The 125,810-nt window shown below is 45.8% G+C and overlaps 4 protein-coding genes, 1 long non-coding RNA gene, 1 other non-coding gene and 1 pseudogene across 7 annotated transcripts; 3 read left to right on the top strand and 4 right to left on the bottom strand.

The window, feature by feature from the left end:
- Positions 1 to 13,015: 13,015 nt before the first annotated feature.
- On the top strand, positions 13,016 to 34,784 carry LOC108160907 (muscarinic acetylcholine receptor DM1). 2 transcript variants are annotated; one of them, XM_033398214.1, is made up of 5 exons: positions 13,016 to 13,706; positions 23,667 to 24,784; positions 24,849 to 25,032; positions 25,108 to 25,244; positions 33,530 to 34,784. In XM_033398214.1, exons 2-5 carry the CDS (start codon positions 23,841 to 23,843, stop codon positions 34,644 to 34,646), a joined length of 2,382 nt encoding a protein of 793 aa, XP_033254105.1. In that variant the 5' UTR covers positions 13,016 to 13,706; positions 23,667 to 23,840; the 3' UTR covers positions 34,647 to 34,784. The 2 variants fall into 2 exon arrangements, with proteins under 2 accessions (XP_033254105.1, XP_033254104.1); XM_033398213.1 differs by having other exon boundaries at positions 25,108 to 25,295.
- Positions 34,785 to 41,239: 6,455 nt separating this feature from the next.
- LOC117192901 lies at positions 41,240 to 41,790 on the bottom strand. The gene is made up of 2 exons (XM_033397642.1): positions 41,726 to 41,790; positions 41,240 to 41,666 (listed from the first exon to the last, which is right to left on the bottom strand). The coding sequence occupies exons 1-2, from the start codon at positions 41,788 to 41,790 to the stop codon at positions 41,345 to 41,347; spliced, it is 387 nt and encodes a 128-aa protein (XP_033253533.1). The 3' UTR covers positions 41,240 to 41,344.
- Positions 41,791 to 42,750: 960 nt separating this feature from the next.
- Positions 42,751 to 73,386, bottom strand: LOC108160398 (serum response factor homolog). Its single transcript, XM_017294389.2, has 4 exons — positions 71,578 to 73,386; positions 67,922 to 68,170; positions 43,240 to 43,600; positions 42,751 to 43,176 (listed from the first exon to the last, which is right to left on the bottom strand). Exons 1-4 carry the CDS (start codon positions 72,181 to 72,183, stop codon positions 42,986 to 42,988), a joined length of 1,407 nt encoding a protein of 468 aa, XP_017149878.2. The 5' UTR covers positions 72,184 to 73,386; the 3' UTR covers positions 42,751 to 42,985.
- Positions 44,969 to 45,042, bottom strand: Trnan-guu. Its single transcript has one exon. It is a non-coding gene; the product is annotated as a tRNA-Asn (tRNA).
- Positions 50,415 to 63,955, top strand: LOC117193257. Its single transcript, XR_004474552.1, has 2 exons — positions 50,415 to 50,719; positions 63,460 to 63,955. It is a non-coding gene; the product is annotated as an uncharacterized LOC117193257 (long non-coding RNA).
- An 11,415-nt stretch (positions 73,387 to 84,801) lies between the features above and the next one.
- LOC108158078 lies at positions 84,802 to 106,048 on the bottom strand (annotated as a pseudogene).
- A 3,929-nt stretch (positions 106,049 to 109,977) lies between these two features.
- On the top strand, positions 109,978 to 112,737 carry LOC117194103 (CCAAT/enhancer-binding protein-like). The gene has a single exon (XM_033398744.1). It carries the CDS (start codon positions 110,528 to 110,530, stop codon positions 111,857 to 111,859), a length of 1,332 nt encoding a protein of 443 aa, XP_033254635.1. The 5' UTR covers positions 109,978 to 110,527; the 3' UTR covers positions 111,860 to 112,737.
- The last annotated feature ends 13,073 nt before the right edge of the window (positions 112,738 to 125,810 follow it).

Below are 125,810 nucleotides of genomic sequence, written 5' to 3'. Positions count from 1 at the left end.
GGTCCGATATATTAGGAGTGTGGATACCAAATTTGGTTGCTCTAGCTTTTGTAGTCTCTGAGATCTAGGCGCTAATGTTTTACTCTAAGCAAAGCCGCCTATGCTACGTGTGTTAGAGAGAGACAGGGCGAGAAAAAATTAAATTGTTTTCTTGATGCTGGCTATAATAATAATACGATCCAATTCAGATTCCGCAGTCTTAAAGATATGGTCATTCTCTACAATTCTACGTTTTTGGTTTTCTCATATCTTTAAAATTGTGGATGCCACAGATTTTCGTCCTTTGTGGGGGCGGAAGTGGGCGGGGCGAAGTTTTGAAATATTTTTGTAGCAGTGACATATCACAGAAGTCTGGATCCAAAACATCGTTGCTCTAGCTCTTATAGTCTTTGAGCACTAGGCGCTGAAGGGGACGGACAGACGGACAGACGGACGGACGGACAGACAGACAGGGCTCAATCGACTCGGCTATTGATGCTGATCAAGCATATATATACTTTATGGGGTCGGAAACGATTCCTTCTGGACGTTACACACATCCACTTTTACCACAAATCTAATATACCCCAATACTCATTTTGAGTATCGGGTATTAAAACCAAAAATCTGTATCCAAAAACTTTTCTTGCCGGCTCTCTCCTCTTCTCGTTAATGCGCAAAGCAACTACAGCAGCGGCTGCAACAAGAGGTTAGTCCTTTGATCTATCCCGCAGTGCGGTTAACAGCTATGGCAAGCGCATAGCTTTGAGCCGCACTGCATATTTATATGTATTGTATATTCCTTTCAGTCTAAATGTGCTACTAATGCATGCGCTGTATAGCTAAACTTTCTTCCTCCTTCTCCTTTATTTATTTGATATTATCCTAGTGAATGTCTCGTTGCTTAGAACCATATATGGCCAGATTTCGATGAGTTACTTATACCCTTTTGATTTCTTTGCACGGACAGCGTCTGGAGGAGACCTTCGCCCAGCAGTTGGACGAAATGGAGACCCTGTACGGGGGCGCACTGATTGTCTCCATGCCGTCGGACACACTGCAGCGTGATCACTTCACTGGGTCCACCCGCAGCAGCCTCAGCTCCTACTCGGAGGGATGAGGGCTGCTTAATTATAGATGCTGGATGCTGGATGCCTGCCACGTCTGTCGAGCAGGCACAAACAAAGGAAGTGGCTGCAACACCGACAGCGACAGTAGCAGTGGCAGCGCCAGCTATGCAAAGTAAAACAAAACAATTGTCAGCCATCCATTAAGCCTTCTGCCAGGGAAAGATCGCTTCTATCCATGCTTAAGCATATATATATATATATATATATATGTATATAAAGTACATATATGGGTATATATATATAAGAGATGGACATGCATGTGTGTGTGTGTGTCGTAAAATGTAATACATAAGCTTAATTTTATTATTATTTTTGCATTGTATGTTAGCCTATTACTCTATTAATTATTGCCGCCGTATCCAGCGTTCATCTGTTCTATCCGTACATCAAAACATGTATAAGCCCAGAGACCTAGGCATCCAATATCCAATATGTAATATGTCGAGAGCAGAATTAAATTTACTTAATATTTATAGAGACATACATACACGCGTAACACAAGCCACCAACCCCAAATCACTGGACAAACGAAATACGAAACATACGTACACCACCCAGCAAATATTCCTTTTATTGACCTTATCGCTATTGTAAATATATCTATAAATATATACATATATCCCATAACTATGCAACACATACACACAGAAAAACACACTCTGACAGATAGAAGACAGTCGTAAACAGATGTATGGGAAAGCTTTGCAAAAGTAAATGTGGCAAAAAGAGAATTATACAAACGAGTATGTGAGAATTTGGGATTCCAGAACACAAATTGTGTGAGAGAGTTGGACCTGGAAGTAAATGATGGGAGGCCGTCGGGTAACGATAAAAGATATTTATATTTGTAATCGTTTATGCTTATATATTTTATATAAATATATACATATTTAAATTTTAAAAAATCAAAAAACAATAGACCCAAAACAGAAACAAATAATAAACGAGGGGGAACGTTGTGAGTTGCTGCGGACACCGCAACTCTACAGTTATACCCGATAGTTAGTCAGTATGGCTCTCCTCCGGCAGACGCAGCTAATATTAAACGACACGACAAAGAGTGCGTGCGAGAGAGACAGAAAATCAGTCTGAGCGTGACGTCGGGCGCTGCGTAGCCACTGCAAATTGATTTGTTCCTATTGGCTATAAAAATGATCTGATCTGATCCAGATTCAGCAATCTGATAGAATGGTCATTATCTATGATTCTGAGTTTTTAGTTTTCTCGAATGTGCAATATTGTGGATGCAACAGATTTTCGTCCCTTGTGTGGGCGGAAGGGGTGGGGCGAAATTTTGAGATACACATTTTATAGTAAGATCTAACAGGAGTGCGGATACCAAATTTGGTTACTCTAGCCTTAATAGTCTCTGAGATTTTTGAATATCCCCAGATTTTCGTCCTTTGCGGGGGCGGAAGAGGGTGTGGCGATATTTTGAAACAAACTCGTCTCGGTCCGATATATTAGGAGTGTGGATACCAAATTTGGTTGCTCTAGCTTTTGTAGTCTCTGAGATCTAGGCGCTAATGTTTTACTCTAAGCAAAGCCGCCTATGCTACGTGTGTGTTAGAGAGAGACAGGGCGAGAAAAAATTAAATTGTTTTCTTGATGCTGGCTATAATAATAATACGATCCAATTCCGCAGTCTTAAAGATATGGTCATTCTCTACAATTCTACGTTTTTGGTTTTCTCATATCTTTAAAATTGTGGATGCCACAGATTTTCGTCCTTTGTGGGGGCGGAAGTGGGCGGGGCGAAGTTTTGAAATATTTTTGTAGCAGTGACATATCACAGAAGTCTGGATCCAAAACATCGTTGCTCTAGCTCTTATAGTCTTTGAGCACAAGGCGCTGAAGGGGACGGACAGACGGACAGACGGACGGACGGACAGACAGACAGGGCTCAATCGACTCGGCTATTGATGCTGATCAAGCATATATATACTTTATGGGGTCGGAAACGATTCCTTCTGGACGTTACACACATCCACTTTTACCACAAATCTAACATACCCCAATACTCATTTTGAGTATCGGGTATAAAAACCAAAAATCTGTATCCAAAAACTTTTCTTGCCGGCTCTCTCCTCTTCTCGTTAATGCGCAAAGCAACTACAGCAGCGGCTGCAACAAGAGGTTAGTCCTTTGATCTATCCCGCAGTGCGGTTAACAGCTATGGCAAGCGCATAGCTTTGAGCCGCACTGCATATTTCTATGTATTGTATATTCCTTTCAGTCTAAATGTGCTACTAATGCATGCGCTGTATAGCTAAACTTTCTTCCTCCTTCTCCTTTATTTATTTGATATTATCCTAGTGAATGTCTCGTTGCTTAGAACCATATATGGCCAGATTTCGATGAGTTACTTATACCCTTTTGATTTCTTTGCACGGACAGCGGAGGAGGAGACCTTCGCCCAGCAGTTGGACGAAATGGAGACCCTGTACGGGGGCGCACTGATTGTCTCCATGCCGTCGGACACACTGCAGCGTGATCACTTCACTGGGTCCACCCGCAGCAGCCTCAGCTCCTACTCGGAGGCATGAGGGCTGCTTAATTATAGATGCTGGATGCTGGATGCCTGCCACGTCTGTCGAGCAGGCACAAACAAAGGAAGTGGCTGCAACACCGACAGCGACAGTAGCAGTGGCAGCGCCAGCTATGCAAAGTAAAACAAAACAATTGTCAGCCATCCATTAAGCCTTCTGCCAGGGAAAGATCGCTTCTATCCATGCTTAAGCATATATATATATATATATATATATGTATATAAAGTACATATATGGGTATATATATATAAGAGATGGACATGCATGTGTGTGTGTGTGTCCTGGCAAGAAGCGCGTCGCGTCATTCTTAAGTTTATGTGTCGTAAAATGTAATACATAAGCTTAATTTTATTATTATTTTTGCATTGTATGTTAGCCTATTACTCTATTAATTATTACCGCCGTATCCAGCGTTCATCTGTTCTATCCGTACATGCAAAACATGTATAAGCCCAGAGACCTAGGCATCCAATATCCAATATGTAATATGTCGAGAGCAGAATTAAATTTACTTAATCTTTATAGATACATACATACACGCGTAACACAAGCCACCAACCCAAAATCACTGGACAAACGAAATACGAAACATACGTACACCACCCAGCAAATATTCCTTTTGTTGACCTTATCGCTATTGTAAATATATCTATAAATATATACATATATCCTATAACTATGCAACACATACACACAGAAAAACACACTCTGACAGATAGAAGACAGTCGTAAACAGATGTATGGGAAAGCTTTGCAAAAGTAAATGTGGCAAAAAGAGAATTATACAAACGAGTATGTGAGAATTTGGGATTCCAGAACACAAATTGTGTGAGAGAGTTGGACCTGGAAGTAAATGATGGGAGGCCGTCGGGTAACGATAAAAGATATTTATATTTGTAAACGTTTATGCTTATATATTTTATATAAATATATACATATTTAAATTTAAAAAAATCAAAAAACAATACCCCCAAAACAGAAAAAAATAATAAACGAGGGAGAACGTTGTGAGTTGCTGCGGACACCGCAACTCTACAGTTATACCCGATAGTTAGTCAGTATGGCTCTCCTCCGGCAGACGCAGCTAATATTAAACGACACGACAAAGAGTGCGTGCGAAAGAGACAGAAAATCAGTCTGAGCGTGACGTCGGGCGCTGCGTAGCCAGTGCAAATTGATTTGTTCCTTTTGGGTATAAAAATGATCCGATCTGATCCAGATTCAGCAGTCTGATAGATATGGTCATTATCTATGATTCTGCGTTTTTAGTTTTCTCGAATGTGCAATGTTGTGGATGCAACAGATTTTCGTCCTTTGTGGGGGCGGAAGGGGGTGAGATCTAACAGAAGTGCGGATACCAAATTTGGTTACTCTAGCCTTAATGGTCTCTGAGATTTGTGGATGCCCCAGATGTTGTGGTGTGGCGAAATTTTGAAACAAACTCGTCTCGGTCCGATATATTAGGAGTGTGGATACCAAATTTGGTTGCTCTAGCTTTTGTAGTCTCTGAGATCTAGGCGCTAATGTTTTACTCTAAGCAAAGCCGCCTATGCTACGTGTATGTTACAGAGAGACAGGGCGAGAAAGAATGAAATTGTTTTCTTGATTCTGGCTATAATAATAATACGATCCAATTCAGATTCTGCAGTCTAAAAGATATGGTTATTCTCTACGATTCTGCGTTTTTGGTTTTATCGTATCTTTAAAAATATGGATGCCACAGATTTTCGTACTTTGTGGGGGCGGAAGTGGGCGGTGCGAAGTTTTGAAATATTTTTGTAGCAGTGACATATCACAGAAGTCTGGATCCAAAACATCGTTGCTCTAGCTCTTATAGTCTTTGAGCACTAGGCGCTGAAGGGGACGGACAGACGGACAGACGGACGGACGGACAGACAGACAGGGCTCAATCGACTCGGCTATTGATGCTGATCAAGCATATATATACTTTATGGGGTCGGAAACGATTCCTTCTGGACGTTACACACATCCACTTTTACCACAAATCTAACATACCCCAATACTCATTTTGAGTATCGGGTATAAAAACCAAAAATCTGTATCCAAAAACTTTTCTTGCCGGCTCTCTCCTCTTCTCGTTAATGCGCAAAGCAACTACAGCAGCGGCTGCAACAAGAGGTTAGTCCTTTGATCTATCCCGCAGTGCGGTTAACAGCTATGGCAAGCGCATAGCTTTGAGCCGCACTGCATATTTCTATGTATTGTATATTCCTTTCAGTCTAAATGTGCTACTAATGCATGCGCTGTATAGCTAAACTTTCTTCCTCCTTCTCCTTTATTTATTTGATATTATCCTAGTGAATGTCTCGTTGCTTAGAACCATATATGGCCAGATTTCGATGAGTTACTTATACCCTTTTGATTTCTTTGCACGGACAGCGGAGGAGGAGACCTTCGCCCAGCAGTTGGACGAAATGGAGACCCTGTACGGGGGCGCACTGATTGTCTCCATGCCGTCGGACACACTGCAGCGTGATCACTTCACTGGGTCCACCCGCAGCAGCCTCAGCTCCTACTCGGAGGGATGAGGGCTGCTTAATTATAGATGCTGGATGCTGGATGCCTGCCACGTCTGTCGAGCAGGCACAAACAAAGGAAGTGGCTGCAACACCGACAGCGACAGTAGCAGTGGCAGCGCCAGCTATGCAAAGTAAAACAAAACAATTGTCAGCCATCCATTAAGGCTTCCGCCAGGGAAAGAGCGCTTCTATCCATGCTTAAGCATATATATATATATATATATATGTATATAAAGTACATATATGGGTATATATATATAAGAGATGGACATGCATGTGTGTGTGTGTGTCCTGGCAAGAAGCGCGTCGCGTCATGCTTAAGTTTTTGTGTCGTAAAATGTAATACATAAGCTTAATTTTATTATTATTTTTGCATTGTATGTTAGCCTATTTTACTCTATTAATTATTACCGCCGTATCCAGCGTTCATCTGTTCTATCCGTACATCAAAACATGTATAAGCCCAGAGACCTAGGCATCCAATATCCAATATGTAATATGTCTAGAGCAGAACTAAATTTACTTAATATTTATAGAGACATACATACACGCGTAACACAAGCCACCAACCCCAAATCACTGGACAAACGAAATACGAAACATACGTACACCACCCAGCAAATATTCCTTTATATCTATAAATATATACATATATCCCATAACTATGCAACACATACACACAGAAAAACACACTCTGACAGATAGAAGACAGTCGTAAACAGATGTATGGGAAAGCTTTGCAAAAGTAAATGTGGCAAAAAGAGAATTATACAAACGAGTATGTGAGAATTTGGGATTCCAGAACACAAATTGTGTGAGAGAGTTGGACCTGGAAGTAAATGATGGGAGGCCGTCGGGTAACGATAAAAGATATTTATATTTGTAATCGTTTATGCTTATATATTTTATATAAATATATACATATTTAAATTTAAAAAAATCAAAAAACAATACCCCCAAAACAGAAACAAATAATAAACGAGGGGGAACGTTGTGAGTTGCTGCGGACACCGCAACTCTACAGTTATACCCGATAGTTAGTCAGTATGGCTCTCCTCCGGCAGACGCAGCTAATATTAAACGACACGACAAAGAGTGCGTGCGAGAGAGACAGAAAATCAGTCTGAGCGTGACGTCGGGCGCTGCGTAGCCACTGCAAATTGATTTGTTCCTATTGGCTATAAAAATGATCTGATCTGATCCAGATTCAGCAATCTGATAGAATGGTCATTATCTATGATTCTGAGTTTTTAGTTTTCTCGAATGTGCAATATTGTGGATGCAACAGATTTTCGTCCTTTGTGTGGGCGGAAGGGGTGGGGCGAAATTTTGAGATACACGTTTTATAGTAAGATCTAACAGGAGTGCGGATACCAAATTTGGTTACTCTAGCCTTAATAGTCTCTGAGATTTTTGAATATCCCCAGATTTTCGTCCTTTGCGGGGGCGGAAGAGGGTGTGGCGATATTTTGAAACAAACTCGTCTCGGTCCGATATATTAGGAGTGTGGATACCAAATTTGGTTGCTCTAGCTTTTGTAGTCTCTGAGATCTAGGCGCTAATGTTTTACTCTAAGCAAAGCCGCCTATGCTACGTGTGTGTTAGAGAGAGACAGGGCGAGAAAAAATTAAATTGTTTTCTTGATGCTGGCTATAATAATAATACGATCCAATTCAGATTCCGCAGTCTTAAAGATATGGTCATTCTCTACAATTCTACGTTTTTGGTTTTCTCATATCTTTAAAATTGTGGATGCCACAGATTTTCGTCCTTAGTGGGGGCGGAAGTGGGCGGGGCGAAGTTTTGAAATATTTTTGTAGCAGTGACATATCACAGAAGTCTGGATCCAAAACATCGTTGCTCTAGCTCTTATAGTCTTTGAGCACTAGGCGCTGAAGGGGACGGACAGACGGACAGACGGACGGACGGACAGACAGACAGGGCTCAATCGACTCGGCTATTGATGCTGATCAAGCATATATATACTTTATGGGGTCGGAAACGATTCCTTCTGGACGTTACACACATCCACTTTTACCACAAATCTAACATACCCCAAAACTCATTTTGAGTATCGGGTATAAAAACCAAAAATCTGTATCCAAAAACTTTTCTTGCCGGCTCTCTCCTCTTCTCGTTAATGCGCAAAGCAACTACAGCAGCGGCTGCAACAAGAGGTTAGTCCTTTGATCTATCCCGCAGTGCGGTTAACAGCTATGGCAAGCGCATAGCTTTGAGCCGCACTGCATATTTCTATGTATTGTATATTCCTTTCAGTCTAAATGTGCTACTAATGCATGCGCTGTATAGCTAAACTTTCTTCCTCCTTCTCCTTTATTTATTTGATATTATCCTAGTGAATGTCTCGTTGCTTAGAACCATATATGGCCAGATTTCGATGAGTTACTTATACCCTTTTGATTTCTTTGCACGGACAGCGGAGGAGGAGACCTTCGCCCAGCAGTTGGACGAAATGGAGACCCTGTACGGGGGCGCACTGATTGTCTCCATGCCGTCGGACACACTGCAGCGTGATCACTTCACTGGGTCCACCCGCAGCAGCCTCAGCTCCTACTCGGAGGGATGAGGGCTGCTTAATTATAGAGGCTGGATGCTGGATGCCTGCCACGTCTGTCGAGCAGGCACAAACAAAGGAAGTGGCTGCAACACCGACAGCGACAGTAGCAGTGGCAGCGCCAGCTATGCAAAGTAAAACAAAACAATTGTCAGCCATCCATTAAGCCTTCTGCCAGGGAAAGATCGCTTCTATCCATGCTTAAGCATATATATATATATATATATATATATATGTATATAAAGTACATATATGGGTATATATATATAAGAGATGGACATGCATGTGTGTGTGTGTGTCCTGGCAAGAAGCGCGTCCAATATCCAATATGTAATATGTCGAGAGCAGAATTAAATTTACTTAATATTTATAGAGACATACATACACGCGTAACACAAGCCACCAACCCAAAATCACTGGACAAACGAAATACGAAACATACGTACACCACACAGCAAATATTCCTTTTGTTGACCTTATCGCTATTGTAAATATATCTATAAATATATACATATATCCTATAACTATGCAACACATACACACAGAAAAACACACTCTGACAGATAGAAGACAGTCGTAAACAGATGTATGGGAAAGCTTTGCAAAAGTAAATGTGGCAAAAAGAGAATTATACAAACGAGTATGTGAGAATTTGGGATTCCAGAACACAAATTGGGTGAGAGAGTTGGACCTGGAAGTAAATGATGGGAGGCCGTCGGGTAACGATAAAAGATATTTATATTTGTAAACGTTTATGCTTATATATTTTATATAAATATATACATATTTAAATTTAAAAAAATCAAAAAACAATAGCCCCAAAACAGAAAAAAATAATAAACGAGGGAGAACGTTGTGAGTTGCTGCGGACACCGCAACTCTACAGTTATACCCGATAGTTAGTCAGTATGGCTCTCCTCCGGCATACGCAGCTAATATTAAACGACACGACAAAGAGTGCGTGCGAAAGAGACAGAAAATCAGTCTGAGCGTGACGTCGGGCGCTGCGTAGCCAGTGCAAATTGATTTGTTCCTTTTGGGTATAAAAATGATCCGATCTGATCCAGATTCAGCAGTCTGATAGATATGGTCATTATCTATGATTCTGCGTTTTTAGTTTTCTAGAATGTGCAATGTTGTGGATGCAACAGATTTTCGTCCTTTGTGGGGGCGGAAGGGGGTGGGGCGAAATTCTGAGATATACGTTTTATAGTGAGATCTAACAGAAGTGCGGATACCAAATTTGGTTACTCTAGCCTTAATGGTCTCTGAGCTTTGTGGATGCCCCAGATTTTCGTCCTTTGCGGGGGCGGAAGGGGGTGTGGCGAAATTTTGAAACAAACTCGTCTCGGTCCGATATATTAGGAGTGTGGATACCAAATTTGGTTGCTCTAGCTTTTGTAGTCTCTGAGATCTAGGCGCTAATGTTTTACTCTAAGCAAAGCCGCCTATGCTACGTGTATGTTACAGAGAGACAGGGCGAGAAAGAATGAAATTGTTTTCTTGATTCTGGCTATAATAATAATACGATCCAATTCAGATTCTGCAGTCTAAAAGATATGGTTATTCTCTACGATTCTGCGTTTTTGGTTTTATCGTATCTTTAAAAATATGGATGCCACAGTATTTCGTACTTTGTGGGGGCGGAAGTGGGCGGTGCGAAGTTTTGAAATATTTTTGTAGCAGTGACATATCACAGAAGTCTGGATCCAAAACATCGTTGCTCTAGCTCTTATAGTCTTTGAGCACTAGGCGCTGAAGGGGACGGACGGACGGACGGACGGACGGACGGACGGACGGACAGACGGACGGACGAACGGACGGACGGACGGACAGACGGACAGACAGACAGGGCTCAATCGACTCGGCTATTGATGCTGATCAAGAATATATATACTTTATGGGGTCGGAAACGATTCCTTCTGGACGTTACACACATCCACTTTTACCACAAATCTAATATACCCCAATACTCATTTTGAGTATCGGGTATAAAAAGAATAGAAAAATTATGGAACCCATCTTTTGTCCTATTTTAAAATCAATGTCTTTTCACACAAATCCTTATATCTATTATTCTGCAATGGATTTGATTATGAACTACCAAGAAGTTTCCCTTCTGAGAATATCTAGGAACTTGTTTCTGTTCTAATTTATAAGGCGATAAATTGCAGGAATGAAATATGTCTCAAATGCCATCATAAATACTGCACTTTTCAAAGAATTCGGAGAACTGTGTCCTTTCAGCACCCTTACAAATTTGAACGGTGCGTATGAGTTATAGAGGGGTGGAATGAAGAATTATGAAGAATTTGAGGCCATTCCTCCTCCTTGGGCTGGCCGGCGTGTGCCGATTACAGAATTTCAGCATATGGATGCAGTGGCTATGTTGCGGGTATGTTGTATTCTATTGCAGCAGATCCAGTTCCAGTCCATCGAAATAATCCTTAAAATGCCCGCCCACTCATGAACTCCACTCCCACTCACTCATAATCCCCCTCATGGAACATCGTGCGAGCCAAAGCTCTTGCGCTTCTTTCTGCATTGTCCATTTATGTAGTTTTATGTCGTATACTATACTCATTCTCGTATGACTGGCATATAGAAAGTCCCGTACTATCTGCAAACCTTCACACATGGCATACCCAAAGGGATACAATAGGGGGATGGTGGATGGGCGGATGGCACTCCAGGGGGTTGTGCTGGTATTGTGGCAGGCAGGCTTCCGCATGCGTGTTGTGGGGTGGGGGTCGGGTGGGGGTCACTGCCATTGTCAGTGCCATTGCCATGTCAGGCGCGTTAGATCCATTGTTGTCCAGTTTAAACGCAACATGAGTTGCTATTAATACCGCCAAGGCACTTGAGGGACCCCCAAGTAATTGCCCAAGGGCTCAACTGAACTCAAAGTATCATCGCTAGCTACATCCTCTAATTATAAACTGGACCGAGAGTTTCTTGTAGATAGTTTTTCACCTAATTAGTATAGACTTATTTACCCACTTTCGAATGCAGATTTGATTTGTTTTGGGATAAATATTAGTGGTTTTCCTAATAATTAAATAGGTTCGTGTTAGAGGTCTACAATGGCAAACAAACCGGTAGTCGAATTATCAAGAGAGTTAGGGGTTACGTCGATGAATGAGCCCGCTCACATAAGACTCGTATGCACTACAGTTCAACGAAGAAGTGAGACTTGAATTAGTTAGTAGTTGTACTTGACCAGGAAAACCTTTCCACCCTATTGTCTGATATACCCTTATTCTCCACGACTACCGGGTATAAGCATTTGCCGGAACCCCAATACTTTGTATACTCATTGTTAGGTTTATTACAAGTTGTTTCCTCTGTTAGTAAGTCCTGACTGACCCAAAGTCATGACTATACGCCCCAACCGAGTAGGATGGTTTCGTGGCAGAACAGCTGAAATATCGCGTGGCATTATTTAATTGAAATGTGAGAATGCGCTTTTCCAGCGTACCTCCTTCACAGAAATTCCCGCGCACTCACACACACACTCATCCCCACTCGGACTAACGTGCCACACTTGTTCGCATGCCCCATTCGCCCCAGAGTCCGATTGAAAAGGCAGTGGACTACTGCTACACCAGCTGCGCTGCTGTTTCTGCTCCTCCAGCTGCTGCTGTTGCTGCTCCTTCTGCTGATGAAGAGCACTAAACAGGCATATCGTAGGCAACGATAACTGCTACAAAGATGGCGAGCGTGCTTGAGGAATGCCCGTGGGGCTCGTGTGTCCCTCCTAGCCAACCCCAAAGGCCCCCTACCCCCTCTGCTTTGAATGGACTGTTGCGGCGGTTTCATTCATATTCATCCATTTCTCGATGCTCCTTCCCACTCCCACTCCCACTTAGCCACCAGGGTTTTCGGCTATGGCTGCAGCTTGGCAGCACTAACCCAATCACACACACAGACACACGCAGAGAAGGCGGGGGAGGGAGTCTCGTATTTTTCCTCTTTTACCACCCACGCATTAGCCAAGGCGCGTCCTTTGTGCGAGGGTGTCGTAGAGGATGCTCGCATGTGCTGGGCTGTGCTGGGCTGTGCTGTGCGCCCAAACAAACACAAATTCCAGCACAAAGAAAGCCGAGCCGAACGGCAATCGGCTCCGGATCTGGCACTCGGGCCTGTTCCGTGCTCTCTCTGTAGCGCTGCTCTGCTCTCATCTCGCGATGTACGTTAAGGTATATGCTTGAAATTTTCAGCTTCAGTTCCGGACGAGATTTGGAAACGTGCGCTTCAAAAGTTCTCTCCCAAAACTGGGAGTCGTCCCCGCAGCGGACGCGTGCAAAGAACGTTAAAAAAAGTGTTTGTTACATGGCTTTAGTGAAAATGCGAGCAATAATTAAATAAAATTAGGAAAATATTGTAAATAATATATAAGAAGAGCAAACAGATTTTGCAGTGGCAGTGGCAGTGGCGGTGGGCCTGACGTGTCATTTTTTGTATCGAGTGCGAGGGGAAAAAATAATAAACTTGATTACAATGTTAAATGTGGAAACTTTGGGCACGCAAAGCGTCACAGCGTAGACGCTGACGGCGACGCGGGCGCCGATGTCGCAGCTAGCATTGTGTATAATAAAATTGGCGAAAAAGCCCCCCGCAACCTCACCCACAACCCTCTTGTAACAGAGTGTGGCCGGCCCGGCAGCGGCAGCAGCAGCAGCTTCAGAAGCAGCGGCAGAAGCAGCCGAAACAACCAAAGATGTGCGCGCACAATACAAAAAATTACAAAGCATACTTTTGGGAGCGGCAATGGCCAAAATCAACAGCGATGCTGAGCGTGCGAAATAAGCAATAAGAAAGAAAGAGAGAGAGAGAGAGAGAGTGAGAGGGACAGAGAGACACACCAACAACAGGACGACGCTTTCATCCGCAGAAAGAGAGGAGAGCGACAGCGGCGGCAGCAGCAGCGCATGTAAGTCAGAGCGGTGCTGTGTGTTTGTGTAGGTGACGCTGGCGCTAACGCTGTCACTGGCAGCGCTGCCAGCGCTGTTTCCAGTGCTCTCGTTTTGATTAAACTTTGTGCGAGTAGGTCGGTGGGGCGCGGTTCAACCACCCACACTGCTCAACCCTCATCTGCTCACTCGGCTGGGGCAATATGCTTAGCGGGTAGTCCAAGCATAAGGTGAAAGCCAGTCCAGCAATTTAATTTCCGCAAACAAGAGAGCAGAGCGTCATGGTACGGTCCATGCAGACGGTCCAAAAGCAGGCTGCTAGCCAGCATCTCAGCCATGTGGCAAGCAATTAAACTCGCGCAAAAATTAACATAAACCAGAGGAAGGGGCCCGGGTCACAGTCACAGCATACAAGACGCACAAAAGTATGCAGCTAGTTTTCCCAGCGTTTTCCTTAAGCTTTTCCTTTTCCGCAACGAAGCACGCTTTGTCTTGTGCGGGTGTGGTGCGTATGTATAAACTGTATGTGTGTGTGTGTGTGTGTGTGTGTGAAAGTAGGCCCGCATAAAATAGCGAACCCGAATATCCGCCCGCCCACATCGAGCAAATAAAAAGCGTCTGGTGATGAGCTGCTGCTGCTGCAGTAACACTCACATGTACGCACATTAGATGAGGTGACAGTGGCAAGTCGCTTAACGGTACCGGGAACGGGAACGCAGCACACAAGAATATGCTAAATTGAAAATTTGAAAATTGTATGCAAAACTATATCAAGCAGTTCCCTGGAAACTGTTAATATGCAAGACACTCGAATTACTAGGGAAGCAATGCGAATGCTGGCAGCTTATTGTTTAAGCTCTCTGACCGTAGATGCCTGGAAAACCTCTGAGCTAATTCAAACTTTTGTTAGATGAGGAATTTACAATTTCAATTTGGTAATTGAAGGATTGTCGGTTCTGAGTTCATAAGAATTTTCCGTTCTGAGAGTTAATTGCTGTTTGCGAGCACAGGCTAAGGTAAATGTGAATTATTCAAATAAAAGATTCAATTTGATTAGAGAGTTTGATAGAAAATGCAAGACTATTAATTGGTTGATAGCTGCAGCATCATGGATGAAGCCTGCAACGACTACGTGTCCTTAGTGTATTTGTGAATTGATACTATTTTTGATTCGATTAGCGGTTGCTTACTGTATTCACTTCATCCTGCCGCGTGATGCGAACCGCGTGCCACAAGCTTATGGGCTCTGTCATAAAAATAGCTTAATAAATATCAAAACAAATCCTCGCGGGTCGCAGGTTGCTCAGATCTCTCTCTCTCTCGCTGCATGACTACGTGTGTGTGTGTCAGAGAAAAGGGACTCCTACTCCTGCTGCTCCTCCTTCTCCTTCTCCTCCTCCTCCACCCTGCATGGGTGTGTTTGTTTATGCCATTAGCCCAACGCATTTGATAATAAATCCATAAATCCTTTTTTTATGGCAAGCAAAAAGCGAGGCACGGCAACCAGACGCTGAATTCGATTATTTGGCAGTTTCTGTAGGAGGGCGGATCACCGGAGCGGCTTTCCAGCGACGAGTGGGAAAATATCCAAAAGAAGAAGTCAGAGTTGTTCCAATAAATATGTTCCTTGTATTTCGGTATATATGTATGTGGACTGTAGGTGCGCGTATGTGCACGACGACAGCTTGTAGCGGGGTGGGAAACGTAACTAAAACTAGGCCTTACGATCTATGCTCCATGATGGCTTGAGCGCCGGGTGGATCGTGGGTCGTAAAGTCTCCCGAGCGCCCCTCCGAGCGCGCGAGAGCGAGTTGAGACCGGAGCGCACGAAGTTGGCACAGTGCGCGGCAATCGTCTGCTGCTGGCCTGAACATCCTCCCCCCCTGCAGGATGCAAAGCCCAATCGGTGTCTATGGCTGTGTGCATGCACCGGATACGATCCACCCGAACACCGTGCTCTGGGCCACAGGAAGGCCGTCCTCGCGTGCCAGGAACCCGGGTTGGATCACTTTCGGGTAGACGTCGGCGCCTAAGACCAGAGAGATGGTGGCTGGTCGATGGAATTGCGCATCTGCGAGCTTCAGGTCGTCAAATCGAGCCCGGATCGTATCGCTCAAAGGTCGGATCGGCGTGCGGATGCGCAAACGGGGCTCGACCTTCAGGATGGCTTCCAGTCGGAAGTCGCCCGTCTTGGTACGAATGACCGCGGTGCACACCTTCTCGTTACCGACGCGCGTAGTGGGTATCGTGAAGGCGGAGGCCAATGAGTCGTCAATGCAGCTCACCGGCGTGCATGGGTCGATGAGCGCGCCCGTTTCGAAATCCTTCGAGCCCGTATCCAGGACCACCAGCGCCGTCTGGAGGATATTGAGGCTCCTATGTTGTAGAAGGGAGCTTAAGGAGGGCGCCGGGGTTCCTACGACGGGGCGGTTCTCGGGGTGACGGGGACGGCACTCAGCTTGAGCCGCTGGACTCGCAAACGATGAGGTCGCGGTTCCTACGACCGGTCGGCTGACGGGCCGACGAGGACGGCGTTCGGCGTGAGCCGGCGTAGATGGCGGCGGTGCAGCCAGGTCTGGACGGGCTGGGCGACGAGGGCGGCGTCCGGCGTGGGCCGATGTAGCTGTCGACTGTATTCGCGAGGCTGAGCGGGCTGGACAGCGAGGCGCGGAGATGTGGAGTAGCGTGTGGGGGTTCTTGCCACACACCCCGCACAGCCCGCCACTGAGGCAGTCCTTCCCGGAGTGCTGGTGCGCCAGGCAGTTGGCGCAGTATTTGTTTCTCAGGACGGCTCGGAGCCTCTTATCAGGGCTCAGGCGCAGAAACACATGGCAGGTCCGTAGCGGGTGTATTCCTGAGCAGACTCGGCAACGGTAGGTGCCTCTACCCCGTGGATGCCGGCTCTCCCCGGTGCGGTTGGCGCGTGAGCGTGGGGCCATGTCTGGATACGATGAACTAGGAGGAAGGAAAGTGGTCGAAGAAGTATTAGTAATGAAACTTGGAGCTTTGGAAGGTACATTCGCGTTATTGTTGGACGGAACTAGGGCGTTCTACTGGGAGGAGAACGACCTTTACAACAGGCCTTTTAAGGACCGCGCGGGCAGTATCTACCACACGGACTCTGTCGTCAGCGCCGGGATACACGGACTGGACTCTCCCGAGCCGCCATTCATTGGAGGGCAGGTTGTCTTCTTTGACGACAACCATATCCCCAACCTGGAGGTTTGGCGTCGGCGTCTGCCACTTAGTGCGCTTGTGGAGCTCTTTGAGGTATTCCTCTTTCCACCGCTGGCAAAACTGTTGGGTGAGCGCCTTTAAATGCTGCCATCGATTGATTATTGATTTAAGGTCACCCTTTATTTCGGGTCCGGCCGTGGACATCAAGGGCCCCCCGGTAAGGAAGTGCCCGGGAGTAAGGGCCAGCCACTCAGTTGGATCTTCGGACATCGGCGAGAGCCGCCTGGAATTAAGGCATGCTTCGATCTTTGCGAGAAGCGTGGAAAGCTCTTCGAAAGTGTACTTCCGAGTGGACGTGGCTTTGTAAAAGAGAGTTTTGAAACTCTTCACCCTGGCTTCCCACAGACCTCCCATGTGTGGAGCTCCTGGTGGGATAAAACGCCACGAAACCCGGTGATGGCTGTACGCATCAGTTATCGAGCCCTTGAATGCTTCTAGGAAGTCACGGGAAAGCACCTTGGCGGCACCAACGAAAGTTTTGCCATTGTCGGAGTGAATGCGCTGCGGACACCCTCGTCGTGCGACGAAACGAGCGAAGGCTGCAAGAAATTTCTCGGTCGTGAGATCCGACGTGGGCTCCAAATGGATCGCCTTCGTGGAAAAGCACTCGAACACACACACATACCCCTTGGTTATCAGGCACGCTCTGCCTGTGTAATTCCGTATTTCGAAGGGACCCGCGTAGTCAATTCCGGTGTGCGTGAACGGTCTGGAAAAGGACGTTCGTTCCGTAGGAAGATCACCCATCATTTGGGCTTGCAACTTTACCACCCCCTTCATGAGTTTCTGAACCTTGGGAATCCAGAACTTGGATCGGATAAGTCGCACCATTAGTTGGTTCCCGCCATGAAGAGTTATCCGGTGGGTGAATTGCGCGAGAAGGCGGAATAGCCGGCAGCGGTACGGCAGAATAATGGGATGCCGTTCGTCGTACTTCAGAAAGGTAGAAGTTGCGATACGGCCGCATGCTCTTATGAGCCCATGTTGGTCTAGGAACGGGTTCAAATTCAGGATAGAACTTGACCTTGGCACTGGCCGCTTCTCACTTAGGCAGTGATGCTCTTGGGAGTATTCCCTGCGCTGAGTCTCTAGGATAAGAGTGCGTGCATAAGCACGGACTCGCAGGGCTCTCTCCAGATTGGAGAACCGATCGAGGAAGTCTTTGGATGGGCTCGGTGCAAAATGAACCTTCAGAGCTCGTTGCTCGAGGGTTATCACGGGATCGTCCCCGCCTTGGGCTGGCCATTGATGCCGGGGCCCTTGCAACCACGCTGGTCCGTGCCACCAGAGTTGGTTCTCGGCGAGCTCCTGTAAGGATACGCCCCTGCTGGCGAGGTCGGCGGGATTTTGTGCGGACGGAACGTGACCCCAATTCTCGACCCCGGTGGCTTGCGAAATTCTGGTCACTCGGTTGGCCACGAAGGTAGTCCAGTGGCAAGCAGGTTTTTTCAGCAAGGACAGGACTATAGCGGAATCTGTCCAGAAGTAACAGGTTGTAGGTGCGCTTGGCATATTTGGCAGGATAGCCGTCGCCATTTCGGACAGCAGCACGGCGCCGCAAAGCTCTAACCGGGGGAGCGATACAGTCTTAACGGGTGCGACTCGTGTTTTCGCGGTAAGCAACTGCACCTTGACCAGGTGGTCAGTCTCGATGCGTACGTAGATCGCCGCACCGTACGCCTTTTCGGACGCATCGCAAAATCCGTGATGCTCGACCCTTACAGCTGGTTCGGAGCCAATCCACCTTGGAATGCGGATCTGGTCGAGAGCGGAGTAGCTCCGCAGAAAACTCTGCCAGCGCTGACGCATCTCGGTCGGAAGATCTTCGTCCCATCCCACTTCTTGCAACCAGATCTCTTGCATGAAGATCTTTGACCGGACAATGAAAGGCGCCAACCAGCCCGCAGGGTCGAACAACCTTGCTATCTGGGAAAGCACCGCTCGCTTGGTATTGGATGCCGTAGATGCCAGTTCTGGCGGAACGAAGAAGAAATAGTCTGTTGTCGCCTTCCAGCGAATTCCGAGAGTCTTGGCTGTGCGTTCTGCCTCGAGTTCATGGAAGTCGGTGTGAAGGAGATGGTCATTCGGAATGGTAGTCAGGATATCCTTGTGGTTGGACGTCCATTTTCTCAGTGGAAACCCGGCAGAACTCAGGGCGGCCTGTAACTCGCGGATAGCTAGTTGAGCCTCAGTGGGAGAGTCTGCTCCCGCTAGGACGTCGTCGACATACATACAGGACCGAATGATGTGACTGGCTCTTGGGAATCGGGACTGGACATCGTCTGCAAGCTGTTGCAACACCCGGATGTCACCCTTGGGAGCACAATTGACTCCAAAGGTGACAGTTTGCAACTCATAGTCGCGTATCTCGCCCTCCTTGTTGCGAAACAAAATTCGCTGGAAGGGGGTGTGCTTCGGATCTACCCAAATCTGCCGATACATCTTGGTGATGTCAGCATTGAATACGTACCGGTAGTAGCGCCACTTCAGGATCTGAAGGGTTAAGTCGGACTGGAGAACAGGACCGGGGTGCAGAAGGTCATTCAAGCTGATACCGTTAGTCGACGGGCTGGATGCGTTAAATACAACGCGGACTTTCGTGGTGGTGCTATCAGGCTTGAAGACAGAGTGGTGCGGCAGGTAGTAGGTTGAGGACCCATGAGTCGGAAGAACTTCTGTCATGTGTCCAAGCTCTAGGTATTCTTGGATCACGGTGTCGTACTGCTCTTGTAGGGGACTGTTTCTTTTCAAGCGATTTTCGTTTCTTAGGAACTGGGCCAGCGCGGTTGCCCTTGAATACCCCAGATCTGATCCGAGATGATCTGGGTCGCGAAACGGTAACGTGACGACGTATTTCCCGCTTGGCGTTCTTGACGTAGTTCGGAGGAAATTTCTTTCGCAGTACGAATCCGACTCGCTTTCTATTTTAGTAGGAATGTCCTCCACCTCCCAAAACTTTGTGAGGAGTTTGTCTAACGGAGTCTCTAGCTCGGTGGAAATTTTCGTGGAGAAGGATGCGACCCTGCCTTGTACCGTGTTTGGCACTGGGCCTGTAAGAACCCATCCGAAAATGGTCTCCTGTCCGAGGAGAGATCCACAGATGTTCGTCTGTGAGCCGCTCAAGAGGATGGATGGAAGGATGTCGGCACCAATCAGGACATCTATTTGTGAGCTTGCGTAAAATGTCGGGTCTGCCCATGGCAGGTTCGGCAAGTCTCGCAACGAGTGTTGCGGGATCGGATGAGAGGGAAGGCTGCCTGATAGTTCCGGCAGGACATAGGCTGTGACGTCCAAGTGTAAGCCCGGCTTAGTCGGGGAGCGGATGGAAAAATGGCATAGCCTCTTGGACTGAGCGGATATGGTCTGATTGAGGCCCGAGACCTGTGCCTGGGCGAGTCGGAATGGCAACTTAATGATCTGGAAGAGACGTTCCGTAATGAACGTCGCCTCGGAGCCCGGGTCGATTAGAGCGCGGGCGCGCAAGATTGTCCCCAAGTGGCAAATATTAATAATAGCCGTGCCCAGGAGTACCGCCCTCTTGCCGGAGGCGAAATAGTTCTGAACGCTAGGCTGAGCTTCGGCAGGAGTCGGAAGTGGTACGGAGTTGGGCACGGATTGTAAATATGTTCCTTGTATTTCGGTATATATGTATGTGGACTGTATGTGCGCGTATGTGCACGACGACAGCTTGTAGCGGGGTGGGAAACGTAACTAAAACTAGGCCTTACGATCTATGCTCCATGATGGCTTGAGCGCCGGGTGGATCGTGGGTCGTAAAGTCTCCCGAGCGCCCCTCCGAGCGCGCGAGAGCGAGTTGAGACCGGAGCGCACGAAGTTGGCACAGTGCGTGGCAATCGTCTGCTGCTGGCCTGAACAGGCAGCCAAAGGGAGCGGTCGTCTGACAAATTTGAATGTGCCCGAAAGGAAGACAGCCCAGCCCGTGCAGTACAGCTACTGCGAACTGTCTGTGGCCTGGGCCAACATAAGCTGACGTGGCCAGGACCAAATCACGTACTCAGGACTGGACTTAACCGCAGGAGCAAACGGTGAAACTACTTTATGTGAGACGATCCCAGGATTCACATCCCTCATACTAGTACGAGTACGAATCGTGAGATTTTGTTTTTCATTTCTTGGAAATGTTTTGCCGGTTTTGCCTCGACTGCCGGCTGGTTTTATTTTACCCGATACTCAAAATGAGTATTGGGGTATATTAGATTTGTGGTAAAAGTGGATGTGTGTAACGTCCAGAAGGAATCGTTTCCGACCCCATAAAGTATATATATTCTTGATCAGCATCAATAGACGAGTCGATTGAGCCCTGTCTGTCTGTCCGTCTGTCCGTCCGTCCTTCTGTCCGTCTGTCCGTCCCCTTCAGCGCCTAGTGCTCAAAGACTATAGGAGCTAGAGCAACGATGTTTTGGATCCAGACTTCTGTGATATGTCACTGCTACAAATATTTCAAAACTTCGCCCCGCCCACTTCCGCCCCCACAAAGGACGAAAATCTGTGGCATCCACATTTTTAAAGATACGATAAAACCAAAAACGCAGAATCGTAGAAAATAACCATATCTTTTAGACTGCAGAATCTGAATTGGATCGTATTATTATTATAGCCAGCATCAAGAAAACAATTTCATTTTTTCTCGCCCACTCTCTCTCTAACACACACGTAGCATAGGCGGCTTTGCTTAGAGTAAAACATTAGCGCCTAGATCTCAGAGACTATAAAAGCTAGAGCAACCAAATTTGGTATCCACACTCCTAATATAGCGGACCGAGACGAGTTTGTTTCAAAATTTCGCCACCCCCCCTTCCGCCCCCGCAAAGGATGCAAATCTGGGGATATTCACAAATCTCAGAGACTATTAAGGCTAGAGTAACCAATCTCACTATAAAACGTGTATCTCAAAATTTCGCCCCACCCCCTTCCGCCCACCCAAAGGATGAAAATTTGTGGCATCCACAATTTTAAAGATACGAGAAAACTAAAAACGCAGAATCATAGATAATGATCATATCTATTAGGTTGCTGAATCTGGATCAGATCAGATCATTTTTATAGCCAAAAGGAACAAATCAATTTGCACTGGCTACGCAGCGTCCGACGTCACGCTCAGACTGATTTTCTGTCTCTCTCGCACGCACTCTTTGTCGTGTCGTTTAATATTCGCGGCGTCTGCCGGAGGTGAGCCATACTGACTAAGTATCGGCTATAAATGTAGAGTTGCGGCGTTCGCAGCAACTGTGGGTGTGGGTGGGAGCTTGAGTCCTCCCACTGGGTGTGTGGTTTCTACGAAATAAATAACCAGATTTTGATTGATTTATTGGCCAGCGCTGCATTTAATTGAACATCCATTCGAGATTGTGCCAATTAATCCCGCAGAATAACCTACCCACCAGACCGGTCCAAAGTCAATCACACTTTACATGAATTAATCTCTACTAAAAGTTCAATTGAGTAAAATTATACACATTTAACTTTGAACTAGCCCAAGTAGGGAGCAATTACATATATCTATGTACATATATGGGTGCCAATCGAATGCCTAATTGAATCTCTTCGTGTGGTCCTTGCGGTTGAATGAGCCTTGGTGGTGCACATTACATTTTTCATATGCAATCATCCTTTGCCCGGACTTGAACTTCGTTCAAGTGGCTACGTAGAACAATCGAAGATAATCCCGAAGATTCAAACAAAGAAATCTTCATTTTAATTGGGAATGACCCACTCTTTGTGTGGACTGAATCGTGTGGAAGCGGCTCCTCCTATTTTTATCCGCCCACAGGCTGCACACAATGCAGGAAATAAGCTGGCATCTAGTACTGAATGCCAGTCAATCATGGGACACTTCTATTCATATCGTATCAGTGTCTATCAATCAGGTGGCCAGCACGTCGTATGCGTAACTTATTTTCATTAAAAAATTTTCGAAATCGAACTCGCACAATGCCTGCCAAATGAACAGTGTCCCTCCACGGGGTGATATGTGTGGAGGACTATAAGGGTGTACATATATAGACCCAATGACAACCTCAATAGTTTTGAAAAGTGTCAGAGGAAGCCGCCTCGAACATTTCCGTGCCAAAGTCAGGAGTCTGCCACCGACAGGCAGCCAACTTCTTTCCTCGACTGTTGCATGTGGCCCCATTGTGCTTCGTGGTTACAATAATATCCGGCAGGCAGCAAACAACAAATGTCGTGGGCGTAGCCAAGGGGCGGGACGGGCCGGTGCTGGCAAGGAGGCAAGCTTTCATTTACATTTGCATAGACATTTTCATTAAAACAAATCACACAGAAAATGTCATTTTGCAGCAAGGACAAAGCGAGTCAGGCCCCTGGCATTGTAAATATATTATTGCGCTTCGGGCATACAGAAATTGTGACACCCTATACTATAACAATCGGGCTCTCGGAGAGTACGAGAGTACATACGATGCGTAGATAACTGCTGCATGAAATGGCTTTATGTGGATATTGATGCATTGGTGCACTTTCGCACTCATTAGGGCTTACATCAACCGCTAACGATATGCAGCAAAAACCAATTAAAAGCCTAATAAGGTTTCGGGAATTTGTTCCGACCGAATAATTTCGAACATAAATATTCAAATCAGAATCAACTGAAGAATCCTTTAAACTTTCATGAGCTCTCGTTGATAGGTCTTTGGTTAGGGTAATCCTTTGGTCGCATCGCTGTTCAGGCTTATAGAATACACAGTTATTTTTATTGCTTGCAGGGCCAGTGGAAAAATGGCTAACGCCTTGCGTGGGTGCAGCCAAAAGGATAAGCAGAGGATGAAAGCCAACTGAAACAGGGGACAAGGACACACAGCAAACGAGACAGCGAGAGAGAGAAGCGAAAAGGAAGTGTAATCTTGAAAAGCTTTTGCTGAAAATATCACGTATTCGCCATGGAGCCGGTAATGAGCCTTGCCCTGGCAGCCCATGGCCCGCCCAGCATACTTGAGCCTCTGTTTAAAACCGTAACTACGAGCACAACGACCACATCGACGACGACGACCACAACCACAACGACGACTAGCAGTCCGGCGCACCTGTCGACGACAGGCACCACCCTGCTGACGGCCCTCCTCGAAAATCTGACCACGACAGCGGCCAGCGGACTGTACGATCCGTACCCTTACGCCAACAAGACGAACGGCTCGATGGTCTTCGAGACGAAGGGGCCGCGATACTCGCTTGCCTCGATGGTGGTCATGGGCTTCGTAGCGGCGATTCTGAGCACGGTGACGGTGGCGGGAAACGTCATGGTGATGATCTCCTTCAAGATCGACAAGCAGCTGCAGACGATCAGCAACTACTTCCTCTTCTCGCTGGCCATCGCGGACTTTGCTATCGGCGCCATCTCGATGCCGCTGTTCGCGGTTACCACCATCCTGGGCCACTGGCCGCTAGGGCCGATCGTCTGCGACACCTGGCTGGCCCTCGACTACCTGGCCTCGAACGCCTCAGTGCTGAACCTACTGATCATCAGCTTCGATCGCTACTTCAGCGTCACTCGGCCGCTCACGTACCGCGCCAAGCGCACCACCAACCGGGCGGCGGTGATGATCGGCGCCGCCTGGGGCATCAGCCTACTGCTCTGGCCGCCCTGGATCTACAGCTGGCCCTACATCGAGGGTAAGCGCACGGTGCCCAAGGACGAGTGCTACATCCAGTTCATCGAGACGAACCAGTACATCACCTTCGGCACAGCGCTCGCCGCCTTTTACTTCCCCGTCACGATAATGTGCTTCCTCTACTGGCGCATTTGGCGCGAAACAAAGAAGCGGCAGAAGGACCTGCCCAATCTGCAGGCGGGTAAGAAGGACTCCAGCAAGCGCTCGAACAGCAGGTGCGTGCTTTAAGATCACGTAAATCCCATGCGTTGGATCCCCCTAAGATGCATCTCTTTTCAGTGACGAGAACACTGTGGTCAATCATGCGGGCGGCGGCCTGCTGGCTTTCGCCCAGTTGGGCGCCAACGATCACGACACCTGGCGACGGCTGCGCTCCGAGAGCTCTGCGGATGGGGAGAGTGTCTACATGACCAATATGGTGCTCGATTCCGGCTACCACGGCATGCACTCGCGCAAGTCAAGCGTGGGTTTCCCCCCTATAGCCCTCTTATCCCATCTGAAATGCAGATACTTATCTTTGGTGCCTATATCCTTGCAGATCAAAAGCACCAATAAAATCAAAAAGCCGTACAACTGCTTCGGCAGCGTCAAGGAGTGGTGCATTGCGTGGTGGCATTCCGGGTGCGAGGACTCCGACGACTTTGCCTACGAGCAGGAGGAGCCTTCTGATTTAGGGTATGCAACACCAGTAACAATTGAAACTCCTTTACAAAGCTCCGTCTCCAGGTAGTAAAACAAGCAATCAAAATTCTGATCTTTTATCGTCTATTCTATCGTCTATTGCCTGCTCGTATATTTGAGTAAGCAACACCGCACCGCTCGCACCTCTAGCACCACTTGCACTCCCATACACAAACACACAGACACACATGTGTGGATGTGTGTATGCACTGCATCAATGCAACAATTGCACTTAGAGCGCACCACCCCCCACCCATTGACCACTGCCCACCGCCCACCGCCCACAAAGATAAACAGAAATATACACTTTATAAATTTCGATTTCCTTCTTCTCTTCGATGTTTACCCACTAAGAAAACCAACAGCCAACAACATGCAGAGGCGGTGGCTTGAAGCACTGTGCCCCATGCAAATGCAACGCCCCTGCCAGGGATGGATATTGGTTCTTCAGTTCATTTCAGCGCCAGCGAAATGTTTGCCTTTTGCCTGAGTTTACTCTCCGTTTTCATGAATTTTTAGTTTATTAATTTTAAGGGTTTGTTAGTTTCCAATTTTGTGTAATTTTATTTGACGATAAAACGAATTTTTTAGTGGCAATTCAATGATTTTGTGTTTACCGGAATTTATACGGCCATATCTTGTCTGCAGTTTCCATTAATGGCAGCCAATAGAAGTATAACATTTTCCGAGTTTTACAAAGTTTGCTGTCTCACTTTATCATTATTTTCTATTCCTTAATAGAAATACTTGTTTCTATATCCTTTTCAATGGAATTATTACATTTCCAAGCTACCTAAAACGCACAGATATACATCTTGTATCCGTTTTGTCTGTTGACATCGATCTATTGATATTCCATGTGCCACAAGTTAGCTCTAATAAGTGCAGTTTCATGCATGCCCTAACCGTCCAGCCAAATTCCATTAGAGTCTCTCCCTCTATCCCTGTCTCTTTTTGAAGGCAGTGTCATCGAAACAATTGATGTAACTGAAATTTCCGATGAATCTGCATGGACATGTGCCCATTGTGGGGGAAACCCTCCTTATTTCCGGTCACCCTCCACCCGTTGGTCGCACATTCTCCTTTCAAATAATGCGTGGCCCAGCATTCCGATGAGTAATCGATTTCAGTTCAGATATCCGGCTACTCGTTTCCATCCACAACGCACTCTACACATGCATGAGTATCTGTGTAGTAGCATCCTGTAGCTGTTTTTATACCCGATACTCAAAATGAGTATTGGGGTATATTAGATTTGTGGTAAAAGTGGATGTGTGTAACGTCCAAAAGGAATCGTTTCCGACCCCATAAAGTATATATATTCTTGATCAGCATCAATAGCCGAGTCGATTGAGCCCTGTCTGTCTGTCCGTCTGTCCGTCCGTCCGTCTGTCCGTCTGTCCGTCCCCTTCAGCGCCTAGTGCTCAAAGACTATAAGAGCTAGAGCAACGATGTTTTGGATCCAGACTTCTGTGATATGTCACTGCTACAAAAATATTTCAAAACTTCGCCCCGCCCACTTCCGCCCCCACAAAGGACGAAAATCTGTGGCATCCACAATTTTAAAGATATGAGAAAACCAAAAACGTAGAATTGTAGAGAATGACCATATCTTTAAGACTGCGGAATCTGAATTGGATCGTATTATTATTATAGCCAGCATCAAGAAAACAATTTCATTTTTTCTCGCCCTGTCTCTCTCTAACACACACGTAGCATAGGCGGCTTTGCTTAGAGTAAAACATTAGCGCCTATATCTCAGAGACTACAAAAGCAAGAGCAACCAAATTTGGTATCCACACTCCTAATATATCGGACCGAAACGAGTTTGTTTCAAAATTTCGCCACACCCCCTTCCGCCCCCGCAAAGGACGAAAATCTGGGGATATTCAAAAATCTCAGAGACTATTAAGGCTAGAGTAACCAAATTTGGTATCCGCACTCCTGTTAGATCTTACTATAAAACGTGTATCTCAAAACTTCACCCCACCCCCTTCCGCCCACACAAAGGACGAAAATCTGTTGCATCCACAATATTGAGGATACGAGAAAACTAAAAACGCAGAATCATAGATAATGAACATATCTATCAGATTGCTGAATCTGGATCAGATCAGATCAGATTTTATAGCCAATAGGAACAAAACAAATTTTCAGTGGCTACGCAGCGCCCGACGTCATGCTCAGACTGATTTTCTGTCTCTCTCGCACGCACTCTTTGTCGTGTCGTTTAATATTAGCGGCGTCTGCCGGAGGAGAGCCATACTGACTTAGTATCGGGTATAACTGTAGAGTTGCGGTGTCCGCAGCAACTCACAACGTTCCCCCTCGTTTTTTTTGTATTCAATTACTTTTATTCTGCTTTAATACTAGTACTTATATAAGTTTAGCAACTAGTTGTGAGGGTCTGGGACTGTGGTTTGTTGGTGGGGTAATGGGGCGTAGCTATGCGGTACGGCCGCAAAGCATTGCTTCGCACAGCCGTTCCTCCTTACTCCTCCGACACTTTCCTTTCCCTCTCTGCTCTTCGTAGTTCCTGCATTATAGTGGCGGCGAACCTAGTGGTGGCATCCCACGCCTTGGGATTCGCAACCATGAGCGGCACGATCCCTCCGACGCTAATGCTGGTGGCTAGCTCATCCTCTAGCTGGCGCATCTCGTACTCGAAACGGTGGCATTCAAAGAAGACGTGGTGAGCGTCCTCCACGATACCTCGACCACATGATGGGCACCAGTCCTCCGTTTCGTGTCCAAACCGCTTCAGGTACGATCTGAAGCATCCGTGACCGCTCAGCATCTGAGTGAGGTGGAAGTCCACCTGTCCGTGCTTCCTATCCAACCACAGCTTGATATCCGGAATAAGCCGGTGGGTCCAGCGTCCTTTAGTCGAGGAATCCCACTTCATCTGCCACCTCCTGACGGTCTCGTGCCTGGGTGATTCTCTCTCGACTCCGGTGGGAGGATTGTGGGTGTCCCTGCGAGATAGCTCGTACACCTCGGCCCTTTCCCTCGCTTGCTCTGCTATTGGGACTAGTCCCGCGATGACCAGTGCTGCGTCGTCGGATATGGTTCTAAACGCGCAGGCGATCCTGATGGCACATAAGCGGTGCGTTGCTTCGACTCCTCGCATATAGCTCGGCACCTTCGTCGCTTTGGACCACACTGCAGCAGCATACAGGAGCTGAGAGGAGACGACGCTGGTGATCAGCTTCCTCCTTGCTTGCTTTGGCCCCCTGGTGTTGAGCAGGATTCGCGAGAGTGCTCGGCAAGTCTGTGCTGCCTTTGTGTTGGCGTACTCCAAGTGCTCTCTAAATGAAAGCCTAGTGTCCAGCATAACTCCTAGGTATTTAAGCGCCCTCTGCGATGTAATGTCGTGTCCGCCGATCGAACCTCGGGCCGTCTCCACCTTCTTCCTGCTGCTAATCAGAACAGCCTCGGTCTTGTGAGCCGCCAGCTGTAATCCCGCTATGGCGAGCCACGTCTCCACGGCACGGATTGCCCCGTTTGCAGCTGCTTCAACTGCTGCAAGGTCCTTGGCTACCACTACGATGGCGACGTCATCGGCAAACCCCACGACCGTCGTGCCCTCGGGAAGGTTCAGTCACAGAACTCTATCGTACATCGTATTCCACAGGAGCGGACCCAGCACCGACCCCTGCGGGACTCCAGCAGTTACTCTATATGATCTTATCCCTTCGCTCTTCTCGTACAGCAGAACCCTCTCGCTGAGGTAGCTGTCCACTATTCTCAGGAGGTATTCCGGGATCCGTAGCCTCCGTAGGGCTTCCATCGTTTTACCCCAGTCCGCAGAGTTGAACGCGTTTTTATACCCGATACTCAAAATGAGTATAGGGGTATATTAGATTTGTGGTAAAAGTGGATGTGTGTAATGTCCAGAAGGAATCGTTTCCGACCCCATAAAGTATATATATTCTTGATCAGCATCAATAGCCGAGTCGATTGAGCCCTGTCTGTCTGTCCGTCTGTCCGTCCGTCCGTCCGTCCGTCCGTCCGTCCGTCCGTCCGTCCGTCCGTCCCCTTCAGCGCCTAGTGCTCAAAGACTATAAGAGCTAGAGCAACGATGTTTTGGATCCAGACTTCTGCGATATGTCACTGCTACAAAAATATTTCAAAACTGCGCCCCGCCCACTTCCGCCCCCACAAAGGACGAAAATCTGTGGCATCCACATTTTTAAAGATACGATACAACCAAAAATGCAGAATCGTAGAGGATGACTATATGTTCTAGAGTGTAAAATCTCAACCAGATCGTATAATTATTATAGCCAGAATCAAGAAAACAATTTCATTCTTTCTCGCTCTGTCTCTCTCTAACACACAGGTTCATGGTTCATGGTCGGCTTTGCCAATTGCAAAATATGAGTTCAAGGATCTCAGAACCTATAAGAGCCAGAGCAACCAAATTTGGTATCCACACTCCTGTGATATCTGACCTTGACTGTTTCGTGTCCAAATTTCGCCACACCCCCTTCCGCCCACGCAAAGGACGAAAATCTGGGGCATCCACAAATCTCAGAGACTATTAAGGCTAGAGTAACCAAATTTGGTATCCGCACTTCTGTTAGATCTCACTATAAAACGTATAACTCAGAATTTCGCCCCACCCCCTTCCGCCCCCACAAAGAACGAAAATCTGTTGCATCCACAATATTGCACATTCGAGAAAACGAAAAACGCAGAATCATAGCTAATGACTATATCTATCAGATTGCTGAATCTGGATCAGATCGGATCATTTTTGTAGCCAAAAGCAAGAAATCAATTTGCAGTGGCCACGCAGCGCCGACGTCACGCTCAGACTGATTTTCTGTCTCTCTCGCACGCACTCTTTGTCGTGTGGTTCAATATTAGCGGCGTCTGCCGCAGGAGAGCCATACTGAATTAGTATCGGGTATAACTGTAGAGTTGCGGTGTACGCAGCAACTCACAACGTTCCCCCTCGTTTATATCTAGGGTAACCAACAGGCAGTACTGCTTTTGGCCCGCTCTCCAGCGAGTCCCACTTATGGCATTCTCCGCTATGTTGGTGACTATGCCAATGGCATCCAGGGTTGATCTGCCTTTCCGGAAGCCATACTGGTTGGGCGACAAGCCGCCGGCATCTTCAATGGCACGGCTGAGCCTACGTGCAATGAGCTTTTCGCATACCTTCCCCGCGTTGTCTAGGAGACAAATTGGTCTGTAAGAGGAAGGCTCGCCTGGTGGTTTCCCTGGCTTGTTGAGCAGCAGTAGCTTTTGAATCTTCCACCTATCGGGGAAGGTACCTTCTAGAAGACACTTAGCCCTATTTGGGATTGCATCCGGGCCTGGGGCTTTTTTGCGGCGCAGGCTCCTACCGGCTTCCAGGATCTCCGCTTCCGTGATCATTTCGATGTTCGTGATCGGTGCGTCGCTTTCCAAGGTGCCTGGACGCCTCTGTTGCTCGCTTGGGAACAGGGTGTGCACTATGTCCTCGAGGATGCTGGGGTCCGTTGGCGCCTTGCTCCCGGCACTTAGCCTCTTCATAACGACTTTGTAAGCCCTGCCCCAGGGGTCTTGTTCCGCTGTGTCGCAGAGCTGGAGAAAGCATTCCCGCTTGCGTGGTGCCGCATGAATGGCTTCCGCTGTCTCATGCTCCTGTCACAGGCCTCCTCCATTCGCAAGGCGAGCTGGTTGGCCGATTCGTTGGCGATTGTGTCGCCGAGGGCCTCCCACGTCTCGAGGCTTTTGGCCAGAGCGCTGGTGTTGAGCGTGTCCACGATGTAGGCTTTGCTCCTCGCGCTTGACCTGCTGGGTCTGGAGCCAATATTGCATTCTATGGCTTCGTGGTCGCTTCCGGTGTACACGTCTATTCGCCACCTTGCATTGCGCAGCTGCGAAGGGCTCGCGAACGTTAGGTCAATGATTGACCCAGCGCCACCCCTGCAGAAGGTTTGCTGGGAGCCCTCGTTCAGCGCTAGGTCTAGCGATGCTAAAGTTTCTAGCAGGATTGGGCCTCTTGCGTTGGTGACTTGGCAGCCCCACTCGTGTGCCCACACGTTGAAGTCCCCGGCGATTAGGACTGCCCCGCGGTTTCTTGCGTCTTCAGCTAGATCCTCAATGATTCGGGTGAAGGACTCGAGGGGTAGACTGGGCGCTAGGTAGCAGCTGTATACCCACAGGTTGCCAGCTCTCGCGCGCACAAATCCGTCTCCTGCCAGCACATTGCTGAGTTTGCAGGGATCGCCTCCACATGCCCACAGGGATGCCTTCCCTGTTCTGTCGGTCGCCCAGGATTCGTTGTCACCTGATTTGTACGGCTCGCTGAGTATGGCCAGGTCCGATTTGAGATCTCTCACCGTCTGCAGGAGCAGGTCCTGTGCGGCCCTACAGTGATTCAGATTGAGCTGGATCACTTCCATCCTCTTGTTCCGGCTACCTCTCCTAGCTTCGAGAAGGGACACTGCCGGCTTCCCGATTGATGGCCTCTGTCCTCTCGGCCTCTCCCGGCGCAGACGAAGCAGGTTGCCTTGTTTGGACAGTCTGCTATCTTGTGACCATTGACGCCGCAGCGAATGCAGCACCCAGTTCGGTCCACTGCACTATGGCAGTTTGGCGCAATGTGCCCAATCTCCAAGCACTTGTAGCACCTAGGCTGCGAGTCCTTCTCCTTGATCTTACATACCGTCCATCCACCTTGACCTTGCCCTTGCCGAGGACCACTTGAGCATCCTTGCTTGGCAGTCCAATTACGGCAGTCTGGGTGTCCCGGTATGATGGGCGTAGGCTTCTCACATTCACCGAGTAGGCTCCGATGGCAAATTGTTCCGCTAAGGCCTTGACAAGGTCCTCCGTGGTTACTAGCGGGTCCAGGTCGCTGATCGCTATCACCCTCGTCCTCGTGTCTTCGGAAAGGGCTCGTACCTCCGCTACTCCATCCAGTACCGATTCGAGGCTCTCCTTTATCTTTGTTGCGCTTTCTTTATCGCCTCTGTTCAGCTCAAGGAGCAGGTTACCATTTGCGGTACGGCGGACCCTGTTGACGCTCGTACTCAGGTCCTGAAGCTGACCGTCTTCTCTCCGGGTGACCAGGGCCAGCACCTCGCTGTAGGTTTTTCCTTTCGCCTCGACGACCACGGCGTCCGGGCGGTGAGGTTTCCAAGCCGGCTTCTTAGCTGCCCTCGTCTTCTTGGCCACCACCCTCCATCCGCTGACCGGAATCTCGGGGCTCGTAGTCTGGCTCATAAGGCTGGGCGTCGCCACGTCTTCTTGTGGCGGCAACGGGGCTTTCTTCTGCGGCCTCCTGGTTGCGTTGGCGCCTTTTGGCTGCCTTGGCCGCGTGGGGGAGGGAGGGGGGGGGGGGACCCGGATCCATCAGTGGCTGGCTTAGCCTACGCCACGGCTCCGTTTGCGCCGCGGCATCCTTCTTCCAGACTGTCGTTGTCTGCTGCTCTTTGTCCATGCTCATGCTCTTAGTGCTCTGTGAGCATTTTGAGCACAGGACTGCGGCGTCGAGGCCTTCCTGCCTCACGCTTCTGCCCGCTGCTGATGCTTGGCTTGCTTCATTGATGCTCGTGTGAAGCTCCTTCATTCGCACGAACATGTTTCTCGTCGCCATGTTGATGTGGCGCGTATTCTTATCCATCATTCTGCTATGGACTTCATCCAAGATATTTCCCAGCTCTTGGAGGTTTTCGAGGCAGGTTGCCTCCTGACAGGCCTTACTTTTCTTAGGCGGCGTTTTTCTTTGCAAACTCTCTGGGCTGGCTGGGTCCCGTACCCTCTTAGGGGTCTCCCGGGCGTCCGGGTCCATGCTCTGTAACTCTGCTCCTGGAGCTGACGCAGCTGCCGGCGATCGGGCGATCTTGCTGCCCTTCATGAAAGCCAGGTTTTCGTCCTCCTCCATTCCTCTTGTTCGATGTTCCAGTTAGTTCTGGGGTCGATTTTAATTTTAAATTTCAAATTTCGTATGGCGCGTAACTCTGCTCCGGCAGCCCTGTTCCGTACGAGGCTGTCCGGCAACACCGTGAGTGTCTGTGAGTGTCTGTGTGACTGCATGGGTATGCCAGTTAGAAGAGCAGATGCATCCGCTGCCCCATGATGCTGTTGTTCTGATGCTGCTGTTGCTGCTGATGCTTCAGCTGTGGTCTGACAGCCATCTTGTTGTTGCCTGCCATCATAGTGCTGGCACTTGTGTGTGCATGTGTGTGTCAGCATGTGCGTTTGTCTGTGTGTTTGCAGGAATATGCGATACCAATGGCACATCCTCTCTCTCCTCTCTCTGCCTCTCGCCCCCACAGATGTACCTCGATGAACGTGATGCGGGACAACTACTCGATGGGGGGCAGTACGAGCGGAGTATGGCCCCCCAGCATTCTGCTGTCGGATGTCTCGCCCACGCCCCTGGCCCGGCCCCCGATGCCACTCAGCTCTATCTCGCAGATGCAGGAGCTGAATGCCACCGGAAACAACAGTCAAAACAGCAGCAATAGCAGTGCGGCGGCGAACGCGGGAGTGGCCAGCTGCAGCAACACCAACGGCAATGGAAACGTGAATTCGAATGGGAATAGCGCTAATACGGCGGTTCGTGACTCCCGCACGCTGCCCGTGATCAATCGCATTAACTCCCGCTCCGTCAGCCAGGATTCGGTCTACACGATACTCATTCGCCTGCCCTCAGACGGAGCCTCATCCAATGCACCAATGAGCAGAGCAGGAGCAGCAGGAGGAGGAGGAGGAGGAGTAGGAGCAGGAGCAGGCTCAGCTGAAGCCGCTGCGGTAGGTGCAAGCGCAGTGGCAGTCGGCCAAGGCGATTATGCGCCCCCCATCAAGATGATACAAGAGGATGCGACGCCCTCGACACTGGCCAGCAGTGCTGCAGTTACCACCGTACCCCCTCTGGCCGCCCGCCGGCCGTTGCCGTCCCGAGACTCCGAGTTTAGCCTTCCGCTGGGACGGCGCATGTCACACGCCCAACACGATGCCCGCCTGCTCAATGCCAAGGTCATTCCCAAGCAGCTGGGCAAGGCAGGGGCCGCCGGCGCAGCGGGTGGGGCTGCGGGGCAGCACGCCCTCATGAATGCACGCAATGCGGCGGCCAAGAAGAAAAAGAAGTCGCAGGAGAAGCGGCAGGAGACGAAGGCGGCCAAGACGCTGTCGGCCATTCTGCTGAGCTTCATCATCACCTGGACGCCGTACAATATTCTGGTGCTGATCAAGCCGCTGACCACCTGCTCGGACTGCATTCCCGCCGAGCTGTGGGACTTCTTCTACGCGTTATGCTACATCAACTCGACCATCAACCCCATGTGCTATGCCCTCTGCAACGCATCCTTCCGGCGCACCTACATCCGTATCCTCACCTGCAAGTGGCACACCCGCAACCGCGAGGGCATGGTGCGCGGCGTCTACAACTAGATCTCACACACTACTCATGCATACACATACATATATATAAATATATATATCTAGGCTAAGATTCAGTTCGGAAAACTACGTATAGTTGCAATAAATGTTGTGTGCTAAAGGAAGGAAGGACGGAAGGATATGTTTGGCAAGGAAACCATAAATGATTTTTATACCCGATACTCAAAATGAGTATTGGGGTATATTAGATTTGTGGTAAAAGTGGATGTGTGTAACGTCCAGAAGGAATCGTTTCCGACCCCATAAAGTATATATATTCTTGATCAGCATCAATAGCCGACTCGATTGAGCCATGTCTGTCTGTCCGTCTGTCCGTCCGTCCGTCTGTCCGTCTGTCCGTCCCCTTCAGCGCCTAGTGCTCAAAGACTATAAGAGCTAGAGCAACGATGTTTTGGATCCAGACTTCTGCGATATGTCACTGCTACAAAAATATTTCAAAACTTCGCCCCGCCCACTTCCGCCCCCACAAAGGACGAAAATCTGTGGCATACAAAATTTTAACGATACGAGAAAACCAAAAACGCAGAATCGTAGAGAATGTCTACAGAATCTGAATTGGATCGTATTATTATTAGAGCCAGCATCAAGAAAACAATTTCAATTTTGCTCGCCCTGTCTCTCTCTAACACACACGTAGCATAGCCGGCTTGCTTAGAGTAAAACATTAGCGCCTAGATCTCAGAGACTATAAAAGGTAGAGCAACCAAATTTGGTATCCATACTCCTAATATATCGGACCGAGACGAGTTTGTTTCAAAATTTCGCCACACCCCCTTCTGCCCCCGCAATGGACGAAAATCTGGGAATATTCACAAATATTCTCGTATCGTCGAAATTGTGGATGCCACAGATTTTCGCCCTTTGTGGGGGCGGAAGTGGGCGGGGCAAAGTTTAGAAATATTCTTGTAGCAGTGACATATCACAGAAGTCTGGATCCAAAACATCGTTGCTCTCGCTCTTATAGTCTTTGAGCACTAGGCGCTGAAGGGGACGGACAGACGGACGGGCGGACAGACGGACAGACAGACATGGCTCAATCGACTGATCAAGAATATATATACTTTATGGGGTCGGAAACGATTCCTTTTGGACGTTACACACATCCACTTTTACCACAAATCTAATATACCCCAATACTCATTTCGAGTATCGGGTATAAAAAGCTTTAGTACAAGTTCAAACTACGGATACGGAAATGAAGTTGGTGGTTCCGCGGGGCTGGTTGCATCGTTGGGTTCCCATTTAGATCATAATTTTTGTGAAATGTTAGGGGGGACTATAGCTGGGGGGAAATGTGATCGTACTGCTCATTTTTTGATAGGTTAAAGTCAGTTTTTATATAAATGTGCATAGAAAGAAAACCAAAAATTTGTATTGATTCATTCGCTTCTAGCTCTTGCTTAAGCCGGTTGTGTTTTTTTCTTGCTCCCGCATTCTCCGCCCTTTGCCTAAATATCATACAACATTGTTGTGTCTTTGTTTTGATTTATTATCGCATCTCTTTAATTTGATTCTACTTTGTGTTAACCACCATTGTTTTGTTTGTAAACAAGTGTTTAATACGTAACACATCGGACTCGTGCAGGCAATTTGTTATTGTTTTTTGCCCAGTCTTCTTTTCGTTATCGCTTCTTCGGTGTGCACTATTCTCGCGCATCAGCGTTTCAATCGCCCACACTCTCTCGTGAGCATAAGCGGGCCGCTCGCATTGTTGCTCTCACTCTCTCTGGATTGCCTATACTCTCCCTCTCTGTGCCATCTATCTTGGTCATGTCTGGCTTGTCGGGAGATTGAGGCCGAAATGCGCACATTTATGAGACAGACTCGAACTGGGTTTCTGGATGTCCGGAAACAATTTGTGGCTCTCAACGAGAAATTTCTTGCCCTTGAATCACAGTTTCTTGGGCTCAAACTCTTGAGCGAATCGCCTAGACGGAAAATTCCGCATAATGATACCAATCTCTTGCAACCTAATCCGATTGGTACGAATGCCTCCCACCTTCATCCATCGGAAGCATTTCCGTGTAGTCATGCCACGCCGTTGTCTGTAAATCCGCCAACGGTGGCTCCAGAGTTCATTACACCGAGCACACTATTTATAGAATGGACCGCCCATCTTTTGCAGGTGGGGTTCTGATTGCAGTTAAATCTGTTTTCCCATCTGAGTTATTCCCATTCAATAACATTCATGGAATTGAATTTGTTGCAGTCAAAGTTCGTGTTGGCTCCGCATTTTTCTATTTAACCTGCTCTTACATTCCTCCCAGGTCTGATGCTGAGCTTTACTTACACCACCTTTCAGCAATTAATAATGTTGTTTCTACATTAGGGTGCAATGATCGAATTATTGTCATGGGGGACTTTAACCTCCCATTTCTTTCTTGGCTGCCTTGTAATGACGCTAACCTGTTGTTTCCCAATTGCCATAATGACTTTATCAATGGGCTAACGGATATTTCCCTTGTCCAAATTAATGCCGTTAAAAACATTAGGGACAGACTTCTTGACCTCGTTTTTGTTAACGATGGTTCTCTTGCTACTGTATCTAGAGCAAGCCCAATATCTCTCCCTGAAGATCCTTACCATCCAACTTTGTTTATATCACTGGAGTGTACACAATCTGGAGGTGCTGACAGTTCCATGGCTCCTTGTCACATAAAGTGTTTTCGCAAAACAAACTTTATTGATTTAGATCTACATCTCTCGCGTGTTGATTGGTCGTTTCTTTATTCATTACCGAACATAGATGCAACTGTTAACTCGTTTTATAGTTCTATTTACTCTGCCCTTAATACGTTTGTTCCAGATATCACTGTACCTGTATCGTCCAAGCCTCCCTGGTTCTCCAAGTATTTGTCATACTTAAAAAATAATAAATCCCGGCTCTATAAAAAGTACCAGAAGACGGGCTCCACGTTGGCCTTAATCCTAAAAAATTCTATTCGTTCGTTAATTCTAAGCGCAAGTCAAACGTTTTTCCTCCGTCCCTTCATTACCAGAACAAAACAGAAGCTTCTGCTGTTGGTATTGCAAATTTATTCGCTAACTTTTTCCAAGCAACGTACTCGTCTCATATTTACAGCGCATCCACTCCGTATCCGTACCAGCTACCTCAAGCTAACAGCATTTTTCTGCCCTTTTTCGAGGAAAGCGTTGTTCTGGAAGGTTTGTCATCTATGGACATATCGTTTTCTGCGGGTCCAAATAAGGTACCAAGTTGCATCTTAAAACAATGGGCCCAGTCCCTTTGCAAACCCTTGACCTTTCTCTTCAACCTCTCCTTGGAACAGTCTTGTCTCCCAGTAATTTGGAATGAGTCCTACATCATTCCGCTTCACAAAAAAGGTTCAAGATCAAACATTGAAAACTATCGTGGTATCGCAAAGCTTTCCGCCATCCCGAAGCTTCTTGAGTTCCTGGTCACCCGGCAACTGCAACATCTTTGTTGCAGCTTGATATCTCAGTCGCAACACGGGTTTTTCAGACATCGTTCAACATCGACTAACCTTCTTGAGTTTTCTAACCTAATCCACCGGGGTTTTCAAATTGGTTTGCAGACGGATGTAGTTTTTACGGACTTCAGCAAGGCATTCGATTCTGTGAGCCATGCTCTGCTTATTCAAAAGCTCTCTTTATTAGGGTTCCCAACGAATCTTCTAGATTGGATTTTGTCCTATCTCTCTAACCGTACTCAACGTGTTTTGTTTTCTAACGTGTTGTCAAATACTGTTAATGTTACTTCAGGTGTGCCACAGGAAAGTCATCTGGGCCCGCTTCTGTTTATTATACCCGATACTCAAAATGAGTATTGGGGTATATTAGATTTGTGGTAAAAGTGGATGTGTGTTACGTCCAGAAGGAATCGTTTCCGACCCCATAAAGTATATATATTCTTGATCAGCATCAATAGCCGAGTCGATTGAGCCATGTCTGTCTGTCCGTCTGTCCGTCCGTCCGTCTGTCCGTCTGTCCGTCCCCTTCAGCGCCTAGTGCTCAAAGACTATAAGAGCTAGAGCAACGATGTTTTGGATCCAGACTTCTGTGATATGTCACTGCTACAAAAATATTTCAAAACTTCGCCCCGCTTACTTCCGCCCCCACAAAGGACGAAAATCTGTGGCATCCACATTTTTAAAGATACGATAAAACCAAAAACGCAGAATCGTAGAGGATGGATATATGTTCTAGAGTGTAAAATCTCAACCAGATCGTATAATTATTATAGCCAGAATCAAGAAAACAATTTCATTCTTTCTCGCTCTGTCTCTCTCTAACACACAGGTTTCATGGTCGGCTTTGCCAATTGCAAAATATGAGTTCAAGGTTCTCAGAACCTATAAGAGCCAGAGCAACCAAATTTGGTATCCACACTCCTGTGATATCGGACCTTGACCGTTTCGTGTCCAAATTTCGCCACACCCCCTTCCGCCCCCGCAAAGGACGAAAATCTGGGCATCCACAAATCTCAGAGACTATTAAGGCTAGAGTAACCAAATTTGGTATCACACTTCTGTTAGATCTCACTATAAAACGTATATCTCAAAAATCTGTTGCATCCACAATATTGCAGATTCGAGAAAACTAAAAACGCAGAATCATAGATAATGACCATATCTATCAGACTGCTGAATCTGGATCAGATCGGATCATTTTTATACCCAAAAGGAACAAATCAATTTGCACTGGCTACGCAGCGCCCGACGTCACGCTCAGACTGATTTTCTGTCTCTCTCGCACGCACTCTTTGTCGTGTCGTTTAATATTAGCGGCGTCTGCCGGAGGAGAGCCATACTGACTAAGTATCGGGTATAACTGTAGAGTTGCGGTGTCCGCAGCAACTCACAACGTTCCCCCTCGTTTTATTTGTGAACGACCTTCCTCAAGTTATAACATACTCTACTACACTAATGTATGCTGATGATGTCAAAATCTGTATTTCTTACTCTGATTGGTATTTGCACACACGCCTTCAACTTGATCTAAGTGAACTGGTGTTCAACTAATCTTCTTTTTCTGAACCTTTCCAAATGCAAACTTATGACATTTTACCGTCGCGCTCCTCATTTTGTCTCATATGTTCTAGGAAATCATGTCCTTGAGCGAATTTCGAGTTCAAATGACCTCGGAGTCCTTTTTGATCACAAGATGTGTTTCAACACCCATATAGCTGCAACTGTAAATAAAGCTAAGGGTGTTTTAGCGTACGTTACGAAACAACTGTACATCTCGTTAGTACGTCCTATATTGGAGTATTGTTCTTGTGTGTGGAGCCCGCAGTATAAAGAGCAGCAGGCTGTTATTGAATCCGTGCAAAAGCAATTTTTAATTTTTGCCCTTCGGAACTTTAACTGGGACTCGGGTAGAATCTTGCCACCCTACCGGTCTGGGCTAAATCTTATTGACCTGCCGTCGTTGCACCATCGCAGAATATGCAATGGCGTAATGTTCGTGCACAAGCTCCTTCTTGGGACTGTTGACTCCCAAACTCTCTTGGGTCAGATTGACTTGGCCGTTCCATCCAGACCTACCCGTACTTTTAGGCCTATCCGTCTACCCATATGTAGGTCTAATTATGCTGATCATGAACCTTTTAGGGTTTTATGCCATAATTATAACTCCCTCTGTCAAACCCTATCCCCTGAACTGTCTCTTAAACAAATTGCATGCAATATTTATAATCATTTAAATTTAGCTAACTTTTAACTTATCTTTTTCCGCCTTTAGTAACTAAGTACCATTATTAACAGATAATTTGTTAATTTAATAAATAAATACGTACGTACATATATGTGTACATATATATGTATATGTATATGCATTAAATTACGATTATTACAATGTATGTTTTAAGAACGAAACCCACCATAGTTCAACAACTAAGAACAAAACATTTTTGTAACTGATAAATAATGAAAAAAAACCCAACAGCGAAAAGCGAAATGTAGCAAGAGTAATGTAACCCAGAGCAATAGATACGACCAGATAAGAGATGCCTCCAGTCGAAGGTCTAAGTCTAAGTCTAAGCAAAAGATAATCGGTACACCCGGATCGAAACCCTTTTTATGAGTGTGTAGCTAACTAATCGAATGATCTAACAAATTGTCGGAGGCCTCTGGAGGCGAAATCCAAGCAACATTTGTAGTCTCTGCGGCACAAGACGTGTGTATTTATACCTAACGATACGATACGATATATTATACTATACACATACGAGTATAGCTATATATAAATATGGAGTTTAGCCTGGCAACCAAACCAAGTGAACCAACTATAAACCCAAAAGACATGATTTACAACCACACGCACATCCAAATGAAGCATATGTAGTACGATTAACGTATATCTCAGCAAAACCAAAACACCAATCGAGCAAACAAACCTAAACGAGTATATATACATGAATACATACATATAGATAACCTTTTGACTACGACGAACAGATTGAAGTACATACAAATATAATTGTATTTTACAGTACGAGTAGGACGCGTTTTGATGATGAGATTGGAGGGGAGTGGAGTGAAGTGAAGTGGAGGTTTAATTGCATACAATCTAATTGTTTGGAAATACTCTATGATATATAGTAATACATATATGAATTAAAGCTAACAATAAAACATGTGAATGAAAAGCAGGCTGACAAAATCTTTCCTTTCCTACGCAGAGTGCTGGTTGGAAATATTCGGGTTTTACTCTGTATTCGCCTCTCCATGGCCGTCTCCCTCGCTCTGTCCTCGCATCAGTATCTGAACATTCTTTTGGATGGCGTCCAGCTTCTGTTGCATCAACTCCTGGCGCCTCTGCTCCGCCTTCTGCTGCTTGTCCTCCAGCTCCTCGAGCGTGGGCGGCTCCAAATGGGCCGCCTCCTGCATTAGCTGCTGAATGCGCTTGGGTGGCTGTCTCAAGGTCTCATTGAGAGGCATCTCCGGCTGCTGTTCTGTGTCCAGCGGAATGGTAAAGTCCTCCGAAGCAGCTGTCAGACAGAGAGAGAGAGAGACCGGTAATAAGCAACTCAATCGGGGGCTCCGGTGCACTCACGGTATTCCTTGTTGCTGGCCATTCTGTTCGACTTGGCCGACACGGGGCCTTTAGTGTCGTCTATCGTTGGGGCGGACTTGGAACTGGAGCAGCCCATGCTAGGCAGCCAGTAGGTCGTAAGCTCTAACAACTTCTGGCTATGGGCTGGGCTGGGCTAAGAACTGGGCCCGCACGGAAGCGCGGGCGCGTGCCAATCCACCGCCCAGGTCGTCCACACTTAACCACTCACCACCACAGCTGCCATTAGTATGTGCCACACGTTGCGCCTTTGTGGCCAGGGTCTCTCGCATGCAAATTGACCCAGCCGCAGCGGAAGCGCAACCGTCACCGTCACCCCCCCAAGACACTCATCCGTGGGCTGTAACAGGTGCTGCAGTGTGGTTCGGTGCGGTGTGGTGCTACCTGCGCTAGTAAGTAATGAGCGACGTTTAATTAGGTTAAGTGTCAATAAGATGATGTCGTCAATCAATCAATTGCAAAATACTCAACATGGACATCCATCAAGCGGCTAAATACCAAAAGGCATTTATTTGTCTGTCGCACACTTTTCTTCTGAGTGTGCTTAATCCAAGCCTTCTCATAGATACTCACCTTGTGTGTGTGTGTGTGGGGCGTGGCCAGGGTTCGGTAAGTGCCATTGCGAATGAATGGTTAAACGGCAAATACCTTTGGTCGACTGCTTGCACTTACATAGCTGAAAGGGAGTATCTATCGAGGGAAAGTGACATTTAAGGGGGTTCTGAACTACTTTAAGAAAATCGAAGGATTTCCTTGCCTGTAGTACTCCGAAAATAAGCATTATCCATTTGTTTTATATGCAAAAAAATGTTTCATATATATTTATGTATTGTATATAATATAATAAAACAATATAAACTATTAACAAAGCAACTTGACCTCTGCGGTTTAGGAACATCCTCATCCTCATTATCCTTCTCTTTCTTCCCTCTTTATCGATCTTGATCCCGAACTCAATATGATGCTTTCATAGCTTGCAGAACATTTTTTTTGTAAACTTACGTATAGTTTCATATATGTAGATATGCCGTTGGCAGGGTTGGGTTTCTCCTTCTCTTCTTTTTATATAGGTATAAAAATAGTTTATGTACGACATAATAATGGATATACTCGTAGTAGTATGACTTAGAGTTAGCAGGCGATCGTGAAAACTTTAAATAGACTTTGCGAAGACGGGTACTGGGGATCCCTTGCTGCTGCTTCTTCTTTTGTTGCGGGCCAGTGCTGATAAACGCCGTTCTCAGTGTTGGACAAGCGGTGGTCGTAGCGGGGTGCTAATCATACTCCTGTTTGATAATCAACGATGCTTTCTCGGGTGTTTGCTCTGACTTGATAGCCGTGGATCCTACTCCTCCTCCGCCTCCTCCTCCAGGACCACCGCTGGACGATGAGGCCGCCAATTTGTTGCCCTTGATCAGACTGGCTGCCGTGGAGCTGAGCGGGATAGTCACATATTGATTGCCATCTGGCGGATAGAGACAGTCGTGAAATCTATGGTGAAATATTCGGTAATCTTTGCAACACTCACCCTCTTCAGCGTGCAGCTGCAAGTGTCCCGTTTGTATCAGTTGCCTCAACATTTTCGGCGGTATGTTGGCAAAGGAGGCTCCCGGATAGACATATTTGCCATCCCCCGACGATCCTCCTCCGGCAGTTGCTGCCGAGGACGTTGAGGGTCCTTTCTCAGTCTGATAGCTCAGTGCTGGCATCGGCTTGGATGCCGCTGCTGCAGTTGCCGTTGCAGTCGCCGATGCCGTTGCCTCTGTTTTGCTGGGATCCTGACTGGCTAGCACTTTTGTGGCCACCACCTCGGACACCACTTCAGCGGGCATTTCCACGTCCGAAGAGTCGTCCGACTCATTGCCCGACGATGTTGGCGATCGATCATCCTGCAAAAAAAGATAGACATTCGATTAGTGGGGTTCTTCGCTGTGCAGCCAAACAGTCTGGTGCTGCTGCTACTGTTGCTACTGCTGCTGCTGATCTTAAGCCAGAGCTAAGTTGAGGATGATTGCCTGGATGGCTGCCTGATCTGGCTTGGTCTGGTCTGGTTCGTTCTGGCCTGGTCTGGGTCTGGGTATGAGCCTGTTCTATATGCCAGCCCAGTGCCTGACAAAAAATCCAATATGTTTGGACCAAATATGGCGCGAAATTGCGTATAAGTGCTGGCCAGGCTGTTCGCCGGCACGCACATCAATGAGCTGGCGTTGCCTTAAATGTGCACACGCGTTAAAGAATTTAAAATATTGATTTCTGACTCTCTGGCCGGCAACGGGGACGGTGACGGTGACGGCAACGGCGACGTGCACAGTGCGGGGACATCATCCGTGGCATCGCCTTGTCTGGTATCGTTCGCGTCATTTTAATTTTGATTAGTGCCACAGGCAGAGGCAGAGGCAGGGTGTAGGGGCAGACAGTACTGGAGGCACTGCAGCGACGGAGCGAACAAAAAATAAATCAAAATAATTGCAAACTGTAACAATGCGATCGCCATTTTGTGCGAGTGAGATCGCAATGGCATTGCGCATACGCCGCGTCCCCCGTCCACAGACTTCCAATGAAATTGTTGCAGCCACAGCCACAAGCACAGGCAGCAGCAGCAAAAGGCAAAATCGCATTGTTGCCGCTGACTAAAATGGGCGTCGTCGTCGTCATCGTTGTCGTTGTCGTTCGTCTGCTGCCAGCCAGTCGCTTGGCCAGTGGATCAGACGACCGCCTTTTGAGTGACAGCACCAAGACATTTTAATTAACAAAAGCAACGACGACAAACTGTCTCCAAGTGGCCATGATATACTTGGCAACAGCAGCAGCAGCAGCAGCGGCAGCAGAAGTTGCACTTGTGGCAGTTGCAACTGTTGTTACGCTTGCGGGCTTTTCAGTGACATCAAGTGGCAGACAGAGGTGCACAAAGAGGGCTGAAAGTGGAGCTGCTCGTGCGGAGGTTACAGGCCAGGCCGCTTGGCAACAATCAAAGTCAAACGGAAGGAATCAATAAACCCACCCAACGATCTCATAAATCAGTAGTTTATGTCAATTGATGTTTATTTCCTATTTATCTTATCTAGCCCCTACCACCTTTCGTATTTAATTACAGACCACACAACAGACGATTCCACTTTGTTAAACACATCATTGAAATTCGCTACACAATAAACGAATAAACAAATAAATATATTTTAAGAAAACATTAAAAAAAGCCATTTGCCAATAATTAAAAAGAGAGAGAGAGAGAAAAAAATGGGAAAAATAGAGATATGCGCCCCCGGGTGGACTCGAACCACCAACCTTTCGGCTAACAGCCGAACGCGCTAACCAATTGCGCCACGGAGGCTCTTGAAAAACGCGCCGACAATGGCCCCATTAAGGGCTTTTGTTGGAGGTGAGCTTTCCACTTGGTTTATATAGTGGTTGAATCATGCTATATGGTTCTTCTGTTGATATTTATTATTATCAGATTAAAGGAAAAGGATCATAATTTATAGACTTCTATAGATTATATTCTTTGAAAAGTTGAATGGAAACTAAGAAATGTAAAGGAGAGATGTCTTAAAGTATAATTTAGTGCAAGGAATTCTGTAACTCCCACTGAAAAATTGTCTTTAAAGTGTTCCGGTTGTAAGCCATTCATAAGTGAATTTCCAGCGAGAGATAGTCAGACCTTGGAGCTGTGTGGCACACCCACTGCCAGTTCCATTTGCGCATCAACCCAAAATGCAATTTGAATTTGCTTCACAAACAAAAGCACAGCACTGCACACTGCCTCCACACGTGGGACTGTGAGTTAAAACAGACAGACAGCAGGAGGACAATAGGACGACAAGTTAGTTTTGTCAGGATGGTTGAATGGAATGCCACTGGTCGGGCCAATGGCATGCAATTTATATCGAAATAATGCCGGGCATTGTCTGGTCCGATCTGGCCTCGCTGGCTATCGGGCTGGCTTCGAGAGAGCCTGCGACAAATGCAACTATATAGAAATTTGTCTTGCTGTGATATGTGCGGCATGTTGTTGTTGTGGTTGCTGCTGCTGCCACTGCTGCTGCTGCCGCTGTGGCTGTGTGGCCATCAGCAGCTCCAAAAATAGGCAATGTCGGAAAGGCTAATAATAAATGTTGGCAATAGTCGTCAGTCCGTCCGTCAGTCAGTCAGTCGTCAAAAGCATTGAATGAATGAATTTTCAAATTGGCTAACTGACATTCACAACCAAGGTGGCATTTTATTAGCCCCAAAAGTGAATGCGAGTCAATTCGGTGGCTGCCACACATCCACTGCATCCACTGGATGCATGTCCAACTGCAACTGCAACTCCACTACGCCACCGCCACTGCCGCACCCGCTCGTGTGGTGTCGTGTGACCTACACCACCAGCGCGACTGACTCAATGATTGACGGATGGCACATTTGCCAATTGATTAGTTGTTTTTACCAAAATGGTTGTTGCCACAACAAAAGGCGACAACTGTGTGGCAGTCAGCACCCGCTTCGAGCCAATGAAAGAAGGAACAGGCCGCATCTAAAACAGCAACAGCAGCAGCCACAGCAAACAGCTAAAACAGTGTTAACCCATTCTCAGTTTAGCTCGTTGAGATCGTTCAGCATTTGGCCAATAAACATTTGCATTTTGCATGTTGCATGTTGCTGTGGCTGCTGCTACCACTGTTGCTGTTGCTACTGCTGCTACCGTTGATGCCGTGTACATCTACCGCCGCTGATAACTTAAGGCCGAAAACAAAGGAATAGCCAAATGTGCTCGCCTCAGCTCTCAGCTTCCACTCCACTCTCAGATCCACTCGGTGCCACTCGGCTCGGATCTGCTGAAGTCAGCGGGCTCATTGATGCTGGCGCTTTCAATGAAAACATAAAAATAAAAATGCAAATTAAGCCTGGCAAACGAAAGCACTTAAATCTAACGCACAATTGCCCAGGGAACGGGATGGGGATGTGGGATGGGTTCCGACAGTGGTTCGAGAACAGGAAGAAACCCACCAACCGAAATGTTTTTTGTTTTTTTGTTGTTGTATCCATCTTTTCGAAGGGGATCTTTGCCATCTTTCAGAGCTATGGGAAATCAGAATCCGAAACCACTGTTCCTTGATTTTGTAGGAGGAATCACACAATCACAACCACAGGACAGGACAGGACAGGGAAGGACAGGACAGCGGGGCTCTGCAAATTCTCAACAGGAAACGTTGGGGCAAATGTCATGGGCCTGGGCATGGGCATGTGGCATGGAGTATGGGGCAAGCAAAATGGGGCGGCTTGTGAAAACAAAAGCCAGAAAGCCGAAAGCCAGAGCCAAAGTCAGTTGACACGAAACAGCACAGCACAGCAGCAACAACCAAACAACCAAACAACAACCAACAAATAGCAGAGGAAGACACACAACCTCCTCCACTGCGTAGAAATTTGCTGAAGAGCTGGTGCTGCTGCTGGTGGTGCTGCTGGATGGCTTGGCCATTTGGCCAATATGGAGTCTTAAAGCGTTTATATCCGCCAAGCTTTCTGGCCGGCTTTCTGTTTTTGGTCAAATCACAGTTTTGTTTTCTGTTTGCCGCTTCCCCGCCATTTCTGGGATTGGTAAGCGCTGTGCTGCGGTTACACGGATTCACGCGCAAAGAAAGCGGCCAGCAGGAAGTACTCGTACTCGTACTCGTAGTGGGAAGAGAGTCACTCGTTGAGTCGTGAGTGGAGAGAGAGAGAGATAGAGAGCAATCGAGCGGGAGAGAGTTAAAATTCGTTAGTTGGGCAGAGTCGGGGCTTCAGTTATGATGGGAATTAGCATCTATTTAAATGTCAGTCAGGGGCGCATTAAGATGCCACGATTGCCCTCGGCCAGGGCCAGGGCTTATTGTTTTCCGTTTGGCAATTATTTGCCCGAAATTGCACTCGCCGAAAACCCCACGAAGAGGCACGGAGCGAAACGAAACGATTGTCCTCAGGCCTAATTATGCGTGCGACGACAGCCGAACAAGCCCCCGAACAGGACAGCAGGCCGCAGATGAAACGCCACCGATTAGCAAGGGGCATAGCTGCACCTTACCCCCCCACCCCACCCCACCAAGAGCCCCCATAGCTCCCAATTCCTGCAATTTACGATGGGCACTAACAACCGCAAAACAAGCCAAACAAACAAATGAATTGAGGCACAGAGGGACACAGAGGCCCACAAAACGAACAAACAGTTGAATGGAAATTGCAATTATACGCGAATACTCGTGCTCGTACTCGTAATCTATCCAAAGCGGTCCAGGGGTAGAAGGAGGAGGATGAGGAGGAGGAGCACCATGTGGGTGCCCGGACAAAGCTAGTAGCTCGATGTTTAGCTAGATTTAGCCAAAGCAAAGAAGGCCCCTAACTGCCCATACAATCTGGAGCCGCTGACAGCGATTAAACTCTAGAATGCAACAGAAGCTCCTCAGCCATTGAATGCCTGCCTATCGATGGCTCCTCTCAGATGAAGCGGCTAGTCGAAAGGTTATTCAGATCTATGGGGTATTCAGATACGTATATCCCAGCAGGCCATTTGAAGGTACTCCCATGAGGGCTTTAAGCTTTGATCTTGGATCTTGGGAGAGCAAAATTGGATCAAGCTGGGACTCAAAACCCATAAAAGATACTGCTTTTAGCGTTGGGAAAGAAAATAGAGCATTGCTAAAGTTCTGGTCCACCAGAAATTGTATGGTTTCCACCCAATTAAAAGCAATTTTTCAGATATCGAATCGAATATAAACTGCAATCCAGTTTAGCCACAAAACTAATTGAAAAATCAGTTTCAGCACCCTGTCCGGCCGGCGCATTGATCATTCGTCAAACACCAAGTCTAGAATTGTTTGGATTTCATTAAATTGTGCCCACGCCCACAATCGATGGAGAAATAACAAAAATATTCAATCGCTGATTTCATATTTATACCCGATACTCAAAATGAGTATTGGGGTATATTAGATTTGTGGTAAAAGTGGATGTGTGTAACGTCCAGAAGGAATCGTTTCCATCCCATAAAGTATATATATTCTTGATCAGCATCAATAGCCGAGTCGATTGAGCTCTGTCTGTCTGTCTGTCCGTCTGTCCGTCCGTCCGTCCGTCTGTCCGTCCCCTTCAGCGCCTAGTGCTCAAAGACTATAAGAGCTAGAGCAACGATGTTTCGGATCCAGACTTCTGTGATATGTCACTGCTACAAAAATATTTCAAAACTTCGCCCCGCCCACTTCCGCCCCCATAAAGGACGAAAATCTGTGGCATCCACATTTTTAAAGATACGATAAAACCAAAAACGCAGAATCGTAGATGATGACTATTTGTTCTAGGGTGTAAAATCTCCATCAGATCGTATAATTATTATAGCCAGAATCAAGAAAACAATTTCATTCTTTCTCGCTCTGTCTCTCTCTAACACACAGGTTTCATGGTCGGTTTTGCCAATTGCAAAATATGAGTTCTAGGATCTCAGAACCTATTAGAGCCAGAGCAACCAAATTTGGTATCCACACTCCTGTGATATCGGACCTTGACCGTTTCGTGTCCAATTTCCGCCACACCCCCTTCCGCCCCCGCAAAGGACGAAAATCTGGGGCATCCACAAATCTCAGAGACTATTAAGGCTAGAGTAACCAATTTTGGTATCCGCACTTCTGTTAGATCTCACTATAAAACGTATATCTCAGAATTTCGCCCCACCCTTTTCCGCCCCCACAAAGGACGAAAATCTGTTGCATCCACAATATTGCACATTCGAGAAAACTAAAAACGCAGAATCATAGATAATGACCATATTTATCAGACTGCTGAATCTGGATCAGATCGGATAATTTTTGTAGCCAAAAGCAAGAAATCAATTTGCAGTGGCCACGCAGCGCCCGACGTCACGCTCAGACTGATTTTCTGTCTCTCTCGCACGCACTCTTTGTCGTGTCGTTTAATATTAGCGGCGTCTGCCGGAGGAAAGCCATACTGACTAAGTATCGGGTATAAATGTAGAGTTGCGGTCTCCGCAGCAACTCACAACGTTCCCCCTCGTTTTTTTTTGAGTGTGCTAAAAACTGGTTACACCCAAAGCCAAAGGTTGGGTGTACATATATATATATACATATATCTAGATAGATATGTATATAGTCAGTCGTATATAATTGAATAAATTTCAATAAATACATACGCGGGAGATACGTCATTTTGTAGCAGGTTGGTGTCAATTGAATTCTCATACAACGGAGCCAGAGCCATAGCCATAGCCATAGCCATAGCCAGAGCCGAGCGGATCCGATCGGAGAAAACACACATAAATTGCCGCTCATTTGTTTGCTCATTTGTCCCCCACGCAGCCAATGTATATAGAGCCCGGCCCAAAATGGCATTGCTGAGCAAGTCACAGGCGATCGCACGGGCACAAGTCCCGCCCACAGGTCGTCTCCTATATATACACATAAAATATAACTGCCTAATGAAACCCCAGAGGGAGAGGGAGAGTACGAGCGCACGAGCGCACGAGAGCGCGAGAGAGTGTCAGAGCTGGGCTTAAGAGAGCCCCAAAAGAGCGTTGGAGGGAATTCAAGATATCTGTTTGTTCCCTCTCACTCACAGTCCCCAGTGCCGGGCGTTCTCTTAAGAAAATGTCGCCCCCAAACGAGTTTCTACTCTGGTTTCTGCCCGAGCAGCGACTCAAGAGACCCATGCGATGCAGCTACGTTTTCAGTCTGAGTAACTGCGTCTGCGTGACCTGCACGACGATCGAGGATCGCACGACCGCTGCTGGATGGGATCGATCTTCTTCGGCTTTTCTTCGGCCGCTGCAGAACGATCGGAAGACGTGAAAAGTGTGACCAAACAAGAACAGACAGAAAAGACCGGAAAAGTGTGTGAAGAAAATTAATTACAGTACATTGAAAGATGGTGACTTGAATGCTTAAGAGCTACGACATGATCGAATGCTGCCTGCCTGCCCGCCGATCGAGGAGGCACAACTGTGCTGTGGACGGTAGATCCCTAACTTGATTCGATTTCCTTAATGGGTAAGTGTATATGCATTATATTTGTATTAAATAAGTAAAATTTTGAAGAAAACAAAAGTGAAAAATGTTTAAGAAAGTGCTTAACAGTTGAGAAGATCATCTAATGGGTAAACGAGATTTAAAGTGCTGGTCATAATGATCCCAGAATAACCCAGAGTTCGTACTTCTTAGACAGTCAGCAGCTTCCATTCCATGTTCAAGTAGATCCATTTGTGACCCCTTTAAACCAGTGATAAGCCAAGGCTGCGGAGCTATAGCCAAAAGCTCTGATTCTACTAATAGATAGCCCACTCACAGAACTCCAAACAGTAGCCCAGCATGCCGACAACTCAATCAAAGGCCTACAATCACACAATCACCCCGACTCGGGCTGAGACTGCGAGCCAGCCGGAGCCCAGTCAGAGGCCTCAAGGCTCGCCCGATCAGAGGCTGGCCTTTGGAGTCCCAGTCTCAGTCGCAGTCGCAGTCAGAGTCGGAGTCCAAGTCCGTTTGTGGGACCGCCAAGACGGCGTCCACATTTCATAAATCAGCATGAGCGGAGCAAAAGGTGGAACAGTGCAGCGTGCAGCTTGCAGCAGCAACCGCCTGCTGCGAATCCCGACTATTTATTGTATTTTAACAACATTATAAACGAGCATTTAAGTGGCGAGTGTTGGGATTGCTGTTAGGCCTGCCTGGCAGGTCAACAGCCAACAGCCAACAGCCTGTGGCAGGCTGTGGCAAGGCTCGGAAGGCAACATGTGGCCGGGCCATAACGTTGTGTAGTTTGGGCCGGGTCAAATGTCAGGCACATTATTTTTATACCCGATACTCAAAATGAGTATTGGGGTATATTAGATTTGTGGTAAAAGTGGATGTGTGTAACGTCCAGAAGGAGTCGTTTCCGAGCATCAATAGCCGAGTCGATTGAGCCATGTCTGTCTGTCCGTCTGTCCGTCCGTCCGTCTGTCCGTCCCTATTAGCGCCTAGTGCTCAAAGACTATAAGAGCTAGAGCAACGATGTTTTGGATCCAGACTTCTGTGATATGTCACTGCTACAAAAATATTTCAAAACTTCGCCCCGCCCACTTCCGCCCCCACAAAGGACGAAAGTCTGTGGCATCCACAATTTTAAAGATACGAGAAAACCAAAAACGCAGAATCGTAGAGAATGACCATATCTTTTAGACTGCAGAATTTGAATAAGATCATATTATTATTATAGCCAGCATCAAGAAAACAATTTCATTTTTTCTCGCCCTGTCTCTCTCTAACACACACGTAGCATAGCCGGCTTTGCTTAGAGTAAAACATTAGCGCCTAGATCTCAGAGACTATAAAAGCTAGAGCAACCAAATTTGGTATCCACACTCCTAGTATATCGGACCGAGACAAGTTTGTTTCAAAATTTCGCCACACCCCCTTCCGCCCCCGCAAAGGATGCAAATCTGGGGATATTCACAAATCTCAGAGACTATTAAGGCTAGAGTAACCAAATTTGGTATCCGCACTCCTGTTAGATCTCACTATAAAACGTATATCTCAAAATTTCGCCCCACCCCCTTCCGCCCCCACAAAGAACGAAAATCTGTTGCATCCACAATATTGAGGATACGAGAAAACTAAAAACGCAGAATCATAGATAATGATCATATCTATCAGATTGCTGAATCTGGATCAGATCAGGTCATTTTTATAGCCAAAAGGAACAAATCAATTTGCACTGGCTACGCAGCCCCCGACGTCACGCTCAGACTGATTTTCTGTCTATCTCGCACGCACTCTTTGTCGTGTCGTTCAATATTAGCGGCGTCTGCCGGAGGAGAGCCATACTGTCTTAGTATCGGGTATAACTGTAGAGTTGCGGTGTCCGCTGCAACTCACAACGTCCCCCCTCGTTGTATTTACGTATAATAAATATAAAATGCATGATGCATTTATGATAGATTTTCATGCCAATAAACAAGCTAAAAGAACCGCTAGAATGGTGTTTAAGCCAACACCACCACCAGCCTCGATGCTCGACGACGACTCCCAGCATCGACAACAACGACTCCGACGACGATTCCTCCAACTGTTTTTGTTACCCCATTGTGTGGGTACATAAATTGCAAACCAAAGCGAAAAAAGACCAGGAAGCTGCGTTTGATCGGGGTCCTGTCCTGGGTCTCGGGTCTCATATAATTTTGTGTCTATGCAAATGTACGCGCATTCAGTTTTGCATTAGCCCGCGACTCTGGGTTTCGTTTCGTTTCGGCCCGACTTTGGTCTGATGTTGAAAAATCGATGACGATCGGACGGCCGATCGAGTCTGTCAGTCTTTCGGGGCAGCGGGGTATCGGGGCAACGGGCCAGCGGGCTAGCGGGCCAGCGGGCTAGCAGGCCAGGACGTGGCCGGAACGGGGTCTGCGATGGCGGACCAACCACGTTGACGTCTGCTGCTCTCCCGAACAATGCCTTGTTGACACTGATGGAAAATCTGCGTGTCACAAATATCAACGAGGGGGAACGTTGTGAGTTGCTGCCGACACGGCAACTCTACATTTATACCCGATACTAAGTCAGTATGGCTCTGCTCCGGCAGACGCCGCTAATATTGAACGACACGACAAAGAGTGCGTGCGAGAGAGACAGAAAATCAGTCTGAGCGTGACGTCGTGCGCTGCGTAGCCAGTGCAAATTGATTTGTTCCTTTTGGCTATAAAAATGATCTGATCTGATTAATAGATATGATCATTATCTATGATTCTGCGTTTTTAGTTTTCTCGTATCTTCAAAATTGTGGATGCCACAAATTTTCGTCCTTTGGGGGGGGGCGGAAGGGGGTGGGGCGAAATTTTGAGATATACGTTTTATAGTGAGATCTGACAGGAGTGCGGATAATAAATTTGGTTACTCTAGCCTTAATAGTCTCTGAGATTTGTGAATATCCCCAGATTTTCGTCCTTTGCGTGGGCGGAAGGGGGTGTGGCGAAATTTTGAAACAAACTCGTCTCGGTCCGATATATTAGGAGTGTGGATACCAAATTTGGTTGCTCTAGCTTTTGTAGTCTCTGAGATCTAGGCGCTAATGTTTTACTCTAAGCAAAGCCGCCTATGCTACGTGTGTGTTAGAGAGAGACAGGGCGAGAAAAAATGAAATTGCTTTTTTGATTCTGGCTATCATAATGAGACGTTCCAATTCAGATTCCGCAGTCTTAAAGATATGGTCATTGTCTACAATTCTACGTTTTTGGTTTTCTCATATCTTTAAAATTGTGGATGCCACAGATTTTCGTCCTTTGTGGGGGCGGAAGTGGGCGGGGCGAAGTTTTGAAATATTTTTGTAGCAGTGACATATCACAGAAGTCTGGGTCCAAAACATCGTTGCTCTAGCTCTTATAGTCTTTGAGCACTAGGCGCTGAAGGGGACGGACAGACGGACGGACGGACGGACGGACAGACGGACAGACAGACAGACAGACAGGGCTCAATCGACTCGGCTATTGATGCTGATCAAGAATATATGTATATACTTTATGGGGTCGGAAACGATTCCTTCTGGACGTTACACACATCCACTTTCACCACAAATCTAATATACCCCAATACTCATTTTGAGTATCGGGTATAAAAATGCAATCGTTAGAAAGCAGGATAAGTCTCTACAATGTATGATGGATCTCCATATGATCCACTCCGTTTCCGCTCTCCACTCGACTCCACTCCACACCACTCCAATGTCCTCCCGGAGTCACTGTCTGTGTCTGTGAGAGAGTTATAGATCTCTGTTGGCTGATATGCTAATGCCTGATTGTATGGGAAATGTTGAGAGTAGCCAAGAGTTGATGGCTGATAGCAAGTGATTGTCTCTGAGGAAAGTCAGTTTCTTAGAGATCAAAGAAACATTTTGGGGCATATCCATGATCAACGTCTATGGATATGGAGTGAATATTTGAAACAATTTTAATGGAGAAGAAAATTGTATCAGCGAAATGTTAGACCATTCGTTGTTGTTCATTCGAATAATGGACATATTTTTCTGAAGACAAAAATAATCGCAAAGAACACAAGCTTCAATAATTCTATAGATCACGATAAGGATATTGCTTTAAAAGCTGTGAAATAAAAATGGAATTACGATAAAATTGATTTTCAATCAAGACTCTCGCTCTGCTCCCTTCTCTCTCTCCCGTCTCTGTGCGAATCCCACCAAAGAATAAAACACATCTTCCCTAATTGAATGCCAATTTATAGCATTTATAGAAACAATATCAAATGCAGCTCACAGGCAGGGCAGCTCTTTAAGCAAATATGCCAAATGCAATATAGGAACAAACGAGGGGGAACGTTGTGAGTTGCTGCGGACACCGCAACTCTACAGTTATACCCGATACTAAGTCAGTATGGCTCTCCTCCGGCAGACGCAGCTAATATTAAACGACACGACAAAGAGTGCGTGCGAGAGAGACAGAAAATCAGTCTGAGCGTGACGTCGGGCGCTGCGTAGCCACTGCAAATTGATTTGTTCCTATTGGCTATAAAAATGATCTGATCTGATCCAGATTCAGCAATCTAAAAGATATGGTCATTATCTATGATTCTGCGTTTTTAGTTTTTTCGAATGTGCAATATTGTGAATGCAACAGATTTTCGTCTTTTGTGTGGGCGGAAGGGGGTGTGGCGAAATTTTGAAACAAACTCGTCTCGGTCCGATATATTAGGAGTGTGGATACCAAATTTGGTTGCTCTAGCTTTTGTAGTCTCTGAGATCTAGGCGCTAATGTTTTACTCTAAGCAAAGCCGCCTATGCTACGTGTGTGTTAGAGAGAGACAGGGCGAGAAAAAATTAAATTGTTTTCTTGATGCTGGCTATAATAATAATACGATCCAATTCAGATTCCGCAGTCTTAAAGATATGGTCATTCTCTACAATTCTACGTTTTTGTTTTTCTCATATCTTTAAAATTGTGGATGCCACAGATTTTCGTCTTTTGTGGGGGCGGAAATGGGCGGGGCGAAGTTTTGAAATGTTTTTGTAGCAGTGACATATCACAGAAGTCTGGGTCCAAAACATCGTTGCTCTAGCTCTTATAGTCTTTGAGCACTAGGCGCTGAAGGGGACGGACAGACGGACGGACGGACAGACGGACAGACAGACATGGCTCAATCGACTCGGCTATTGATGCTGATCAAGAATATATATACTTTATGGGGTCGGAAACGATTCCTTCTGGACGTTACACACATCCACTTTTACCACAAATCTAATATACCCCAATACTCATTTTGAGTATCGGGTATAAAAATCAGGCAAAATATATTGGCAGACCAGAGGGCAGACCTGCCCAGGGGCAGGTGGCCAGGGGGAGGACAGAAAAAGCCAACTAAATTACTTAACAAGCCCATCGGCTGAGCTCATCTCGGGGCTGGACAACGACGACGACGACGACGACGAAGACGAGGACTACGATGTCGATGATTTACTTGTGCGTAATAATGCGACGCCCGCAATGCTGGCCAGGCCATGGCAGTGGCAGTGGCAGTGGCAGTGGCAGTGGCAGTCGAAGTTGGTCTCCTCCTGCAGAAGCTCCTGCTCCTCCGGACGATGACGATGGCAACGGCAATGCCGAGGCAGGGAGCAGGGTGGCAGAGTGGCAGGGAGGATGGCAGTAAATGCATGTGAGAAGAAGTATAACTGGGAATGCGCCTCAATTTAAAATGCGAATTACATTATCTGATCAAATGCATTCTTCAGTGCGCTCCAGGAGGAACACAGCACACACTGTGTGTGCGGATCGATCCACTCCACTCCGCTCCGCTCCGCTCCGCTCCGCTCTGCTCTGCTACTCCGAAAGAACGAGGAGTGAGCAGAGTATCCATGAGGATCGGATCCATGAGAGAGAGGAGAGGGATCCCTCTCCGTGTGTGTGCCCGTGTGCCCGAGTGCCCGTGTGCCCGTGTACCCGTGTGGATGATGCACAAATAAATAAATTTCAAAACACAAACAAGTAGCGCGCGCAAAAAGCGCCGAGTGGAAAATTCGTGACAGCAATTGTTGATGAGCAGCGTGTGAACAGCAGCAGCCTTGTCCCCGCTGCCACCACTCCCCCACCAATCCACCATTCGCCGTCCACCATCCATCCAGAACTCAAGATCTCTCAGAACAAAAAAACAGAAAAAATACAAAACAATGTTGTCGGGCAAACGCGTAATATTGAGCGACTAATAGCTGGGGCTTGACTTGAAAGCGAACACGACGCCGGATCGGATCGGCTTGGGTCGGAGATCGCTCCACTCTCTGGGGCCGTGGTACACCTCAACAGTCTAATTAACTCCTACGAGCAGCGGGCCTCAGCTTTTATTTAAGGCGCACCACACTCTCACAGAGTGTATATACATATATATATATATGTATATACAAGTATGACAAGAATCAAATGTATACTAAAGCCCAATAGCCGCAATAACAGCAAAACAATCAACGATTCCCCACATCGTGGGCAGCTCCTCCTCCTCCTCCTCCTACAGAGACGCCAAGCGGTCAAATCAAACAAGAATTACACAACAAACGAGCCCAAGATACGTAGCGCACTCGGGAACTACTAGAGGAATCAACAAACTACTTTAAACATTAGTAATAGGTTACAAATAACCAATTATAGGTATCTTCTGCAATATAATTTAGTTGAATTATACAGAAAACATAGCTATAGCCTGAACCAAACTAGAGCGTTTTTAAGGAAAATGTTCTGTTTTCAGAAATTGTATTAACGACGACGACACAAAACTTTTGTATAATATCGAGAGACATATTTCTTTTTCTTCTTTCGGGCGTGCCCTAAGACTTGGAAGACCACCGAGGAATCCCTTGGCAGTCCTTGTAATTTTAGAGGATTAAACAGCGACACAAAATCACAAAAGCTAAGTCGTTTTAAAACTTCTTTTCGCAAGAATAGACTTTTCTTATTGAAGCTAAAACTCAACTGAAAACATCTGTACAATTAAAGAGAAACAAAAACAGTGCAACATCTGTAGAATGTAGCCCTGATTGACTCGCAGTAGCATTAAAGTAATTTTGAAGGTGAATTTAAGGACTGAATGGAGTGGAAAGTGTCATCAATTAACTGGCAGCAAAAGAATATGGTTATTTCTCATTTAACTTACTCCAAGGGGACAAAAATAGACGGTGCTACGATAGGTTCTGACCGGATACTTATGAAAATGTGGCTTATTTTCCATGGTGCCTGCCAGATTCGTTATCGAATTTTGAAGTAGGACCAAGAGTGGCCTCTGCAGGAGAGGTCCCGGGGACAGATGAAATGCCAAAGTGCGCAAACTGTGCCAACTTCTCCTGGGCTCTGGGTCTGCCTTTGCTTCTGGCTCTTGCCACCTTCCTCCTTTGGCGAGGTTGCTGTGGCTGCGGCTGCGGCCGCTGTGGAGATGGACTGATGGACTGACGGACTGACTGACTGACTGACTGTCTGACTGCAGAGACATCAATCTAGAGACGGCAGGGAGGCAAGCAGGCAGCCAGGCAGAAAGATAGTTGGGACAGACGATTGGCAACTCGTTGAGAGTTGACAATAATGACGCTGAGGACGTCTCCGTCTGCGTCTGCGTCGCCGAATCGATGACGATGATAGAAAGTAAAAGAACCAACGGCCAAGAGCAACGGCGAAGACGATCTCTGGCCTGCTAATGAGACGTGGGAAAAATACTCGATATATATGTACAACGAATGCGGCTCTTGGCTGCTCGTTTTGTAATTTGTAAAACTCGCACGTTGCCAGCATTAAGGACATGCAGATTTCCCTACAGCCCCCTTACCCATACCCATGCCCTCTCCTTATTGATCAACATTTATGGCTATATTTTTAGTGGTAGCCGCAGTCTGCGCGAGCCACGAGTAGCAACAAATTAGCACTGACAGGCCTCCACAGTGGAGAAGGGGGGCAGAGGCCGGGGAGAGAGAGAGAGAGACAAAGGACCACCGGTCCGGCCTCGGTTCGACTCGGCCGGCCCATTGTCCATGCGGTGGCACCATGTGGCATGACCATGATCGTCGGCTCTAGCCAATTGCACGCCTAGCGTGAGCTTTCTAGGTGGCATCCTCAGCGCAGCCGGACAGCCGCTGCTTGTTAAATGTTTGCCGCCAAAGAGAACGGAACGAAACGGATCGGGTGACGACTCCTCTAGCTGGTCTTGCCACCCAAACCCAAACCCAAACCCAAACCCAAGCCCAAGCCCAAACCAAAATTCGTGAGCGTCATATGAATGGTGTGATAATTTTTGCGCCTACGTTTGGCAGCTTTGGCAGTGAATTAATTGCGTGCCACATTATAAATTTTTGGCCCTCAATGCTCCCCATCTTCCAGTCACAGTCCCCGTCGCAGTCGCAGTCCCGATCCTTGTCGCTGCTTTTCTATACCCACAAAACACACACACACAAAAACACAATGGGGAGGGGGTGGGGGGGCATTCTCACACGGGAGCGCTGCGGCAAGCAGCGACAGTAGCAGAAATACCAAAAGTTTTGTGGCATGTTGCAGCGTTGTTAGGTGTTGTTGTCACTGGACGTGTGGGCATGTCAAGGCGTTGTCGCGAAGTGGCAGTCGGTAGCCACCACTGGCACCGCTGATTTCTCTAAGATCTTACGCAAATATTGCGCATACGCCATGTGGCCAGTCAAAAGGAGAAAAGCGGCAGGCAGGAGTTTGACGATAAAGGATATTCATGTCAGACAACTTTCTGTGAAGTTCAGATTCATATATGTATTCCAAGTCTACCCTCGGGTTCAGAATGTTGAAAGACATTTTCCAATGGCTTTGAATTGCAATTCGATTTCCCCCATATTTGGTCATCCCAGGGAACCATTTTGTAGTTCAATTATTAACCCACTAAATATTAAATATTAAATGATATGCAGAAATTTGCATATCAAATGTAGCAATGAAAAAAACTGCAAAATAAAGCAAGCAAAGCACCAACAATACAAACGCCGCCGCGCAGTCGCCTTTCATAACAGCAACAACCACAACACTTGCAATAGCAACAACAAGAACAACTACGACTACGACTGGGACTGGGACATGTAGCTAATGCATGGACAATGTTTTCTTCAAATTCTTGTTTGCACTCGCCTTTTTTTCCTTAAAAAATTTGCGTATTCTGAACGATACGATACGGTACGAAATTAAGTAAATTACAATATTGTACGACGATTGCCGCAGTGGATGTTACCGTGGAATGGGGGGTCTATATGTATGTCTGTGTGTGTACTATATTTGCGTGAAATTATTATGGCAATCGATTTTGGACCACCCAACCACAGGAAAAACGATGAGCGACGCAGAAGGATAGAGAGAGAGGAGTACGTATGTAGAAGCAATAAAATGATCGATAAAATTATTATTGATTAGCGCCTTAGCGATTAGCGATTGAGCCTTCTAGCGGGCAACCGATAACGATGGCGATGACGATGACGCGATCGCCCGCTAGAGATACGACAGCAATTATTTTCGTCATAAGTCAGCCAATGTGGCGACGATGTTGCACTCGGGCCTGGCTTGGCTCTCTGTGTCTCGGGTCTGGCCGCCACCGACGCTTAGGCTTTAGCTTTCAGCTGTTGCTGCTGCTGTTGCTGCTGTGTGCTCGTTTTTTCTCTTTTATACATATATACTGTGCATATATAAGTGTACGTGTAATTGCTGCGTTGAATCGCATACACAACAACAACAACAGCAACAGCGACACAACACAAGCTTCCAAATAAGGGACGGCACATGTGAACTGAGGAAGCTATAACTATCGCTGCGGGTCACGCAAATCGCTGGCGTTTCCACTTTCGCATAGATTTCTATGGAAATCAACGCATGCCGCCAATCTGAAGTTCAGCGCATTGATGCAACTTTCATAAAATTGGTTCAGTTGTGCCAGGTGGTGACAAGCAAGTCGCCAGCCAGCCAGGCCCCAAAAGCGATCACCGATCAATGGCGACCAGGAGTCGTCGCCGTCGTTGTTGTCGTCGGCGGTGTCGGTGGTGGTTGTTGCTGCCGCCGCTGCTGCTGCTCGTTGTCGTGCAACATATGGCAGCGATGACAACGCATGTTAACAGCTTTTTAAAGTCATTGCACAACAACAAAAACAATAACTGTCTTGTGTCTGTGGCTGTGTGCCACAATTCCCAGGCCGATAAGCACTGGATGTGATCCGATGCACGAGTTTAATTCAGATCCCATCCGAACTACAAAGAACACCCAAATTTGGCTGAAATCCGATTTGAGATATATCCTTGAACAACTGAAGACAGGAAATCTCACGCGTGCCACCAACATGGAGTAGTGGAGCAGTGGAGCCATGGAGTGGCAGCAGAAGCGAGCGGAGCGGTCACTGGAGCGGATGGAGTTGAAGTATATTATCAAAAAATGCGGTCTGGCGTGCCTTTGAATTAAGGTATCGATTTAGTGCAGAGCCAGAGCCAGACCAAACCAAGAGCATGAGCAAGAGCAGGCTGGTCAGGCTCCTGTGCTGGTCATCTCTCTGTTCGTCAGTCATTTTCATTCATTGTTGACTCGCGCTCATTGTTGGTGTGAAATTTAGCACAGCAGCAACAGCAACAGCAACATCAGAGGCAGCCACAGAAGCAACAAGTGACTGCGGCTGCAATGAATCCGCATAACAGACATACAACCAGCACGGACAGACCCTAGACACACGGACGGACACTCGAAGACCTCTTAAAATGCGGCAAAACATTTCGCGTTGTTGCTGTTTCTGTTGCTGCCGCTTCCACTTCTGCTGCTGCTGCTGCTGTCGTTGTTGTGGCACAAAAATACTTTTTAAACGCGCTGAAGCGTCAAGTAAGGCAAAGCCCAGGCAGAGCTTTCTGCTTTCAACGGATACGCACAGGATCAAGTGTTATAAATGTTAATTCGCAAATAATTGCAGCAACCACGAAAAACGCCATAGCGTCGCCGTCCCTGTCGCCGTTCCCCATTTTTTTCCCCCTCTCCAAGTGGGGCAGAGGCTGGGGCTTGATGCCTCGTTGGATTGCTTAATCGGCGCCAATCAGACGATGCCACTAAGGTTGGGTCTGTGTCTGCGACTGCGTATGCGTCTGGAAGAAGTTTGTCAATTTCCAAGCAGCATCAGCAGCATAAGGTTTAATTGAAAATGTATGGCACTTTCATTAGAGCCCAGCCAAAGAGAAGAGAACCTCAAAACTTTCGTTTGGCAAAAGAAATAAATCTCAGAATATTTGGGAGAACATTTCAGAGTAGATACTATACATAGATGCTGTATATAAGCGATACAGTACATACTCGTACAATTTGTGTGGATTTCAACATTTCGATTTCGATTGTGGGCAGGAAATGAGCTGAACATCGATTGTTGTTTCACTTTTGTTAGCCGCACTGTCGCTGGCTGGCTGGCTTTGTGGGCAGAAGGCGGCTCTGGCTCTGGCTCTGGCTACCCGTGTGGGATGTCCGCGTGTGCTTCATTATATAATGAATCGACTCTGGGAGATGGGCACACACCAGCATCCCCCACCATCCACCGTCCACAGCTGAAGCTCAAGCTCAAGCTCAAAGTTTAGCTTAGAATTTATTACTCAAAATGTTTTTGTGGCCCAAGTTTTTGGTTAAATTTAAACAAATTTAGCTACTTTCTGATAAAAACAAGCTGTAACGAGCGACTCGCCTCGCGGAAGTTGGTAAAGTTTCAATCAGTATTTGTTCCAAAAACTCAATGAAAAATGCGAGGAAATTTGCGACACAAGAAGAAAGTAAGAGAAAGAGAAGTCGCCGAGTCTCATTCTGGATATCTATCGCTTGTTTGTAGGTTTTACTCCGAAGTGTACTATATTTTATGGAAATTCATTCTCACTTTTGTTTGTGGGAGTGGGAACCTTCGCTGGATTCATGGGTGCCCAAACATTTGGTAATCAAAACATCTTCATATAATAAATCCCGTCTATGAGGCAACCACTCCGACAGAAATAAAGAAAGAAGGAAGGCACGAGAGATTCTCAGCCATAAAATGGCCAGTGAAGCGGAGCTGCCTCTGCCTCTGCCTATATAAGTGCTGTGGGGATGGCCAGGGGGAGGGGAACAGCTACAAGCTACTAAAAAAAAACACACAATAAACTATGAGCTTCAACTGAAATGTTTGTTGCCTCTGCCACGCTTCAGTGAATGGGCGCTGCTGCGTTGGGCGTGGCTCGGTGACGGCGCTAGAGAGGAGTTACGGCGGCAGGAGGAGGCGAAGGTCGTTGAGATTTCATCGTGGATAGCAATGAATTTTGATTAACTTGGAAAATCATTGGAGTAAGTCCCCCCCGAAAGTAAAGGGGTAGAGAGGCAGGGAGGCAGGGCGAGATGGAGGGGAACACAATGTACAATACGCATTATTTTTTTGCATTGCAGGCCCAATAATTGCTTAACTAAATGTGAGTACCGAAAGGCCGAAAGCGCCTCGTTAGGGTCCTCTCAAGCAGCAGGCAGCAGGCAGCGTCCAGAGTCCAGTGTTCAGGCTTTTAAATAATCACAATGAAAGCAACAGGGCCAAGAGCAACAGGACAGGAGAGGCAGGACAGGCCAGGCCAGGCCAGTTCAGACCAGGCCAGGCCAGGCCAGGCCGGGCCAGACGAAACCAACCAAACCAAACAAAAAACAATACAAAGCAATACGAGAGAGAAACAAAAACGAATTGAACAAAAACAAAACACAAACAGCAACAGAAAGAAACGCTCACAAATTGTCATTTCTTAACCTTTTCAGATTGCGAAGGCGGCGGCGGCCGGCAGCCCCAAAAGGAGTTGCAGCAGCAGCAGCACCAGCAGGAGGAGATGTGGTGGCGGTCAGCAGTTGGCCGTCGCCAGAAGTTGCCGACGCGCGCTCCCCAGCCGCACAATGTGTGTGTGCCCCGCGGGCTTTAAGAAATGCCGAATTCCAGAAGCCGCAGTACAATCAGTTGAATTAAAAAACGAGCGCACAGACAGAAGAGGACGTGGATGTGGCTGTAGATGTGGCTGTGTCCAGGGCCTGGACCTGGGACCTGAGGTCTGGTTCTGGATCTGAAGCCGGCGACGATATCATCGCGTGGAGAGCGCGCGCAGAAGCTGCTGCCGTTGGGGGCTAGGAAATTAAGAGGACATTGTGGCGGCATGCGGTTAGAACTTGCAGCGGCGGCTTAAACACAAAATCCGCCAAGACACACACACACGCACACAGAGAGAGAGAGAGAGAGAGAGAGAGAGAGAGAGAGAGAGAGAGAGAGAGAAAAAGAAGTTAACCCAAAGCCAAGACTCCTTGCGTGGCTGCGTTGTTGGTGGCTTTTGGACAGCTGGACGATGCCTGACAGAGGTCGCCCTCGTACGTAATCGACGAGCATTGCGAATGCTTTTGTACTCCTCCTCCACCTCCTCCGCCTGCTGCTCCTGCGTCTTGTGCTACGCACGTGGCTAACTTGGTGACGCGTCTGTTGCTGCCGCAACAGCAGCAGGAGCAGCAACAGCAACAGCAAAACAGCAAATCATTAAAATGTCGTTAGAGGCTCGAGCGGCACGCAGCATCGATAGTCAGCGGAACCGCAAAATCCTTTTAATTTCTCAAACTGATATGCACTCGTGCTCCCTCTGTAGCTGGAGCTGGAGGAGCGGGCAGGAGGTTGCTGGGGGATTGCTAGAGGATCGCTTCAGGATCGGTTCGGGAGGTGGTTCGCTGGAAAATGAATCAGCGGTCGAACAAATTGGAGTTGCAGAGGGTATTGTACAGGGATTGAAGGTGGCACCAGAACGCGAACAGTACAAGGAAGTGTGTATGGAGAAGAGTACGAAGAGAAAACACTAGAGGAAAATGGAACTAGTTCCATTTGAAGATTATGTTTGAATAAAAATAAGCTATTTTTAAGTGGTTTGGATTTGGTTCCAGTTCAAATTTAAACGGAAAGGGGAGTACATTTTAGAGATTCGATCCCTTTCCTTTTACGTTTGGTATTTACTTGAAAAGAGTTCGTTAAGGTAAATTAATCGCTAAAGATACAATCCATATTTAAATACAAAATTAAATTCTTTCATTCTTCCGATTCTCCACTGTTTATTTGATGTATTGAAATGAAATAAAAACGATATTATAAAAGCCAACAAACTTGCGTGCTTTTCTGGGGGGCTGAGGCTGGGTGATCATAGAAAATGTAGAAGTAGTGGGCGAATGGAGATGATGCGCAGGTGAGCGACCATAGAAGGCAATCGGCGCAGAGTCTCGAGTATATAGCCTAGACACCCGCGCAGACCGATAGACACGAGCAGATATGTACGCAATATATGCTCGGGTATACTGCGGGTAAATGTGTGGAAGGGGGCAGGGGCACAACAGCCCACTGCATGATGGCAATTAACCTTGGCTGGACCAAGAATTGGCGGCAGCAGAACGACCTACAGCAGCAGCAGCAGCAGCAGTCGCGTACCAGCCATGACTTTTATCAGTCAAGTCAATGATGACCTGAACCGGCGTTGGTGTCACACCCACAACATCTTTGGCTCGTTGTTGGCTCTTTGGCTGTTGGGGGGGCTTTCATTCATCGTCACGAACTGATTGGAAATCTACGAGGCAGAGAGAGAGAGAGAGCTCCGAGAGATCGAGGCTTACAGTGGCACACGTCATCGCGCAAGCCTACGCGGGACCCAGAGCCCAGAGCCAGAGCCGGAGCCCGGGCCATAGCTTTGGCATTGAAAAGTTAGAAACGCGATTTGCATGCCAAGCCAAGCCAAGCCAAGCCAAGACTGTGGTGAGGGGGAACCAGCCCAACCGAATGTTGAAAGGAAAAACAGAAATATGTGCATATGCTCGAAAACAGAAATTCATTCACAGAGAGCAGAGCAGCGCACGGCAAAGCAGAGCAGAGCATAGCAGAGAAGAGGGGCTGCCCACTCGCTCCGATTCGGCGATTATTACGCGTGGATTGTGTGGTGGAGTGTGGATTGTGGACTGTACATTCTGTGTAGGCTATAACTACAGACTTTTGAGATCTGTCCCCGGCATGGTGGGAGGGGGTAGGGAATGGGCCTTATCTAGCGCTCTTAACCTTCCTCTTGAAACTGGAAGCTGGAAAAATCTCTGTGTTTGGGCTGTCGGCAGCATCTGGCACTCTTACATTATTTGTGTGCTTTTGTTTAAACTATGTTTTTTTTTTGTTGTTTATTAATGTATAATATTGCGCTAAGTAAAATATATGAATATACTCTTTTTATATATGGTAGATATACTATTTTGTGGTTTGTTTTTTAAACATATTGTTTTGTTTCGCTTACAACATAAATTGTTTTAGTGTTATTCGATTCGGTTTCTGCGGATTGCAGAATAATAAATAATAAATTTAACTATTATTAAAGAAATTCTGTTCTCGTATTTTTTGTTTGTTTTGTTTTCTGTTTGACAGAAATGCGATCTCTAATTAAATTAAGTTCTTCTTTTTGTCTTTAATGAAATTAAGTTTAAATAATAAATTTAATTTAAATTTCGTTTGAGTGGTGGAAATAAGCTTTGAGCTGCTTTTTAATTTGGTTTCTAAATAAAAATATACAATAAATACTAGTAGAAAAACGAAAGAGAGAGTGCGCGGAATGGAGGGTGAGCTCAAAGGGTGAGTGGGGGCTTTCAACAATTTTGAATACAATTTTTTAGTGTATTTTTTTTTAGTTTAGTTTGAATGCAAATAAAACTCGAAAAATAAACAAATCGAAAGCCAATTCAAATAAACATAATAGCTTCACAATTATAAATAGTTCTAACATTAGGCTAAGCTGCTGGGATAAGCTGGTATAAATTTAATTTAAATTTCGTTTGAGTGGTGGAAATAAGCTTTGAGCTGCTTTTTATTTTGGTTTCTAAATAAAAATATACAATAAATACTAGTAGAAAACGAAAGAGAGAGTGCGCGGAATGGAGGGTGAGCTCAAAGGGTGAGTGGGGGCTTTCAACAATTTTGAATAAAATTTTTTAGTGTATTTTTTTTTAGTTTAGTTTGAATGCAAATAAAACTCGAAAAATAAACAAATCGAAAGCCAATTCAAATAAACATAATAGCTTCACAATTATAAATAGTTCTAACATTAGGCTAAGCTTCTGGGATAAGCTTAAAAGTTCAAAGAGCACGCTCATCGCCCACACACACGCACACACACACTCCAAGGGAAAATGGCCGCCGGCGCATTCGAATACACTCCCTGGACTTTTATTTACTTGCCAACAACTTTTGGGTGTTTGGCCGTGTTTAGACTCTGTACAGCACATACCTCTCTCAATGATGATTCTTTATAATATCTTTCTATGTATAGTATGTATATCTCCCCCTTTTGTTAACTCTTTTAGTTACATTTACATTGCACTTATGTTTTCTATGTAAGAAAAGGACTAACTTAAGCAGTCTCGGCTGTGTCTCGATGTGTCTCTAGTGGTTCTAGTGGTTCTAGTCGTAGAAATGGCACTGGGTTAGAAGCTGCAGCTGGTATGTGACAATTGATCTATTGCTATCGGATATACTACCGAATGTACTATCGCTATCGCTGCTATAGCTATCGTCAGGGGAGAGCTAGCTGTAGCTTGGCTATGGCACAGTCGCCTTTAAGTAAGAGTCTTGACTAGTATACGAAATAAACAAAAAAAATAATGTAAAATGAATACAAAAAATACAAAAAACACACACACAGAAACACTGCGACAAACAAGAACAAAACGAGCGGCGATATCGTATTGGCCATGAATCCGACATACTATGTACATATGTACATACATACAAACATATCGAAACTCCGACATACAAGCCAAATTGCTGCACTTTGGATCTGCTAAAACATCTACATATGTATGTCTATGTCTAAACATAAAACTGCTGTCTAACTAATTGGGTTTTGGCCCATCTCTGGGAAAGCTGCGTCCCGCTAGGCCAGCCCCCACATCTGTATATAGTATATATTGTCTAGAGAATCTGAGCGGAAGGATTTGCCTAGCGCTGCGCATGCGTATGCGACATGTGCGAGTGCGTCGAATGCGGCGGCGGCACGTGGGCCACATGCGCATGGTGCGCATGTCCGCCGTAGGCCTGGGCATGGGACAGGGGAGAGGCCTGGCCACCGCTGTACCCGGACTGCATCAGACTCTGCTCGAGGCTGTAGTGCGAGGGTGGCGCCGGCGGATGGGCGAGATGAGCGTGCCCGTGGTGACCATAAATCAGTTGTCTTACTTTGGAGTCTTCGTCCGCGATGTTGTAGCTGAGCTCCGTCTCCTCGAAGCCCGTGGCCGACATGCGCTGGTCCCCGCCGCCCACGCTGGGCGGATCCGGCGAGTTGAGGCAGGTCTGTATGAGCTGTTTGCCCGCCTCCGAGGTGATCATCGGCTGCAGCTTGCGCGTGGCAAAAGTGTAGACGTGACCCGTCTCGCTGGCAACCAGCAGCATTACCTGTGTCCCAGTCAGCGTCGACAGCTCGTAGGCCTGCAACGAGTGGAAAGGAGCAAAGGGAAACGTGTGTTAAGTACTCGTATTCGATGATATCGGTCTTCAAGTATCGCCTGCTATCGCGGGCATGGGGATTGGGGACTGAGGCTGAAGCTGAAGCTGGGGTAACTGTCGAAGCGTGTGTTGCCACAGTGGCACATAAATTTCCCAAGCATACTATGCGATTATGTGGTAGCGATAAGAACGAGTGGCAACAAAAGTTTGGCAGAGAGGACGAGGCCTTAAAACGATTAGAGATGGGAGCGTGAGGAGAAAACGCATTGAACAGTGGAAATCAGTCGATCAAGAATATCAGATTCAAATCATGGGTGAACGATGATGTGGAAACCCTCCTTCAGGAAGATCAAAGAGTTTAGAAAACGAATATTCGAAGCACTGGAACCACAGTATGTTAAAGAAAGAAGTGCTTAAGATGATCTGGAAACATTTAAAGGCTTACAACCTAACCCATTTCTTCTGCTCATTGGGGTTCCCTGCTCTCCCACGCAAAAGCCATAGGAGTCACGCAACCATCTCGATAGATGCATAGTTCCATAGTCAATAGACCCGACTCGCTTTGGAGTCGGTCCGTACATTAGACGGTAGCCTAAGCTGGCTATCAACAGCTCGTAATTACTATAAAGGCGATAAAGTTGCTGTCGGGTTGTCTGGCAGTCTGGCTGTCGGGCTGTCTGCCTGCCGTGCAGCGAGCGAGTGGCAGACACAGTGCATAAATAACTGGCGCGGCAAGAAGCAGCAGCCAGCCCAACGCTTCGGGGAACATTTATTAATATTAATGAAATTGTTGTACACATTGTTGCTGCTTCGGATCTGGGATCTGTAATTCGGGATCGGCTTCTGCTGCTCTTCTGCTGCTGCGCTACACCGATTGGCTGCCAAGTTTATGTGTAACATGTGTAAATGCAAACAATTGACACGGTCGGTCCGAAAGGAGGAGCAGCCACTGAATCTGAATCCGGATCCGATTCTCATTCGATTCTCGTTCTCGTTCTGAGTAGGTGTCGATTGTACCGAGGATGGTGCCCTAGGTCCAGGGGCCAGGGCCAGATCCAACATCAACAATTCATGTCAATTTGAATTTCGAACAAAGACAAAAGACAAAGACAAAGACACGACACGAGGCAGCAGAAGGCTTGGATTGGAGGATTGAGGTAAGAAATCTGTTGACAGGACAAAGCAGCTTGTTGGTTGGTTGTTTTCTGTTGCTGTTGCTGTTGGTGTTGCATGTGGCCAAAGGGCAAGGCCGACCAGCCATCGAGGAGCCTCTGGTCTTGGGGGCCGCTTATCTGTGGGCAATCTGCCGCACTGGTGCTGCCCCTGGTGCTGACGCTGCCGCTTCTGTACATCAATACGCTTCCGTGCTGGAAGCAGCAGCCCCCGAAAACAATTCCCAAGTCAAGTCAAGTCAAGACCAGGCCAAGCTCAAGCCTGAGCCTGAGGCCTGCCTCGTGATTTCAATTTAACACCTTTTGGCGGCATTTTGCGCCTTGTGCCCTTTTGGCCATGTTTAATGGTTTGGGTTAGGGGAGACGCATGGCGTGGGGATCGGGTCTGTGGAGTAGCAACCTACATGTGTGTGGACATTGTGCATTATGCAGAAGCGCTTTCGCTGCCGCTGCCGCGGGCGCAGACGAAGCCGTGGCTCAATCGCGGCTCCCATCGATCGACCCACGCAATTAGGTTGACCAACAAATGAGATCACTTCTGGACATTAGCTCACTTTTCACTTTTGTGCCCATTTTTGGGACTGGCCGTGTCGCTCCGCTCTGCGCCGACCACGCCACGCTCTGCCTGCAAAATGCCCGAAATTGGCCAGTGGAAAGCATGCCAACAGGTTGCCATCTCCGTCCCCGTCTCCCGGTTTTACTCTTTCTGTCTCTCTTCATGGGCCAAGTTCATTGGCCGCAATTTGTTGCTAGGGATCCTTGCTGGCTGCTGTTTTTTTATTTGCCGCTGGCTGTCGGGCTGTGGCTGTGGCCCGTGGCCTGTGGCCGTAGCGCCAAGAAGTCAAAATCCCATTGTCTGCCTGTCAACTGTCCCACATCGCCTGGACATCGATGAGGGACCACATCAAAGTCACCAAATCGAAATATTATATATATTTTTTCTGCATTCAGATGGCGTATGGCGTACGGCAAGGGTTTGTGGTCTCGGGCGTGCGCCTGTCATAAGTCCGGCCCCCAGGAAGGAACCCAAAGAACGACATGAGTGACCAGACCAGACCGGTCAAGAGATCTGATGTGTCCCAGGGGTCAAATATTTTGGTATAGACGAAAAGGGAATGTCAGTTAGAATACGCCTTCGGTATACAAAGGGTATTCCAAAATTCGTTGCCCCCAATGTTTTTGCCTTTCATTTTTGGAGCTGCAGCAGCGCTTTCTGTTTTTTGTTTCAAATATTTCATAAGATTTTGTGTCTTTAGCAAAGATCGTGCTGGGATCGTGATTTAGCGCCGCAATGTTGATGGTTTTTGTGTCTGATTTTGATCGGGTGCTCGGTTCGGATCGGATCGAGGCTCGGTTTGAGGCCAAAGAAGTATATTTGAAAAATGTGAAAAATTTCATATGCACCCGCCAGATGGATAGAAAGCACAGCACAGAAGCAGCATAAGCAGCAACAGAGGGAGTGGAAAGAGTGGGAGGAGCAGTTGTAGGAACCACCATTATAAAAGTTTGCGTGTGAAAATTGGTCATTTGAAAATGCCAATGCCACGGCCCGTGCATGACAATGAGTGGGGTAGAATACACAGAAGGAGCACGCATCAACTGAGATGGAGGATGGAGGATGGGGCAGCAACAGATGAAGGTGAACTTGCAACTTGTGGGTAGCCTCCTTTGAATGCAATTGCGGCGGCAAATTAACATTTTATGAAGCCGAAAACAAAGGGAAATGCGGAATCGTGGGCTACCGCGCTTACACAACGCTGCCAAAGCGGCAACAGTTGGGGGAACTGAAGATTGGGGGGACCAAGAACAGAGGATCTCTGGCTACTGTTCTAGAGCTGATCTGAGCGGAGCACGATGGCACAGTGGTAGAAGTACTATTCGGATATAAGGCTCTTTCCTTAGAGTACGAGGATCATCCCATTCCGACCACTGTGCCGCCGATGGTCACATAACGATAGCCGAGAGAGAGGGAAAGAGTGAAAAGGGAAGATGAAGAGGGACACTGCACTGGACAATGCCAGAGGAGGAGCTGCAGTTGGAATCGAAGAAGCATTTATTAATTGCACATGCGCTCAAAACGTGGTCCAATGTCAATGCCCATCCCATCCATCCCATCCGATCCCAGTGGCGCAAGTCCAAGTTGAGAGGTGGAGAGGTGGGATCTGGAGAGCGACTCCGCTCCGATCCGATCCGACCCGACCCGACTCCCCCGCTTACCTTCTTCATGATGCCAGTCTTGCGCTTGGAGAAGGTCGTGTAGCGACGCAGCTTGTTGTCAATGTATTCCATTTTGATTTTGACACGTCCCTTTGTCTTCTTGCCGTTGGCGGGCGGTGATTTCTTGTTGGGCAGCGGATTGTATCCGTCCACATTGTCGTCGACGCCGGCGCTGGCCACACTCCCGCCAGCGCCACAGTTGTCCAGGCCCTGGAGCGTCAGGCCGCCGTCTCCAGCCGATCGATGATGATCCTCGTAGCAGTCGCTGCCGGATCGCTTAAGGGCGCGGTGCTGTTGCTGTTGTTGCTGCTGCTGCTGTTGTTGCTGTTGCTGCTGCTGCGCGGCATGCTGGGGACTGTGATGCGTCTGGCTGTTGCCCAGGGTCTGGCACTGGGAGGGAGCTGCACCGCCGGTGGGATTGGGCCGCTGCATGGGCACGCCTCCGCCGCCGCCCATGCTCTGCAGGAGCCCGCAGCTGGGCGGACGGGCGCCCAGGGCCGCCACCGCCGGATTGCCGTACATATCGGCCTGGTCGGCGAGGCTGAGGCCTATACTACTCATCGAGTAGTTTAGGTTGTAGCGGGAGTCACCTCGCGTCGGGTCCATTCTCAGGTAAAAGTTCTCCACGGTGGAGCCGTATAAATCCAAGGCACCGCGCGCGTCTATTATTGCTACCTTGCTGTGAAATCCGGACGCGGCACACTTTTTCCGTTGTTCTCCTCTGCTCTGGCTCTGCTCTGGCAGGGGCTGCTGCCGTATTTAATTCCAAAAATAAAACACAAAACACACACCGCACGCCGCACACAACGCGATTCGATGGCGTTTTTGCCCTGGCGCTGGCCCTCTTGCACGATTGCCGGACGCGTTGCTGTTCGGCTGAGCTCTCCTGCGCTAGCTGGCACTGCCGGCCGTGGCTCAATCGTTTTAAATAATTAACTAAAATTGAATTTTGGAGCAAAACGCGAATTTTTGGGCTGCAGCGCCGTCGTTTTGCAACAAACACGCACGAACGCACACACACAAACACCGCAAGCAGAAAATTGACAGCTGACAGTCCTACAGTGTTGCAATGTGGTGGAAACCAGGGATGCACTGGCTCGCGCCTGCCTAGTGTTGCATAATCTGCGGGATTTGGCGCCTAAATTTGAATTTGCTTTCGAAAATATGCGTTGTGTGTCTTTCCTTTGAGTTGATTATGGTTGCAGTTTGTTTTTTAAAGGAAGATTTGGTTTGAATGTAGCGTTTGTGTTGGTTTATTATGTTGGTAGAGTTTACTGTCCTTTTAGGTGTCTTTTGTACGGTTTTATTTCTGCTTCAATTTTTTGTTCTCCTATTTTCAGCTTTAAGTTGTTTGATTTTATAGTTTAGTTCGGCTTCAATATGATTTAACTTGTGTTATATTTATTTTTGTTGTCACAATATTTATTTAAATGTGCGTTGCGTTTAATTGTGCAAGTTGTTTAAAAATTCCTTGTAATATATTTGGTTTTATTGTTGAGTGGCGTTTTGTTTTTTGTTTTTACACTATTGTAAATATTTTCTGTTGTTCCTGCTTTGTGCGGTTTTTATTTTCTAATTTTGGAAATCTCGCCTGTGTTCTGTGTGTTGCAGTGACTTATTTGTCGGTCGGCATTTGTTTGCTGTGGCACTTGTTTGGACTGTTGTTGGCTTTATTTGTGGCGATTTGATTGTGTTTAATTTAATGCCTAATACGATCCGCAGCGACGTACGTAGCGAGTAGGTGCGTGTGCGATTCGGTTTTGTATTTGGATTTGGTCGGGAACAGGGCTGAGACTTGCGATCGATCGTTGCCTCCGTTCTGCATCAGATGGCTGCAAAATACTTAATAAACCCCAACGTATGGCCAGCGACGGCGCAGCGACAAAGTTTGCTGCGCCCCAAACTTGGAGCCGGACCGGACCGGTTCTCTCTCTCCCCGCGAAAGAGTGCCTCTCTTGCCGCCAGCGCTCTCTTCGCTTCGACTGGAAGAGAGTCGTAGTCGTGCACATAGGCGATAAGAGTCGGTCGTCTTTATTTATTTGTCGTCCGGACGAGGCGACTGTGTGCTTATAGCTTAATTAATTAGAAAACCATACAGCCATAGGTGCACATACGTATATACCTACTCGTACGCTCCCTCCGACACGCCCCCAATATGCATACTCATTCGGTACCGTACACCGCACCTCTTCCATCTCCCATCGCCGATTCATTCTCCGTTTCCGAATGACTCGCGCCGACACTGCGCCAGCGCATAGATATTGGGGCCTGAGCGTGGCTCCTCCCTCTCTGGGGGCCCGTTCGTGATTGAGTTTTGTAATTACATTATGCTCGTACTCGTACTCGTATTCGTAACGTACGCCATTTTCTTGTGTCGCGCTGCTGCTGTCTCGCTTATCAGAGCCGCTGATTAAGTTAATTTGTTATTTTGTAATTTCTCTGTTTCTCTCCTTTCTCTTCTTAGTCGCTCACCTCTCCAGCCCTCCCCTGCTGCAACCCTCTGCAGCTGTAACCCTTGGGGTACACGGACTGGCGGCTGCAGGGGCAAAAAGCGATACACTTAAACTATGCCAGGAATGCCTCGAGCCTCGGCCAATATGGTCAGAATGCTCTAGAGGATTTGCGTGGTGGGCCCACTTGTACACTCGTACACAGGAGTACGAGTATTTCACCAATGTCCTTAAATAGATGTTCACAAGAAAATTCTGCTCCCTCTGCAGCTCCGCCGCTGCTGTTGCTGATGGTCGTTTGGGTGGATGACGGGGGAGTCGACGCTGGGCGGTGTGTTGGCCACGTGCAGCGACTAACAGATAGCCAGAGATAGTGTCATGCCGAGGATGAGTATACAATATCTCTGTACATCGATACACTCACTCGGAGACTTCTGGCCGCTAGTCGCTGGCTGATGCATTCCTCGCTTCGATTTTTCATTTTCCCCCAGCTGCAAATGGTTATCATTGCCTTTTCCAGACTCTCGCCGTGCCTCAGCCTCGGTCCACCGTTGTCGTTGTCGCCAGCTTGTCTCTTCCGCGAATAGTCGAGAGCCAGAGCCAGGTCCAGGCAGGGGCCCAGGACCAGCTCCAGCTCCGAGATGATGTCTGATGTCGTTGTCGATGTTGAGTCGATGTCGATGTCGCCCCGCCGCCGCGTGCATTTAATTATAATGAAATATAAGAACTCTGCGGCTCCGCGATGGTTTGTCTACCTGCCTGGGCTGCCTAATGATTTAAATTAATCATAATGACTGTCAAAATAGAACGTTTGCCGCTGGCCTTAGCTCATATAAGGCTCGCTCAAGCGGCGGGCACCCGACTCGGTCCGTCCTCGGTTCATCTCCTGCTACTCCTCCCACAGAGAAAAATAATATATTAGAGAATGGAAAACTTTATATTTAATAAGCGGATCTAAAATTTATACACTTTATGCACTTTTTTATTAAATTAATGATAAATTACTCGCTGATCAAGAGGTCACAGATACAGATGCAGATACAGATACCCCCGTCGATTCTCGCAGTGCATTCAGTTGCAGCTCCTGTTCCTGCTGCTGCTACTGCTGACATTTCATCATACTCACACGGCCTGGCTGGCAGGGTTTTGGGCCGGTTCGGTTCGGTCGGGTCTAGCTCTGGCTCTGGGTCTCTGGCCTGTTCTAAGTCTAAGGTTCTCACAATTGTAGACGCGTTCTGTGCAGCGCTTACTAATTGGTTAGTTGGGTCTCTGGTCGGGTCTGTTCTGGTCTGGTCTGGTCTGGATCCCTCTCCTTTGTACCAGCTTTGTGGCTCCAGAGCGGCTGTCTTTCTAGGCGATCGTCAGCCTGTCTGGCTTTTGCCTCAGCTGGGAACAACCACCACCACCACAACAGCCACATGTTGTATTTTTTTTTGGCATTGAATTTTCCCTGGAATTTTCTTCTCTTGCACATTTATAATACTTAATTATTTGCGAGCGTTTGCTTGGCGTTTTACGTGCGTTTATTCCAGCTATGGGGGCTGCTCTTGCTCCCCCAGTCCACTGGTTATGTAATCCCTCAGAGTTCACCTTCAAAATGTAACGGGAGAACAGATCATCATACATCTGTATGTTCGCATATCTTCCCGAAAATGTATTTTTATAACTCACTCAAAAAATGAATTGTAAAAAAAGAAAACGTTTGTTCCATTTACGAATTTGAACAATTTTTGATTTTCTGCAGCTACACACACATACATAAGCACATAGATAGGAGGTCTATGCATATACGTCAGTACATATATATAAATATTTTTGGGTATTTATAGACCTTCTTGGGCATTCGGCATAGGCCCAAGCCAAAATGTTTTTAAATAGTCTAAATATGTAAATTTGTGCTTTGTCTTATTTAGTAGATACGATACATGACGAGATATGGGAAACTACCTTGGAGATGTTGAGTTGGGATCTATCGAGACTACTGGTAAAATAATTAAACTACAGAATGCCTTTACTGCAGAAGCCAGTATGAAAATGTGAGACATTTGTAGTGAACTTTATATTCGAATGGGGTGACAATGAACCACTTAGGCCAGCCATAGCCACAGTCGGAGACAGCCACAGAAAGCCAAAGCCAAAGCCTGCAGATTGTCAAAAGTCTGCGGAGAGAGAGAGAGAACCTCCAACGCCAACGCCAAGTCAAAGTCAGAGCCAGAATCAGATTCAGAGTTGGAGTCAAGATCGAACCAATTGGCAATTGGTACAGGCGATCGCAATGTTTCTTGGCTCATGAATAACGCATAAGGCTTGGGCTTGGGGTTTGGGGTTCGGGGTTCGGGATTGGGTTCGGTTTTGGGTTCGACTGTGCGATGCCTTTTGTCAGGGGGCAGGCATCTGTCTATGTTGTGTTTGTTTCTGCTACAATTTAAATAAAATTGAGGCTTTGCCGAAACAAAAGGAAAAGCAGAAGACCCCATCCCACCCTTTATTTTGGGTTTGGTTTCGGTTTTGGTATTCTCTGAGCTGAAGTACCGTTCTGTCTTTCGGAGTGTCTGTCCGGCCACAGGAAACAAAAGCACCGCTACAATCATAAACGATTAACAGGTCGTGACCATTTCACCTGATTACCGGCTGGCAGTTACTTGTTACCGGTTTTCCAGTTGGCCAAAAGCTCACTTGCATTCAGCGCGGACTCCCTTCGGCACTGCGACAAGTGCAGCGACAACGGAAGCTCAGGCCTCCCCACACCACGCGCCGCACACTCCGCCCTTCCGTCCTTCCGTCCTGTCCAGTTAGAACTTCCTTGCCAGCCCAGCATTTTAATATTCCAGCATTAATATTCAATATTTAATTATGACAAAAGTCGAGATTGCTGCGTGCTTAGCATGACAGTGGGGCCCATCAGCCCTCTTGGCTTGGCTTTGTCTTGGGGCCAGGTTATCTTTTTCGGTTGACGTCAGTTAGTAGTCGGATACCGCTGCCTCGGCCTCTACAAATTAGAACAGAATTATCCCACGCATCTCGGATAATGTACGCGAAATACTTGATCGATTGCCAGCGATCGATAGTTTGTTGTTGTTGCTGCTGCTGCTGCCGGACTGACAAGAGCTGGGCTGCAGACGAAGAACGTCCCAGACAGGCCACAAAGCATCGGATGAGTTGCATGCAACATCAGCAGCTACAGAAGCTACAGAAGCCACAGTAGCAGCAGCATCAGCAGCTTGGGATCGTCGGATCGTCGATGGTACAACAAATTTCTGCGCGTAGAACGGTAACTTATTTTTTTCTACCCGCTAACTAGAGGATATTCTGGGTGTATTGGACTGAAACGTCATTTAAAGATTCTGTCTTATATGATGTGGTTCTTTTTGAGCAAGGATCCTCTCAGAATTCTCTCGGAAAAGAGGTCTTTGACTTTGATGGACATCGTCTCCACAGTTAGACATTTTAGCCAGATGTTCAAGGATGAAGCAATCCTGCAGATAATCCAAATACAAGTACAGAAGGTATACCCTGGTCGAGCACTCCCCCAGACTGGGGTCCACTTATTGTCAGGCCATGGAGTAGCAGGCAGGAGGTGGAGGCTCACAGCGATGTCTCCAACCTGGCTGTGATAAAATGTGCGTAAGTGATCAGTTGGAAGAAATCGACTTGGAGTCCGACTCCGACTCAAGACTCGAGACTCGAGAGTCTTTGCGTTGGGGTTAAAATTCTTGGACTTCTGTGATTCTTGAGGTTTTTTGCGCTGCGTTTCGTTTCGTTTAGTTTTCTGTTGCTGTTGGTTTCAACTCTCTTGGCACTCTTGGCAGCATTTTAATATTACAAGTATGTAATTTTGCTGAAATCAAGCGCTCATATGAAAATTCCACTGGCGGAGCTGTCGATCGATCTCGATCTCTCAGGCAATTGTGGAGCATTTTTAATTTGTGCTCTTTTGCCTGGAAATCAGAGCAATGCGGGTACGCTCCGTTCGAAATACAGCTCGGACTGTGGACTGCGAACTGTGGGCTGTGCGGGGACGGGACCGTTCACCGACCTTATCGCGCCCACAAAATGTCAATTCTGCGCACGTCGCTTCACAAGGCATCCCAATCAGTCGTGGCCGGGCCACTCTATGGCGTTTCAGGTAAGGCACAGGCACAGGCACCCAGGAGGAGGTGGAGCAAATGTCTCTTCTCGATTCTACTGTTGATGCTGATGCCTGAATGCAGCCTGGCTGGCTGGCTGGCTGGCTGGTTGGCAGCTCGTCATCATTATCTTTGCGCCAACACAACATCACAAGTAATACGAGGAAAGGAAAAAAAACTTAAATACTCGTACACAAAAAGAGGAGGCAAACAATCGTAGGGCATGGCATGGAAGGAAAAGGGCTAGAGGATGGAGGACTGGCACTGGCCCCGGGACGACCGGGCTGCAAATAAACTATTTCAATCAATGCGTTTGTCGTCGTGCCTTCGCTCGCTCCAAGGATCGTTCAGGCATTCTGACAGTCAGTCTGTCAGTCAGTCAGCCAGTCTGTTAGTCTTTCGGCGGTTGGTTTGGCTGTTGGGTCAGTCTCTGTCCCAGCCTCAGTCACTATGCAAGCGATTGATCGATCGATAGCTTGTGGGTCAAGGATCATTGACGGTGTAAGTGCTAAAAACAGCGACTTTAAGAATCCCTATAAACGTTGACTTTCCTCAATCGTAGTCCTCCCATGGACTAGATACTCCTTCAAGATATCGTTATACTGCTGGATATGGAAGCCTTTCAAGCGGCTGCCACAGAGATCGAGAGCATTGTGAGGTAGGCTGTGGGTGAACTCGATCAGTGGGCGGTGACGGCGATTGTACAGCTGAATCTCATCGCCCGTCCAAATCCCCCATCGCAGACTGTATCCTTGATCAAGGACGATTAACGGCATAGTGCTGCCAAAGCTCCAACTGCAGCTGTAGGCAGAAATTAGCCCGGGCGGGGGTGGCGGAGCAGCTGCAGCGTCATGGGCTGGCAGGCTGATCTTTATTTGCCACCACTCAATGGTGTCATACCAATCACCACTCAACAGTTAGCCCAAGTGAACCGAAATTAAGAAAGCAGTACACATCATAAGCGTTGCAAGCAGTTGTTCAAAAGAAGCTATTCAAGCAGTAGAAAAAATCAGTGCTGAACGTATACAAGTTAACGTACCCAATTCTATTGAGCTCTTATACGAGTTGAAAACAATCTTTGGCTTTCCAAAACGAAAACAATTTCAATCTTGGGCCTCCGCCTAATTGATTTCTAAGATGTACAATCTCAAGGGCTCCCGCCGCAATCCCAATCTTTGACACTCGCCTAAATGGAAAACCAATGTTTGCCCACACCCGGCTTCTCATAAACAATCTCACTCCCGGCTTTCTGCAGATCCTGCACTTTAGGCATTTTACAGTTCTCTCTTTGGATGACGAAATCCAATACTCGGGATGGCGAAATCAATTGAAATGTTTATAGAAAAACTATTCCCGAAAGGGATCAACGATGCAAAGATCAGAAAGTTCAAGTCAGTCTTGATCCAGAAGCGACACCGCAAAGTCGAGCTAAAAATTAAGACCGCGCAAACCCTTTGCCCGGAATCCTTTGTGACCCTCTACTTAAATCTATATCAGTGAAGTTAGAAGTAAAATAAAAACTTTTTAAAAACACAATCCGCTACCGCAGTTATTTAATTGGCGCCCAACGTGGGGCGACGTTGTATAAAAAGCACCGAATAATAAAAGTGTTGCGTCGTGCCGAAACCCGAAGGACAATTAATTAATGGAATAAATCCTTCAGATATAAAAACGCGGAGTGACTGTGAGATATAAGATAAGAAAAAGTGAGATAAAAAGGAAACAAACCGGTGCTTAGGGTGTGCAAAAATAAATACAATATACAATACAAATACAATACAAAATACAAATAAATACAAAAGCTAATCAAGACAATTCAAAAATACAAAAAAACCAAAAAAACAAAAGTTTTTAAACAAAACCAACCAAACCAAAACACAAAGAAAGTGAAGCTATCAGCTAAACCAAAGAAGGAAGACCCCAGAAGACCCAGTTAAACAAAGAAATTTAAGAAGGAAGACCCGTTCGAAGACCTGTCAGCCAAATCAAGAAGGAAGACCCGTTCGAAGATCTGTAAGCCAAACTAAGAAGGACGACCCCTACCGGATAGTTCGTGAGCAAAAGTTGTATTAATAAATATATAAGTTCAATTAGGTTATATTAGATTATAAAAACAAACAAATAAGAAAAATTTAAGTTGGATCAACTAACTTTAGATTTTGAAAAACTAAAAATGATTAACTCACAAACAAGGACCGATTTCACTGCAGATCTGGTCAAACAATTGATAGCACTTCAAATTTCACAAGTACAGGAGCAAATTGTAAATTTAAAACAACAAATAGAAACTAAATCCGATCAGGTATCAGATTATCAGGCAGAAACAATAGACGAGACAATAAAAGATGACACCACATTAAAGGTAATAGAATCCCTACCAATTTTCAATGGTGGATTAAACCAATACGTAGGATGGAGGGAAGCTGCAGAAACTGCAGTGAAGTTATATAAGAAAGGAAGTAAGCAATATTATATTGCCTTAACAATTTTGAGAAACAAAATAACAGGACCAGCACATGACGCACTGACCAACCACGGGACAGTTTTAAATTTTGATGCCATACTTTCACGACTTGACTTTGTTTACAGTGACAAGAGACCAATTTACATAATAGAACAGGAGTTAAGCGTTCTCCGACAAGGGAACCTTTCAATAATAGATTTCTATAACGAGGTTAACAAGAAAATGACCTTGTTAATAAATAAGACAATAATGACTCACGGAAAGGACAGTGAAATCACGAAAGAATCAAATAAGAAAATTAGAGACAATGCCTTACGCATTTTTGTCACTGGCCTAAACGGCGGCATTGCAGAAATCCTATTTCCATTGAATCCCCTAGATTTACCGAATGCCTTGGCAAAGGTACAGGAATTACAATCAAATAACATTCGGGCCCAATTTGCCTCCCAATTCAGTGGCCCCAGAAATTCAGGGAATAATAACTACAATACATTAAGATTCAACCAACCACAACCAAGGACTAATAGTTCACCATTCGACCAAAAAAAGGATCTTCAGAGGAATAACATGTCATGGGGACAACCCTATTTCTTGGGTAATAGACAACAAAATCAGGCCCCAGAGCCAATGGATGTAGACGAATCGATACAAACCAAGAACCGACAGAACAGCAATCAATTCAGGGGAAATAATAATAATAGAAATTATCGGGAGAATACTAACGGTTATTATAGGAGAAATAATAACAATTATAACCAAGCTCAGCATTTTAGGGCAAACGTAGTACCGAATAATCAGTCTAACGAAAATCAGGCGCAGAAACGAAAGCCAAACGAAATGTCGGAACAACCGGCTAATAAAGCAATGCGGATAAATAACATTGAGGAGGACCATTTTTTAGATCAGCCCCGAAGTAGGTCTGCCCTACTTAAAAAGAGTGGATAAAAAAATAAACAGAGAACTAAAAGTTTTGATAGATACGGGAGCAACTTCCTGTTATTTAAAAAGGGGATTTTCGAAAATAAAAAAGAATTATCAATTTATAAGAAAGTTGCTACAGTGAATGGGTTTTCAATAATTAAATATTTCCATAATATAACTATTTTCAACACAAAACAAGTGTTTTATGAAATAGATGGGATGGAGGCAGATTTACTGATAGGATTTAACCTATTAAAGAAAATCGGAGCTGTTATTGATACAGGAAAGGGGACTTAAAGTTATAAAGACAATGAGGAGAAACTAATATATGACGAGGTCCTTTCTTTAAACAAATTAACCTTTATAGAAGGAAAAACCATCCTTCCGTTGAAGGAATATATAATAAAAAAATATTTTGAAGAAGAAAAAGAAATGAAAAGTGATTCAGTAAAGGTAGAAGGAAGTTTATATAGCTTGGGATCAAAAAATCCTGAGCACGCCGACGAATAATTATCCGTCAATAGTTTGGGATTCAAATATCCTGAACCCGCCGTCGTTGAATTATCCGACATCCAAAGTTTTAATAGTTTGGGATTAAAATATCCTGAGCACGCCGTCGTAGAATTATCCGACACTAAAAGTTCGAATAGTTTGGGATTAAAGAATCCTGAACACGCCGTCGTTGAATTATCCGACAATGAACAATTTAAAAGTTTGGGATGCAAAAATCCTAAACGCGCCGTCGTAGAAATATCCGACATTCAAAATTATGCAAATTCTGAATTGAAAAAAATGAAATTGTATAACACAATAACCTACAAAGAGGACAATTTAGAAAATCTCAGAGAGAAAATGGTATCTATCATCGAAGAAGACCATGCCAATATAAATTTACATTTACCGTTCAGAACGGATATAAAAGGAGAGATTAACACTGAACATGATAGACCGGTATATGGCAAGCAGTATCCATACGCTTATTCGGTTAACGATTTCGTTAATAACGAAATAAGTAAAATGTTAGATGAAGGTATAATCAGACCTAGTAAAAGCCCATATAATTCACCGGTAATAGTAGTACCAAAGAAGGGAGTAAATGAGGACGGAACTCCTAAACATAGATTAGTAATAGACTTTAAGAAACTTAATGAAAACACCATACCGGATAGATACCCTATGCAAGATCCTTCAGTAATCCTTTCCAATTTAGGTAAGGCAAAGTATATCTCGGCCATTGATTTAGAGTCAGGTTTCTATCAGATTTTAATGAGGGAATCAGATATTGAAAAAACATCTTTTTCCATAAATAACGGCAAATATGAATTTCTAAGAATGCCTATGGGATTGACGAACGCTCCCAAAATTTTCCAAAGGGCAATGGACGATATACTTAGAGAACAAGTTGGGAAAACTTGTCACGTCTATATGGACGATATAATAATATTTTCAAAAACTATAGAACAACATTATAAAGATCTAATTCATATAATACAGATATTGCAAAACGCTAACATGAAAATTTCCCTAGAAAAGTCTAAATTCTTTCAATTGGAAACCAAGTTTCTGGGATACATTGTTTCCCAAAATATCATTAAAACAGATCCAGACAAAATCTCCAAAATACAAAACTATCCAATTCCTAAAAATATCAGAGAGCTACGTAGCTTCTTAGGACTAACAGGGTATTACAGAGAATTTGTCAGAAATTATGCTACAATTGCCAAACCATTAACAAAATATCTGAGTGGAGTAAATGGGAAAGTTTCACGAAGGGCATCCAAGAAAACATTAATACAGCTGGATGAACCAGCAATGGGAGCCTTTTTCACCAATTTACTTAATGGCTTTAAAGCCAACTGCACTAAAAAAAGGGAAAAAAACAAAGAAATAGACATCATTCAGGATGGTGCCATATTAGTTTCAGGCAAAAATATCGTAGACAATAACTACTTTGTTAGGATCGTATCTCCTTATATTCAACAACACAATTGTAATAAATAATATAACCCACATAAATGATAAGGGTAAAATTCTAAGATATATATCGCATCATAGATATTGCGATTTTGAATTAGTTGATTATATACAATCGAATGATAAGCAATTTTCTTTTGATAATGTTAATATTTTAATTTCCCTTATAACATTAGGTAATACGGCCTTACCATTAACAACATTATTCTTAATCATTTTGATATTGATAATGTTATGTTAACGTACTCAATTCTATTGAGCTCTTATACGAGTTGTACACAATCTTTGGCTTTCCAAAACGAAAACAATTTCAATCTTGGGCCTCCGCCTAATTGATTTCTAAGATGTACAATCTCAAGGGCTCCCGCCGCAATCCCAATCTTTGACACTCGCCTAAATGGAAAACCAATGCTTGCCCACACCCGGCTTCTCATAAACAATCTCACTCCCGGCTTTCTGCAGATCCTGCACTTTAGGCATTTTACAGTTCTCTCTTTGGATGACGAAATCCAATACTCGGGATGGCGAAATCAATTGAAATGTTTATAGAAAAACTATTCCCGAAAGGGATCAACGATGCAAAGATCAGAAAGTTCAAGTCAGTCTTGATCCAGAAGCGACACCGCAAAGTCGAGCTAAAAATTAAGATCGCGCAAACCCTTTGCCCGGAATCCTTTGTGACCCTCTACTTAAATCTATATCAGTGAAGTTAGAAGTAAAATAAAAACTTTTTAAAAACACAATCCGCTACCGCAGTTATTTAATTTACATATGTATTTGAGATATAAATGTTTAAGCATCAACATTTGGTTTCAAAACAGCGAAAAGAGCAGCAAAGACAAATGATAACATAAACGATGTAAGAGAACACGGCCCTTAAATTAGCAAAAATATTTCCTGCATTTTTTATTGGAAAAAAATAAACGGTCTTAGCTTCAATTCAATTCAATTCAATTGAAATCTATCGACTCCCCCACTGATACAAAAAAGTGTAGAATCTCATACACAATTAATTAACATTTTGATGATTTTCACCTAGCTACCGACTAATGAACACCATTCAAAATGCAGCAGGTTCATTCAGCCGATACCCTCTTCTAAAAGGTGAATGGTATTGTTTCTTGCCTTTTGGGCATTGTCTTTAGATTCTGGTTCTTCTGCTGCTCCTTCAACCAACCAAGCCAACCGCACCCTGGATATATTCTACACATAAGAACGTTAAGAGAAGCTTATATATTTTTATTGAAAGTACGGAAAAAATATGAAATTGCAAAAATCTTATGTTTATTCAGGAAAGCGTGAAATATGCTTTGACCACTGCCCGGTTGATGTCATAGACAATCCAATGAAATTGGAATAAGTAGTCACCATCAGGAAAAGGGAGATAAGCCGTCATCCGATGATTTACATAATCTGCGGTAAGCTTGTCCAACACAATCTCATCCTGTGGGTTAGATATGGTAAGCCTGATTCAATTCTGTGATCCCTTGACCACTTACGCTGTACGGACACGAGTGATTCATGTTGGAGTAGGACCTGAAGGTCTCATAAAAGAAGGTAGCTATGGGGTTAGGCTTCTGATTATATTCACAGATTACGATGATTAAATAATTTGCCAATAATAATAATATTGAGAATTATAGCTCTCAATTATGACCATGTTTTAATACCCGATACTCAAAATGAGTATTGGGGTATATTACGTTTGTGGTAAAACTGGATGTGTGTAACGTCCAAAAGGAATTGTTTCCGACCCCATAAAGTATATATATTCTTGATCAGCATCAATAGCCGAGTCGATTGAGCCCTGTCTGTCTGTCTGTCCGTCTGTCCGTCTGTCCGTCCGTCCGTCTGTCCGTCCCCTTCAGCGCCTAGTGCTCAAATACTATAAGAGCTAGAGCAACGATGTTTTGGATCCAGACTTCTGTGATATGTCACTGCTACAAAAATATTTCAAAACTTTGCCCCGCCCACTTTCGCCCCCACAAAGGACGAAAACCTGTGGCATCCCCATTTTTAAAGATACGATAAAACCAAAAACGCAGAATCGTAGAGGATGACTATATGATCTAGAATGTAAGATCTCAACCAGATCGTATAATTATTATAGCCAGAATCAAGAAAACAATTTCATTCTTTCTCGCTCTGTCTCTCTCTAACACACAGGTTTCATGGTCGGTTTCATATCAATTTGCAGTGGCTACGCAGCGCCCGACGTCACGCTCAGACTGATTTTGCGTCTCTCTCGCACGCACTCTTTGTCGTGTCGTTTAATATTAGCGGCGTCTGCCGGAGGAGAGCCATACTGACTAAGTATCGGGCATAAATGTAGAGTTGCGGGGTCCGCAGCAACTCACAGCGTTCCCCCTCGTTTCTGTGTAATTTTTACGAGTTTCAGATAACTCGTTTTAGGGTGCAGTGAACGCTATTCATCGTTCTCCCACACTTGAATCACGTCTGGCTGTAGTATTTGTTTTGTTAACGCGAATTCGCGAGTTTTGGCCGTCTCGTCTTATCAGTCGTTTGCTATAACACAAACAAAAGTGGCTAAGGTTGTTGTGCATGGCGCGTGGTCGTTGTTGATATAGAAGAACTGGAGGGTCCATCATATTGGGCGTGGGAATAGGTTCCCTCTGCATAGAGAAGCCTAAAAGGCTTTGACTTATTTTTGGCTATAGTATTTGTTATATACAGATATCTAAATTATATAATGTTATCTTTATTTGCTGCATAAAATGTCTTTGATTTAATAAATCGGCGAGAGTTGCCAAACATTAATCTAATCATTATATTTCTTAAGTTGCGGAAGATTGAATTCTTTTTTAGAAACATACTTATTTATTTATATTTTTATACCCGATACTCAAAATGAGTATTGGGGTATATTAGATTTGTGGTAAAAGTGGATGTGTGTAACGTCCAGAAGGAATCGTTTCCGACCCCATAAAGTATAGATATTCTTGATCAGCATCAATAGCCGAGTCGACTGAGCCATGTCTGTCTGTCCGTCTGTCTGTCCCCTTCAGCGCCTAGTGCTCAAAGACTATAAGAGCTAGAGCAACGATGTTTTGTATTGTGGACGTTGACATGCAATGACTGCATCTTTCAAGAGGCGATGCAGTTACTGCACCGTCAAGTGGCCCGTGTGACACCAGCAGAAGGCTGTTACGCGCGGATCCCAGGCAAAACGCAGCCCTCCTCCCGCCCAACCGACCGAGGGGCGCTGCCGCATGACGCGCGGTGCGTAGCCGAACCAAACGCGAACATGCAAGAAAGATAGCTATTAGACTAACATTCGAGGAAAATTAGTACTAAACTTACTAAGAAACTAAGCATGCAATCAAAGTACAAATACCACTACAGTTACTAATTAATAGAAAGGTGTGTAAGGATTAATAATTTAATAAGAGGAAGAGAATTAGTGGTGGATATAATATGGTAGAGGGAATTATAATCCGAGCATAAGACCCTAAACGGTTCATGCAAGGAATAATTCGATCTACAAAGTGGAAGGAACAGCGGTATAAAATTTCTAGTCAGTCTAATAGGAATCGTGAAGTTTATGTGGCTCAACAGATCAGGGCTGTCTATGTCACCCCTGATCAAGTTGTGCATAAATATCACACCAAGCATTTTTCTACGGTTAACTAAGGATGGGAGGTTTACTAATAGTAGTCTACTAGAGTAAGATGGGAGTCTTACACCCGCATCCCAGTTAAGGCCCCGCAGAGCAAAGAGTAAAAAGTTTTTCTGTACTGATTCTATACGGTCCTGGTGTACTTTGTACAGAGGGCACCATACACAGGAGCCGTATTCTAAGATCGGACGAACAAGCGAGGTATAGAGAGTCTTTGTTATATAGGGGTCGTCAAATTCCTTTAACCACCTCTTTATAAACCCAAGCACGCCCATGGCCTTATTTACCATGGTAGAAATGTGTTCGGAAAACTTTAACTTGGGGTCTAACATAACACCCAGATCATCCACCAGGGTAATTCTCTCAAGAGAACCACCAAATAGGGTGTAGGGAGCCAACAAAGGGCTAGAACGATGAAATGTCATAACTTTGCATTTCGAGGCATTAAGGTGTAACAAGTTTGCACAACACCATGACTGAAAGTTATTGAGATCGGATTGCAAGCGAGAATGAAATGAAATGTCCTTGTACTGGACACAGAGTTTAACATCATCCGCACACATAAGTACTCGAGAGTATGTTAATACTGAAGGTAAGTCATTAATAAAGAGTGTGAAGAGTAAGGGGCCTAGATGGCTGCCTTGTGGTACTCCCGAAGAAACCTTTACCGGTAAAGAGAGGGAGTTTTTGAAGAGGACTCTTTGAGACCTAGAACAAAGATAGCTAGAAATCCATCTCAGGAGGTTGGGCGGAAACCCTAAAAGGTCAAGTTTATGCGCTAAGAGGGAATGGTTTACAGAGTCGAATGCTTTACTAAAGTCGGTGTAAATAACATCCGTCTGTAAGTTACATTGAAAGCCTTTAATAATGAAAGAGGTAAACTCTAACAAGTTCGTGGTGGTTGATCGCCGCCTTATAAATCCATGCTGAGTTGGAGATATAAGTGACTTGCAGAGATGTTGCAAGTGCGGAGTTAAAACCCTCTCAAACATTTTTGGAATAGCGGATAACTTTGCTATACCTCTATAATTTTTTGCATCAGACTTGCTTCCTTTTTTATGGAGAGGAATTATAAACGATTCCTTCCAGATCGGGGGGAAGCAAGAAGAATCAATGGATAGGGTGAATAGTTTAAGCAAAGGTCCACACAGAGCCTCGGCGCAGTACCTGAGTACACAACCTGGAACCCCGTCTGGCGTTCGACCTCGGTAAATCCCCTCCAGACTTCTGTGATATATCACTGCTACAAAAATATTTCAAAACTTCGCCCCGCCCACTTCCGCCCCCACAAAGGACGAAAATCTGTGGCATCCACATTTTTAAAGATACGATAAAGCCAAAAACGCAGAATCGTAGAGGATGACTATATGTTCTAGAGTGTAAAACCTCAACCAGCTCGTATAATTATTATAGCCAGAATCAAGAAAACAATTTCATTCTTTCTCGCTCTGTCTCTCTCTAACACACAGGTTTCATGGTCGGCTTTGCCAATTGCAATATATGAGTTCAAGGATCTCAGAACCTATAAGAGCCAGAGCAACCAAATTTGGTATCCACACTCCTGTGATATCGGACCTTGACCGTTTTGTGTCCAAATTTCGCCACACCCCCTTCCGCCCCCGCAAAGGACGAAAATCTGGGGCATCCACAAATCTCAGAGACCATTAAGGCTAGAGTAACCAAATTTGGTATCCGCACTTCTGTTAGATTTCACTATGAAACGTATATCTCAGAATTTCGCCCCACCCCTTCCGCCCCCACAAAAGACGAAAATCTGTTGCATCCACAATATTGCACATTCGAGAAAACTAAGAACGCAGAATCTTAGATAACCACCATATCTATCAGATTGCTGAATCTGGATCAGATCAGATAATTTTTATAGCCAAAAGGAACAAATCAATTTGCACTGGCTACGCAGCCCCCGACGTCACGCTCAGACTGATTTTCTGCCTCTCTCGCACGCACTCTTTGTCGTGTCGTTTAATATTAGCAGCGTCTGGCGGAGGAGAGCCATACTGACTAAGTATCGGGTATAACTGTAGAGTTGCGGTGTCCGCAGCAACTCACAACGTTCCCCCTCGTTAAATATAATTATACCCGATACTCAAAATGAGTATTGGGGTATATTAGATTTGTGGTAAAAGTGGATGTGTGTAATGTCCAGAAGGAATCGTTTCCGACCCCATAAAGTATATATATTCTTGATCAGCATCAATAGCCGAGTCGATTGAGCCCTGTCTGTCTGTCCGTCTGTCCGTCTGTCCGTCCGTCCGTCCGTCCGTCTGTCCGTCCCCTTCAGCGCCTAGTGCTCAAAGACTATAAGATCTAGAACATCCATGTTTTGGATCCAGCCTTCTGTGATATGTCACTGCTACAAAAATATTTCAAAACTTCGCCCCGCCCACTTCCGCCCCCACAAAGGACGAAAATCTGTGGCATCCCCATTTTTAAAGATACGATAAAACCAAAAACGCAGAATCGTAGAGGTTGACTATATGTTCTAGAGTGTAAAATCTCAACCAGATCGTATAATTATTATAGCCACAATAAAGAAAACAATTTCATTCTTTCTCGCTCTGTCTCTCTCTAACACACAGGTTTCATGGTCTGTTTTGCCAATTGCAAAATATGAGCTCAAGGATCTCAGAACCTATAAGAGCCATAGCAACCAAATTTGGCACCCACACTCCTGTGATATCGGACCTTGACCGTTTCGTGTCCAAATTTCGCCACACCCCCTTCCGCCCCCGCAAAGGACGAAAATCTGGGGCATCCACAAATCTCAGAGACTATTAAGGCTAAAGTAACCAAATTTGGTATCCGCACTTCTGTTAGATCTCACTATAAAACGTATATCTCAGAATTTCGCCCCACCCCCTTCCGTCCCCACAAAAAACGAAAATCTGTTGCAGCCACAATATTGCAGATTCGAGAAAACTAAAAACGCAGAATCATAGATAATAACCATATCTATCAGATTGCTGAATCTGGATCAGATCGGATAATTTTTATACCCAAAAGGAACAAATCAATTTGCACTGGCTACGCAGCGCCCGACGTCACGCTCAGACTGATTTTCTGTCTCTCTCGCACGCACTCTTTGTCGTGTCGTTTAATATTAGCGGCGTCTGCCGGAGGAGAGCCATACTGACTAAGTATCGGGTATAACTGTAGAGTTGCGGTGTCCGCAGCAACTCACAACGTTCCCCCTCGTTTTATTATACCCGATACTCAAAATGAGTATTGGGGTATATTAGATTTGTGGTAAAAGTGGATGTGTGTAATGTCCAGAAGGAATCGTTTCCGACCCCATAAAGTATATATATTCTTGATCAGCATCAATAGCCGAGTCGATTGAGCCATGTCTGTCTGTCCGTCTGTCCGTCCCCTTCAGCGCCTAGTGCTCAAAGACTATAAAAGCTAGAGCAACGATGTTTTGTATCCAGACTTCTATGATATGTCACTGCTACAAAAATATTTCAATTCTTCGCCCCGCCCACTTCCGCCCCCACAAAGGACGAAAATCTGTGTCATCCACATTTTTAAAGATACGATAAAGGCAAAAACGCAGAATCGTAGAGGTTGACTATATGTTCTAGAGTGTAAAATCTCAACCAGATCGTATAATTATTATAGCCAGAATCAAGAAAACAATTTCATTCTTTCTCGCTCTGTCTCTCTCTAACACACAGGTTTCATGGTCTGTTTTGCCAATTGCAAAATATGAGTTCAAGGATCTCAGAACCTATAAGAGCCATAGCAACCAAATTTGGTATCCACACTCCTGTGATATCGGACCTTGACCGTTTCGTGTCCAAATTTCGCCACACCCCCTTCCGCCCCCGCAAAGGACGAAAATCTGGGGCATCCACAAATCTCAGAGACTATTAAGGCTAGAGTACCCAAATTTGGTATCCGCACTTCTGTTAGATCTCACTATAAAACGTATATCTCAGAATTTCGCCCCACCCCCTTCCACCCCCACAAAGGACGAAAATCTGTTGCATCCACAATATTGCAGATTCGAGAAAACTTAAAACGCAGAATCATAGATAATGACCATATCTATCAGACTGCTGAATCTGGATCAGATCGGATCATTTTTATACCCAAAAGGAACAAATCAATTTGCACTGGCTACGCAGCGCCCGACGTCACGCTCAGACTGATTTTCTGTCTCTCTCGCACGCACTCTTTGTCGTGTCGTTTAATATTAGCGGCGTCTGCCGGAGCAGAGCCATACTGACTAAGTATCGGGTATAACTGTAGAGTTGCGGTGTCCGCAGCAACTCACAACGTTCCCCCTCGTTAAATATAATTATACCCGATACTCAAAATGAGTATTGGGGTATATTAGATTTGTGGTAAAAGTGGATGTGTGTAACGTCCAGAAGGAATCGTTTCCGACCCCATAAAGTATATATATTCTTGATCAGCATCAATAGCCGAGTCGATTGAGCCCTGTCTGTCTGTCTGTCTGTCTGTCCGTCTGTCCGTCTGTCCGTCCGTCCGTCTGTCCGTCCCCTTCAGCGCCTAGTGCTCAAAGACTATAAGAGCTAGAGCAACGATGTTTTGGATCCAGACTTCTGTGATATGTCACTGCTACAAAAATATTTCAAAACTTTGCCCCGCCCACTTTCGCCCCCACAAAGGACGAAAACCTGTGGCATCCCCATTTTTAAAGATACGATAAAACCAAAAACGCAGAATCGTAGAGGATGACTATATGATCTAGAATGTAAGATCTCAACCAGATCGTATAATTATTATAGCCAGAATCAAGAAAACAATTTCATTCTTTCTCGCTCTGTCTCTCTCTAACACACAGGTTTCATGGTCGGTTTCATATCAATTTGCAGTGGCTACGCAGCGCCCGACGTCACGCTCAGACTGATTTTCTGTCTCTCTCGCACGCACTCTTTGTCGTGTCGTTTAATATTAGCAGCGTCTGGCGGAGGAGAGCCATACTGACTTAGTATCGGGTATAACTGTAGAGTTGCGGTGTCCGCAGCAACTCACAACGTTCCCCCTCGTTAAATATAATTATACCCGATACTCAAAATGAGTATTGGGGTATATTAGATTTGTGGTAAAAGTGGATGTGTGTAACGTCCAGAAGGAATCGTTTCCGACCCCATAAAGTATATATATTCTTGATCAGCATCAATAGCCGAGTCGATTGAGCCCTGTCTGTCTGTCCGTCTGTCCGTCTATCCGTTCGTCCGTCCGTCTGTCCGTCCCCTTCAGCGCTTAGTGCTCAAAGACTATAAGAGCTAGAGCAACGATGTTTTGGATCCATACTTCTGTGATATGTCACTGCTACAAAAATATTTCAAAACTTTGCCCCGCCCACTTCCGCCCCCACAAAGGACGAAAATCTGTGGCATTCCCATTTTTAAAGATACGATAATCTACGCAGAATCGTAGAGGATGACTATATGTTCTAGAGTGTAAAATCTCAACCAGATCGTATAATTATTATAGCCAGAATCAAGAAAACAATTTCATTCTTTCTCGCTCTGTCTCTCTCTAACACACAGGTTTCATGGTCTGTTTTGCCAGTTGCAAAATATGAGTTCAAGGATCTCAGAACCTATAAGAGCCATAGCAACCAAATTTGGTATCCACACTCCTGTGATATCGGACCTTGACCGTTTTGTGTCCAAATTTCGCCACACCCCCTTCCGCCCCGCAAAGGACGAAAATCTGGGGCATCCACAAATCTCAGAGACTATTAAGGCTAGAGTAACGAAATTTGGTATCCGCTCTTCTGTTAGATCTCACTATAAAACGTATATCTCAGAATTTCGCCCCACCCCTTCCGCCCACACAAAAGACGAAAATCTGTTGCATCCACAATATTGCACATTCGAGAAAACTAAAAACGCAGAATCATAGATAATGACGATGTTCGGAGCAGAACCCAGCCGATTAGCTGCTTGCCAAATAGCACCTAATTCTTGGCCCTCAGCCGCTTATTTTGTTTGTTACTTATGTCTATGTCACTCATTTTTTTGTTAAAGCTTTGCGCTTGCTTGCCCTGCTAAACGCTCTCTGCCAGCTCGCTCTGTGCTATCTCCGCTTTGCGTCTGCCTACCGACGTCGGCCGAGCGAAGCTGCGCTTAGCGATCGGAGCGGCAATGCAAAGGGCAGGCAAGCCACACTTGTAATTTGGATGTCACGCATTAAAGAAAATATCGTAATTTTATTTCTGCGCCGAGTTTTATTTAATTCGAAATAATTAGTCGGCCGATTGGGGATAAAAAACATTATCTCCACATAAAATTTGGTGACCCCGACGTGATCTCTGAGTTGCAGTGTCAATTAATAATCATTCGCGATCGACATATGTTAGCCCTAGCAAATTTTCGGCGGTTAAGCACAATTCGGTGCTAAAACATACTTACATACACCTACATACACGCATTGCTGGCTATTAATTTCTCTGTCGCGACAATTCGGTCAGTGCAGTGCGGTAGGCAGTGCAGCGAACTCACTAATACACACAAGCGGAGTACAAAGCGGAATCGGACAGCTCGCACAGCCGCACAGCTAAAGGCATTAGCTGTAATCCCTTTGCTTTCGGTTCCCACGTTTATTCGTATACAGGGTGTCTTTTTCGGTCGTGCTGAGTGACTCTTTTAAAACCTCAACATGGCAGCACCTGAGCCTACCAATGTCGCGAACGCAGCAATGCCGAGTGATGTAGATTTCTACAAGCACAAGGCCGAGTCCATCGCGCGCCAACTAAAGGCCATGGATCGCTTTCTCACCAAGGAAGAGCTTGCCGAGTTAGATGAGGCAGAACTTCAAGCTCGCTTAGAGCAGATCGAGCGAATGAATGCGGATTTCGGATGGGATGCTGATCTTCATCATAGGCACGAAACTGGACTACAAAACAAAGGAGAAATGGGAAGAGAACTGGCCGACGTCAGGATTGCCTCGGTGGTCAAGCATGGCCTCATTTTTGGAAGCGAGATGTCGGATGCTGGAGAATTTGGGATCAGCCATGGCAACAAGTCCTAGTCAACAGGTGGGAGAAGACAAACCTGTCACCCTTATCACCTCCAGTAACGACCATCCTAATCCCATATGTAACCATTGCAATTCCTCCGAGCATTACATATCTAGATGTCAGGCATTCCTGAATCTCTCTGCGTTTGAACGATACAAAGAAGCAAAGAAGAGCCGCTTGTGTTTGAACTGCCTCAACAAAGGCCATGAATTGCAGAGGTGCAGGTCAGGACTTTGCAGGCATTGCCAGGCCAAACATCACACGCTACTCCACATTCCATCGGGAACTGGTGCTTCATCTTCCTCTTCACCGGCCGAGGAATCGATCCAGCAAGAGGCCGCGACTGTGCTTCTAGCAAGCGGGTGTTCTAGCCCTCCCCCCTCGATCCAGAAATCTCAGCGTAGCCAGAACGTGTTGCTACCTACTGCCCTCGTCCATGTAACAGATCGTTATGGAGCACTTATCCCATGTCGTGCCATTTTGGAATCTGCATCACAGGCAAACTTTGTAACATCTAGACTTGCTGATCAGTTGCAGTTGGATCATCGCTCGTCTTATGTTCACATCTCTGGAATCGGAGATTCCATTCTACCTTTGAGCAAGTCTGTACATATAGTTGTACAATCCCAGGACGCAAGCTATCGAGCTTCCTTCGCTGCAATTGTCACCAACTCAATTACGGAAATGCAGCCTAACTTCGGCGTAGACGCAAAGGATTGGCCAATGCCGAATAATCTAAAACTAGCTGATCCTAATTTCTCCAAGCCCCAACGTATCGATCTGTTGATAGGTTCTGGTTTGTTCTTCGATTTAATGTGCGTCGGACAGATTCGACTATCAGCCCAATTGCCAACATTGCAGGAGACAAAACTTGGTTGGATAGTATCAGGAAGCATTGATAGCTCGGAGAATAAGCGTGCAGCTTTAACCGCTTTTGAAAATTCCTCGTGCATCTCTATTGACGATTTTCGACCCACAACGCTGGAGTACCAAAACTTAGAGCAGCAATGCAGGAAGCAGCTGCTCGAGTGCCAGGTGCAATTGGAAAAACTGCGATCGGAGAATCAGGAACTGCAGCGCGAACTTTTCCATATATTAAAAACCTACATATCCACGCCAAATGAATTTCAACTTTCAACAGTCTCTACATTGCCAAATTTCCTGCCATTCTATGCAATTACAGAGGTTCCCGATGATCAAGACGTAATCACGACAAGCCGCCTTCGTAAAGAAGCGCCGATTGCTGCGTTCGACGATCATTCCAGCGTAGCCGCCAGCTGCGCCCAAGCAAGCATCTTCAAGAGGGCCGTTGGAAAAATAGCGGTTCTGCCCCTTCAGGATGGATCTGTTGAAAGCCTTTGCCTTCCAACGGGGGGTGAATGTTCGGAGCAGAACCCAGCCGATTAGCTGCTTTCCAAATAGCACCTAATTCTTGGCCCTCAGCCGCTTATTTTGTTTGTTACTTATGTCTATGTCACTCATTTGTTTGTTAAAGCTTTGCGCTTGCTTGCCCTGCTAAACGCTCTCTGCCAGCTCGCTCTTCGCTATCTCCGCTTTGCGTCTGCCTACCGACGTCGGCCGGGCGAAGCTGCGCTTAGCGATCGGAGCGGCAATGCAAAGGGCAGGCAAGCCACACTTGCAATTTGGATGTCACGCATTAAAGAACATATCGTAATTTTATTTCTGCGCCGAGTTTTATTTAATTCGAAATAATTAGTCGGCCGATTGGGGATAAAAAACATTATCTCCACAGACGATATCTATCAGATTGCTGAATCTGGATCAGATCGGATCATTTTTGTAGCCAAAAGCAAGATATCAATTTGCAGTGGCTACGCAGCGCCCGACGTCACGCTCAGACTGATTTTGTGTCTCTCTCGCACGCACTCTTTGTCGTGTCGTTTAATATTAGCGGCGTCTGCCGGGGGAGCCATACTGACTAAGTATCGGGTATAAATGTAGAGTTGCGGTGTCCGCAGCAACTCACAACGTTCCCCCTCGTTTCTGTGTAATTTTTACGAGTTTCAGATAACTCGTTTTAGGGTGCAGTGAACGCTATTCATCGTTCTCCCACACTTGAATCACGTCTGGCTGTAGTATTTGTTTTGTTAACGCGAATTCGCGAGTTTTGGCCGTCTCGTCTTATCAGTCGTTTGCTATAACACAAACAAAAGTGGCTAAGGTTGTTGTGCATGGCGCGTGGTCGTTGTTGATATAGAAGCACTGGAGGGTCCATCATATTGGGCGTGGGAATAGGTTCCCTCTGCATAGAGAAGCCTAAAAGGCTTTGACTTATTTTTGGCTATAGTATTTGTTATATCTACAGATATCTAAATTATATAATGTTATCTTTATTTGCTGCATAAAATGTCTTTGATTTAATAAATCGGCGAGAGTTGCCAAACATTAATCTAATCATTATATTTCTTAAGTTGCGGAAGATTGAATTCATTTTTAGAAACATACTTATTTATTTATATTTTTATACCCGATACTCAAAATGAGTATTGGGGTTATTAGATTTGTGGTAAAAGTGGATGTGTGTAACGTCCAGAAGGAATCGTTTCCGACCCCATAAAGTATATATATTCTTGATCAGCATCAATAGCCGAGTCGACTGAGCCATGTCTGTCTGTCCGTCTGTCCGTCCCCTTCAGCGCCTAGTGCTCAAGGACTATAAGAGCTAGAGCAACGATGTTTTGTATCCAGACTTCTGTGATATGCCACTGCTACAAAAATATTTCAAAACTTCGCCCCGCCCACTTCCGCCCCCACAAAGGACGAAAATCTGTGGCATCCACAATATTGCAGATTCGAGAAAACTAAAAACGCAGAATCATAGATAATGACCATATCTATCAGACTGCTGAATCTGGATCAGATCGGATCATTTTTATACCCAAAAGGAACAAATCAATTTGCACTGGCTACGCAGCGCCCGACGTCACGCTCAGACGATTTTCTGTCTCTCTCGCACGCACTCTTTGTCGTGTCGTTTAATATTAGCGGCGTCTGCCGGAGGAGAGCCATACTGACTAAGTATCGGGTATAACTGTAGAGTTGCGGTGTCCGCAGCAACTCACAACGTTCCCCCTCGTTTTATTATACCCGATACTCAAAATGAGTATTGGGGTATATTAGATTTGTGGTAAAAGTGGATGTGTGTAACGTCCAGAAGGAATCGTTTCCGACCCCATAAAGTATATATATTCTTGATCAGCATCAATATCCGAGTCGATTGAGCCCTGTCTGTCTGTCCGTCTGTCCGTCTATCCGTCCGTCCGTCCGTCTGTCCGTCCCCTTCAGCGCCTAGTGCTCAAAGACTATAAGAGCTAGAGCAACGATGTTTTGTATCCAGACTTCTGTGATATGTCACTGCTACAAAAATATTTCAAAACTTCGCCCCGCCCACTTCCGCCCCCACAAAGGACGAAAATCTGTGGCATCCACATTTTTAAAGATACGATAAAGCCAAAAACGCAGAATCGTAGAGGATGACTATATGTTTTAGAGTGTAAAATCTCAACCAGATCGTATAATTATTATAGCCAGAATCAAGAAAACAATTTCATTCTTTCTCGCTCTGTCTCTCTCTAACACACAGGTTTCATGGTCTGTTTTGCCAATTGTAAAATATGAGTTCAAGGATCTCAGAACCAGAGCCAGAGCAACCAAATTTGGTATCCACACTCCTGTGATATCGGACCTTGACCGTTTCGTGTCCAAATTTCGCCACAACCCCTTCCGCCCCCGCAAAGGACGAAAATCTGGGGCATCCACAAATCTCAGAGACTATTAAGGCTAGAGTAACCACATTTGGTATCCGCACTTCTGTTAGATCTCACTATAAAACGTATATCTCCGAATTTCGCCCCACCCCCTTCCGCCCCCACAAAAGACGAAAATCTGTTGCATCCACAATATTGCACATTCGAGAAAACTAAAAACGCAGAATCATAGATAATGACCATATCTATCAGATTGCTGAATCTGGAGTCCATCGCGCGCCAACTAAAGGCCATGGATCGCTTTCTCACCAAGGAAGAGCTTGCCGAGTTAGATGAGGCAGAACTTCAAGCTCGCCTAGAGCAAATCGAGCGAATGAATGCGGATTTCGATGCCGCTCAAACGAGCCTTGAAAGGCTGGATTTCCTGCAGTTAGCCCATGATGCCCGACTGGACTTTTCGAATGTTTATGTGAAGGTTAGGTCCAGGCTGTCGCGGGAGTTGATGGCTGCTCGCACGGTAAATGTTGCCAATTCAACGGCTCGGCATACTCTCGAGGGGAATTCGTCGTTGTTCGCCTATAATAGTATAGGCCGTGCTCGAATGCCCGAGTTGCAGATTCCGCGATTCGGGGGAACTACATGGATTGGCCAGAATTCCACTCGATGTTCGCGACAATGGTGCACAAAGACCATCGTATACCAATCATCGAAAAATTCCAATATCTTCGTGGATGTCTAGATGGTGCTGCGCTGGATACGATTCGTTCCTTGGAACTTTCTGAGGAGAATTACGACAAGGCGTTGAATTTGCTAATGTTGCGTTTCGATAATAAACTGTTAAATTTTCAGGCACACGTCAAGGCTATTTTCGGGCTGCAAGGGGTGGAGAAGGGCTCAGCTATCAGCTTGCGCGCGCTCAGCGACAAAATCAATTCGCACTTGCGTGCACTTCAGACCTTGGCGACCCCGCAGGAGATTTCGGATGGGTTGCTGATCTTCATCATAGGCACGAAACTGGACCACAAAACAAAGGAGAAATGGGAAGAGAACTGGCCGACGTCAGGATTGCCTCGGTGGTCAAGCATGGCCTCATTTTTGGAAGCGAGATGTCGGATGCTGGAGAATTTGGGATCAGCCATGGCAACAAGTCCTAGTCAACAGGTGGGAGAAGACAAACCTGTCACCCTTATCACCTCCAGTAACGACCATCCTAATCCCATATGTAACCATTGCAATTCCTCCGAGCATTACATATCTAGATGTCAGGCATTCCTGAATCTCTCTGCGTTTGAACGATACAAAGAAGCAAAGAAGAGCCGCTTGTGTTTGAACTGCCTCAACAAAGGCCATGAATTGCAAAGCTGCAGGTCAGGACTTTGCAGGCATTGCCAGGCCAAACATCACACGCTACTCCACATTCCATCGGGAACTGGTGCTTCATCTTCCTCTTCACCGGCCGAGGAATCGATCCAGCAAGAGGCCGCGACTGTGCTTCTAGCAAGCGGGTGTTCTAGCCCTCCCCCTCGATCCAGAAATCTCAGCGTAGCCAGAACGTGTGCTACTACTGCCCTCGTCCATGTAACAGATCGTTATGGAGCACTTATCCATGTCGTGCCATTTTGGAATCTGCATCACAGGCAAACTTTGTAACATCTAGACTTGCTGATCAGTTGCAGTTGGATCATCGCTCGTCTTATGTTCACATCTCTGGAATCGGAGATTCCATTCTACCTTTGAGCAAGTCTGTACATATAGTTGTACAATCCAGACGCAAGCTATCGAGCTTCCTTCGCTGCAATTGTCACCAACTCATACGAGCAAATTGCAGCTTCAACTGCTAATCGATACCACTGCACCTCGTCCATGTAACAGATCGTTATGGAGAACTTATCCCATGTCGTGCCATTTTGGAATCTGCATCACAGGCAAACTTTGTAACATCTAGACTTGCTGATCAGTTGCAGTTGGATCATCGCTCGTCTTATGTTCACATCTCTGGAATCGGAGATTCCATTCTACCTTTGAGCAAGTCTGTACATATAGTTGTACAATCCCAGGACGCAAGCTATCGAGCTTCCTTCGCTGCAATTGTCACCAACTCAATTACGAAAATGCAGCCTAACTTCGGCGTAGACGCAAAGGATTGGCCAATGCCGAATAATCTAAAACTAGCTGATCCTAATTTCTCCAAGCCCCAACGTATCGATCTGTTGATAGGTTCTGTTTTGTTCTTCGATTTAATGTGCGTCGGACAGATTCGACTATCAGCCCAATTGCCAACATTGCAGGAGACAAAACTTGGTTGGATAGTATCAGGAAGCATTGATAGCTCGGAGAATAAGCGTGCAGCTTTAACCGCTTTTGAAAATTCCTCGTGCATCTCTATTGACGATTTTCGACCCACAACGCTGGAGTACCAAAACTTAGAGCAGCAATGCAGGAAGCAGCTGCTCGAGTGCCAGGTGCAATTGGAAAAACTGCGATCGGAGAATCAGGAACTGCAGCGCGAACTTTTCCATATATTAAAAACCTACATATCCACGCCAAATGAAATTCAACTTTCAACAGTTTCTACATTGCCAAATTTCCTGCCATTCTATGCAATTACAGAGGTTCCCGATGATCAAGACGTAATCACGACAAGCCGCCTTCGTAAAGAAGCGCCGATTGCTGCGTTCGACGATCATCCCAGCGTAGCCGCCAGTTGCGCCCAAGCAAGCATCTTCAAGAGGGCCGTTGGAAAAATAGCGGTTCTGCCCCTTCAGGATGGATCTGTTGAAAGCCTTTGCCTTCCAACGGGGGGTGAATGTTCGGAGCAGAACACAGCCGATTAGCTGCTTTCCAAATAGCACCTAATTCTTGGCCCTCAGCCGCTTATTTTGTTTGTTACTTATGTCTATGTCACTCATTTGTTTGTTAAAGCTTTGCGCTTGCTTGCCCTGCTAAACGCTCTCTGCCAGCTCGCTCTTCGCTATCTCCGCTTTGCGTCTGCCTACCGACGTCGGCCGGGCGAAGCTGCGCTTAGCGATCGGAGCGGCAATGCAAAGGGCAGGCAAGCCACACTTGCAATTTGGATGTCACGCATTAAAGAACATATCGTAATCTTATTTCTGCGCCGAGTTTTATTTAATTCGAAATAATTAGTCGGCCGATTGGGGATAAAAAACATTATCTCCACAGACGATATCTATCAGATTGCTGAATCTGGATCAGATCGGATCATTTTTGTAGCCAAAAGCAAGATATCAATTTGCAGTGGCTACGCAGCGCCCGACGTCACGCTCAGACTGATTTTGTGTCTCTCTCGCACGCACTCTTTGTCGTGTCGTTTAATATTAGCGGCGTCTGCCGGGGGAGCCATACTGACTAAGTATCGGGTATAAATGTAGAGTTGCGGTGTCCGCAGCAACTCACAACGTTCCCCCTCGTTTCTGTGTAATTTTTACGAGTTTCAGATAACTCGTTTTAGGGTGCAGTGAACGCTATTCATCGTTCTCCCACACTTGAATCACGTCTGGCTGTAGTATTTGTTTTGTTAACGCGAATTCGCGAATTTTGGCCGTCTCGTCTTATCAGTCGTTTGCTATAACACAAACAAAAGTGGCTAAGGTTGTTGTGCATGGCGCGTGGTCGTTGTTGATATAGAAGAACTGGAGGGTCCATCATATTGGGCGTGGGAATAGGTTCCCTCTGCATAGAGAAGCCTAAAAGGCTTTGACTTATTTTTGGCTATAGTATTTGTTATATACAGATATCTAAATTATATAATGTTATCTTTATTTGCTGCATAAAATGTCTTTGATTTAATAAATCGGCGAGAGTTGCCAAACATTAATCTAATCTTTATATTTCTTAAGTTGCGGAAGATTGAATTCTTTTTTAGAAACATACTTATTTATTTATATTTTTATACCCGATACTCAAAATGAGTATTGGGGTATATTAGATTTGTGGTAAAAGTGGATGTGTGTAACGTCCAGAAGGAATCGTTTCCGACCCCATAAAGTATATATATTCTTGATCAGCATCAATAGCCGAGTCGACTGAGCCATGTCTGTCTGTCCGTCCCCTTCAGCGCCTAGTGCTCAAAGACTATAAGAGCTAGAGCAACGATGTTTTGTATCCAGACTTCTGTGATATGTCACTGCTACAAAAATATTTCAAAACTTCGCCCGCTCACTTCCGCCCCCACAAAGGACGAAAATCTGTGGCATCCACATTTTTAAAGATACGATAAAGCCAAAAACGCAGAATCGTAGAGGATGACTATATGTTCTAGAGTGTAAAATCTCAACCAGATCGTATAATTATTATACCCAAATCAAGAAAACAATTTCATTCTTTCTCGCTCTGTCTCTCTCTAACACACAGGTTTCATGGTCGGCTTTGCCAATTGCAAAGTATGAGTTCAAGGATCTCAGAAGCTATAAGAGCCAGAGCCACCAATTTTGGTATCCACACTCCTGTGATATCGGACCTTGACCGTTTCGTGTCCAAATTTCGCCACACCCCCTTCCGCCCCCGCAAAGGACGAAAATCTGGGGCATCCACAAATCTCAGGGACTATTAAGGCTAGAGTACCCAAATTTGGTATCCGCACTTCTGTTAGATCTCACTATAAAACGTATTTCTCAGAATTTCGCCCCACCCCCTTCCGCCCCCACAAAGGACGAAAATCTGTTGCATCCACAATATTGCAGATTCGAGAAAACTTAAAACGCAGAATCATAGATAATGACCATATCTATCAGACTGCTGAATCTGGATCAGATCGGATCATTTTTATACCCAAAAGGAACAAATCAATTTGCACTGGCTACGCAGCGCCCGACGTCACGCTCAGACAGATTTTCTGTCTCTCTCGCACGCACTCTTTGTCGTGTCGTTTAATATTAGCGGCGTGTGCCGGAGGAGAGCCATACTGACTAAGTATCGGGTATAACTGTAGAGTTGCGGTGTCCGCAGCAACTCACAACGTTCCCCCTCGTTTTATTATACCCGATACTCAAAATGAGTATTGGGGTATATTAGATTTGTGGTAAAAGTGGATGTGTGTAACATCCAGAAGGAATCGTTTCCGACCCCATAAAGTATATATATTCTTGATCAGCATCAATAGCCGAGTCGATTGAGCCATGTCTGTCTGTCCGTCTGTCCGTCCCCTTCAGCGCCTAGTGCTCAAAGACTATAAGAGCTAGAGCAACGATGTTTTGTATCCAGACTTCTGTGATATGTCATGTCACTGCTACAAAAATATTTCAAAACTTCGCCCCGCCCACTTCCGCCCCCACAAAGGACGAAAATCTGTGGCATCCACATTTTTAAAGATACGATAAAGCCAAAAACGCAGAATCGTAGAGGATGACTATATGTTCTAGAGTGTAAAATCTCAACCAGATCGTACAATTATTATACCCAGAATCAAGAAAACAATTTCATTCTTTCTCGCTCTGTCTCTCTCTAACACACAGGTTTCATGGTCGGCTTTGCCAATTGCAAAGTATGAGTTCAAGGATCTCAGAAGCTATAAGAGCCAGAGCCACCAAATTTGGTATCCACACTCCTGTGATATCGGACCTTGACCGTTTCGTGTCCAAATTTCGCCACACCCCCTTCCGCCCCCGCAAAGGACGAAAATCTGGGGCATCCACAAATCTCAGAGACTATTAAGGCTAGAGTAACGAAATTTGGTATCCGCACTTCTGTTAGATCTCACTATAAAACGTATATCTCAGAATTTCGCCCCACCCTCTTCCGCCCCCGCAAAGGACGAAAATCTGTTGCATCCACAATATTGCAGATTCGAGAAAACTTAAAACGCAGAATCATAGATAATGACCATATCTATCAGACTGCTGAATCTGGATCAGATCGGATCATTTTTATACCCAAAAGGAACAAATCAATTTGCACTGGCTACGCAGCGCCCGACGTCACGCTCAGACTGATTTTCTGTCTCTCTCGCACGCACTCTTTGTCGTGTCGTTTAATATTAGCGGCGTCTGCCGGAGGAGAGCCATACTGACTAAGTATCGGGTATAACTGTAGAGTTGCGGTGTCCGCAGCAACTCACAACGTTCCCCCTCGTTTTAAATGGTTAGTTGGATAATTTAAACTAATTTACATTTTCCATATTTTTATTATCCCCCAATTCCCAATCAAAGAACTCAATTATCAGTTATGATAAGGAGATATGGCAGAGGGTTGAGGGTGGAGGATGGAAGACTGGCATTGTCCCGAGTCGATCGAGCTGCCACAGAGATCGAGAGCATTGTGAGGCAGGCTCTTGTTGAACTCGATCAGTGGGCGGTGACGGCGATGGCTCATCTCGCGCCCAAATGCCTCCTTGCAGATTGTATCCTTGATCAAGGACTGCCAAAGCTCCAAAAGCTGGCGGAGCAGCTGAATGGGCATGGCAAACGGATATTTGTTTGCAGGCTGCAGACAATGGTGTCATAACAATCAGCACTCAACAGTCAGCCTAAAGGAACAAATTTAATGAACTAGCTGGCAAAGTCTGGCAGTCAATCCAAGCAGTCCAAAAAGAAGTACACATCGCAAGGGGTGTAAGCAGTTGTTCCAAACAATCTGTTAAAGCAATAGAAAGCATCAGTGGTTAACGTATATTTGAAATAGAAATGTCTCAGCATCAACATTTCGGTTCCAAGAGGGCGAAACGAATAGCAAATGATAACATAAACGATGTGAGAGAGCAACAACCATTAAATAAGCAAAAATATTTAATATTTTTTTGTTGGAATAAAATAAAATAATTTAATTCAATTCAATTGACTGTACAAAAAAAAAAAGTTAAATCTCAAACACAATTAATGAAAATTTGGAATTTTTCCACCTAACTACCGACTACTGAACACCATTCAAAATGCAGCAGGTTCATCGAACCCAAACTCTCTGCCAAAAGGGGGATTGTCTCTTGCCTTTTGGGTATTGTCTTTTGCTTCCGGTTCTTCTGCTGCTGCTTCCACAGAAAGCCAACCGCTCCCTGGCCACCATGTGCTGATGCCCACAGAAATGAATAAATATTAATGCTGATGCGACGCGATTCGCCAATGAAAGTGGTGTTTGCCCGCTCTTCGTCGATTATTGGTCTCGACTCTGCTTGTGCTTAGAACTTTTCGCCTAATCGAAGGTCGGGCCGTGAGAATCCAGCGTGCGAGTCATCAAACTCTCTCGACTCGAGTTCAATGCGATCGGGTTCAAATTTGAGGAAGTATAACTTTCCTGGGGGTAGCGTAGCAAACGATATCGGTCGTCAGTGCGGCCGATAAGGTGTGACTAAGAAACCGAAATCAAAACAAACGAGAAGGAGACGGCGGTATCTAGGGCGCCGAAACTTTCGATACAACCCATTTTGGTATAAATATTCTACACAAAAGAAGGTTAAGAAACGCTTCCATATTTGTATTACAAGTACGGTAGATTAAACCAAAAACCATATGTTTATTCAGGAAAACGTGAAGTATACTTTGACCACTGCCCGGTTGATGTCGTATGCCATCCAATGAAATTGGAATAAGTAGTCACCAAAATCTGCAGTAAGCTTGTCCAGCACAACATAATCCTCTGGGTTAGAAATCGTAAGTCTGAATCAATACCGTGATCCCCTGACCACTTACACTGTACGGACACGAGTGGTTCATGTTGGTGTAGGGCTTGAAGATCTCAAAAATGAAGCTAGCTGTGGGGTTGGATTTCTGATTGTTGTGGAATCGACAGGCATCGACTGTTAAGTTGTAGAGGAAGGGCCATACCCACTAAATCGTTTGTACAGACCGAAGTTAACCTGGATATAGAAACTGTATTAACGTCATATTTTCTGTGGCCATTTTGGGCGGAAAAACCTTGACTTTGGTAACGGGACTCTTAAACAGTTTTACTTTGATGGAAATGTATTTGAATCTCCTGTTCACGGACTTCAGAACACAAAATTCAAAATCACTAAACTGCTTATCCAAGGAGTCGCATTTGATGTTCGTGAACTCCGTCCGGGAAGCGATCTGGGTTAAGTAACAATATATTTTTACTTTTACATGAAAAGTTTTCTATTCACAATGATAGCTCGGTTACAGACCTCTGTTACCAAATATCAAATCATTACGAGACGAACCACAAACTCGAGCTTGGCGCACATCATGGATTGTCACTGAACCCACAATAACTAAATTTTTGAATTTTAGTTTAAGCGAATCGTCATTTAAAATGAAGCATTTAGTCTGGGTCCATTGATTACTTAATGCCGATAGTACGATGATTAAGTAATTTTCCAACGTTTTTCTCTGCATCGCATAATAATATTGATAAACGAGGGGGAACGTTGTGAGTTGCTGCGGACACCGCAACTCTACGGTTATACCCGATACTAAGTCAGTATAACTCTCCTCCGGCAGACGCCGCTAATATTAAACGACACGACAAAGAGTGCGTGCGAGAGAGACAGAAAATCAGCCTGAGCGTGACATCGGGCGCTGCGTAGCCACTGAAAATTGATTTCTTGCTTTTGGCTACAAAAATGATCCGACCTGATCCAGATTCAGCAATCTGATAGATATGGTCATTATCTATGATTCTGTGTTTTTAGTTTTCTCGAATGTGCAATATTGTGGATGCAACAGATTTTCGTCTTTTGTGGGGGCCGAAGGGGTGAGGCGAAATTCTGAGATATACGTTTTATAGTGAGATCTAACAGAAGTGCGGATACCAAATTTGGTTACTCTAGCCTTAATAGTCTCTGAGATTTGTGGATGCCCCAGATTTTCGTCCTTTGCGGGGGCGGAAAGGGGTGTGGCAAAATTTGGACACAAAATGGTCAAGGTCCGATATCACAGGAGTGTGGATACCAAATTTGGTTGCTCTGGCTCTTATAGGTTCTGAGATCCTTGAACTCATATTTTGCAATTGACAAAGCCGACCATGAAACCTGTGTGTTAGAGAGAGACAGAGCGAGAAAGAATGAAATTGTTTTCTTGATTCTGGCTATAATCATTATTCGATCTGGTTCAGATTTTGCACTGTAGAAGATATGGTCATCCTCACCGATTCTGCGTTTTTGGTTTTATCGTATCTTTAAAAATGTGGATGCCACAGATTTTCGTCCTTTGTGGGGGCGGAAGTGGGCGGGGCGAAGTTTTGAAATATGTTTGTAGCAGTGACATATCACAGAAGTCTGTATCCAAAACATCGTTGCTCTAGCTCTTATAGTCTTTGAGCACTAGGCGCTGAAGGGGACGGACGGACGGACGGACGGACGTACGGACGGACGGACAGACGGACAGACAGACAGGGCTCAATCGACTCGGCTATTGATGCTGATCAAGAATATATATACTTTATGGGGTCGGAAGCGATTCCTTCTGGACGTTACACACATCCACTTTTACCACAAATCTAATATACCCCAATACTCATTTTGAGTATCGGGTATAAAAAAAAGCCAAAAAATTCCCTCCTCGGGACAGATGGGACCAGATGGAAGCACCTTTCTTATATGCTTTCTAGGCATATTGTACCCCTACATACAAGAGTGGGGAATTTCCCGTAGAAATCACTTCCCATAGCTCTCAATTATGACCATATTTATAAATATTATATCTGTGTGATTTTTGCGTGTGGCAGATAACTCTTTTTCGGGTGCAATGAACGCGATTCACCGCTCTCCCATACTTGATTCGCGTCAGGCAGTAGTATTTGTTTTGTTAACGCGAATTCGTTAGTTTTGGCCGTCTAGTCTTATCAGCCGTTTGCCAAAATACAAAAAAAAAGTGGCTAAGGTTGTTGTGCATAGCGCGTGGTCGTAGTTGATATAGAAGAACTGGAGGGCCCGTGGGAATAGGTTACCTCTGCAGAGAGATGCCTAAAAGGCTTTGACTTATTTCTTCATTTTTTTATCTTTATTTGTTGCATAAAATGCCTTTGATTAAATAAATCGGCGAGAATTACCAAACCCTAATCTAATCATTATTTTCATTGATTTCCGGAAGAAAATTCTTTTCCAGAAACAAATTGATTTATTTTGTTTATTATTTAAATGGATAGAATAACATCACGTTAATTTTAACTAACTCACATTTTCTTTTGTTTTATTAACCATACTTTCCCAATCAAAGAACTCAATTATCAGCTGGGATAAGGCCATCTTGCCCCATCTACATATGGCATTTCGTCAGTGGCCGCAATTGATAAGCAGGCATCGACAACTGATCAATGATTGGGCAACAGGGGCACAATGCAACGCCTTTGAACAATAAGGGTGCAGTGTCGAGGGCAACGCATTTGTGCAACAAGCACAAGGAAGCGGCTGCAGCGGCAGTGAAATTTGCACAATCTCCTTTGATGTAGTCATCGATATCGATATATCAGATGGGTTATCATTTGACTGATAAGGAAGGGTCTGCGGCTGGGGCTGGGGCTGGGGCTGGGGCTGGGGAATCAACGCTGAAGAGCGGTACTGTCATCGACATCGCCAACGCCATCGGCATCTGCTCTTATCGTACAACCGCGCACGGGGCGTATGATTAATAAAATCCGAATAAACAAAGGGGCAACGGAGAGCAGCGCACACACCTTCAAAAAGTAAACGACAACTTGACCTAAATCAAAGAAAACGGAAAAGGAGAGAGTCGTAGAAAGAGAAAGAGAGAGAGACAGAGAGAGAAAGGGAGTGATTCAAAGAGAGGGAGAGCCAGCGACAGAGCAAAGACAACTTTTACAAATCGCTGCATTTAAATAAAGAAAACTACGAGGCGTGCTAATTTTTATGAATTTCATAACATGATTTTAATTTTAATAAGACGCAAAAGCAACAAGAAAAGCACTGCGGACGATATTACGTGAAAGCTCTCTGATGCGTTGCGACGCGACGCCTCCGTCCGAGCAGTCACGCATGCGCGCCAAACTAAATCCACCCGGAATGCAGCTCTTCACGAACTTGTTCTGAGGCAAAAGTCTAGGCAGAAATCAAAGAGTGCGAGAAGGGAGGCCCTTCTGGGAGAGTGAGAGGGAATGCCGGTTTATGCGGGCGTGATTTTGTTATTGTTTGTTTCTACCAAAGCAAACGAAAATGAAAGCGAGAGAAGAGAGACAACACGCTGGCAGTGTATTCAGTGCCAAAGCTGGCGCTCTTTTTGTATACCCTAGATATAAAAGGAGGTATATCCGACTATATAAAATGTATGTACGTACGCTCATCATCATCTAGTACTATCCTAAGAATGTCCGTCTGTCTGTCCTTCTGCACTTTTATTTGGTGGACTCAGTAGAAAATGTGAACCATGGGATAGGAAGCTGATGCTTATGTATCGTATCTTGAAATGTTTATAGCTGAAAGGGTATCAAAGCCTCGACTACCGAGAGCTTTCTCCTCTCTTGTTTTCTTTCGTTGTTGACTGCCTGCATGCGAATTTTGTGACGTCATGCCGCATAGCAATGCAAAAAAGCCAAACTGATACGTCAGATGTGCCTTTATTTGAGCTTATACAGAATGCACCTTCTATTTCATATTCAAAATACTTAGAAAAATATTTAATTATTCGCTTCTCATCGTTTACACTCTGCACAGCAGTTGGCTTTTCTCCCTGCACTCAGTCGCAGCAGAAGGCAGGGAGCAGAAACTTGTCTGGTAAGTAAATTGCTTGCAGTTCAGTTGGATCCCCCTCTCTTATTGAGAGTAAAAGTGATTGGGAAAAACTTTTGCTTTTTACATGTCCCGCAGACAGTCAGTCGGTCGTTTCTCTCCTCTCTTTGGCCGAATCTCTTTGGACGCTCATCCACAGGTAGTTGCTGTAAAAGCAGCGCAGCCGACCGACGCTCAAGCAGCAGTAACGACGACGACGTCATTTTTGGGGCTTTTATGGCGTGGAGCATTTTCGTCTGTGGCTGTGGTGTGTGTGTGTGTGTGTGTGTCTGTGTTTGTTACATGCGCGCTGTGCTTCGGCTTCGTCGCTGGCGTCGTCGTTTGCTTCTCATTTTCTTTGGCGCTGCTGCTGCTGCCTTCTGCTGCTGCTGCTTGGCCTGCGCCAAAGACTTTTTCACTGTGCCGCGTTCGCATTTTGTCACAGTTACAATTTACCAATTGTAAGCGACGGACGCGCTGCTCGCTCTAACGGACAGGAAAACGCCAAGAAAAGCTCCCTCTTTCTCTCTCTGTCTGTCTTCCTGTCTCTTCGCTCTCTGGGGGCCCAGACAGCCTAACGGTTCTTCAGCAGCTTGCCTTTGCCTGCTGCCTGCCTGCCTTCTACTACCAAAGCAGAGTCGCGTCGGGCCGCCTCGTATAAAATCTGTTGCATCATTGCGGTGGCACTTCAGTCGTTCGAGCGCGTGCGGCCGGAGAAGTGCAGTGTTAACAACGATTACAACAACAAGCAAACAACAATACAAAAATGCGTGGCTGCAGTGAACATTTAAGCGGCAAAAAATGACAAAATTTACCAATTTGTGAGATAAAAAAGAAACATTTCCAAAGACAAACTTACCTCAGTGCAATGGTTTAGGACTTAGAGCCAACAAACAGAAAAAAAAACAACCATAAATTCCCCAACAAAACTTTCGCCTAAAATCAATCAAAATTATCGGGCAAAAAGGCATCAACATTCTACCCTCATTCGGGCAACTAAAAATGCTGAACATGGAATCGCCACAGATGTACGCCGATGCCGTGCAGACGCTGGCCCAGCTGGACCTCAAGAAGCCGCCCCCCCAGCAGGCAACCATCGGCCAGATCACACTGACGGCGATGTCCACTGCCCAGCAACAGCAGCAGCAGCAACAAAATACTCAACAGCAGCAGCAACAAAATCCTCAACACCAGCAGCAGACAACGGATGCCAACAACAATACGTCCCAGGATGCGGCACTCCTTGTGAAGCAGCATGCCATGCACCAAATGCAACAGGCGGCCCTCAACGGCAACAACAACAACAGCAACAGCGTAAACAACAATGTGAACAACTTGCTGCAGAAGCAAATGCTGCAACAGTACACCACACAGACGGACCTCGACGAGCTGACGACCCAAGAGATTACCCTGGACCTGCAGCACCTGATAGAACACCAGTTCCGGGACACGGAGACGCTGGGAATCTTCAGCGACATGGTAACCAGTCCGGGCGGACTCTCCGCCACCCTGCCGCCCAATGGAATGGTCAGCGCCGCAGCCAAGGTGTTGCAGCAACATCCGCTGAGGAATCAGCACGGTTACGGGCGGGGCGGGGCACTGGCGTACATGCCACAGCCCGTGCACGCCACCTACAACAATTCCAGCGACGAGAACAGCTCCGTGGGCTCCGACTCCAGCACGATCAAGGAGGAGCCCATCGACCCCGAGTATCGTCGCCACCTGCAGGAAGCGGCCAGCCAGCAGGCAAGCAACGCGGCCGCCGCCTTCATGTCCAATGGCAATGGGCTGTACAACGGGTACGGGTCCGCAGGGAACGGAATATCCGGCAACAGTAACAGCGGCACCCTCAACGGCAGCACTACCCCGAACCACAGCAGCAGCAATGGCAGCAACGGTAGCAGCGGACCCGTAAATGGCAGCCAGTTCACGAATCTGACCACAGCCAATGTGCTGGCACACCACAACCTGCCACACCTGGCGGCCGCCGCCGGGGCCCAGCACCTGTTGAAGCAGCACAGTAATCTCCAGCACCACCGGAAGCACGGAAACAAGCACGTGGACAAGGGCACCGAGGAGTACCGGCGTCGGCGAGAACGCAACAACATCGCGGTGCGCAAGAGTCGCGAGAAGGCCAAAGTCCGGTCGCGGGAGGTAGAGGAGCGCGTGAAGAGCCTGCTCAAGGAGAAGGACGCTCTCATCCGGCAGCTGGGGGAGATGACCAACGACTTGCAGCTGCACAAACAGATCTACATGCAGCTGATGAACCATGCCAATCCCGACGTGAGTCGCGTCTGTCGGAGCTTCCTCAACACCAACGAGCACTCACTGTAGCCGTGAGTGTGTGTTGTGAATGAGTCTGAGTGTGAATGAATGAATGAGGAATGAGTGAGTGAGTGTGTCTGTGTCGCCATATCAAAGATTTAAAATGCTGTGTGGGTAGCATGTAAGAAACATTTTCCTTTTTGCTACTATTCATCAACTTCTGCATTCTGCATTCTTCTTTACCTCTTCTTCCTTCTCTGACCCACCCTGTGGGGCATTTCTTTGTACATTTTCCTCTCCTCGTTCCCTCCTCCTTGTTATCTCTGCTTATCGAGTTACAATTAAATATTTTTGTACTTAAATTTAACGACTGTAACATATATTTCGTACATCTATAAATATATATCTATGCATATTATCATAAAGTTAAGCCAAAGAAAAATGTTGAAAATATTTATGTAAAAACGCGCAGGATAATACAAAAAATTAAAACTATTTATACAGAAGAAACAAAACAAAAAAAACAAACAAAAAACACAAATCATATTTTTATTATTGTAATTTTGTACATTTCTTGAATGGTGTGCGGCTTGCGCCTTCATGCTTTATGCCACGCCCAGGCCCTGCTTTAAACACTGATCCAACATTAGCAAATCTCTAGATCGTAAGCCTTTTCCCAAAAAGAAACCTCCGCCCACTCACTACCCCTACCCCAGCCCCTGCGCATAACCCTACCCGGTACTAACAGTAATCTAGCGAATGCGATGAGAATACGGAAAATCTGATCCGTGGCTGCTGTGAGCGCGGAAGATATGAATGCTATTAGCTTGTAAGGCTAACGCAATGTTCTCATTTTAATTTATAAATTCGTAAATTAAATATACATACATACAACAAGCAACCAACAAACGCAAACTGTAAAGCAACTCTAAATAAATTAAATAACATTTACAATATACAAAGAAACATAAACATTCTTTCATTTTCAAGAGGGCTTTTTCAAAACATAAAACCGAAACCCCTAAATTTTCCCTAATTTTATCAAATTGTGTATAATATTTATAAAACAGCCGACAAACCGTAATTGGCCCAAAAACAATGCGAAGAGCTTTGCCAAAAAATATCTAATAAAATGTCGGCCATATTTAGGCGGCCACACAATCACACACACACGCATAGACAGGCACATAAGAGGCCAATAAGAGACAGGCAGAGAGGGAGACACAGTTTTCTTGTGGCTTTTCCTCTGATGCGACAACCAAGACAAGGCAATGCATTTCGGGCTGCCAGACGCGACAGCTGAGACACGCGCTGAGGGCAAAGGGACTGCCAGAGGGGGCAGCTCGGCTGAGGATGATGGGTGGACCGTACCGCCAGACAATCGCATGGCGGCCGTGTTGACACAATTTCACAGTAAGACAAACCCGAAACGAAAAGAAAATTTATAAACGACAAAGCGAAAAAGAATAAATGCAACCCGAAACAAAAACGAGGGGGAACGTTGTGAGTTGCAGCGGACACCGCAACTCTACAGTTATACCCGATACTAAGTCAGTATGGCTCTCCTCCGGCAGACGCCGCTAATATTAAACGACACGACAAGGAGTGCGTGCGAGAGAGACAGAAAATCAGTCTGAGCGTGACGTCGGGCGCTGCGTAGCCAGTGCAAATTGATTTGATCCTTTTGGCTATAAAAATGATCCGATCTGGTCCAGATTCAGCAATCTGATAGATGTGGTCATTATCTATGATTCTGCGTTTTTAGTTTTCTCGAATGTGCAATATTGTGGATGCAACAGATTTTCGTCCTTTGTGGGGGCGGAAAAGAGTGAGGCGAAATTCTGAGATATACGTTTTATAGTGAGATCTAACAAAAGTGCGGATACCAAATTTGGTTACTCTAGCCTTAATAGTCTCTGAGATTTGTGGATGCCCCAGATTTTCGTCCTTTGCGGGGGCGGAAGGGGGTGTGGCGAAATTTTGAAACAAACTCGTCTCGGTCCGATATATTAGGAGTGTGGATACCAAATTTGGTTGCTCTAGCTTTTGTAGTCTCTGAGATCTAGGCGCTAATGTTTTACTCTAAGCAAAGCCGGCTATGCTACGTGTGTGTTAGACAGAGACAGGGCGAGAAAAAATTAAATTGTTTTCTTGATGCTGGCTATAATAATAATACGATCTTATTAAAATTCTGCAGTCTAAGAGATATGGTCATTCTCTACGATTCTGCGTTTTTGGTTTTCTAGTATTTTTAAAATTGTGGATGCCACAGATTTTCGTCCTTTGTGGGGGCGGAAGTGGGCGGGGCGAAGTTTTGAAATATTTTTGTAGCAGTGACATATCACAGAAGTCTGGATCCAAAACATCGTTGCTCTAGCTCTTATAGTCTTTGAGCACTAGGCGCTGAAGGGGACGGACGGACGGACGGACGGACGGACGGACGGACGGACGGACAGACGGACAGACAGACAGGGCTCAATCGACTCGGCTATTGATGCTGATAAAGAATATATATACTTTATGGGGTCGGAAACGATTCCTTCTGGACGTTACACACATCCACTTTTACCACAAATCTAATATACCCCAATACTCATTTTGAGTATCGGGTATAAATACAAAACACACAGAAATATCAGACAAATTAACGCGCCAGAGAAAGCCCCCCCGAAGCCTGGGGCAGGAACAGCAGGGAAACGCATTGCCCCGACCTGGGGCAGATAATCACTTACACAAAAAACCAAATAAATTTGGGTTCGGGCTAAGCCCTTTTCTTGATGGCTTGTTGAGGAAAGCCAACGCAAGGCGGTGGCTAAAACTTTCTTTCCATCTGCGTCGACTGCTGCCTGCCCCGCTCTTGCCGTAGCTGCCCCTGCTACTGCAGCGTGCACCCAATTTGTCTAGCCCTAGTCTCCCCTGTCACCCCGACTCTCAGTGAGCATTGTTAAGCATACATATGAGTTATGAGCGACGCGACGGCAGCGAGAAGTGATAAATCTGCAACAACCAGAGGCAGCACAATTTGCAGTCATTTTTCCGTCCTACCAAGGCGATAGGTTGATAAATTTTAATTGCCATAATGAAGAAGGAAGGAGAGATGCTGACGGGGCATATATCAAGAGGAGGAGGAGATCAGGCACAGGGTTATTCGGGAGGTCTAAGTGTACGATCAGTATGATGTCAGAAATCAAACTTGTCCCAGAGCAATCTATCTATCACAACAACTTTAATAGTCTTCAGGAATAGATTATCAACTTCGAAAAGCTCTCAAGAAAGATATGTCTCTCATAATTCCCTGTATTTGTAAATGGTATGCTCTTTTGATCCTCGTTCCTTTCCGTTTCATTGAGCTTCAAAAGGTCCAGTTCCAGATCCAGATCCATCACGTTTCAGTTGCCAATCAATCGATCTTTCACACTTCAGTTCCACTTTGTCTGCTACTTATTGTTGTACGAGTGGTATCTTCTCCTCTTTCCACTCCATCTTTGGCTGCAACGAACAGCAACAAAAAACATAACGGAAACGAGGGGGAACGTTGTGAGTTGCTGCGGACACCGCAACTCTACAGTTATACCCGATACTTGAACGACACGACAAAGAGTGCGTACGAGAGAGACAGAAAATCACTCTGCGCGTGACGTCGGGCGCTGCGTAGCCATTGCAAATTGATTTGTTCCTTTTGGCTATAAAAATGATCTGATCTGATCCAGATTCAGCAATCTGATAGATATGATCATTATCTATGATTCTGCGTTTTTAGTTTTCTCGTATTCTCAATATTGTGGATGCAACAGATTTTCGTCTTTTGTGGGGGCGGAAGGGGGTGGGGCGAAATTTTGAGATATACGTTTTATAGTGAGATCTGACAGGAGTGCGGATACTAATTTTGGTTACTCTAGCCTTAATAGTATCTGAGATTTGTGAATATCCCCAGATTTGCATCCTTTGCGGGGGCGGAAGTGGGTGTGGCGAAATTTTGAAACAAACTCGTCTCGGTCCGATATATTAAAAGTGTGGATAGCAAATTTGGTGGCTCTAGCTTTTATAGTCTCTGAGATCTAGGCGCTAATGTTTTACTCTAAGCAAAGCCGGCTATGCTACATGCCTGTTAGAGAGAGACAGGGCGAGAAAAAATGAAATTGTTTTCTTGATTCTGGCTATAATAATAATACGATCCAATTCAGATTCTGCAGTCTAAAAGATATGGTCATTCTCTACGATTCTGCGGAGAAGGGCGGAAGTGGGCGGGGCGAAGTTTTGAAATATTTTTGTAGCAGTGACATATCACAGAAGTCTGGATCCAAGACATCGTTGCTCTAGCTCTTATAGTCTTTGAGCACTAGGCGCTGAAGGGGACGGACGGACGGACAGACGGACGGACGGACGGACGGACAGACGGACAGACAGACATGGCTCAATCGACTCGGCTATTGATGCTGATCAAGAATATATATACTTTATGGGTTCGGAAACGATTCCTTCTGGACGTTACACACATCCACTTTCACCACAAATCTAATATACCCCAATACTAATTTTGAGTATCGGGTATAAAAAGTGGGTTACTTCATTTTTATTTTCATGCCTCAAGAGAGCGAATGGGGGAAAGAGAGAGGGACACAGAGAGAGGGACTAACCTTACATCTCTGCATCTATCTATCTATCTATCTATCTTTATTTTTTTACTTTTTAGCACAGATTGAGTAATTGCTGTTTGGCTTATATTTAAAGCCGAGCTCCGTTCCCTCTCTTTTGTGCCACCATTCGCCTGGCAACGACGATCGTGTGGCCAACACGGAGCGGTTTCACTTTCTATGCCGCCGACTGACTGACTTTTGCTATTTAATACAGCCGTTGCCTCTAGAGCAGCAGCAGCAGCAGCAGCAGCAGCTGAGGCAGCAACAATGGCGCACCGGCGGAGCTCACCTCTTTTTACCCCGCTTTTTGCTGTTTCCTTTCCACAATACATTGACTATTTTTTTTTCGACGGCGACGACGACGACGACGACGCCATGTTGGCCTCAGTCTCAGTCACAGCCTCAGCCTCACTCTCAGCCGAGTCTGAGGCTCAATGTATCTGTATCTGAGTGTGGGTCTTATGTAATAGCCATGTGCTGTTGTTGTTGTTGCTGCTTTTTAAAGATGCCTTTTCTTTTGTTGTGCTGTCTGTCTGCTGCCTGATGACCAAGCTAAGATATTATGTTCGTTATGTTGCGCTTATTAACGTGGCCCACAAAAATTGTTTAGCGTTTTGCTTTGCTTAAACGAATTTTCCGTTATAAATCAAGCGAGCCAAGCAAAATGGAGACATTTGGCTGTGTGGCTCTGCGGCTCTGCAGATGGCAAATAATCAAATAAATTGTACAGCCCCCAAGTGACCCACAGATTGAAGATGCGTCTCTTTTACGCAACTTTTAGGATGAGGTGAAGCAAAATACAACAACCTACCTTCTCTCAGCACAGAGTGGAGTTAATAGCACTAACAAAACTTCAGCAACAATTAAAAAGAAATCAATTTACATATGGTAGAGATGTATTTAACACTCGAAAGCATATATATTCAGAATTTATGGGCAGCACTGTCCAAAAAAAATTTTTGTGTAGATAAGGCTAAAGGGGAAATTGCATGAGCGAAGCAAAGATACTTAACGAGAAGCAAACACAACTAAGATTTAAATGCATACTTATATACATACATACATATGTACATACATTGGAAATACAGTCGAAATGGAAAGAGTTGGTATGGAGATAGATCAGATCAGATGATAAGGAAGCATAAGGACGTAGTAGTCCTGCAACCAACAGGGAACCATTTATCGTTTTGGGCTCAGGATATCCTAATCGACAGCCCCAAAAAAGGGCGGCAAATCACGTTAGCGGCAAGGCCAGCCACAGAGCAAGACGGAGCCAAGATCCCAAGAGGAAGAGAAAGAAACAAAACTAAATCTAAGCCACTCACCCACAGACCCATTGGCCTACTTTTTCCCACAGAGCGACCCGGCAACAACAATAACGAGGGGGAACGTTGTGAGTTGCTGCGGACACCGCAACTCTACAGTTATACCCGATACTAATTCAGTATGGCTTTCCTCCGGCAGACGCTGCTAATATTAAACGACACGACAAAGAGTGCGTGCGAGAGAGACAGAAAATCAGTCTGAGCGTGACGTCGGGCGCTGCGTAGCCAGTGCAAATTGATTTGTTCCTTTTGGCTATAAAAATTATCTGATCTGGTCCAGATTCAGCAATCTAATAGATATGGTCGTTATCTATGATTCTGCGTTTTTAGTTTTCTCGAATGTGCAATATTGTGGATGCAACAGATTTTCGTCCTTTGTGGGGGCGAAAGGGGGTGGGGCGAAATTCTGAGATATACGTTTTATAGTGATATCTAACAAAAGTGCGGATACCAAATTTGGTTACTCTAGCCTTAAAAGTCTCTGAGATTTGTGGATGCCCCAGATTTTCGTCCTTTGCGGGGGCGGAAGGGGGTGTGGCGAAATTTGGACACGAAACGGTCAAGGTCCGATATCACAGGAGTGTGGATACCAAATTTGGTTGCTCTGGCTCTTATAGGTTCTGAGATCCTTGAACTCATATTTTGCAATTGGCAAAGCCGACCATGAAACCTGTGTGTTAGAGAGAGACAGAGCGAGAAAGAATGAAATTGTTGTCTTGATTCTGGCTATAATAATTATACGATCTGGTTGAGATTTTACACTCTAGAACATATAGTCATCCTCTACGATTCTGCGTTTTTGGTTTTATTGTATCTTTAAAAATGTGGATGCCACAGATTTTCGTCCTTTGTGGGGGCGGAAGTGGGCGGGGCGAAGTTTTGAAATATTTTTGTAGCAGTGACATATCACAGAAGTCTGGATCCAGAACATCGTTGCTCTAGATCTTATAGTCTTTGAGCACTAGGCGCTGACGGACGGACGGACGGACGGACGGACGGACGGACGGACGGACGGACGGACGGACGGACGGACAGACGGACAGACAGACAGGGCTCAATCGACTCGGCTATTGATGCTGATCAAGAATATATATACTTTATGGGGTCGGAAACGATTCCTTCTGGACGTTACACACATCCACTTTTACCACAAATCTAATATACCCCAATACTCATTTTGAGTATCGGGTATAACGAGGTGGAACGTTGTGAGTTGCTGCGGACACCGCAACTCTACAGTTATACCCGATACTAAGTCAGTATGGCTCTCCTGCGGCAGACGCCGCTAATATTGAACCACACGACAAAGAGTGCGTGCGAGAGAGACAGAAAATCAGTCTGAGCGTGACGTCGTGCGCTGCGTGGCCACTGCAAATTGATTTCTTGCTTTTGGCTACAAAAATGATCCGATCTGATCCAGATTCAGCAATCTGATAGATATGGTCATTATCTATGATTCTGCGTTTTTAGTTTTCTCGAATGTGCAATATTGTAGATGCAACAGATTTTCGTTCTTTGTGGGGGCGGAAGGGGGTGGGGCGAAATTCTGAGATATACGTTTTATAGTGAGATCTAACAGAAGTGCGGATACCAAATTTTGTTACTCTAGCCTTAATAGTCTCTGAGATTTGTGGATGCCCCAGATTTTCGTCCTTTGCGGGGGCGGAAGGGGGTGTGGCGAAATTTGGACACGAAACGGTCAAGGTCCGATATCACAGGAGTGTGGATACCAAATTTGGTTGCTCTGGCTCTTATAGGTTCTGAGATCCTTGAACTCATATTTTGCAATTGACAAAACCGACCATGAAACCTGTGTGTTAGAGAGAGACAGAGCGAGAAAGAATGAAATTGTTTTCTTGATTCTGGCTATAATCATTATACGATCTGGTTCAGATTTTGCACTGTAGAAGATATGGTCATCCTCACCGATTCTGCGTTTTTGGTTTTATCGTATCTTTAAAAATGTGGATGCCACAGATTTTCGTCCTTTGTGGGGGCGGAAGTGGGCGGGGCGAAGTTTTGAAATATTTTTGTAGCAGTGACATATCACAGAAGTCTGGATCCAAAACATCGTTGCTCTAGCTCTTATAGTCTTTGAGCACTAGGCGCTGAAGGGGACGGACGGACGGACGGACGGACGGACAGACGGACAGACAGGCAGGGCTCAATCGACTCGGCTATTGATGCTGATCAAGAATATATATACTTTATGGGGTCGGAAACGATTCCTTCTGGACGTTACACACATCCACTTTTACCACAAATCTAATAAACCCCAATACTCATTTTGAGTATCGGGTATAAAAATATGTGAAAATACAATGAAAACGAGGGGGAACGTTGTGAGTTGCTGCGTACACCGCAACTCTACAGTTATACCCGATACTAAGTCAGTATGGCTCTCCTGCGGCAGACGCCGCTAATATTGAACCACACGACAAAGAGTGCGTGCGAGAGAGACAGAAAATCAGTCTGAGCGTGACGTCGGGCGCTGCGTGGCCACTGCAAATTGATTTCTTGCTTTTGGCTACAAAAATGATCCGATCTGATCCAGATTGAGCAATCTGATAGATATGGTCATTATCTATGATTCTGCGTTTTTAGTTTTCTCGAATGTGCAATATTGTGGATGCAACAGATTTTCGTTCTTTGTGGGGGCGGAAGGGGGTGGGGCGAAATTCTGAGATATACGTTTTATAGTGATATCTAACAAAAGTGCGGATACCAAATTTGGTTACTCTAGCCTTAAAAGTCTCTGAGATTTGTGGATGCCCCAGATTTTCGTCCTTTGCGGGGGCGGAAGGGGGTGTGGCGAAATTTGGACACGAAACGGTCAAGGTCAGATATCACAGGAGTGTGGATGCCAAATTTGGTTGCTCTGGCTCTTATAGGTTCTGAGTTCCTTGAACTCATATTTTGCAATTGGCAAAGCCGACCATGAAACCTGTGTGTTAGAGAGAGACAGAGCGAGAAAGAATGAAATTGTTTTCTTGATTCTGGCTATAATAATTATACGATCTGGTTGAGATCTTACACTCTAGAACATATAGTCATCCTCTACGATTCTGCATTTTTGGTTTTATCGTATCTTTAAAAATGTGGATGCCACAGATTTTCGTCCTTTGTGGGGGCGAAAGTGGGCGGGGCAAAGTTTTGAAATATTTTTGTAGCAGTGACTTATCACAGATGTCTGGATCCAAAACATCGTTGCTCTAGCTCTTATAGTCTTTGAGCACTAGGCGCTGCAGGGGACGGACGGACGGACGGACGGACGGACGGACGGACGGACGGACGGACAGACGGACGGACGGAGGGACGGACGGACGGACGGACAGACGGACAGACAGACAGGGCTCAATCGACTCGGCTATTGATGCTGATCAAGAATATATATACTTTATGGGGTCGGAAACGATTCTTTCTGGACGTTACACACATCCACTTTTACCACAAATCTAATATACCCCAATACTCATTTTGAGTATCGGGTATAACGAGGTGGAACGTTGTGAGTTGCTGCGGACACCGCAACTCTACAGTTATCCCCGATACTAAGTCAGTATGGCTCTCCTGCGGCAGACGCCGCTAATATTGAACCACACGACAAAGAGTGCGTGCGAGAGAGACAGAAAATCAGTCTGAGCGTGACGTCGGGCGCTGCGTAGCCACTGAAAATTGAATACTTGCTTTTGGCTACAAAAATGATCCGATCTGATCCAGATTCAGCAATCTGATAGATATAGTCATTATCTATGATTCTGCGTTTTTAGTTTTCTCGAATGTGCAATATTGTGGATGCAACAGATTTTCGTTCTTTGTGGGGGCGGAAGGGGGTGGGGCAAAATTCTGAGATATACGTTTTATAGTGAGATCTAACAGAAGTGCGGATACCAAATTTTGTTACTCTAGCCCTAATAGTCTATGAGATTTGTGGATGCCCCAGATTTTCGTCCTTTGCGGGGGCGGAAGGGGGTGTGGCGAAATTTGGACACGAAACGGTCAAGGTCCGATATCACAGGAGTGTGGATACCAAATTTGGTTGCTCTGGCTCTTATAGGTTCTGAGATCCTTGAACTCATATTTTGCAATTGGCAAAGCCGACCATGAAACCTGTGTGTTAGAGAGAGCCAGAGCGAGAAAGAATGAAATTGTTTTCTTGATTCTGGCTATAATAATTATACGATCTGGTTGAGATTTTACACTCTAGAACATATAGTCATCCTCTACGATTCTGCATTTTTGGTTTTATCGTATCTTTAAAAAGGTGGATGCCACAGATTTTCGTCCTTTGTGGGGGCGGAAGTGGGCGGGGCAAAGTTTTGAAATATTTTTGTAGCAGTGACTTATCACAGATGTCTGGATCCAAAACATCGTTGCTCTAGCTCTTATAGTCTTTGAGCACTAGGCGCTGAAGGGGACGGACGGACGGACGGACGGACGGAAGGACAGACGGACGGACGGATGGACGGACGGACAGACGGACAGACAGACAGACAGGGCTCAATCGACTCGGCTATTGATGCTGATCAAGAATATATATGCTTTATGGGGTCGGAAACGATTCCTTCTGGACGTTACACACATCCACTTTTACCACAAATCTAATATACCCCAATACTCATTTTGAGTATCGGGTATAACGAGGTGGAACGTTGTGAGTTGCTGCGGACACCGCAACTCTACAGTTATACCCGATACTAAGTCAGTATGGCTCTCCTGCGGCAGACGCCGCTAATATTGAACCACACGACAAAGAGTGCGTGCGAGAGAGACAGAAAATCAGTCTGAGCGTGACGTCGGGCGCTGCGTAGCCACTGAAAATTGAATACTTGCTTTTGGCTACAAAAATGATCCGATCTGATCCAGATTCAGCAATCTGATAGATATGGTCATTATCTATGATTCTGCGTTTTTAGTTTTCTCGAATGTGCAATATTGTAGATGCAACAGATTTTCGTCTTTTGTGGGGGCGGAAGGGGGTGGGGCGAAATTCTGAGTAATACGTTTTATAGTGAGATCTAACAGAAGTGCGGATACCAAATTTGGTTACTCTAGCCTTAATAGTCTCTGAGATTTGTGGATGCCCCAGATTTTCGTCCTTTGCGTGGGCGGAAGGGGGTGTGGCGAAATTTGGACACGAAACGGTCAAGGTCCGATATCACAGGAGTGTGGATACCAAATTTGGTTGCTCTGGCTCTTATAGGTTCTGAGATCCTTGAACTCATATTTTGCAATTGACAAAACCGACCATGAAACCTGTGTGTTAGAGAGAGACAGAGCGAGAAAGAATGAAATTGTTTTCTTGATTCTGGCTATAATCATTATACGATCTGGTTCAGATTTTGCACTGTAGAAGATATGGTCATCCTCACCGATTCTGCGTTTTTGGTTTTATCGTATCTTTAAAAATGTGGATGCCACAGATTTTCGTCCTTTGTGGGGGCGGAAGTGGGCGGGGCGAAGTTTTGAAATATTTTTGTAGCAGTGACATATCACAGAAGTCTGGATCCAAAACATCGTTGCTCTAGCTCTTATAGTCTTTGAGCACTAGGCGCTGAAGGGGACGGACGGACGGACGGACGGACGGATGGACGGACGGACGAACGGACGGACAGACGGACAGACAGACAGGGCTCAATCGACTCGGCTATTGATGCTGATCAAGAATATATATACTTTATGGGGTCGGAAACGATTCCTTCTGGACGTTACACACATCCACTTTTACCACAAATCTAATAAACCCCAATACTCATTTTGAGTATCGGGTATAAAAATATGTGAAAATACAATAAAAACGAGGGGGAACGTTGTGAGTTGCTGCGTACACCGCAACTCTACAGTTATACCCGATACTAAGTCAGTATGGCTCTCCTGCGGCAGACGCCGCTAATATTGAACCACACGACAAAGAGTGCGTGCGAGAGAGACAGAAAATCAGTCTGAGCGTGACGTCGGGCGCTGCGTGGCCAGTGCAAATTGATTTCTTGCTTTTGGCTACAAAAATGATCTGATCTGATCCAGATTGAGCAATCTGATAGATATAGTCATTATCTATGATTCTGCGTTTTTAGTTTTCTCGAATGTGCAATATTGTGGATGCAACAGATTTTCGTTCTTTGTTGGGGCGGAAGGGGGTGGGGCGAAATTCTGAGATATACGTTTTATAGTGAGATCTAACAGAAGTGCGGATACCAAATTTGGTTACTCTAGCCTTAATAGTCTCTGAGATTTGTGGATGCCCCAGATTTTCGTCCTTTGCGGGGGCGGAAGTGGGCGGGGCGAAGTTTTGAAATATTTTTGTATTAGTGACATATCACAGAAGTCTGGATCCAAAACATCATTGCTCTAGCTCTTATAGTCTTTGAGCACTAGGCGCTGAAGGGGACGGACGGACGGACGGACGGACAGACGGACAGACAGACAGGGCTCAATCGACTCGGCTATTGATGCTGATCAAGAATATATATACTTTATGGGGTCGGAAACGATTCCTTCTGGACGTTACACACATCCACTTTTACCACAAATCTAATATACCCCAATACTCATTTTGAGTATCGGGTATAACGAGGGGAAACGTTGTGAGTTGCTGCGGATACCGCAACTCTACAGTTATACCCGATACTTAGTTAGTATGGCTCTCCTCCGGCAGACGCCGCTATTATTGAACCACACGACAAAGAGTGCGTGCGAGAGAGACAGAAAATCAGTCTGAGCGTGACGTCGGGCGCTGCGTAGCCAGTGCAAATTGATTTGTTCCTTTTGGGTATAAAAATGATTTGATCTGATCCAGATTCAGCAGTCTGATAGATATGGTCATTATCTATGATTCTGCTTTTTTAGTTTTCTCGAATCTGCAATATTGTGGATGCAACAGATTTTCGTCCTTTGTGGGGACGGAAGGGGGTGGGGCGAAATTCTGAGATATACGTTTTATAGTGAGATCTACCAGAAGTGCGGATACCAAATTTGGTTACTCTAGCCTTAATAGTCTCTGAGATTTGTGGGTGCCCCAGATTTTCGCCCTATGCGGGGGCGGAAGGGGGTTTGGCGAAATTTGGACACGAAACGGTCAAGGTCCGATATCACAGGAGTGTGGATACCAAATTTGGTTGCTCTGGCTCTTATAGGTTCTGAGATCCTTGAACTCATATTTTGCAATTGGCAAAACCGACCATGAAACAGAGCGAGAAAGAATGAAATTGTTTTCTTGATTCTGGCTATAATAATTTTACGATCTGGTTGAGATTTCACACTCTAGAACATATAGTCATCCTCTACGACTCTGCGTTTTTGGTTTTGGATGCCACAGATTTTCGTCCTTTGTGGGGGCGGAAGTGGGCGGGGCGAAGTTTTGAAATATTTTTGTAGCAGTGACATACAGCAACTCACAACGTTTCCCCTCGTTATACCCGATACTCAAAATGAGTATTGGGGTATATTAGATTTGTGGTAAAAGTGGATGTGTGTAACGTCCAGAAGGAATCGTTTCCGACCCCATAAAGTATATATATTCTTGATCAGCATCAATAGCCGAGTCGATTGAGCCCTGTCTGTCTGTCCGTCTGTCCGTCCGTCCGTCCGTCCTCGACATATCACAGAAGTCTGGATCCAAAACATCGTTGCTCTAGCTCTTATAGTCTTTGAGCACTAGGCGCTGAAGGGGACGGACGGACGGACGGACGGACGGACGGACGGACGGACGGACAGACGGACAGACAGACAGGGCTCAATCGACTCGGCTATTGATGCTGATCAAGAATATATATACTTTATGGGGTCGGAAACGATTCCTTCTGGACGTTACACACATCCACTTTTACCACAAATTTAATATACCCCAATACTCATTTTGAGTAAAAATTTCTGAAGAAGCGAATAGGCAGGAAGATAGCATTAGCAAGGAAATTACAAGTAGCGCGGAACTACACGTCAGTTATGACAACAACAATTTTAAGAAAAACTTTAAGAAGGGCAAAAAGTGTTTTAAGTGCGGAAAGGAAGGGCATTTTAAATCGGAATGCCGTGCTAAAAGCAAGCAAGAAGGAGCAAACA

This window comes from Drosophila miranda (genome assembly GCF_003369915.1).
Source record: "Drosophila miranda strain MSH22 chromosome Y unlocalized genomic scaffold, D.miranda_PacBio2.1 Contig_Y2_pilon, whole genome shotgun sequence".
Classification (NCBI taxonomy): domain Eukaryota; kingdom Metazoa; phylum Arthropoda; class Insecta; order Diptera; family Drosophilidae; genus Drosophila; species Drosophila miranda.
This window is presented reverse-complemented; position numbering and strand designations above follow the sequence as displayed.

Bases quoted from the DNA above. Each gene is read 5' to 3' on its own strand.
- LOC108160907 (XM_033398213.1), top strand. From the start codon at position 23,841: ATGGAGCCGGTAATGAGCCTTGCCCTGGCAGCCCATGGCCCGCCCAGC. The intron at 24,785-24,848 runs GTGCGTGCTTTA...ATCTCTTTTCAG, and splicing joins AGCAAGCGCTCGAACAGCAG to TGACGAGAACACTGTGGTCA. The intron at 25,296-33,529 runs GTAGTAAAACAA...TCGCCCCCACAG, and splicing joins TTACAAAGCTCCGTCTCCAG to ATGTACCTCGATGAACGTGA.
- LOC117192901 (XM_033397642.1), bottom strand. From the start codon at position 41,790: ATGGGCTGCTCCAGTTCCAAGTCCGCCCCAACGATAGACGACACTAAA. The intron at 41,667-41,725 runs GTCGAACAGAAT...CCCCCGATTGAG, and splicing joins AAAGGCCCCGTGTCGGCCAA to TTGCTTATTACCGGTCTCTC.
- LOC108160398 (XM_017294389.2), bottom strand. From the start codon at position 72,183: ATGGACCCGACGCGAGGTGACTCCCGCTACAACCTAAACTACTCGATG. The intron at 43,601-67,921 runs GTAAGACAACTG...CTTTTTTTGCAG, and splicing joins TCGCGGACGAAGACTCCAAA to GATGATCGATCGCCAACATC. The intron at 43,177-43,239 runs GTGAGTGTTGCA...TCTATCCGCCAG, and splicing joins GCAGCTGCACGCTGAAGAGG to ATGGCAATCAATATGTGACT.
- LOC117194103 (XM_033398744.1), top strand. From the start codon at position 110,528: ATGCTGAACATGGAATCGCCACAGATGTACGCCGATGCCGTGCAGACG.